This window comes from Spea bombifrons, chromosome 1 (assembly GCF_027358695.1).
Source record: "Spea bombifrons isolate aSpeBom1 chromosome 1, aSpeBom1.2.pri, whole genome shotgun sequence".
NCBI classification, from domain to species: domain Eukaryota; kingdom Metazoa; phylum Chordata; class Amphibia; order Anura; family Pelobatidae; genus Spea; species Spea bombifrons.
Window position 1 is genome coordinate 20,450,942 of NC_071087.1, and position 121,896 is coordinate 20,572,837.

The 121,896-nt window shown below is 39.2% G+C and overlaps 4 protein-coding genes across 12 annotated transcripts in view; 3 read left to right on the forward strand and 1 right to left on the reverse strand.

Moving 5' to 3' along the window:
- The window catches only part of RHOH (ras homolog family member H), a 13,980-nt gene extending 6,318 nt beyond the window's left edge, over positions 1-7,662 (forward strand). Inside the window, exon 3 of the mRNA XM_053454985.1 lies at positions 6,198-7,662. Coding sequence (XP_053310960.1) covers positions 6,340-6,912 — 573 coding nt within the window. The 5' untranslated portion in view covers positions 6,198-6,339 and the 3' untranslated portion in view covers positions 6,913-7,662. The remainder of the gene's footprint in view (positions 1-6,197) is intronic.
- Positions 7,663-27,270: 19,608 nt separating this feature from the next.
- Positions 27,271-31,645, forward strand: CHRNA9 (cholinergic receptor nicotinic alpha 9 subunit). The gene is made up of 5 exons (XM_053454997.1): positions 27,271-27,343; positions 28,137-28,282; positions 28,942-29,096; positions 30,377-30,909; positions 31,062-31,645. Exons 1-5 carry the CDS (start codon positions 27,271-27,273, stop codon positions 31,643-31,645), a joined length of 1,491 nt encoding a protein of 496 aa, XP_053310972.1.
- A 16,693-nt stretch (positions 31,646-48,338) lies between these two features.
- On the reverse strand, positions 48,339-99,951 carry RBM47 (RNA binding motif protein 47). 9 transcript variants are annotated; one of them, XM_053458388.1, is made up of 6 exons: positions 99,823-99,951; positions 55,695-56,860; positions 54,902-54,994; positions 52,213-52,416; positions 50,029-50,222; positions 48,339-49,287 (listed from the first exon to the last, which is right to left on the reverse strand). In XM_053458388.1, the coding sequence occupies exons 2-6, from the start codon at positions 56,827-56,829 to the stop codon at positions 49,057-49,059; spliced, it is 1,857 nt and encodes a 618-aa protein (XP_053314363.1). In that variant the 5' UTR covers positions 56,830-56,860; positions 99,823-99,951; the 3' UTR covers positions 48,339-49,056. The 9 variants fall into 9 exon arrangements, with proteins under 9 accessions (XP_053314363.1, XP_053314359.1, XP_053314362.1 ...); XM_053458384.1 differs by having other exon boundaries at positions 52,213-52,419; XM_053458387.1 differs by lacking the exon at positions 99,823-99,951 and adding an exon at positions 74,858-74,878 and having other exon boundaries at positions 52,213-52,419.
- Positions 99,952-116,915: 16,964 nt separating this feature from the next.
- On the forward strand, positions 116,916-117,689 carry LOC128478049 (cyclin-dependent kinase 5 activator 1-like). Its single transcript, XM_053458120.1, has one exon. The coding sequence runs from the start codon at positions 116,916-116,918 to the stop codon at positions 117,687-117,689; it is 774 nt and encodes a 257-aa protein (XP_053314095.1).
- The last annotated feature ends 4,207 nt before the right edge of the window (positions 117,690-121,896 follow it).

The window sequence follows — 121,896 nt, forward strand, 5'->3', positions numbered from 1 at the left end:
TGGCCGTCTAGTGATGGGAGCAGTGTGAGGGGTGAAAGCTCCGCCCCCTCGCACTGACCTTTCACCCCTCACGCTGCTCCCATCACTATGCGGCCATCAGATTGCTGGGAATGTAATCTGAACGGCCGATGCGTGCTGATGCCGCCGGCCGCCTCTGCTTTAATACTTTTTTTTTTACTTTATATGGCAAGCCGATCCAGCCTGCCATATTACATTAAAAAAAAAAGTGTTAAAGTAGCTCCGGCCGGCGGCATCAGCACGCACCGGCCGTTTAGATTACATTCCCAGCAGTCTGATGGCTGCATAGTGATGGGAGCAGCGTGAGGTGGAAGCTCCGCCCCCTCGCACTGCTGCAGCACCGGATGTCAGGTCAGTGGCATCCTGTCAGCATAGAGGAGAACAGTGTGCAGCTACCAGGAAGTCAAGAGAAGTAGAAGGTGAGTAAAATAATGTATTTTTGTACTGTATGTTTTTTGTATTTGTTAAAAACAAAAAAAATCGGCATGTGTGTGTGTGTAAGTGTGTCCCCCTATATGCCACTCTGCCTCCAGAAATGCCTTATACCCCCCTATATGCCACTCTGTCCCATGATATGCCTTTTAACCCCCTATATGCCAGAGTTGCATATAGGGGTATAAGGCATTTCTGGATGCAGAGTGACATATAGGGGGTCAAAAGGCATATCTGGAGGCAGAGTGGCATAAAGGGGGTTAAAAGGTATATCATGGGGCAGAGGAGCATATAGGAGGGTATAAAGCATATCGGGGAGGCAGAGTGGCATATAGGGGGCATAAGGCTTTTCTGGAGGCAGAGTGCCCCATGATATGCCTTTTAACCCCCTTCATGCCACTCTGCCTCCAGAAATGCCTTATACCCCCTATATGCCACTCTGTCCCATGATATGCCTTTTAACCCCCTATATGGCAGAGTGGCATATAGGGGGTTAGAAGGCATATCATGGGACAGAGTGGCATATAGGAGGGTTGAGGCATATCAGGGAGGCAGAGTGGCATATAGGGGGGTATAAGGCTTTTCTGGAGGCAGAGTGCCCCATGATATGCCTTTTCACCCCCTTTATGCCACTCTGCCTCCAGAAATGCCTTATACCCCCCCTATATGCTACTCTGTCCCATGATATGCCTTTTAACCCCCTATATGCCAGAGTGGCATCTAGGGGTATAAGGCATTTCTGGATGCAGAGTGACATATAGGGGGTCAACGGCATATCTGGAGGCAGAGTGGCATAAAGGGAGTTAAAAGGGATGTCATGGGGCAGAGGGGCATATAGGATGGTATAAAGCATATTGGGGAGGCAGAGTGGCATATAGGGGGCATAAGGCTTTTCTGTAGGCAGAGTGCCCCATGGTATGCCTTTTAACCCCCTTTATGCCGCTCTGCCTCCAGAAATGCCTTATACCCCCCTATATGCCACTCTGTCCCATGATATGCCTTTTAACCCCCTATATGGCAGAGTGGCATATAGGGGGTTAGAAGGCATATCATGGGACAGAGTGGCATATAGGGGGTATAAGGGATTTCTGGAGGCAGAGTGGCATATAGGGGGTTAGAAGGCATATCAGGGGGCAGAGTGGCAAGCCTGGGGGCAGAGGTGCATAACTCGGGGGTAGGTTGTCAAATGAAAGGAAATAAAAACCAAACCTGTCTCAATCATAGCTTTTATTAAATATGGAAAAAAATAGTCTACATGAATTAATAAAGAAATAAAAGTTTCTTACCAGAATATGGTGAAGAATAATGTGATCAGTGTTTTGTTCCACTGAATAAAATGGAACTCTTTCATCTAAAAATGTTCGCAGTAGTAAATGTTTTGATCCCATTATATATAATGTATTTCATTTATTAGGGCCTTTTAACACTTTTGCCTTCTGGCATTTTAATACAAATAATGAGATAAAAAGAATGGCACATAGTGTGACTCGGGTGTGTATAAGGGGTGCGTGTGGGTATAAGAGCTTCACCGTGAGATAAACTATATGGGGCTGGTCTCCAAATTTTTCCAGGGCTGCTTTTCAGTCCCAGTCCGGCCCTGGCTATGAAAGTGTTAACAGTATTTGGTAGTCCCCGGGTTTCACTCCCGCTTTCTGTATGAATTATAATGCAGCCTGTTTTCCACTACTTATAATATGTGAACTGATTAAATATATTACTTTCCCCTACCTCTAGTATGCTAAGCTAATAAGCATGAGCACATCTGCCATTTTATTGTCCCCAGTGAACGTGTAATCACATTAAACACAATAACACCAAGCTGTGAATTGTATATAAGGGCACAGGGCTTGATTTGTGAGAAGTGGGACTCCCTATCAACTCCTGTCATTCTGCACTTATGTTCCTCAGAATAACATATATATATACGGTATATGTTAAAGAGGGACGTCCTGTGTTTTCATTTTCAATGTGCAGGCTTTCTCTATGCTGTCAGAGGCCCATTGTCAGCTTCTGAAATGCTGAAAAAAAGTACATTCAAACCTTGCCTTTAGGTGCATGGAGCAGGTAGCCTAATATGGCAGCTTGCATGATGAGCTATGTTAAAAAAAAGTAAAGTAGAAGCATACTGCCAGCTAATCTATTTTGAAATCAAACGTTTGATCCCTAATCAGAAAATGACACGGCAGAGGTGCCTCCACCGTAAAAGACCCTTCCATCCCTTACTCCTTGTAGAGGTTTAAACCACTTTAAATCGAGAATTCAATTTATGGAAGATATTTTGTTAAAGCAGATTTTTAAGTGTCACCTAAATATAACTATAGGAAAACTATTGGCCTGGCCTCCCACAGGAAAATAAATGTGTCTTGACCCCACAAAAAAGCAAGACAGTTCTTCATAATACGCATGTACTAAAAGCTGCAAGTACTGTACTTTACACTGCGTCCACCTGTGGAATTTTAGGGTTTGCAAAGTGAAAAGACTTATGGATACAGGCTCGAAAGTTACTTGTACCCTGTTTATACGCTATATGAGCCTATAGATAGATAGATAGATAGATAGATAGATAGATAGATAGATAGAAGGGAACTTTCTAAATGAGCTGCCCTTAAGATTCTTTACATATTAAACCTTTAAGAACCTGTCATGAAGATTCTATGTCGTGTCGCACCAAATGTGTTGCCCAAATCAATCTTATACCGGTTCGCCATTGAAACTTTGACTTGTCATTATTTAACAGTACACTTAATGGAGTCACCTGTATTCAAGCAGGTATATCAGCTATAACATAATGGGAGCAAAAGCAGGTCGGCTCCAGACGGTGTGAGCCTGAGAATCTGCCCCTCACCCTGAGACCGGGCAAAAATCCTGGAAGTCTGAGTATTAAATAGGTATTATATGCAGCTAAGGCACATTATTAACTGTCCTATTGTCCTGTTTGAAGGGTTGGTGATAAACAGCACACCCACAATTACCAGGCGTCCGTACCCGTAAATTACTGGATTCCTTCTCTTTACACTTAGCAGCAAAACATTTTCTGGTACGGTTAATTCCATTCAAAGACCAGAAGGTAGCATGCAGGTGCTGTAACAGATGTTACGCCTCATTCAGTTAGATCAGTTTGTGATAAACAAGAAATACTCTATTAAACTACAAATTCTATAAATATTGTGGGAAATCTCCTTAGAGTAAATTCAATGCCATGATACTTTTGGACCTGGCTTAAAATAAGAAGACAAATGATTTGTGTTTTCTACAATGAACAAAAACTGGTAGCTATGCCCTGTTTTTAATTAGAGCTTTATTTTATGTGAAACCATGATTTTTGAGGTCTTCAAGAAAACAACCATTATTCACCATTATTGTTATGTTTTCCTTATGAATGTTAACATTCTACATAAAGTTACATATTTAACAGACAGACGGTGTAATAACATGAACCATGAATCCATTTTAACAGTGCGGATCATGGCCTGGTATATTATTACATATTATGTTATATATTATATTATCTGGTTAGATTTAGTTGCATTAAAATGATGAATTATACAAATCTGAACAGCTAGTGTTCCCAGTTTAGACAGGTCAGTAGTAACTTAATTTTATATGTTGCTTATATGTTGCTTCGTTAATGTTATATTTAAGCATATGGATACTATCTGTAAGATACAAGTCTGGGGCAGTGACGCTCAAAGGTAGCCATAGTCTTGTTCTGGTGGTCCTAGCAAATTGTGTATATACTGTAATAGGATTAAGGCATATATAATAGGTCTAAATGTCCCTGGATTACACAAGCAGCATTGCTGTTATATGTGCTATATAAAAGTCAATAAACAATAATAGTATATATACATAGCAAATATATATTTGCAACCACACCAAATCTACATTGTATTACAATTTAAACACTCCAGAATGCACATAGGATTACAAACACACACACATACATTCAGACACACTTATACACACATTCACGCTCTCCAACACTCCCACACATGTACTGAAATTGTCATGGTGGGTGCACAGGGCCGCACTTACGAAATGTTGGGCTGAGGTTTCCAGAAGTGTTTTTAGTGAAGGCTGCGAGTATAATGTGATATTTATAGGAACTACAGTACATAGCGCAGTCTGAGGGCAAGCTCTCCTTTACTTTCATTTGAACACAAATGGGAAAGTCCTGGGGTTTCCCTTCGAATGTTTGGGTCAATTGTGTTATGTTCTTAGCCAATGTATGAACATTTTAAGATGTTATGATGTGTTTTACACAGTGCGCTACCTCACTAGTTCTACACCTTTAACGGTACCCATATTAACTATCTAAAAAGGTTTCCTATAGTTCATAGTATGATACTCGTTTTTAGCAGACACTGTGGCCTATTTACTAAGAGTGAAGCAATAGAATTGGTAGAATTGAGCATCTCGCGCAAGATGGACAAAAAAGTTACAAGTTCACAAATTCCAACTGAAATCCACGCCGAACTAACATCCACCATGACTTAGCTGCTTCCTAGTTAAATTATCAGAGACCCTGTTCCAACTACCAAAATTCACCACCTCTCAAAACATTGATACTGTGCATTCAAAGTGTTTTTTTAATACATTGACAAATTAACCAGGGAAAGCCAGAAGGTGTACAAATATGAATCGATGTTTTTAAGTCACTTTCTCACATCCCATATGGTTTTGGATGAAGTCTAGATTTGCAGATGGGATGAGGCATCTACTTAACCCTAATGGGACAGGGATGACCATGTCTCCTATACTCTATTCCATATGCTGTGTGATAGGAGTTATGCCAACCCCGTAGGGGCAGAGGATCCTCAAGCTTCTGGAAAAAACTATACCTAAGGTAAAGGCTTTGCATATATATATATATATATATATATATTAATGCCCCTCTCTCATGCACAGGGTGGTTTGCACCCAATGGCTTATTTCTGGCAAATAGGGGCCCTGGGATCCCCTGTTTATTTTCCATTTTCTTTTACAAAACCTGCCTTCCTGCCAGCGATACAAACGTAAAACTTTGCAAAGCCTCTCGAGCTAGAGGAGACGACACTCATTACAGCCTGCGACATTCTGTACGTAACAGAGATGAAGACCAGGTATTGCGTCTGTTTAATAGGAGATGACTAGAGCCATGTGTCAATCTGTTTTTCATTTGTAAAAACTGAGTTATTCGTGCGGCATTTTTTTGTAGCTCAGGTTTTTTTATTTTTATTTTAAATATGATTATTGAGCCATAATTTGAAGCTTTATTTTTAAGCCTTACAATCTCAAACTACGGCTCTGTTTGGCGTTAAGATTTTCTTGTTCTTGTAGTGTAAAAGTGCAAACACTTTTAGATTGTATGTTATTCGGTCTCTGTCTGCTACTAGTGACATACTGCAGTCTTTCATATTATAACCTGATAGTTTGCATCAGTTCTTTTTTTTATTTTCCCAATGTGATCTGTTTACAGCGGTATTTTGCATTCAGGCTAAATGAACGTACCAATGGGTTGTAACCTTGACCATAACGACTTGTTGATTAAGTACAAATTATTAAAAACCTGACATGTTCTATTTTATCATGCGTTGCAATGATTTTAACATATGATTAACTTTTTCAAATTCAACACCTTTATGCATAACCATAAATATTAATAGGGGTGTTTTTAATGTCTCAAACAGGAATATAAAGTTGCTTTAAATAAATCCTTTCAAACTATGTTGACAGGCTAAATACTTTTATCTCTTCTTCTCCTATAGAAAAGCGGGCTTGAGAAGGCTATCCGGACACTGGAATCTGAGTCCTTACAATGGTTTGAAGGACGAATGAAGTAGTCCCCGCTGATAAAGCAAACTTCCAACCGATCTCTTAGCAGTAGACATCCTGTGACGTGTGGGCAGAATGAATGCCATTAAATGTGTGTTGGTGGGCGATGCTGCTGTTGGGAAAACCTCTCTTCTCGTTCGTTTCACATCTGAGGCCTTCCCCGACACTTACAAACCCACAGTGTATGAAAATACAGGTATCGATGTGTACATGGACGGCATTCAGATTAGTCTGGGACTTTGGGATACAGCAGGTAATGATGCTTTCAAAAGTATCCGTCCGCTTTCTCTTCAACACGCAGACATTGTCTTACTGTGCTTCTCGGTGGCCAACCATGCATCTTTTCTGAATGTCCGGAACAAGTGGATTCCTGAAGTCAGGCATCATTTGCCTAATATTCCAGTGCTGGTGGTAGCCACTCAGACCGACCAGAGGGAACTGGATCAAATGCGCGTCCCTTGCATCCATTCAGCGGATGGGAAACAGTTAGCCCGAGATGTGAGAGCCAAGGGATACGTAGAGTGTTCGGCCCTAACCAACAGGGGAGTGCAGCAGGTGTTTGAGTGTGCCGTCAGGACAGCTATCAACCAAGCAAAGAAACGAGCCCGGAGGAAACGCTTTTCTGTAAACGAATGCAAAATTATTTGAATGAATCTCAGGATACATTTCCTACGTGATGACACCGAGGATTACATTTATGTACATTCTCAAGTGTACATTTTTGGAGAATTCTTTCCTGTAACACAATAATTTGGCACCCACTGGTATATTGCCTACAACCCTGAAGACGTCTTTTTGTTAATTTCACTTTGATTTGCACTAGTGGAAAACTACTTAAGGTCTTTTTTGGACCGACACATGAAAAAAAATCATAAAAAAATATTTATTCGTGTACAAATGAACAATTGTTCCACTATGCTTTGTTTAGTGAGACCTAACACGCTGATTTGAGGTTTGTATTTTTAGTAGGGTTTATATAAATATCCCGTATTGGACTGGACACATTATGCCATCAAAAGCAATATATATATAAGAGTCCAGCTCTGTGTGATGCTAGATCTTATTTAGGTAGCAGCATGTTTTTATTTTTTTTATAATTATTAGTCATATAAAAATATTTAACTTAAAAATGTAAAATAAGTTATTTCATGTAAGCTCCTTGCGGCTAATGAAAAGAAAAAAAGAACTGAAAAATATTATTAAAAAATGTCATGCTCCATGTCATTGTCTGAACACAGTGCACTAAATGTCTTCATTCTGTTTATTTGTCACTGTTTTCATAGTTGTTGTTTTTTTTATTAATGTCGTCATGCCAAGACCTTGGCCCTGTATTTTTTTAAATGTAGGATATTTTTGGATTAATTTTACTTGTTTTCAAACAAAATAAAAATAGCTGTCATCTTCAGAATTGTAGGGATTATATATCGCTATGGTTCATGTGGTTTATTGATTTAATATCAAAGATTAATCGGATAGGATGAAATGAAGAATGACTGAAAATCTGTCCAATATAACAAAATTAAAAAAAATAAGTGTACTCATTCCTGCTACAAATGTTGCATGTAGGTCAGCCTCATTTCGCAGTTTCTTGGTAATGAGAAATTGCGGGTTTAAATTTCAGGGCCCTTAGATCATATCAATAATGCCACTTTTACACAAAGATGGCAAAAAACACTTGTGGAATAATCACGAAGAGGTGTTGTTTAATTACAGTTTTTTTTTAATTCTGTGTTATTGGTTTGATTTTATAATCCTCTATATTGCGTTTAGAACTATCATTTTTACTTCTTTTCCCAAGTAAAAATAGGAAATTTGTCCCCACTAACAACAGATACCTTAATTAAAATAAAATGTCCACTTTCCAGATTAACACTGATACAAATTTATATACACATATATATTATTTATCTTTAATTGAAAGCTGTCATCTTAATGCTTATGTAATATAATTTGTTGTTTTTTTTCCAAAACATATTTGTGAAAACTTTATAGGAGAACTGAACACTTCCAAAAATTCTCTAGTCTTTTTTCTACTAAAATAATACAGTAAAATTGCCCAAAAAATTGTCTTTGATTTTCTGATTATTATTTTAATCCTAATATTGTGTTACGTAGAATCTCAGGTTCACGAAACACATAGCAAAAACATAGAAACTGCTCTGGTTGTGGTTTTAGTTTTATGTAAATTTTTTACATTATTGTATTTGATTTTGCTTGTTTTGAATTATTTTTTGTGCCCCTCTGGTCTATGTATTTTTATGAAGTGTTTGTCACTCCATTCCCTCAAGATGGAGAGATTGTAAGCTTGCGAGCCGGGCTCTCCCACCTAATATATCGGTTTATCTAAGTCTGTCGATTCTCATCTTGTCATACACCTTGAATGTATGTATTGTATTAAGCGCTGTGTAAACTGTTGGCGCTATATAAATAAAAGATAATAATAAAGGCATCAGTATAATCTACCTCCTGTCCAGTGAGAGAATGGGGAAAAAAAGCTGAGTTTAAATTATATTTAGTAGTTCAGGTCGCAAAATAAACCTTTGCAGATGAAATATAGTGATCTATGTGCATTATAAACCTGGCCATGTGTGATAGGAGCAGGAGTAGGAACTTCCTGTACAGATCCGCATGATTAGTGATCTGTTCCTGTCAAGTTGCTGATTGTTGTTCATTGTTGAGAAATTCTCGTTTATGTGTCTTTTTGGCACAGACTTAAGCTTTCCTGAGCTAAAATAGTACCTTAATTTAAACTAAAAATCTACAAAACAGTAACAGCAAGTGAAAAAAACAAAGCTATGGCTAGTTTAATATATTCATTTAGCTTTTAAGAGTTATCACATTTTGATGCTTTGCTTAGCACTCCGGTGTTAGAAACTATGACCACAACAAAGGAAGGAGCAGCGCTCTTATGGCTTTTATTCCACTAAAAGCCAGCCAAGTGCCATTATTTCAATACATTACAAGCCTCATGTTACAGGACTACAAAGCCCTGAGTGACTCTGAAAACTTTAGCAGATGTGGGAAGGAAGCGGCCTTGTGGTTGTCAGAGACACAACCAGCAAGTTTATGATACCGTATTTTAACTCGGCTTTGCTTCTGTCAAAATGTTTCAGTCATCTAAAAAAAAAAAAAAAGAAGCATGATAAGCACGGAAGATTGAGATTTTCTGTCAAGAGACCCAAATGGTTACACAATATGTAACACAATATTAGGAACAATCTATGAGGCTCCAATCTCCACTCTACGGAAGCATCTATGGCAGAGCTCTTCAAACCTTTCGACCCAATACAATCACATATACTAACCACCCTATTTGCATGCGTACGTCAATGCTGGAGTATCAATGTGTGTTTTTTAATCCCATCTTTGTTGCATATCTGTTGCATATCTGTGTATGATATTCCTACAACACATACTTACATATTATTGCCCCTCCAAAGCCTGGTCAGATAATCCATATTGCCCCTCAGAACGTAAAAAGTCTACTAACTTATTTTCCTTGCTTTGAAAGAAGTGGATAAATATATTCCACGTAAATTAGTTTACATCAACAGATTTACATGGAATATATTTATCCATTTCCTTCAAAATAAGGAAAGTACCGGTAATTCACTTGAATTTTTTGTTTATTGTATTGTACTTATTTTCTAGCACAACCCGAATTCTATACACCAAGTGTAAGAATCTTTCCAACGTTAGAAACATTTATTTTGCAAGAATATCACCCTTAATACACCACTTACATTATTCTCATGATCCCTTTTAGTCGTTTTCATATATATATATATTAACCAACACTGTTGAGCACTGGGTACAGAAAAAGGGAACTGACTTAGCAAAACCCCCTGCTAAATTTTATTATGAACACACGAAAATCCAACCACGCCTTGTGTAACTAACATTCAACTCTTCATAAGCTTCTGCAAATACTATTTTAGAAAATCCATTATTAATTAAAGCCGGGTAATAATCCAAAACAAATTTGCACAAGCCCAAGGATGGAAAGAAAAATATATGTCAAATACATGTAAGTAATATGTATCACTGTGCCCTCAGCTCTCAATAAAAGAAGCACTGTGTCCACCTGACTGCTCCCTTGTGATCCTCGTATTTTAGTGTGTCTTTTGTCTAGGTATGTTAGTGTGTGTCTATGCATGTTAGTGTGCAAACATGATTTTGTTTGGGCATATTAGTGTGCCTGGTGTTAATTTGAGTATCTGGGTATGTTTGTGTGGGTGTATGGATGTGTGTGTCACTGTGGAGTGTCTAGTTGTGTTTGTGTGATTGTCTGTGTGTGTGTTTTAGTGTGAGTTTCTGGATGTGTGTGTTAGCGTAAGTGCCCCTCCCGAGCAGTGGAGGCTCCTCCATGTGCAAAAGGAAATTTTTTTTTGCAAAAATAATCAAAAATCATTTTTAATCTAATTTAGATTAATAAAGCCTTCTGTCCCCTGATGTAGCCTGCCTATGCCAAGAAAGAGCTATGAACAGGCAGCCTGAAATACCCTATTTGGCTCAATTGCTGCCACACTTGCTAAAGTGCCGTCTGAGCTGCCCATTTGATCCCCATTCGCACAGCTTTTACCGAGGAGCTCCCAGCCGTCAACTACCAGCCAACACACTCCCAGCCCGGAGTCTCCCCACCCTCCCCAGTGACTGACGCGAGCGGGGAGGCGTGGCTAACAACGCAAGGCACGAAGCGTCATTATTGTGAACCCCCACCAGAATTACCCAACAGCCGCCACTGCTTCCGAGGTCAGGCTCTGTATCCACCCGTGGCTCAACAGGGAAGCTGTCCGCACAGCCACAAACCTCTATTTGAGGTCTGATTATAAGGCAACCTTGAATATAGGTGAGGGGTATTTTCAAGAGCATTTGATCTGAAAGAACCTTGTCTTATAATCAAGCGAATACGGTATTATTTCGGTTTCATTACAGTCCCTGTTGTTATATTTGATATTTTTCTATGTTTCTAGCCATTTAATTCTTCTTTTCCTCTTTTCATCGATGGGTAGTTACAGGTAAATCCCAGGAATGGGAATTAAATAAGATTCCTTTACCTGTAACATAATGTAAAATACTACACACATTTGTATTGCAGATCACACCCGCCATGTATGTGTGGTGGGAAGAGCAGATATACTCTAACTAAAGCCGTCATACAGTTGCAGATGTTGTAGAAAATGTTTATTGTAAGGTAATGGAGAAGCAACCCAGTGCAGAGAGGTCTGTTTGAAACTGACCAATTGGCTGCAAGTTGGTTGCTGACCAGTGGAAGGGAGGAGCTTATAGGCTTGACCATCAGCTTAGAATGCAGGTTATTTAAATTTCCTCAACTCAGAAATGCGGGTTTCGCAGACAAAGCCGGTGAAACACGCGTCAGGGTTTTTGTTATTTTTTTTTCTCTATAGCAAAGAGGAGCAATACTAAAGTAAGGAATAAAACACCTCACTGGAATTCATGATCACTTCATTACTGCGCTATTGAGCTTTTGACACAGCATCAGATCTCATTACTGTTAAGGCAGGCGGGGTAGGGACTATATTCAAAGGTATGACAAGACTAGAATTTGACAGACTAAGATAAACCGATACATTAGGGGGAGAGAGCCCCACTCGGAAGCTTACAATCTTGAGGGACAATGTGAGAATCTTCTGTTCCCAGTACATGCTCCTCCTCTGCCCAAGTTTGATTGAGTGATGTGTTATATACACTTTACATTTCTTTCTTTTTTGGTGCTCTTTCATTTTAGTGTTAAATTAAAAGTTACGTTTTAATTATGTATTTTTATCTGTTAGCAAAACCAACAAATAAAGTGCCTATTTATTTTGTAAACTATTGTTTTAACAGTTAAACAGCCTTTTAGCTAGTATGATCAGTTTAGGGCTAGTGTCCTAGTTAATGTACACAGGTTAATGCAAGGGCTCAATAATTTGCAAGGTTTTTGCCTTTTTAGAGAGTAAGAACAGGAAATGATGTCATAGACACTGTTGATGACATTGTGATGTCACAATAGACGCTGCCTACATGTAGGATTCCATTCCGATATATTAACAGTTACGTTGTGAACCTAGAGATATCAAGTTCGCTGGCTACCTGGCAGTTTGTCAGGGTTCCAGTTGAGATATCTGAAGATTGCTGCTGCTACAGAACGAGGAAGGAGTAACATCTACAACAAGGTGATCGAGGACTTCCGACAAGAGAACCTAGAGATATCAAGTTCGCTGGCTACCTGGCAGTTTGTCAGGGTTCCAGTTGAGATATCTGAAGGAGAAACATCTACAAGGCGGTCGTTCCTTTTTTATTTCATGTTAACTTTCTGTTTTACTGGGCTAAGAAACATATAGTGAATGTAGGAATATTAAATAGTCTATAGTAAAAGATGCACTGTAGAAGAGCACAGTCAGGATTTATATTAACCTCTTAATGCCCAGAGGGAAGGGCAGTTCTTTCAGCCATGGTGACCCAGAGATTTCCTCCAACGAGGTTTTTTCTCTCCTGCGAGCTGAAGAAAGACTCTCTGTGAGTCCAGAGGTAGCCCTATATCTGACCTCCTTTGAGGTAAATGTGTACTTTTTGCTTCTGTCCACATATTGTATTTGATTTAATAATAAACTTTTAGTAGTCTCTTATTCTTTTTGTGTGTGTTATTCTTTTATAATATTGCAAAGGAATATGTCATTTTACATATGAGAAAGATGTGAAGTCAATTTATAAATTTATACTGTACAAACGTTTGGAAGGGGAGACTAAGATAAACCGATACATTAGGGGGAGAGAGCCCCACTCGGAAGCTTACAATCTTGAGGGACAATGTGAGAATCTTCTGTTCCCAGTACATGCTCCTCCTCTGCCCAAGTTTGATTGAGTGATGTGTTATATACACTTTACATTTCTTTCTTTTTTTGGTGCTCTTTCATTTTAGTGTTAATTAAAAGTTACGTTTTAATTATGTATTTTTATCTGTTAGCAAAACCAGCAAATAAAGTGCCTATTTAATTGTAAACTATTGTTTTAACAGTTAAACAGCCTTTTAGCTAGTATGATTAGTTTAGGGCTAGTGTCCTAGTTAATGTACACAGGTTAATGCAAGGGCTCAATAATTTGCAAGGTTTTTGCCTTTTTAGAGAGTAAGAACAGGAAATGATGTCATAGACACTGTTGATGACATTGTGATGTCACAATAGACGCTGCCTACATGTAGGATTCCATTCCGATATATTAACAGTTACGTTGTGAACCTAGAGATATCAAGTTCGCTGGCTACCTGGCAGTTTGTCAGGGTTCCAGTTGAGATATCTGAAGATTGCTGCTGCTACAGAACGAGGAAGGAGTAACATCTACAACAAGGTGATCGAGGACTTCCGACAAGAGAACCTAGAGATATCAAGTTCGCTGGCTACCTGGCAGTTTGTCAGGGTTCCAGTTGAGATATCTGAAGGAGAAACATCTACAAGGCTGTCGTTCCTTTTTTATTTCATGTTAACTTTCTGTTTTACTGGGCTAAGAAACATATAGTGAATGTAGGAATATTAAATAGTCTATAGTAAAAGATGCACTGTAGAAGAGCACAGTCAGGATTTATATTAACCTCTTAATGCCCAGAGGGAAGGGCAGTTCTTTCAGCCATGGTGACCCAGAGATTTCCTCCAATGAGGTTTTTTCTCTCCTGCGAGCTGAAGAAAGACTCTTCGTGAGTCCAGAGGTAGCCCTATATCTGACCTCCTTTGAGGTAAATGTGTACTTTTTGCTTCTGTCCACATATTGTATTTGATTTAATAATAAACTTTTAGTAGTCTCTTATTCTTTTTGTGTGTGTTATTCTTTTATAATATTGCAAAGGAATATGTCATTTTACATATGAGAAAGATGTGAAGTCAATTTATAAATTTATACTGTACAAACGTTTGGAAGGGGAGACTAAGATAAACCGATACATTAGGGGGAGAGAGCCCCACTCGGAAGCTTACAATCTTGAGGGACAATGTGAGAATCTTCTGTTCCCAGTACATGCTCCTCCTCTGCCCAAGTTTGATTGAGTGATGTGTTATATACACTTTACATTTCTTGCTTTTTTTGGTGCTCTTTCATTTTAGTGTTAAATTAAAAGTTACGTTTTAATTATGTATTTTTATCTGTTAGCAAAACCAACAAATAAAGTGCCTATTTATTTTGTAAACTATTATTTTAACAGTTAAACAGCCTTTTAGCTAGTATGATCAGTTTAGGGCTAGTGTCCTAGTTAATGTACACAGGTTAATGCAAGGGCTCAATAATTTGCAAGGTTTTTGCCTTTTTAGAGAGTAAGAACAGGAAATGATGTCATAGACACTGATGACATTGTGATGTCACAATAGACACTGCCTATATGTAGGATTCCATTCCGATATATTAACAGTTACGTTGTGAACCTAGAGATATCAAGTTCGCTGGCTACCTGGCAGTTTGTCAGGGTTCCAGTTGAGATATCTGAAGATTGCTGCTGCTACAGAACGAGGAAGGAGTAACATCTACAACAAGGTGATCGAGGACTTCCGACAAGAGAACCTAGAGATATCAAGTTCGCTGGCTACCTGGCAGTTTGTCAGGGTTCCAGTTGAGATATCTGAAGGAGAAAAATCTACAAGGCTGTCGTTCCTTTTTTATTTCATGTTAACTTTCTGTTTTACTGGGCTAAGAAACATATAGTGAATGTAGGAATATTAAATAGTCTATAGTAAAAGATGCACTGTAGAAGAGCACAGTCAGGATTTATATTAACCTCTTAATGCCCAGAGGGAAGGGCAGTTCTTTCAGCCATGGTGACCCAGAGATTTCCTCCAATGAGGTTTTTTCTCTCCTGCGAGCTGAAGAAAGACTCTCTGTGAGTCCAGAGGTAGCCCTATATCTGACCTCCTTTGAGGTAAATGTGTACTTTTTGCTTCTGTCCACATATTGTATTTGATTTAATAATAAACTTTTAGTAGTCTCTTATTCTTTTTGTGTGTGTTATTCTTTTATAATATTGCAAATGAATATGTCATTTTACATATGAGAAAGATGTGAAGTCAATTTATAAATTTATACTGTACAAACGTTTGGAAGGGGAGACTCTGAATGGCCCTGGGTCTCAGAGAAAGGCAAAAAGACAAATGTATTTGTCAGTATTTCATGTACTATTTCAGGTATGTTTAAAAAGTAGATGACAAGTAATAAAGCTAAAAAAAACCACACACTTTCATTCAGAAAACATCTCACTGCTACCTCCAAACAGTAATGGGGCCCCTGGAAGGCTCTTCTTTATGTTCGTATCCTGTGACATTTCTGCCCTCAAATACTTATACATTCAGTCATTCTTTAAATTAAATCAGGGGCATAATTTAAGAGATAGCTGCGGTATTTGACTTAATGAAATTGTGTTATACAATTAATAATTAGTGCATTATGTATAGACAATAAATGCAATTCAAAAGAATTCCAGCTACCTTTATAATACTGAAACAAATAAACATTTTATTTGCTGATGGTTTGAATCAGACTACTTACATCTTCAACAAACGTATCGCTATGAAGAAACACTTTATGACGGTTATGCAACCAGTAAAGTTCAAAACACTGGAACCTACGTTTGGTCTCCAAAAAATGTCTCCGGAATTGAGGCTACGATCTTAACGCAGCTCTTGTACTTAGAACTCAACTCAACGAGTCTCCCACCTTTCTCTATGGTAATTGGCTGAACAGTTGCTCCGGAGATCGAAAACACTGCGTTGACATTGAACGCCAGCGGTTGCCAAGGGTGCGCGCATGCGCAAAACGGAGCTGTGACGAGGAAGGATGAAAGAAGGGATGCCATGCAGGGCGACTTGCGAGGGGTACAAATGGCTACAAATAAAGACAGCTGTGTATTCAGGCGCCTCGCCAGCAGCGCCCGAGTATATCCGAGTCATGGAGAGGAATCTGCTGGGTTAGGCGGGGGCTGCGCTCTTCAACAATTCCCGAAACTGATTGGGGTTCCGCTCTACTAGACTGAGGGTTGCAGACAGATACACCGTGGCTTGCTGAGATTTAGGAGAGTTGTAGGCGCTGCAGCCGGTGTCCCATAGGTTAACCAGGCGTCATAGGAGTTGTAGTCCACAGCACGCAAGGCTGTATGTCTTAGGGCTCTATTCACTAAACAGTTGTGAGGAGAGTTTGGACAGGACAGCTGAGTTTCAGCTCATTTACTTCACTGTGAAGGGCCAATCCCAGGGAGCTTCTGCTGCAGAGACAGCTTGGCTGGTCCTGTATGATGTATAGTTAAATACATGAGAGCTCATCAAAGTCTCCTGACCCATTGAACTGTTGGCTCCTCATTATGAGCAGTGGCGTGAGAGACTTAAAACCACAGACTCCTTTTACTAAATAAATCCCTTATTTTCAGTCTATCTGTTGGTTCAGCCATTAATCTTTGGTATAAGATGTCGGTTTGTATAAGAGTGTTCAGGCATCTCTACAAGCTGTGTGTGCCCCATATAAAATAACATTTTTTGTTTTGAGTCACAAAATATTGCCAAATGCCCAAGAAGTGTAAAGATTGTCTAATTAAGCAGCTAGGGCTCAAGAGTAGAGATAGGCTTCTGGGGTATATTTTTCAAGTACAGTATGTAATTCTGGTAAACTAGTTTTTATCAGGGCAGATCTACATGGGGGCACCTCCTCAATGGTGGTCTTTTAGTGTGAAAACGTGTCTTTTGTCTAGGTATGTTGGTATGTTAGTGTGTGTATGTCTGGCCATTTTAGTATGTGAACATATGTCTTTGGGCATTCACTAACCAAGGTATGTTAGTGAAAGTGTATGTCTGTGTATGTTAGTCTGTGAACATATGTCTTTGGCTATGCTAGTATGTGTGTGTCTGTGTTAGTGTGCCAAAGTGTCTTTGGGCATATTATTATGTCGAGTTAATTTCAGTATCTGGGTATGTTTGTGTGGGTGTATGGATCTGTGTGTTAGTGCAGAGTGTCTAGCTGTGTTGGTGTGATTGTGTGCGTGTGTTAGTGCAAGTTTCTGGACGTGCGTGTTAGTGTGAGTGCCCCTCCCGAGGTCAGGCTCTTGCAGCAGCCCCGATACCAGGAGCTCTAAATTTATACCTAATGTAGAAGGTCTTTGGGAAAAAAGAAAACTACTGCAAGGCTGGTGGTAAAATGTGTGCGTTTGGTGTCTAGTTTTCCAAATGTATATGATTTGATGGGTTAAATTGAAGTGACCAGCTCCACAAATGTCTCAAATGGGACGGTAGAAGTTTCACCATGTCAAAATTCCAGTTTGAAAAATGCACACTTCCCAAATGTGGGCTTATATTTTCCTAACAACCCAACAAACCTATGCTCGGATAGTACTCATGGGATGTTGCTAAGCACATATTGTGGTGGTTGACAGTGGCATATAACAGGAGCGGTAAATTCATACCAAAATGTGTGGGGGGGGGGCTAAAGATTACTACCACAAACTTTGACTACCAATGTAGTAGAATTAGTGCCTGGAAGGACCTAAAATACCAGTATTTTAAATACCCTGGGGTAAATTGAATTGGCCAGCTTCAATGATGTCCCAAATAATTTCTTTGCACATTTCCCAAATGGGGCCTATTACCCCTCAACCAACCTGATAAACCTATGCATGGGTGGTATCAGTGTACTCGTGATGTTGCTGAACACATATTGGGATGTTGTTTAGAACTGATATATACCACGATCTGTAAATTCATACCTGAAGTAAAATGTGTGACAAAAAAATGAGCACCATAAAGTTTGAGAAAGGCCGCTGGTAGAATTAGTGCATGAAAAACGTTAAAATATTAGCATTTGAATTACCCGGGGGTGTCTTGTTTTCAAACATATATGGTTTAATGGGGGAAATTGCATTGTCCGGCTTCAAAGATGTCCCAAATAGCACATGGGGCAAAATTACCATATTTGAAAAAGTGGTTTTGAAATAGCAAAATGCTGCTTGTACTTGCCCAATAACGTGCAGAAAAAAGCAAAAAAAAATAATTAAAGACTTTGGGTATTTCTAAACTCAGGACAAATAGTGGAATCTATTTAGCAGGTTTTGTAGATGATTAAAATATGGTTTTGTAGTTTGTAGATGATATTTTTCACAATACTTTATAATGAAAAACAAAAATTAGATACAACCAAAATAATGGTATATTCGTGGCCTGACAAAAACAATATATAACTTGTTTGGGTACACTAAATGAGAAAGAAGAAAATTACAGCTAAACATGAGCAAAAACAGCCATTGTCACAAAGGGTTAAAAAAAAAATCAGCCATTGTCACGACAGGGTTAAAGGTCCTGCTGAAGTAATTGATGATCCTTTACTATAATTCAGTTGATATTCATTCATTTATTTTTAAATAAAAATAGGTTAGACAACAACTGCCGTCAGCCAGAAAGATGATAAAGATGATGTGGCGTAACTCTCAAATGTGCACAACCAATGCAGAAATCTATATTTTGTTTCTTTTCAGTATTATTGCATTTAACCCCTTCATATCTACCAATACCATTCATAATATGTTTTTATTAAATATTAAAAATTAGTTTACATGTGAATTAATATTTACTAGTAAAACTCGTACTAGTATTTTACAATCGAGCAAATACGGTTTTATTGTCCAAATAATTACTCAAATATAAACAGATTTTGCTCATTATCCAAAGCAAATGCAGATATACGTATAGGAGGCAGGGAAGCTGAACATCTTGGATCTTCCTTCTTTCAAAGCTTCTAACATACAAAATAGGTGATGGAGGTTTTGTTATAAAGGGCTATTCTGTTGCAAAGTGGTGAAAATGCAGCAATTGCCAGGCAAAAGTGTCCTTCAGATTGCTCCACTTTTACCAATTTCCACCGCAACATCATCAAATCCTCACTTTGTTATACATATGTCTATAGTATCTACTGTAAATTAATTGCAGTGATAAATGTTACTATTAATTCACAAGGTTATTACTGTGTTCCTATATGACTCAGATGAAGGTGGTCCCTATTATTATTAACTGAAAGCAAATAAGCCAAGGTAGGTGGGATCCCACACTTAGTCATTGCCACATTTCCATAGCAGAGTCCTACACAACCACAGAAAGATCCTTCCTGGTGTAGTACCGTAACATAACAAGCAACATTGACTGCCGGAGCATGCAAAACAAAGCCACAGTGCTTTGACCATGGGTAATGAAAAAACGTAGCAGCTCTTCTGCATAAAACCATTAAAATTGTTACAGTGGGAGGCATGTGGTATATGCAGCCTGGCATCAGACAAGCACCATGCCGTTCTTCAGAGCTAGGTGTATGTAGCACAGATAAACTCGAACAAAAAACCTCTTTATATACATATGTTTGTATGTATGTATGTATAGTAGACATAGAAAGAACTTAACATTCATTCTGCCCTTCTATAAATTGAGAATTAAAACTCTAGAAATAGCATATTTTAAGGATTTTATTTCATTTGAAACTGCAGGAAACCATGTTTTTTTATTATTTTACATGTCACCTAAACATATTTAAGGTCTTCAAGCAAACTTAGAAGGAATTTCAATATTTTAATATTTGTGTTCAGTAATTAAATATTTAATTATGCTTTCAAATATTACATCACTTGTTATTGTATTTTAAACACAATTATCTTGTATCTCTAGAGGCATACAGCATTTGTGAGAGAAAAATCATTAAAAACAGGTTTTTTTCCTATCACACAAAAATATGCAGTTTTTGTTTTTCTATACTTTGCAATTACTGAAACATAATATAAAACATTGCATATGGCGTTAACCCTTGTGATCTGTAGGATTTTAAATTTATTTTATATATATATATATATATATATATATTTAAGTGATTCGGTAAAAAAGTTAAAGGCAAACATTTGTAAGAATAATTAAATGAAACAGTTATTCAGTATCCAAGGTTATATAAATACATGCTGTGCAGGGAGATTTAATAATACAATCTAACTAATATACAAAAATAAAATACAGTGACGAAAAATAAAATTAAAACAATGTATTTAACGCATCTGGTTTGAGAAAAAAGAAAGAATGCTCTATTTTACAAAAAGTATTAATCTATAAATCAAAAATCTTTGCGTGCAGGTTATCATGCGGTTGCATCAAAAGATTCAGGTGGCAGCTCCTGTCTACATAACACATTACACATGTAGCAAAAAAACTTACATTAATACACAAAAAATAATCTAGTAAAGCATACAAAATGAAAGAATAAAAACGAACATATTAGTGCTTTTACAAATTGTCGGAAAGAACTTCCTATGTGTATTACACTTTTTACTTGCTACGTGGCTACATATTCTTAATATATTTCCCATTATGTTGTTGTAATTAGCAGCCATAGCCTTTATTGAAGGTAGACATTTTTTTAACAATGTAACACACACATAATGGTAACTTTAAATTATGCATTCTTTCAAATTATTAACTTTGATCAATGTAAGTATATATATATTTTTTCATATAATATTGTCCTTATTATGCTCTATATGATACGATGTAACACATAAAAAGCTAAACTGTGAAAATATAATGGAATCAACAGTATGCACTTTTGTACAACATTGTTTGTATAAAGTCGTACATAAAGTATGTTGTGTGTTATCAAGCAGTTTTTTTCCCTTTAGTAGGGTCCTGGATCTTCGGCTCTAGAGATGAACAGTCCCTTGTAGTTCCTAATGTGTATATGTAGACAATTTGTGACAAGCCATACAACAAACAGGCATGATGGATGTCGAGTTTGGGCGTACTGACAAAACACTAATTAGGACAGGTAAGCAGAGCATAGTAAACTGTGTCGTAGTAGAATTGGTCACAAAATAAAAAATGCTACTTACGGCACCTTAAGAATTTGTCAATATTAATACCTACCTTATTTAAATCTAAATGTGTAGTTTTATACTATGTATAATAACTAATATTATTGCATTTCTCATCCTTTAAAAATATACATCCCCTTTGTCTTTCCTCCAAACTGTCTTTTTTCTTTACTCTTTATTCTGCACTCTCTTTCCACTCTCTTCAAAGTATCTATATACTTTTGTGATCGGCCATAATAGCTCCCTTTAAATGATCCGAACATACATTTTGTCCTTCTTATACATTTAACTCTTTCTGTCTATGCGTAACACTTCTAAAACGGTTTACTTGTTTAATTGTTTTTATAGTGTGTTGTTTTTAATTGTTTTATGTGTGCAGTTGCTTCTCCAATTCCCAACGTTGGTTACACTTTTAAAGCCACATCCTCTACTGGCTCCTTCCTTTGAAGGCATGCAAAGGAAATCATGCATTCGTATGACAAACCATTCAATTTATATTTTAATATATCGTACATTAAAATAAAATCATCCTAAGACTTTGCCTTCTAAAGATCTAGATAAAACTAAAACACGGAATATCCTCAAGATATTGTATTCTCTGCATCTTAGATTAATCCAGAATAAATAAACCTACCAATGATTTTAAATTGTAGTAATAGATGCATTGTGTGGATATACTTGTATTTCAATATACTATGCATTCTAGCTACAGAAGTCTGTCTAGATCATTTGTTTTATTAAGTATAAGCTTTAGATGTAAAACACATTCACTGTAAAACACATTCACTAACATAATATTCAATCTTCCTTCAAAGTATGTTTCAAAGAGTACTTTTTAATGCCAGTGTTAGTCAATAAGTGGGTTTGTAGATGTTGACAACAAGCAACTGCAATTTAGTGTTCTAAGCCAATTCTAGGTATAAATACAGCTTAGAGTATAAACACAGTGGCCTGTGGCACCACATTCCAAAAAAATATGTATATATATTTTGTAGGACATGAAAACTGGGAGTAATATAATCAAGGTGAGTATTGACAGCAGATATGTTAAACCAGCTCACATAGCATGCCTAAAATGTCTAGCTCTAAAAATAAATCTATTATTCCTGGGTCTTATAATATGACTAATCAACTCAACAGACTTGCACCACCAATTTGATTGCCAAAACTAACTCAACCATAGCTTCACAGAACTCCACTGGAGACTTTCAATATCTTAACTCAACAACACTCAAGGAAACACAACAATTCATGTCAGTCAATATACTTCTGTAACTTTTAGAACTGACAACGACGAGTCATAGTGAATAGTGTCTTCTTTTAATGCAGAAAATTGGTCTCCATCTATTCACATATGCAATTGTGTGAAAAAGAAAATACACCCTCTTTGAAATCAAGGGCTTAGCAGCACATGTCTACTACTTAGCATCCTAAGTCCTAAGGAAGTAGTAAGGGTGCACTTAGTTTTTCACACATGGCTTCTCCATTTTGACTTTATTTTTGTTGAATAACTCATGACATGATGATTGTTGTTATAAGTAAAACCATATAATTCAAAATGGGTTTACTTTATTTTGTATACAATTGTTCATTAATATATATATATATATATATATATACCGTAAATGCTCTGAAAAATACCCCTCGTCTCATAATCGGGGTCGTCTTATAATCAGACCTCAAATAGGTCTGACTATGAGACGACTAAGATCCAGATCCCACGCAGCTGCAGGGGACCTGGATCCTCCTGTCTCCCCTCTGGAGGCAGAGTGGCACATAGGGGGTCAAAAGGCATATCATGGGGCACAGTGGCATATAGGGTTAAAAGGCATATCGTGGGGCACAGTGGCATTTAGAGGGTTAAAAGGCATATCATGGGGCACAGTGGCAAATAGGGGGTATAAGGCATTTCTGGGGCAGATGTGCATAACTGGGGGACAGGTTGGAAAATAGAAGGAAATAAAACCAAAATATTTTTCTCAATCATAGCTTTTATTTAAAAAATAGTTTATATGAATTAACATTTACTGGTAAAACTTTTTTCCTATAGGGTCGTCTTATATTCAGGCTTTTTCTTTTTTTCCTAAATTAATATTCAGATTTGGGGGGTCGTCTTATAATCAGGGTCGTCTTATAATCGAGCAAATACGGTATATATATACATACACGCGTAGGTTTAATGACTTAGATGTAAAAATAAAAAATGCATTGTTTGAGTTGTATTTCCTCTTCTTAGGTGGCATATCCCTCTATTAATTCTGTGGGGAGTGATATAAAAGATAATGAGATTTCGTCTTAAAATGCTATACACATTCAGGTCAGTGGAACTGAACAGCTTCTCCCTGGAGGTTTAGTATTCTGTGAAACTGCTTAAAGCATTATTTATTGTTTAAGTCTCACAAAATTCTGTAGAAACCAGATGTTTTGGACCGTGTTTTCTGGGGCTTACAGTCTAAAGTTGACTGGATATTTTAAATCATGAATAATGTGACAAATGGATAGGCTTAATATCAAAATACATGTTTCAAAATAACATTAAAATAAATAATGGAAACCTATAAAACAAAATAAATAAAAACATAACATTTTGCGGTCTGTAAAGTGTACCTGGCCAGGTTCATTGTTATCACTTTTAGGGTGAGTTTCTGCATTATTACTTATTGGGGTGTTTAATGGTATGTTGATAGGGACATTTCTTACCACTAATAGTATGGTATATTCATATCTTTTTAATTTATTATTATATATTTTTTTTACATAGGTGATACTTACATATTTATATGCCATATGATATATACCCTAGATGTTACAGAAAGAGTTAACCATTTTAGCTTATTATTTTTTTGTTGGATGTATTTTGTATTGTTAAATGCTATATTAATTTTGTTGCATATTTATATTGGTGTTTTATGTTTTTTATGTAGCTATTTTGTTTTAAATGTATTAGGTTTCTATTAAAGATATATTTATTTATTATTTGTGAAGGTGTATTTTGGTTATTATTGAGAGCGCTGTCTTGTTTCTCTTATTTTAAAGTATATTCTCTTTTTCTAGGATTACATACCCCTTATTCCAGTTATATATCTTTTTGGAGCCTATTTGGCTATTTTTTCTCCCTTATGGAATAATTGGTTTGTATTTATTTCACATTATGGTGATGGTAAATTTATAACTAGTGCTGTGTATGTGTTTGTTTTATTCTTTGTGTCTAGGTGCATCTTGTCATTTGCAATAATCATGTAAAACATTAAAAGGAAATGATAAGGTGTCAGCAGACCAAATGCGTCAGTCCTTCTCATATGTAATGGATCAGTCAAGCAAATGTTGTTGCAATAATAGGGGTCACAAAGATCTAGATGAACAGATGTGATGAATATTGTGTGAAACTCAAAATGTGGAGAAAAGGTGAAAAAAACACAAATTCATGTGTTGCGTTTGCAAATTTCATTAAACTATTTTTCACAATGTACATTAAGATGAATGTGCTAATAAAAAGAAGATCAGAAAACACGTGATGGCAACCTCGCAGCTAGAGATCCATGTGCATACATCAACATGAACAGAACAAAATGAAACACCCCTTTCAATGTGTTAGATTATTTAATAGATGCTAAATTTTGAATTGATTTTTAATACCAGCAACCTAAGAACATTTAGCACGAGGGTTTCAATGTTCCAATATATGTGGCAAACAAAAAAAATGTCTTTTGACAAAATATAGACTCCTCTTGTTTCTACTATATACGGTATATTTTTTTTTTTTAAAAAGGGAAGAAAGTGGGTATAGATGACATTATTTGTTGGCATTGTTATAAAGGATTGGTGAAAATAAAACTGTTAGTTGCAAACGTTTTAATGCAGCATGATGATGATGGTGAAGATGCCGCAAAGGTGTGTGACATTTTTAAAACTGTATTTAAAACTATCCCCTTCGCATTCTGCCAGCCAAACTCATCTCCTATTAGATTGTGAAAATCTTTGCCCTAGAAAAGTATCGTAAGAGATCTCCTATAGCGCTCAACATGAGTTCAGCTTTTGAAGTGTTGAGTGCAGTGCTCAGTGGTAAATAAACCGCACCAATATGTTTTTCTTGGTTCACAGGAAGCACCTGCCGGAGACACTAGGCTGTCTTGCAAACTACTTCGAAATTTAAGCTAATCTTACTTACATCTCGGGCATTACATCCACCTGATAAGATCCTTCTCTACAGTCACACTCTCTGCTCTTGAGCTGGAAAACAAACTTCTCAAAGCGAACCTAAAGCACTCAAAGAGCAAGAAGAGATGTTACTTGGTTTAAGATGACTCTATGGCCATCCCTTATATCATAGTTAGGTTCTAACACGTATGTTCCTTTAAGGTACACTTCAGTTTGTTTTTATGGTCATTGGAGTCATGTTTTATTGCAGACTTAATAAATAAGCCTTACATATGCTTACTGTGCATCCATAGTAGGGCATGATACTCAACTCACATGTATCTGAGTCGAGCTCCTAATGAAGTCAAAGGGAGTTCAACTTATTTTATCCTTGCAAAAAAGGAAGATATACGTCAATCTGCATGCAGCCAGTAGTATATAGACTGAAAAGTACATTTCACTTATGTTGGTTGTGGATTGTCTAAGAGGCCCCCTAGAGGCATGGGAATGCCAGGAACGGCTCATTGGGAGGAAGAATGCTTAAGCAGTCAATTAAGGCAATATTGTACAGAATCTTTGGTACTAAAGCAATCTCATATGCCATGGAAAAAAATCTAGTCTTGTATTGATATTTGAGGCAACAGCTTTTTGGATTAAGTATGGGGGAGATTTCCCTTCTAAACACCCGTTTCACTAAAATGAGATGAGATGTGTCCTTTTGTTGATGCAAATTCCATTGTGCTGTTTGAGAGTCTGGTATTCTGAGGAATCGCTTAAAGCATTCATTATTATTTAAGTCTCAAAGAAATTATGCAGAAATCAGATTTGTAAGGTTTACCATCGAAAAAGGCCAAAGTGACTGCAGACGCGTGGTAACCAGGCCGGGACTGGGGATGATGAGGCCGCCCTGGCACTTCAAGGCCAGCGTCCGCTAAATGACAGCCATCAGCTGGATATATACACAGCCGCACGTTAGTTGTTTATGCTCATGTAGCATGGGGCTGGGCCTATCCACTGCAGCACCCAATCTGAACTTGAACTGAACTGGTCACCGGGCAAATAGATGGTGGCCACTTAAGTATTCTGTCTTAGGCTGACTAGGCCTAGGGCAGCAAGTCCAGGTGGGGATTGGACAATCAAGCCCCCCAGTATCCCGCTGCTGAATGTGCTGGTTCTGGATCTTTTATCTCCTTGACCGGCCCATTTACACTCAGCCGATTCAGCGCTGCCCCTGTAGTCTGCATTAGAAGATTTGACGTCATATCCAGGAGCTCCATGTCTTAAAGCCGTGCAGACACCTAAGAGGAGTGGTCAGCTGAGGGCGCTACCCTCGGGTAAATGGATCACTGGGCATACCTGGGAACTCACTGGGTTTGGCCGGGAGTCTCGGGGTGAAGTGCTGCTTCCATAAGTCTCTAGGTTACTCTCTTCTTTCCCCAAGCAGGTAGCCATACCCAGTTCCCACCCGATTCCCCAAAGAGCATAGCATTCGGCCGCATGTATCCAGAAGTTGGACTTACGGCTCTAATTTATCGCCCACTGGCCTTTAAACCGGGCCTGTGCAGGTGCAGGTAATGCGGTATTATTTTAATATTTTATGAGCATCTTTATTTTAAGGTACCAGTCAGTAAATGTATTCATTTTTTTTGTTTAATTAAGAATTCAAAGCAAAACATGTCATCCTTTCTATGATACAAGGTCTCACACAGCAGTTTGAAACATTAGAACATGGTTGCATGCAGAGCTCTCACTGAACCGTGACTTTGTCAGATCCCTTTTGTAGGCCGGTTGCTCTTTACCGTATCGGATCCTCTCAGGTTACAGAACATTGGATGCGTCTCTCTGTTATTACCGTTCCATCTCAATTCCTGGAAGGACTAATGCGTCGTTAGCGTTAATCGGTTTGACAGCCTCGTCAGTGCTTTGGATTTATCAACCTTTAGCTCTCATCAAGTCCCAGGATAAACATGCGCTTATATACTCACGTTTGTGCATAAGTTCACTTTTTTGCAGATCTTGGCATGAAAATGAAGTCATTTTCAGCATTTATGTACAGTGCCCTTTGGCTTATTATATCCCATCTGGAGTTGAAAGGTGAGATCTAGAGTCAGATAACTTGTCAGTAGGATTGATCTACGATTCACTAAATGTCAATATCTAATTCTACGGAATAGCTGACAGAATAGAATGCATTAATGTATTTACAAAGTTATTGACTTGTGTGAATGAAGGATTAACCTACTATGTGAGATATGCTTGAATGACAAGGCTTTAGCAATAGCTTTTAGTACTCAGCAGTATACAGGACAGAATATGTGTACTTAACCGTAGTGTTTCAAGCTCAGAACTAAAGAGTGTATAAGAAAAGTAGTCTTTGTCGGTGAATAACTACAAACACCACGTAGTTTTGATAAATGCAACATACAAAAGGATTGTTAAGCTTTTGGAATTATTCGTTGAAAAAGGTTTCAATTGCAAAAGATTCTCGATTACCTATGTAGGCATATCAGCATGAGACAGTCTTTAGAAATATCCATGTTTTATCCTGAATTTTAAAATGGGTCCTTGCTTTGTATCACAAGGTTGAAGATCTCTTTTAAGTTAAATATGATCAGACTAAGTGATGCATTTACTTATGACTGCCTTAATAAATCATACAGAAGGCTGTTCGCGAATACGCCAGGTTCTGCATCCTACTGGATAAGTATAATTATCTTAAATAACCCGTCCGGTTCTGAATTGTTGGCGGTTAGGAGCTTGGGGTTAATATAACAGGAGAAACTGAAGAGCAGTAGAATCTGCACCTTTTGTTTACGCTCTGCTAAGGAATATTTTAAAGTATTTTTATCAGTGGCAACTCTTTTGAATCCTTTTTCTGTATTCGAAGGTGTTGAATCAGCAAAAGGGAAATATGCCCAAAAGTTATTCAGGGAATTGTTTGAGGACTATTCTAATGCTTTGAGACCCGTGGAAGATACTGATAAAGCACTTAACGTTACCCTTCAGATTACTCTCTCTCAAATCAAAGATGTGGTAAGTAGGAAAAACCAATGCCCTTATTAAATGGGAGCAGAAAGGAACACACTACAAGAAAGAACAGGAGGACAACTTATTTTGGCCAAAAAGAAATTTGTCTGCACAGACTACCAAGCATCTGCTGTCTTGTCCAACATGTACTCATCGAAATGGACTGAATAAACAGCACATAGAACAAGCCCAGGTCATTAACAATAAAATTAGACACCCCTTGCAGCCCCATAACCCCACCCCCCAACAGTCCCATTTTCAGGACTGTCCAGCTGTTTTGGGTAGCTGCCCAGATGTCCCAGTGGGCAGCATAGGCCAGTTGACCTGCCCTACAAGGTGGCTGTTTGGGTAAGGTGGGGAGGTGGTCACATTTCCCACCTCATCCATTTCAAGAACTATCCCTTGTTTCGATTCGGACACCCGAAAACCCAGAGAGTAGGCCAGAGACCTTTTATTTAGTTGTAATGTAGGACAACGTGCCACAATAAACTTAACACTGTCCTGTTAAAATATCAGAAAGTACTTCTTATATTATTCTTTACCAGTCATGCATGTTTGTAGCCCCTATCTAATCAGCCAAAGGGCTGCATACCTAACTTTTCATTAACAAGAAGAATGGGCGTATTTCCAGTCATTAATATGTCATACATGTACATTTTCTCTAGGATGAAAGAAACCAAATTCTGACTGCGTACTTATGGGTACGACTGAGCTGGTATGATGCATACCTCAAGTGGGACAGAGATGAATATGATGGTTTGGACTCAATCCGTATTCCTAGCAACATGGTGTGGAGACCCGACATTGTGCTGTATAACAAGTAGGTGATATCGCCAAAGGTAGAACAAAATACAAGTTCAAAGGCTGGGTTCAAAAACAATAGTTGTTTGCTATAATGAAGAATTATCTCCTTTATAATCTCATAATATAGTCACACTGCAGTTTTACCTCCGCAGAATCCCTTTTTTTCCAGGGCAGCGAATGTGTATATGTGTGTTTATGGGCAGGTGTGTGTAAGGACAGTGTATGTGTGTATGTGTATATGTGTGCTTATGGGCAGGTGTGTGTAAGGGCAGTGTATGTATATATGCGTGTTTATGGGCAGGTGTGTGAAAGGGCAGTGTATGTATATATGTGTGTTTATGGGCAGGTGTGTGTAAGGGCCATAAAAAATAGCCGGGGGGGACACAATATTTCATTCTTGCGTCAGGCGGAAAAGGAGCTAGCTACAGCTCTGCTTTCAGGTTCCTATCTTTGGAGTTGAATGTAGGCGCTATGAGCAAGTGTGTGCTGAGACATATTAGAATATTGTGCTAAAGTAATCTAGCATTGAGAAAATCACCAAACCAAAAGATTGTCATTGGTAACAAGAAAGATCATTATTATTAGTATTAACCTTTATTTGTTAAGAGATAACTAATCTATGGAGGGTACAATCGACCTTCTAACACTTTTCTACATACCTCCTAGCCAGAAATGTGTTCCATTGCTTCTGCACATATATGTCTCAATACAGGCCAGTTTATTAGTCAATTGGCCATCCTCAATTCTTTAGAGTTGACAAATATATGTGGAAGATTTTGACCGGCTGCACAGAACCCTGACCTCAACCCTATCGAACACCTTTGGGATGCATTGGAATGGCAATTGTGGGCTAGGCCTTCTCATCCAATATTAGTGGCTGACCTCACACTTTTTTGGGTGAACGGGCAAAAATTTCTAAATCGTGTGGAAAGCCTTCCCATAAAAGTTGGGTCTATTATGTGTCCAACAAGCTGATATAGGTATAATGGTAAGGTGTCCATATACTTTTGGTCATACAGTGTATAAATAAATTATAATTGCCTGAAAATAAACAACATGCAGCTCATGAATGAGAAACGTATTAGGTAGGAAATTCACAAGGTATGTATTTTAGACAAATACATGTTTTTGACACATAAAGATACTTTTTGATGTCCACCCACAGTGGATGAGCAATTGCTGTAATAATCACAATTTTCTATCATTTTGATTGCTTTCATATGCTTTATGGTGAATTGAAACATACTTTGTAAATAAGCTTTACTGTTGTGTTTTTTTTTCCTTCTCCGTTTCTAGGGCAGATGATGAATTCTCTGAGCCAGTAAATACAAATGTTGTCCTACGTTATGATGGTAAAATCACATGGGACTCACCAGCGATCACAAAGAGTTCTTGTGTCGTAGATGTGTCCTATTTCCCCTTCGACGATCAGCAATGCAACCTGACATTTGGTTCCTGGACCTACAATGGCAACCAAGTGGACATTATAAATGCTTTGGACACAGGGGACCTGTCTGATTTTGTGGAAAATGTAGAATGGGAAATGCAAGGCATGCCAGCAGTAAAGAACGTCATTACTTATGGCTGCTGCTCTGAGCCTTATCCAGATGTCACTTTCACATTGATTTTGAAGAGGAGATCTTCCTTCTACATATTCAACCTGCTAATTCCATGTTTGATGATATCCTTTCTGGCTCCTCTAGGATTCTATCTCCCAGCAGATTCAGGTGAAAAGGTGTCCCTGGGTGTAACCGTTCTCCTGGCCTTAACTGTATTCCAGTTAATGGTTGCAGAAAGCATGCCTCCTTCTGAGAGTGTGCCACTGATAGGTAAGAGAAGTATCTATTGAGCAGGCATTTCTTTTGCATGTTAGATATTCAATAACAAGTTCCTATTGTTTTCAATTTGGTTTAAACAATCCATATTGATCTAGTAGAGTAATGGTTATCTGAATACCCATTGTTCTATTCATTTTTTTTAGGTAAATATTACATAGCGACCATGACAATGATAACAGCCTCCACCGCACTAACAATAATTATCATGAACATTCACCTCTGTGGAGCGGAAGCCAAGCCTATTCCTCGATGGGCTAGGGTTGTGATTCTGAACTACATGTCAAAGATATTTTTTGTTTATGATGTGGGTGAGAACTGTACCAGCTCTCAGAATGATTCCGACACCAAATCAAATGACAGCGTCCATTCCTATGATGACTATGACAAAGAGCAAGACTTCTACGAGACCTTCAACTGTCCTCTCTCAGAAACTGAAAATTTTGTCTGTGACTTTGACATTCATAAAAAGCTCAATAACCAAGTGGCTGGAAATTTTGGTCTACAGTGTGAAATTCCAGAGCGTCCACACTGTCTCCACTGCGTACACTATAAAGTCCTGCTCAGCAACATTGAATACATCACCAATTGGTACAGGGAGCAGAAAGCAATAAGTGCTAAAGGAATTGAGTGGAAAAAGGTTGCAAAAGTGATGGATAGGTTCTTCATGTGGGTCTTTTTCAGCATGGTGTTCTTTATGAGCATTTTAATTATTGGAAAGGCCGTGTGAGCATCTTTCTCCACAATTTCATGCATCATTATGCTTCCATATCTTGATGTTTGCATTCGATACCTGTATATGTCTATAACTGACAAAATTTTGCTTTTAGTTTGTGCTTTTTGTTATTGTCAATCTGTGTTTTGTGGAGATATTTAGTTTCAACTTTCATGACATGGAAAATGAGATATTAGAGCCAGACTAACCATATCAAATATATTTCCTGTCCATAAGTTCTATCCCTTGTTCTTAACTCAGGAATGGTTCTGGCAGTTTTTATAATCATCAGCAGAAAGTAATTTAGCAATGAGAGAGAAAATTTAATAGATTGAAAAAGTTAGGTAAATCCTACAAACGGGTTGGGATTGCTTCTTTTCTTTAGTCCTTCTATGTGTTTACGGAATAATGATTTATTTTTAAAAAATACACTGGGATATAGTTGTTTGCAGAAATGTAGCTTGAGTGCTGCCCAAATCCTGACCCAAAGACACAAGGCTCACCTCTGTAGCCAATGTACCCATGCCTGGATATAATATCATCTCATCGCACTCTACCTAGATGTGTAGCACCTGGCGTCTGTGGAGCAGCAGTGCTCTAGGGAACCTCATTGCCATTTCTGGGAACTCTGGGTTTATTTTTGTTGGGTCAGGGGAACAGGGTTTGTTACCACCACTCCATGCCTACTTCTCTCCCGCTAAAGGCTGGCTGCCTTTATGAAGCCCGTCCATGCAGAAGAGGGAGAATTCTGGATCGCTTACCCTGGGAAGTTCCCAGATATGCTGATTGCCTAATAGAATGATCTACTCCGTTATTGTGGCAGAAAAGCTGCTACCCTACGCCTAGTACAAAATACACTGCTGCTTGTGGCCCACCTCCAAAGTTTTTATTTTCACCTCTTCCATAATATGTTTGTGTAAATCCAAGATATTAAGTGATGTACTACGTGTTATGTTTTATGCTCTGCAGAACATGGTGGAGCTAGTGTACATAAATAAAAAATAGAGTATTTATTTTTATCAGCAAACAGCATTTTCATTTTTATTGACAAAGTACAGAAAACATAGTAGATAAATAAGTTTCAACCAGAAAAATGGTACCAGTGTGTGTGTAAATCTGTGTTACTTATATTCCATGATTTCAGTCTCAGCCACTGGACATAATCCTGGTCAGTCGTTTCTGAGGATCTTTGTTCTCCATGTAACCTAATATAATAACAATGTGTGCTAACACCACACGCCAGGAGGGAAGCTCAGATTATACAATGAACGCCGAGTGATAAATATTTTAAGTGATAATTAGGACAGTAAGACAATATTGTGATTAATAAATAAGGGAAATGGTACGATTTCAAAGTTGGTTTAACTTGTCTTTCAAAGAGAAATGAAGAGAAAGAAGGATACCAGATTCCGCCCTCAGATATGATTTAGTGTAAGAAAACACAGGGAATTATGTGGAAATGTTGCCTATCAAGAGCTGGTTCAACATCCAAAGGGTTGTATTCTATGACTGTTAGTTGAGTCATGTAACATAACTAGTGAACAATATGATATCATATATAACATCACATATATTAATGATGAGCGCTCTCTAGATTCACTATGATGTTTTTCAACTGTTATTACCATATTTGCTCGAATATAAGAGGTTTTTTTCAGAGCAAATCCTCTGAAGAATGCCCCTCGTCTTATATGCACGGTCGTCTTATAATCAGACCTCAAATAGCGGTCTGACTATAAGACTAAGATCCAGATCCCCAGCAGCGCTGCCAGGAACCTGGATTCTCCTGTCTGGCAGCCGGTGAACGTCTGCGCTATATGCATAGACAACCTCCGCTGCTGCCGGCACTTCCGCGGCGGCATGACGTGACCTCCTGGTGCGGAGGTTGTCTATGCGCATTGCGCAGATGTTCACAGGCTGCCTCCACTAGACACCAGGGAGTCTGAAGCACAGGGGACAAGTCTGGAGATGCATTATTATATAGGAGGGAATAAGGCATATATCTGGGGGGGGGCAGGTGTGCATGACTGGGGTGCAGGTTTGGCAAATAAAAGGAAATAAAAACATGAAATGCATTTTCCTTAATCGATTTTTATTAAATATGAAAAAATCGTTTATATGTGAATTCATATTTACTAGCAAAACGTTTTTCCTATAGGGTAGTCTTATATTCAGGCGTTTTGGGGGGGTGTCTTATAATCAGGGTCATTTTATAATAGAGCAAATGCAGTAATATGTTTTAATATTTGTCCTATTATAATCTGCGTTGATTTTGTAACCAATGCTGTCACTAATTTCATTAAAGTGCTGATTGCTGAGATGTCAACTAAGGTGAAGTAGCAGAGGGTTTTGCATCTAAAAATACAAAATATGTAAACAAAAAAACCTGAAGCAGCTCTCTATAAATTGGAATTTAGGGGTCTCCAGGATAGTTGAGGGGCTAATTTGAAGAATATGCATACGCTGGACTCTTATTGGTCTCTTTAACCCTTTATAATATGTCATACACTGTCATCTAAATGGGATTTGCGTGCGAACCTGTGATTTGTGTCTATGTACATCCAGCAATGTAAATAAACGTCCAAATGCTCCGAGGTGTTCCTACCATTCCTTCCCCTCCTTTGGGCTTCTTCTGTACATGCTTCTCTGGTATAGATGTAGATCTCTAATCTCCCCAACTGGCCTATCAAGAGCTGCGGCTTACTTGGGAAGCCAGTCACCCACTAGGGTGTTTAGTCCTTGTGAAGGCAGACACAGGAACTGCCACCCTAGGCCTAAGTCTACATGGCCTTGGTGAGAATATGACACTAATTTATTTAAAGTAATAAATGTAGTTAAGTGATTTAAAAAATGTTATATTTGGGAAAAGTGGCATCTTTTAAGGCATCAAGAGTGACATATAGTGACCCCTAGTGGTGAGAATGCTCACCACTACACATCGCAGTCGTACAAGACACAAGCTTTACCTTGCAAGAGAAAAATAACTTTTGCAGTGGTTCTATATGATTCTCAACATCTAGTTTATGGCCCGGTAAATCTCAGATTAAAATATCAAAAGTTGAACCCCGAACTGGATCAGGAAATTGAAATGGAAGTTTTTTTATGTCACTGATACGCACACACCCAAGTACATGCACACTGCCCAACTGTAGGGTTACCATATACTGGTGACTAGAAAAGACACTGTAGCTGATGCAGCTCTCACGTGTGGTCAAAAATGGGTCCCTCCTCTTCCCTCGATGGTGTTGACAGCTCTGGCAGCTAAATGCTGATGCTGGAACGCCTTCAGACGTCTCCAGAAGTGACATCGCACTCAGAGCTGGAACTTCAAAATATGACCCTGAAGGACTCGCGCTCCTCTCCGGGAATGCAACTTGTCCTTAAAAACAGACATTTAGACATATCTTTAGAAACCTGCCTGTACAGAAATTTTTGGGGAAAAGAGGACATTTGGTAACCCTACCCAACTGATGAACTTACTGCTCTTAATCACACTGACACTCCCAGCCATGGCATCCAGAGGGTGCAAGTGCCCACTGGAGAAACAGCAGCAGCTGGAAAGGGAGAAACAGTAGGCAGTGTAGAATAGGTCAACTAGACATAGAAAGTAGAAAAAACACCTAGTAGTCAGAGCAAAAAGGTTTTATTTAATTCTGTACACCCCTCCGCTGTCAGAGTGGTTTGGTCTGCTCTCTCTCTCTCTAGCTGGTCTCCTCCCCTTCACTCTGACAGCTGCTCCATCACAGACACAGAGTTCCCGCCTGAGCTGAGACACATTTTGCATTCTGCAGACACAAGGTATTATATCTCAAACATGTATTACAGCTTGGGTTAGGAAATACTCCAGCTGTTGAGACTGCATTTCCCATGACTCTGTGAAGCATCATTAGAAAGTGAGTACTCAACAACTGGAGTGCCAAAGGTTAGCTTTTATATTATTATTATGCAGCTGCAGTGGAATGCACATCTCACGATTCTCAGCCATCCATTTGGTCGGCTGAACATCATGAGACATGTAATAAGAGCACATTGAGTGACAAATGTTAGCTACAACTGCTGCAAAACTACAAAGTGTTTTATTTTGGTTCCAAGCCTTTGTCCCCTTTTTACTATCCTCTAAAAACCTTATTTTTTAACACCGCAGAACGTACATGCACAATATAAACTTTTCCTAACTGCAGCTTCCATGATGTTGAGCAAGCAACATTACTAGTTCATTGCAATCAGAATAGAAGTTGGTAACTGTAGATTCGCAACTCTAAGTCCTCAAACCAAACACTAACTTTTGTTGACTGCATCAACAATAATACTCAGCACCCATATTGCTGGCTGAGTTTCTTGGGAATTGTAGTTATAGACTGGGGTTGTGGTGGCCGACACTACACACATTTTTGCTGTTGACAGCAGCTTCCATAATACTGTATTGTCCTGAAGATAGGCCACACCGCTAAAGTTTGATGTTAATTTAGAGAAAATACAATTAAAAAAAAATACTAGACAGCTGAAGCAGTATTTTCTCACTCACTCATGCTCTCTCACACTCTCTAACTCATTCACTCAGTGGTGGAACATCCAGGGTCGCAGGGATCCTCGCACCCGAGCCCTGAGGCTTCTAATTACGCCCCTGCATTCACTCATAGGTGCAGAATCATGTCTCTTTCTCTGTCTGCAATATTGGGCACTTCCTAGGGCACCTCTGCAAAAGAGCGGAGCCACGTGGACAGCCTCTTCCTCCGATCGGGGGAGGGGTGTGTCTGGAAGCTCCGCCCTTTTGCAAAAGTGCACCAGGAGTAAAAAAACTAAACACATGGGGACAAGCGGAAGCCAGAAGACGGAAGAAAGAAGATACAAGAGAAGAAGCGGAGCCGTGTGAAAGCTTACAGGGGCACTGAAGCGGTCTGCAGATAAGGTAGGAGGACATTGAAAATATCTAGTCACCAGAATTAGGAATCTGCACTCACTCCCCACAGGAACTCAGGTGCTTAGCTGTGCCAGGAAGGGCCAGCTCCCCAGTAAATCAAAAATAGAAGAAGGCTCCAGGCACGCAGGGGTTCCATCAGACAGATTTATTGTAGGAAACAGACAACAACGTTTCGACCTCACGATAAAGACCTCATCGTGAGGTCGAAACGTTGTTGTCTGTTTCCTACAATAAATCTGTCTGATGGAACCCCTGCGTGCCTGGAGCCTTCTTCTATTATTGAAAATATCTAAACCTGATTATAGGCTGCCACCCTAATTTTAATCTTTAAAAGTGCGCCTATATTTGGGACAATACAGTATACGGTCAGAATTTATGAAAAACTTATTTGACAAAAAAAAAATTTCATTAATAAAAATAAAATATTGCAGCCTGAAAAGCAAACTTTCTAAGAATTTGGTATAAGATCCACTTGCCTTAATGACTGAATATGAGGTTACCGTATAAAACAATCAAAAATAAATAGTAATAATAAAGTTTCTAGTTTGCATTAAGTAATACACCAGGTGGGAATGATCCAACTGTACCATACATTCACCAGCAGGGGGCATCCTAATCACAAGAATGGAGAATGCTCCCAAAATGAGGGTAGTTAGGATAAAAATTCTAATAATGTAGAAAGTGAGGTAATACAGCCCAAAACAGATTAACCAAACAAATATCCTAGTTTAAACTATGTTTAAAATTTACAAAAGCGTTTTCCTTATGCTCAGTCAAATAGTTGTTTGTTAACATTTATCTACGCTATAGGGTTTTGGCCACATTGTGACGGAAATGATTAATATCCTATCTAATATTTCCTGATTAGATTAAAAGAGGATTAAAACGTGAACAGCCAAAACTTGCGCAAAATGCAGACAGCAGAGGGTGGTGTCATGCAGTGGTGCATTTTTTATTTTTTTTATATTTTTTTCCAGCTGCAAAATGTATATTAAAGTACTCAAAGTATTTAAATGGGCACTTTGGAGTGGGGCACCATTGGAGTGTTCTTTGGATGGTCCTCATATAGACATCCCAACTGGATTTCAAGATATGGACCAAATCTAACATGTATGATGTTTCAATGTAAAATACAACCTGCAAAACCTGTAGTTTTGGGACTCCGCAGCAGTACACAGCACCAGTGTTCCCTCTAAGCTGTGCGCTTGTGCGTGCGCACATAGCTTTTTAAGAGAGCGCACACGTCCAAAAATTGTGCGCACAACAGTTTTCCCCCCAAAAAAAAATAAATAATTTTTTCGAAACTTTGTGTGGCGCGGATATTGTGCGCACAAAATTTTTCCTCTGTGAAAATTTTTGCACAAGAGAAATTTTCTGCGCACGCCAACTAAGAAAAATTAGATGGAACATTGCACAGCACCACTGTATTTATTATTCTCAGATATGTTTAAGGCATTTATACCAAACGCCTGCATATGCACTTCTGTGCATGAAAAAATTGTGAGTGCATTTCTATTGGTACACTTGTATTTTACCTCGAGATATTGCACCATTTTTAGTTTGTTTTCTAGATTTTAGACGAAGAACATTAAATAATTTTACATATTCCATGCTGATGGGTTTGAATCACCTTCTTTATTTGTGAGTGCAACATATCACTTCATCACTATATTGAACATACCATCTACACTATATTGTATTTTTTCTTTTTCCCCTTATATGTACCTGCGCCCCATACATTTCTGGTTCGTTCATGTTTAAGGCATTGAAAGATCAACTTTCATTCAGTAAACAATGCAGTAACTACTAAATAATCCTACATGAGGCATGGATTTATACGTAGACATATTTACACAAGCTTCACCCCTGACTGGCAGAACACACTGGATGCATAACAGATACTGTATGAGCCGACAGCGCTGGATTGTCATCAGAATTAAAATCATAAAGGCTGGGAATCCAACATCATCTAAACCAAGCCAGTCCCCCCAGCAACATCTCAAGGACCAAAGTCCTAAAAGGACTCACCAAGCTAGAAGTATAAAGATAGGAAGATCTCTAGCCACTCATTCCATGGATTCTATAATATTATAGAAATACTATAGATGTGGCTTAAACTAAACTTGCAAATCGAAAATGAAATAAGTTTTTTTTTTCTTCCTCTTCTTCTTCTTTCTCTCCCTAAATTGTTGGTATGCCACTATGTTAATGTTTTGTGGGGGCTTAGGCTAGGTAGTTTATAGTAATCCTAGTCTAATTTTGTTTTATTTCATATGCATTTTAATAGATGCATCAATATGTATGTGAATTTACATGTTGTTGTTTGCATATCTATATTGTTTTTGTTGATGTGATGTTATATACTGAATAAAATAAAATAAATAAAATGAAATAAGTAACAATGTGTCAGGGTGAAGGGGACTACCCAACCACTCACGAGAACAGAAATGTTGTGAGCAAAACTGTGCAAAGCTCCCACGCGGACCTCTTTTCGCACTTTAACCTCACATTTTCCTTTTTTTCTGACCCTGTTTATACTGATCTATGTCCATTGAAATAATAAGTATTACTTATTACTGAATATTAAGTATTACTAATTATTTGCAGTCTCCCTGACGTTCTCGCCTGAGTGTCCTGGGGGTCCCAAGCTGTGGCATAAGCAGGTCCAAGGGGGCGGCAGTCCCCCGGTACAAAATCAGGAGGGCAGATCACCCTCTCGGTGTTGAAGAAATATCTTTGATCTCCCCAAGTGACCTTTTTATGCTAAGAAGGCTGCGCACAGCGCCCTTTAGTGTACGTGAGATCCAAACACAGAGGTGGAGGCGACTAGGGGCGCTGCTGTAGATCAGCCCTAGGGTGGCCCAAAAGGTAAATATACCACTCATTCAAATCATTTAGAAACATAGAACTTGACAGCATCAGGAAATCCCGTCTTTGATTCAGAATACCTTTATACGTATCCCATGCATTTTTAAATTCACCTACTGTATGAACCTCTATGACATTTGCTGGGAAGCTGTTCCACATATCTACCACCCTCTCAGTAAAGTAAAACTAACTGACATTGTTAAATGTTTTTCAGTATTCACCGTATGTAGCTCTTCAATAAATCACCTTAGTTTCACAACTCTATATGCTTCGTTAGGATTAAACACGTCAGCTTTTATGAAACAAAGATTGCATTATATTTGTGGAATGAGCTCTTTAAACAATCCATTAAAGAAACCTGTTTCACATGGATCCGGTGCCAATCTCTGTAGTTCTTTAGATGCAGAGCTCTCAAATTAAAAAGAAGGAACAAAGAGGTTACCAGCAAAGGAACGTTGGAGATGTACTATCCTAACGTCAAGGTTACAAGATTCTGAACAAAAACATCATGTTTTTGTTTGGATTTTAAAATGTTGGATTCCGTTAATAGAGAATAACAAATGAGGATAGGAGAGTCCTTTAAAAGCTCCTGTATTGTCATCTACTGTAGTTGTGGAGGTTTTGCTGATCATATATAATCCCTCATGTGATCCCCAGAGACAGAAGAAACTGACCCAGAGACCAAGACGTCACCCTGAGCGTGTCCAGGAGAAATTAACTGGAATACTGCGGAGAAGTTTTGCGTCCCGAGATAAAACACGTACTGTGTAACGTTTCTCCACGTAGTCACGGGGCATCAGTGTGTGACAGTTCACAAACAGCTTTGGTGAATGTGGGGATCAAATGATGCACCACAAACCCGAGTCGTGTGAATTACCACCAACGTATCTATCACACTTGTACAGATCACTTACTGCCTACACAGGTAAAAGAGAGTTAAACCAGGTAACACAAAAGCGCAGTCCCTTTACGTTATTTAATGTTGAAACATTCTGACATCTGCTTTATTTACCTAACCGGTGAAGCGGAACTTGGCAGAACAGCAAAGAACAATGAGCAGGAGTTTGAATGACATGTGAATGGCGGAGCTGCAGTTTGATACAGGTAGATTTTAGGCTGCTGTTTTCTTACATCAGGTACGGGTATAAAACTTTTACTCAGATAACAGAGAGAAAGTTATCCAGTTTTTAAAGGAGGAAAACAAGTTACCAGGAACAGGGCCAAAGTGGGCTAAGAATGAGGGAAGAAAGTAGAAAAAAAAATGGGAAAAGGAGGGAAAATGCTAATTTTCTCCTCTTCAGATGTAATCTGCAGTGTGGGAATCTGGGACAGATGATGTATTTCTCCTCATGTAAAGCCACAGACTTTGGGACTGGAAATAATTGCTCACAAATCATGGTGTTTCACGTGCTTTTAAAGTGAGAGCCACTCAATGACATACCTCCCATGGGTCCTGACTTTTATGGAACAGTCCACATTTTTAGGACACACTGACAGGCTGAGGAAGAATTAAAATCAGCCGCAGCACAGACCACCATTGCGGCTCCCTCATGGTCACCTTGCTGAGGTGGCTCTTCCACTATGGTGGGCGGACGTTCTCATCCATACCATCCTCCACTTGGGGCGACCAAAGCCCTTCTTAGGTCTATTTAGAAACCTTAACTGTGTGTGTGTGTGGGGTATGTTATAATAACCCATTGCACTTTGCAACTGTATGAATCCCAATACTGGTTTGACGTCTGTGCGTATCCTTTATTTTAATGTTGGTACATTAAAATAAAGGATAATATATTTGGTACACTGATGTAGAAGACTGCATTGGGAGGCGGGTCCCGCCAAGAAAGTTGTGGGCGGTCTTGCTGGTGCTGCGGACAGGAGCGGGCGGTCAGGCACTGTACCTGCGGGTCCTGGTAATCCCGCCCAGTCCCGCAAGGCTACCTTCTCCCTGCTCCCTTACAATGTCTCCTCTCTTGCTTTGCCCAGGAACAAAATGGAGTCACGTGATGTGACATCACTTCCCGTGACTATGCCTTGTTCCTGGGCGGAGCAAGAGAAGAGACGCTGTGAGGGAGCAACTCGAGGGCAGTCTTGCGGTTTAAATCTGCAGTTCAGGTAAGAGGTGGGCTTGATTGGCCACAAATGTGGCGGGAGCAGGTGGGAGTGGAACACCCACATTGCGGGAGTGGGCAAAAAATCAGCGGGAGCGGGATTAAAAAAGCAGTCCCGCGCAGGGCTCTAAACTGATGATAATAATTTACTGCATCTATAATGAAGTCGTTGTGGGCAAGTACCAGGCAATAAAGCATAATAGACATGTTGGCCTAAAAGAAGATACAATCTTTGGCTGATACCTTTTATTGGGCCAACTGTAAAAAGATGTAAAATCACAAACGATTTTGGGACTTCAGATGGTTCTTCATTTTAGGATTTGGTCTGAAGGTACGTCTGAGGTTTCGAAAACCTTTTGTGACTTTACATCTTCTCATAGTTGGCCAGTAAAAGGTTTCAATTCCAGCTAAAGGCTCCAGACCATAAAGCATTAACTCACAGTAACTCATGAATGCCACATAGTAATCCTTTAACTACCTGAACTATTTCCTTTGAATGACAAACATAAAACGATTACCAGTTTGCTGAGTGTAGCAGGTTTAGATTATATAAAGATCCTTCAAGGCTTTTTATTTTTTTTTAAATTAATTGTGGGTGGGTTCATTTTGGGGGTTGTTGGTGGAAACCTGCTAAATTTGCTGTTAAAACGAAATTGCCGCTGACAAAACATTATTGCTTGTTATATTGTAATTTGCAAACAGTAACCAGTGTCTTGGGTTTTTTTTCTCAGGCAGTGTGCCGTGGACATGCTGAACTCGGCACAAGCTACATGTTTATTCAAATCGGTTGTTTGAAAATAAAATTGTAAAACTTCAAACCGGCAGTAAACACTAAGCCTTAATCTCTCCAAAGTATTAAACAATGACAGCTGTCTAATGCAAATGCTATCAAAGTTCAATAGATAAACAATAGAAAAAAATACATAGTTAAAGCAACTACCATCAATTTTAACCTCACGGAATAAAAATAAATGTTTGAAAATATTGTGCTGTTTCCTTGTGACTTCTGTATGATATGATGTGTTCAGGCAGCTGCATATTAGCCGTAAGTATCTGTTCTAGCTCTGTTATCTTGGTCAAACCTACTAGACAAGTGATGGGAATTATTTTGGGGTCTGAGTGCCCAATTTTCTCCATGAAACCAACTTGCAGACTTTAAAGTGCCAACACTTTGTGCTACCTCTAGTATAGTGCAGTGTTGTTTTCACCTCTCATACAAAAAAAAAAAATAACACACATACACATATAGGCACTGAGTGCTGAGGCATATGGTGTGTGAAAGTCCCCAACACGCTGCTGATTCCACAGCCGAGGCATTAATATCTGTGCGGCGGGAGTTTCAAGGAATGGGTTTCCGCTGCATGCAAGCCTCACATCACCAAGTACAAAGCCAAGCATCAGATCGAGTGGTGTAAAGCATGCTGCCACTGGACTCTGGAGCACTGGAAATATGTTTTGTTGAGTGATGGATCACGCTTATTTGTTTGGCAGTCTAATGGGCGAGTCTGGGTTTGGCGGATGCCAGAAAAACGTTACCTGCCTAACTGCATTGTGCCAACTGTACAGTTTGGTGGAGGAGGGATAATCGTACGGGGTTGTTTTTCAGGGGTTGGGTCCTTTACTTCCAGTGAAGGGAAAACTTACCCAGACATTTTGGACAATGCTATGCTTCCAACTTTGTGGGAACAGTTTGGGGAAGGCCCTTTTCTATTTCAGCATGACAGTGCCCCAGTGCACAAAGCAAGGTCCATAAAGACATGGTTGGATGAGTTTGGTGTGGAAAAACTTGACTGGCTGCACAGAGCCCTGACCTCAACCTAATTGAACACCTTGTGGGTGAACTGGAATGGAGCTGGGCATTTCATCCAACATCAGTGCCTGACCTCAAAAATGCTCTACTGGATGAATAGCAAAAAGCCCCACAGAAACACTCCAACAGCTTGTGGAAAGCCTTCCAAGAAGAGTTGAAACTGTTGAAAGGGGAAGACCAACTACATATGAATGTCTATGTATTTAGAATGCAATGTCATCAAAGTCCCTGTTGGTGTTACGGTCAGGTGTCCCAATACTTTTGTCCACATAGTGTATCACACGACTGACAACAATGTCATCCACCAGGTCTGCAGATAAAGGAAGTTTATTGGAACAAAATGTGATAAAAGCAGTTTTTTTTGTGAACGCTAATCACAGAGAAAACTATTTTATTCAAAGGTTCTTCCCATTTAAAAGTTAAAGAGGAACTATTGCGTTCCGGGTTATAACCAGTCATAAGGCTTGTAACATATTAATCATGTTTCTAACTTTTTACCACTTCACTATTAACATAAAAATGACCTTTGTTATTTTCTGTTGTATCTACTTCACTAAATCACATGATTTAAACTATTATATTAGTAATAACAGTTTTAAAGAGGAACTGCATGTTGTGAGCGGAGTCTGGCTCTTAAGGCCCTGCACAATTTGCTAAAACTATGCAGGTATGGTCTGGAAAGAGCCGATCACACCAGACAGACTAGGAACATGGCGGAACATGGCTGAACTTAAGCAGTAAGTAAGGAAGAACGGTCTAAAATTCACCCAGTGCAGGTCTGATCCGCAGCTACCAGAAAGGCACTTGTTTGAGGTTATTGCCAAGTTATTAAATCCAAGAGTTCACTTAGTTTTTCCACCAGCACTGAGTATGTTTAATAGCTTAAGCACATTGTGTTTGTATATACGTGTAACTTAGATGTAGATCAGATCACATTTTACGAACAATTAATGCAGAAAACTAGGTAATTCCAAAGGGTTCATTTAGCTTTTCTTGCCGCTGTATATAGATTATAAAATGTATTTTATTGCATTGTGACTAAATTTGAAAGAAAAAAAAATGAATTGTTAAGGTTGGTTCATAAAACTGGCCAAGGAAACAAAGCACAAAATATTTACAGCATTCTAGAAATATTAGGCAACATCTCAATTAGCTGGGCCAATTAGCCACGCTAACATCAGCTATGTTCAGCACATTAGTGGGTGGTGTTTGAATTTATAGCGCACTTCCGTGTGACCCCTGTTAATAAATGATTATTTTGGTCCAATAAAAGTATCACAAACTGTGGCCAATTAACATTCCTCCAAAAATGTGGCAACTATGCAGTACTTTGAACGCAATCTGTTAATGAAAGATAGGTTATGTGCTCTTTGGTCCCTATGTAATAAATAGACTTGTCACCATCATATATTTCAGTCACCTGATGCATGTTCGATTGTGTTTGCGTCTAACACTACTAAATACGTCGCAAGTCTTGAAGGTAATTTGTTGGTGGCTTTGTGTTGTATTACAGACGTAAATAGCATGCCTACAAATCATGGCACTGATATAGAACTTGTGGGTTCATGGCAACACTGAAGCTAGTCATGGCTGTGCAAGGTCATTGAAAAAACATTTTAAAACTACGTTTCGAAGGTGGAGTTTTGAATAAACACCTTAATGATTAACTAATCACAAGATCCAGATAAAGTTAAGTACCTGTGAGCACCAGAGCCAAAAAAACAATGAAAGATAAGACTTGCTTTTTGGGGACAAATGTCTTTGACTTATCTTTATTTACAGCCAAGGAGATGATTGATTTAAATGGCATTTTATTGCTATTCAGGAAAGAGTAGAGAGACATGAGGGAAAAGAAAAGAGAAAGAGAAAGAGTTGTAGAGAGAAATGAGAGAGAAAAGTAAGACAATAGGGCTATAGGATAATGTATACGACTTTATTTTTTCCAGGACAGAATGCCCGAGTGTTAGCAATACTAGCCGTGGATGTGCCCTTCCGCCCTGGTTTAAAACGTGCTGGGTTTTTTTTATAGTAAGGATGGATTCAAACATTTCTCTCCTTAAAAAAACATGGGAAGACTAAATGAGCGAGTGGTCCTTATCTGACAAAATATACCTTTATTAAGTTAATGACATATGCACACCTGGCATGGTCTGGATCATCCGTCCAGGTCTGGTCTGGTTCAAATGCTTCCTTCAACAAGCTTTAACACACAATTGGTTACATGTGGCATACACACATTCTTAAAAATGACAAGATAAAGGGCTTCAAAGAATGCTTTATTTTTCTTACTAAAGGCTAAAATATATATTGCAAATACAGAAATAAGCTTACAGCAAACTTTGACAACTTTCAAAAGTTGTAAAGCTCTTAAAGAAACAAAGGCTCAGCATTTAAAAAATAAAAATAAGGCACATTTTACCACCCCAATTCTTTTTTTGCCTGTTTTGTTCTTAAGCTTTTTTATTTATTTATTTATTTTAAAAAAAGCTCATATTTCAAGTTAATAAAACTTACCTCATTGGTGTGTATGAAATGGTTTAAGAGCAAATAAAAAGATTCCATGGACGAAAATCTGCCCAAGACTGCAAACTATTGCAGAATAAGATGGGATGACCAAAATACCAAAATTAACATTTAATATATATATTAAAAATATGTGAATGTATGCAAAGGAAAGCAGCTACCTGAGCAGACTTAGGAGAAGGACCACGAAGATGAGAGCTCAACATAGGGAAGTATGTTTTTTACATCACAGGTTGCTAAATTCAGCTCCGCTCAGGAACAATTACTGTATTACATTGTATCGAAAACAAAAAGGAAGACTTTAGGTACTTTTGCTATAGATTTAACCCCTTAATGACAAAATGCATTGTTTTCAATGGGTTTAGGTACTGCCCATTGTCCTTAAGGGGTTAATGAACCTAAAGACTGTTAACATGACAGGTCCAGTTTACGGGGAAAAAATAAGGCATCCGTGTATAGGGAAGAGAATTTCTGGTCATTCCCACTTGTATTCAGCGGTAAATATTACACCGTCTCTTTTTATCTTATGATTGTGCCACATGATCCATCAATAATGTCATAGAATTTACGATTTAGTATTTAATGCATGTGGTTCTGATCGCCGACTCCCTCATTAACGCTGCAAAAATATCAGCCCTTAGCAGCAGCTGTATTGCACATTCAGAGATAATCCCATCTAGCAGGAATATGGGAAATATTCCTTCCAGTAACCACTAGATATTATTTCTTAACATTGACTAATACCAGGTTAAAGCAGAGGTTTTTTTGCGCATCATGAAATCCTTTTGTGATGATCAAGGACTCGAGTTCAACCCCTCTGCATTAAAAGGTAAAGTCAACCTGTAAATGGAGATGTACTGCAGCAAAATACACATGAAACACCATAACGAGCTAATGCCCTTTAAAAATATCTAAACACCATGTAGTATCTGGAGAAAATAAATAAAACCAGGAAAAGGTTCACCTATAGTATATATATATAATATCCAGTCTATAGCTACAGTATTATGGCACAATAAGACAAGTCATTAAAGAGAGACACCGATAATGAAAAAATGGTGCATTCACTTAAAATGTTCAAACATTGTTCTAAAAGCCTTTAAACAGGCCACAAAACACTGCAACAATAATATCTTTATTCACTAACATAAACTTATATATTTTTTAAAACATTGAAATAAATTGGCACTGCCTCTGTGGCAGGCCTTTGCATGATTTCTGAGATAAACTATAAAAGAAATATTTACAAACCGATAGATTTCTCACTACCAAATAAAAGAGGATGCGAGGCATCGCTCAGCACATCTTATTGCCGCTTTTCCCCATAGGGTTAACTCATCGACAGTATGAAAGACACAAAGGTGACAAAAATGCCGCACTTTGCTCGTGGCATCCGGCACATTTTAGGTTTTAAAAACATTTCTGAAAAAAAAACAACAACATTCTGGCAAAGAAAACGTTAAGTATTACAATCTCCCAAGCTTTGGTAAAATTAACACAGCGGAGTGGTCATTGAATTTTATCTTGGTAGCCTGGAACGCCCCGATGCAATTTGGTCATAAATCTATACATTGGCACGACGGCTGTTTTGGACAATCCCCCCCCCCCCCGTTTTCGTGCAACATGTTTATAAATCAGCCCCTTATCCAGATTGGCCAGAGCCATATCAGCTTTTCCTGAAATATATCTTTCATTTCCCTTGGACTGATTTAAGAAACACTAAAATGCTAATGGGGGCAGCGCAGCCGCTTATACCCCCTGATTCTTACTGCCCCTGCTGAGGATAATTAAGGAGATTTCCAGCCCCCCTGGTATTTGCCATTCCAGTTACTCAATACAAAACATAAGAAAATGTCGGAAACATGTATTTCTTGCTTTACATGATTCTCTGCGTAAAGCTTATTTACCAAGCAGCATTTTTATCAAATACATCTTTAACAGCCACGAGGACGTTAAGCATCAGCAGGTTGTTAAAAAAAAATGAAAATTTCACCAAATAAATGAAATCGTCAAAATGAAATATTCCAATATTCCCAAAGAATCCTGTTAAATCCAGCACCCAGCGGGTTAAATGCCAGACTCTTACTTCTGTGGGGACCTGTAGAATCCATAACAATCCATAATATCTATATGTACTGCCCCTGCCGGGGTACTTCCACTGTGCTATGGAGTAAAGTGCCCCAAGATCGACACTTGCAGGGGTCAGAGGTGAAGAAAAAATAATAAAAAACTGCCTAAAACTGAAATAACATAATTTGCACGGTTACTGGCCTTATGGGAGAACTGCATTAGGGGTAAATATTAGGAGTAAATATTCTTCCTATAAATCCCCATGTACCAGCAAACAGGGAGCTCAAGGAGGGAATGTAAGACTCTGAGAATGGTGAGCACCACATTGCATATATATATATATATATATATATATATATATATATATATATATATATATATATATATATAGCAATACATTATATTATCTCTATATCAACCCCACTGGTCTTAACCTATACTGGAGCTGTGTGATATAGGACGACGCAAAAGCCCTTTCAAAATATTGCTCACCTCTTGGCACTGGTAGTAAGGCTTCATACATATATAGATATGTATATATATATTTTAGACTTTATCTGTACACATTGCTGAGGGATAAAGTGTTCTTTTTTTGAAACCCAGCAGATTTGTTTTTAGTTATCCCCAGGAAGTTCCAGTATAACTTTATAAATAAGGTACCTTCAAAAAAAAAAAACTTAGCATACTACCTTTTTTCTTAAATATGACATATACTCTGTACTTTACACCGGTTCTAAGCCTGTTTGTGCACTTTTCACTAATATGTGCTGCAGTATATAAATCTCTAGAGTGCAGGACACGCTATATAAAATTAAAAAAACACACCTTCATACCAGTAATGTTGCTAATATAGTGGGAAAAAAACTACTAAACAACCAAACCACATAATCTAACTCTATATGGTCAAAGAGCCAAAGAAAAAAAATAAAAATTGGAAATGTATGAACATAGATATATATATATATGTATCAACCTTAAAAACCACCTTAAAGGTTTATGGAAAAAATATGAAAGATAAAAAAAAATCTTCACATGTGTAAAATATTCTTTTAAGAATATTTTCTAGGTTTTTTTTTCTTCATAAATATTTGAGTTCCTTCGTTGTCATGTTTTTTTCTCTCCACAGTTAGTATGTTTGATAGATGTCGTGCAGCGGGACCTGGATGGCTGCAGGGAAGGCCTGAGGTATATATCCAGCATATCCTCCGTACATGGCGGCCGCTGCATTCTTCTGTAGTGTAGCTAAGGTAGCGGTGGCAGGCGCTGCGATGGGAACGTAGCTCGCGCCGTAAATCCCGGTGGTGGGAATCCTTTGCATGTTCGGGGCCATGGTGTACACAGGAGTTATTGGCCGTCCCTACAACACAAGGTAAGACAGAATGAGGAATATGAGCGCACAAGTGGGTCACCTCCATGGCTTAAAGGGGATCTCCCACCATTTTTGGCTTCACCCCTACTATCTGATTAAAAAGGTGTTTTTTTCGACCATTTTTATATGTTCTAGCCACTCTACCTGACTCTTTATCATATTACCTTTGGTAAAAATAGAATGGCTCATTGTTAATTACCCAGCTGGACACTCTGAATAATGAGAGTCTATGGAGGAATGGACTTCATTATTGTTCCCACAAAGAATCAGCTCAGTGAAAGTCACCTAAAACATCACGTGACTGACACAATGGCGGCCTCCAGATAAAGGGAATTTATTGGAACGAAATTTGATAAAACCACACTTTTTGCCAGTGCTAACTTACATTACTGTATTTTTTGCTCAAGAAGAAAATATATTTTTTTCATTGGGTCTTTCTGCTGGACCTTGAGACATTTACAGTGTAGTTAAAAAAAGCACATGCATAAAATTAAGGAACTTCACCCATTGTGTGTACTGCTGACATAAAAGTCACAGGACTGCGACTGAAACGCCTGAGTAGATATGGCTATATGTGTATAGAGATCTATATGGGAGCCAAGGGATATATTTATTACATAAATTGCTTACTCTCCCTGACTCTCCTAATTGGACTGACTTTCGTGTTTCTAAGTCCCTTAGGTCATGTTGGGTAGGTGATGATATCACGCATCAGTAGATTTAATTCACCTGAAATGGTGGGGGGGTGGAAACAGACGGCATGACGGCCGCTGCAGCTGCTGCAGCAGCGCTCACTGGATCGGCTTGGACGGCTAGAGGGTTAATCATGTGCTCCATCCCGTGGATTTTTCCCTCTTCGATGAGCTTTGCAGCTGATGCAGCCTGGAACATGGAGTACTGGGTTCCAATGGTAGGGATTGCCACTGAAACATAGAGGAGGACATCAGTCAAATGCTCTTTACCAGCAGCAGATCTATTAAAACATACAGTCTTTTCTGTGTACTTTGCCACTTAAGACAGAGGACCATGATCTTATAAGCGTTACTGTGTTCCCTCGCTTTCTCTATGGAAGAGGGAACATACCGAAAATGAATCAATATCAAACAGTCCTTGGAATGCTCTTGGAAAGGTTGTAAGGTTTTAAGCCCATGCACCTTGAAACCTCTAGCTGAACGTATGTCATGGTTGAAATATTTACACGTATGCACATTATTAATATGTCAATAGAGCATCTTTAGCAATATCCCTCCTTTAAATACTTATAACTGATGAAGTTTAAAAATCATCATGATTTCTCACCAGTCTCACACTGTGTTAGTCTTAGCAGGCAAGAAGACATCGATAAATGATTTGGCAAAGTGAATCAAATGAGACAGGCTGATTGAAATAAAATCTCAGGTTCCTATTTAGATTTTTAGGAGAGGTATGAAATCTCTGGATTGATTGATTTAGGTTGCAGTTCCATCTGGCAGTAAACATATTCAGATTAAGTGTATTATGTATTTAAAAAGTGAATACCAGAGGTACTAGGAATACCAGAGATGGTATAATGTATTGGTCGTGGTGTGATTTAATATTCACAAGGTTTAAAAGGCGTAATTGTAAACCAGGGTCCAATGCCAGTGGCTGTAAGAGAATACAAGAGAGGCTGGAGGTTAGCATACAGTAACTATGTCTGCCCATTCACAAAGCCCAGGGTTAGCTTGAGACGCGATAATTTTTAGGTTAACAAAATTAGAATTTTGAGTATCTTTAAGTTCTGAAGAGAGTGGGATCCCTCTGCTGCAGGTGGACCCTTGGTAAGGCCAATACGAGTTTATCAGCAACTTGGGGTCTTATCCAAGATTAACTGAGCCTCAACGTAAGAGAAAGTAAAACGCTCTGTCAAATTAGACCTTCTTTCACTGCTTTTAGAAAAAATTGAGTCAAACGCACTTTAGATGCAGATGCCCCCATCTACGATCTAACTTAGCTCTAACTAACGAGTTTTGGAAAGCTCTACCAACCTCAGCCCTGATTTACCTCAATGGGGAGGAATCTCTGAGTAACTGTGACCGAGGTCCTGTCAGTAAGCTTTCTATTGACCTGAGTAGCACTAAGTGACCCCACATGGTCGGGGAGTAATGGAGGTGATGACTACCCCCTGGCCAACTCTGGGCTTTGTTAACAGACTCCCCGTATTTTACAAACATTTGACATTCACTCCGCCGGGTTTAGTTACGCCTTCTATCCTCTCCAAAAATTGATAAACAGCAAGAAGTGAACCCAGGGGATACTATTTGGATGTAAGTGGTAAGCAGGGCAGAGAAAAACGTGTCCCATATAATATTAGAGTGCATTTTGTGTGTTCTATTTAATTAAATATCAAGAAGACGGTACCCTAATAAGTATCCTGTTGTCACTTACAGTTTCAATTTGGCCTGAGATATATATATATATATATATTTTCTGTATTTCTAAGAAAAACTTAAAATGCCAGATGTTGGCACCATCCAAGTTTTTAGGAGTTCAGTAAAAAATAAAACATGAAGAAAGACGTTAATGAAGAAAACGTGTACACCAGGCAAGGTATGATTCAAAAACCTTGATAAACACCTCCAGTTTGATTGGCTTCTAAGGATAGCTTTGACTGCTTGAACACAAAGGATTCCACCGATAGCAAAACTATACCTTTTCCGTATTTCTGAAAACATAGACGTTTTTTCCTTACTTGTTATAATAAAGAATTAAAATATAATGTATAGGAGAACTGAATTATGGTTCTATTAGGTATAAGTGGGCCAGTCACAGTGAAGGTACTTATCAAGGTGCTAAGACTGCCTTCAGACGTGAATCATACCTTGCATTGCCCTTGAACTTAACCTTGAAAAACTAAGATAGGGATACATTTTAAAATCAAATGTTAGGACTAACCTGTACCGTGTTTAAGAGCAACTGAGTTGACTGCTGATAATTCCAGGTTGGGTACAAGTTCAAAGCCTTTTTCTTGCTGTTTACCCTTCCCTTCATGATATCTGCTATATATGCCACGGCCTGCCGAATATCCCCCCAGGTAGGTACCCCTGGGACCCGGGGCTCTGTTTCCAGCTGCACCTCGCCCTCTGCCTCTTATGCTGCCTGCTTATAATACCAACATAACACAATCAGAATTGAGAAAAAAGGAGATTAAATGCTAAGCCAGTATCAGTGTTACAGAGGAGGCAATTTGTTGTGATTCCATTTTGGCCATCAAGATACCACTAGAAGAAAACAAGTAGGGAACGACATTCCGCTTCCGTTCCAACTCACACGACAATATCTAGCATTTACGCTTCATTCTCGGAGTTTCTTCGTTTTAGTTCTGTGGATTCTGTGGTGTTTCTATTTCAATCACACATTTTGTAGCCGGCGAGGGCAGAACTCCGTCTATGCGTGTTATATCACACTATATAAAACGAACCCTTTCCTAGAGCTAAAAGACCATGTCTGTGGTATCTTAATTCCAAAATGGAAACACGTAGTAAGTTGAAGAAAAAATCATCACCTAATCACAAGTGTTAAATGAATGTGATAAGAAACCAACCATGACATGACCCCGGAATTAGTTTGTGTGCAATACATTAATATCTAGTATAAAGGCAGGATAATAGCAGCTGTCCGGTGGTGCGGATGGTTGAGGGACATGACTGTTGGAAACTGGGTCCCCCTGTATGCAGTGTGTCCCCAGGAATCATGGATTTGGGGGCCATATACAAGCATGGGGGTACTCAATTGCAATGATGGGGTACCACTGGGTATATTAATGGACGCAGCCATAAGAGGGAAACACTCCTAGAGGTTCCCTATGTCTGTGCATGCGTAAACACCCAGTACTACCCAGGCAGTCACTATGTGAGTTACCAAGCAGTGCTTTCTTCTTTCTACTTTTTGTAACCAACTTTCTTCTCTGTCATTTTATACATTTCCTCCCTTTTCCCTTTGAGAATACCTAGTTTTTTTTCTGCTTCTTTGTTTTAGTCCATCAACTTCTCTGTTTCTAAGGACCAATTCTTGTAAATGCTCAGCAATGATTTAGAATTATTTTAGATATGTTGCTTTTAAAAGTTAACACGGAAACACTTTCTTCCAATTTTTATAATCATTTAGAACATAGAAACATCCTATTTACCAAGGTTGTTTTTTGTTCAGGATAAGTTGTGCTATTCATACATGCCTAGTTTAAGGCAAACACATGATATAACTGTATAAAGTATATAAAAAAATAAATGTATCCCCCCCATTATTCGTAAGAAACACCGCTCTCAGCTGCTGATATACAACGTGCTCTATGCCAAGGATATTTGAATGAGCTATTAGATTTTTGTCTAATATTTCATGTTTTTAGCCGTACGTTGCCTTAGGCAGACATGTATGTAGGTTTGCAGGTTGTTTAAAGTGACAGCGACATGATTTGTGAGCTCTGCGTGAAGGCTGGGTGGAGGTTGCATGCTAGGTGTGGACTTACGCAGAACAGCATTACAGGGACGTGTCAGATAGAAAACTGCCAGGTAATCGGGTTTAGACAAGGAAATACTGATAAGCCGTAATGAGCTGTGCCGTGACCATGGACAACATGAAATATTGTGCACATGTGACCTTGGATAAGTCATCTTATCTGCACTTTTATCACATGATAAAGATTTATGCTCTAAATAGCTCCAGGAGGTTTCATGTTACTGGTTCAGGTACCGTGGGCACTCGTCAAGCAGTTCTAGTCGGATACAAAGCAATGCAGTGTGACGTCTTTTTGTTACGAGTATTGGCTGTCCTAAATGCTTCAGTGACCTAAACGCGTTTCAGATATTCGGCTTTCTATGGGTTATAGAAACACAGAAACCAGAACCATTTGGCCCGTCTAGTCTGCCCATTTTTCCTGATGTAGAGACTGAGACCTTAATCAGTCCTTGGTCGCGCCTTAGATTTAGGAAAGCTTTATGCGTATCCCATGCATGTTTAAATTGACTGTATTAGTCTTTACCACTTCTGCTGGGAGGCTGTTCCACGTCACACCGGAGAGCATGTAACAATATCTGTTGCTAGTTTAAGTAATACTTATTAACAAAGGTATTTAGGTGTTTATGTAAAACCTCTAACTCAGAAACCATGCTGAGATTTGTCAATTAGTAGCAGTTTAAGACTCGGGATGACACCATGCAGTCTATACGAGTAATACTGTTATTTAACTGGGTTTTTACATGACAACCATGCCGTCTTTAAAAACGTTAATTTAACTTAATTTCATAGAATTCGTTTAATGGAGCCCCCTTATTATATGGTCTGTTTTCCCAGCGTATAAATGAAAAATACACCAATGAAAATGTATGATTTCAAAGAAAATTAAAGGAAAATTCAGACAAAAAAACACAAAACACCGGATTAGTAGTAAACAACTCCGCCTCTTGATTTCCATTGTCTAGAACATAACACTAAGATTAAGGTTCTCTCAACTGGAACCTTAAGGAGTCTACAAACCAAACTTACGACTACAAATGTTTCATTTTCTCTGAGTAAGATCTATAATAATCAAAGGAATTCTAACATAGAGAAACTATGGATAAAACCGTGAAACTAGACCTGTACCTACATCTATCAGGTTTTGTGCCATTTGATCTACTGTCGTCAGAGGGCATGTTGGTGGGTAATAAAGGCTTAGTCACAGTTTGAATTTGTGTCATTGCTGTAAAAAATATAAAATAAGAAAAAAGAGAAGACACAGCTGGTTATTTCCCACGGCAGTGAAACTGTATCACTGGACCTATATATCTATATACAGTATATATATGTATATAATATATATTATATACACATATATATATATATATATATTATATACATATATATACAGTATATATTATATACACACACATATATATATGTATATGTATATATATATATATATATATATATATATATATATATATATATATACATATACACACACTATAATTATTATTTTTTAAACACAACATCTAAATAGTTGTTGGAAGCTGGAACCAAATTCTGCACCTTTGCCCAACATGTACCCTTGGCATGTTTGAAAAACAATTACAGAACAGGGGTGAAGTAAGTTTTGTACCTAGGTCAAAAAGAAAATAGTATAATGTTAATCTAACCACTGCAAGAGAAGCAGTTTCATTTCAGTAAGGAGTAACATAGTTCATAGATTTATGAAAGGGTAATTTATAGCAACAATATTTCATAGTAGCAGAATTGCAGAGAGTGTACTGATATTATCAAGATTAAAATATCAACTTACCAAAGGTAAAGAAATCGAGCTATTTAAACGGGTCTTCTCCCACCCACCACAATAACTTTTAACTAAAATATTACAATTTTAGTAACGGCAAATAAGTACAAAAAAAGTTGCGTTTACCAACCTTTGACAAAGTAATCCCTATTAGGACCGATCAGGGCATTGTAGGGATATCCATAATAGGCTAATGTATAAGGATCACAAGAGTAAACATAGTTTGGTTGAGTGACTTCTGTGGCAGTGGCAGTGGCAGGAGCACCTCCTTTAGCAGCTTTCTGGTAACGCGTATACTGTTCCTTATCTACTGGCTTGGCCAAAGTGACTTCAATAGAAGATCCTTCCACCTCAATCCCATTGAGATTCCTCATGGCCTGAACAGCATCTTCCCGGGTGGTGAAATGCACAAATGCATAATCACGGATTTTTTTAACCCGCTCAACACACCCTGGATTGAACTGTCCAAAGATCGTTTTAATTGTATCCTCTGAAGTTTCGATCATTAGGTTTCTGACATATAGAATTTTTACGGTCTCCATCACATCTTCATCAACATCAATCTCTGGCTCTGCCCAGTCAACTGCGATTTGGTGGCCCCACAGCTGGATTCTTCCTGGCATCAGTTTTCTTCTAGCCATTGCAGCTGCTCTGTGGCTTTCATACTCGACAAAGGCAAAGCCTCGATTTTTCATCTTATCAGCGGCACTGGCGTAGACAATGACATCTAACACTCCTTCTGTCACTTTAGAGATTTCTTCCAGAATCTCTTCTCTTTTCTTCATCTTTGGAATCCCACCAATAAAGAGCCTACAGTTATCAACACTGCAGCAAACCCCCAGAAGTCTCCCAGGTCTAATCTCATAGTTGTTGAGTTCTCTAACGGCCCTCTTGGCTTCACTCTTGAGCGTGTACATAACAAATGCATAACCACGGTTCTTTCCATCAAAGTCCATCATTAGTCGCATTTCATAGATTCTGCCAGCATTTTCAAACACGGGGACCAGCTCATCTTCATAGACATCACGAGGTATTTTGCCTACAAATACCTCACAGCCGCGGGGAGGATGAAGTCCTTCCCATCCTGGTGGTGGACCACCATATTTTCTTTGGCCATTTTCTTGGACCATGGTATAACCAGTACGTTCCATAAGCGCAAGAAGTGCAGGCTCGTTGGGCGCTCCAGAAACTCCCTCTGGCATCTTGGACGAGGACAAGTTGGGTGAATCGTTGCTCATCCTAGCATTCGAATCTTCTGCTGTCATTATTCCAAAGTCATACAGTACTTGGTTTAATCTATTTAAATAGGAAAAAACAAAACCATGAGTATGATGAGTGAGGGTATGTCTGCTAATAACATGATAACACTGTTAAGAAAGTTCAATGAATGTATTAGTCACGTATAAACTTGGTTAAAAAATAGAACCAAAAGAAAAAAAATATCAAGAAACTACAAATACTTTAGTAGTCAGGGACACTCCTTATCGTGCAAAGAGTTGCGCAATCAAACAGTCTGAAGCAATGGGAACCAACTTGTAGTTAATTGTTACAGGTAAAAATACATTTTAAATGCCAATTAATTAATGACTTGAGTCATTACCGGAATTCGACAGAAATATATTCATAAATGTAAGTACACACACGTTACTTCTGAAATTCATCCAGAACAGAATCTATCGCAAGCTACATCATAGCAAAATGTGAAAATGTAACACTACATTCTGGAATTTTGCATAACAAAAATAGTTTCTTAAAATGCAGTTCTTGTATTTTTTTAATAAAACATTTCCCACTTTTAAAATCCAGTTCCTTTGCTTAGAGGATTATCTGTCCCAGCATGCACTTAGCTTCCTTTTTTTCTGATTGGTTAATCAAGCGGAATCTTTTAAAGCACCCTTTACAAGTTGTTTTATAACTGGTGCAGTGATCAGGAGATCATCAGGAGGTCGTCAGTCATGATTCATCGTCATCCAAATATAGTTTCCCACTCAACAGATGACAGTGGTTAACACTCCGTGCCAAACGTTATAACCTACTGTTACGTACTAAATCCTGTCATTTCGCCATATGTATCACCAAGCTAATTCTATGTTTCTTTATTTCAAAGTTAATTTTGATTTATTAAAAGCTCACCAAGGCTAATAAAGGTCTATAGAGGACAGGCTCCATCACACAAAATAAACCCAGTGTCATCCAAATACAGCTGTACCAAATACAAAAACAAGTCAAATGTTATAAAAAAAGTGTGTTGGTCCATTGATATCTGTCTTTTTTGCCAATTATTCGGGTCCTATGATTATTATTTGGATCCTTATTTAGGATTAGGGCTCCTTTTCTCTGCATTTTCGTTAAACGGACAGAACAATAATGCAATCTGCATTTTATGCCAACTACTTGTCTCCTGAAATGCACACAGTAGGCCTGGACTTTATAGTGTTGTCAAACTAGTTCTACGCGCTTAAGGGCATAATTACTCTTTCATTTGTTTTTCCTAATAGGTTTCCTTGGTGAATGCCACATCACCCAAATGCCACCTCAACAGCGAGTTATTCTACTCGGCCAACAATACTTGTAACCCGTACAGACGCATGCTTAGCACACTCAAAGGATTTTCCACCAGCAAAATGGCATATATGTAACATGCCTGGATACAATTACATGCAGAATTATGGAACCCACTGCTGGAAATAATTACAGGTGATTGTTTTACTTGCCAATATCCAAATCAGTGATCACTTTTAAATCTCACACCCTATGTATGCACTCAGCGTTGTGTTAAAACAGTTTAGCACTGATTTCAAATAACTTTAGGATTATTACAGAATATGTCAGGCCGGGATTTCAAACGCATCATAGCATTTCGGATTTCAAACTTTTTAATTGAGTTAAATACATTATTGGTTGGCAGAGACCGAAATATAGTAATTACATAAACTGGTTAATAAATGTATAATTTATACAGATATTGATATTTATTTTATAACAATAGAGCTTCTGGGACTGCTACATTACTAATTTGACATGAATGTTGCCAGCACTTCCCTTGATGGAGCAATAAAGCCGATGGTCCGTTGGTAGTCTCTAAGTATGGGTTGTGACTTAAAGGACCAAAAAAATCCACATATTAACATTTTGGGCTTCTTTTCTGAACATCTGCCAAGCTCCTTTACAGACCACCATTGGTTATCATAAGTGATTATTTTCAATAGCTAAAGCTGCCATAGCCACTCAATCCGTGGTCATCCAGGGAGATCCTGAAAGTTCACCGAGTTTAGGATACAAATATGTAGACCTATTCTGGTAAGGTACAACTTCCATGAAACTATAATGACTTAATAAATAAATAGCTATAACTTAGCTGATGACATTACTTGGAAAATGATGATAACGCTCAAGCACCAATCCCTCCCTGTTGAATGAAAAAGGTTCTCTTATTTAGTATGACGTGAGCTTTAGTTAATTTTTAGCTGGTGTAGGGAGTTCGCTATCATTTCTCGGGCCAGTAGGTGTTATTTGCTTTGCCAACTATTGTGTCGATGGAAAAACAATCTTAAAATTGGAACGGGAGATTCACAAACTAGGAACATAATTTAAACAACTGAATTATGTGTAGGTGGCACCTGCACGAAATGCAAATCTACACTATACCCGGACTCTCTTTAAAGATAACTCTTACTAAACTCAGTTTGATGATATATTGAAATGGTTATTTTGCCCCATGGGTGATAGATAACATCTGTGCAGTTTATTTCCTACATTTCCCATGGACGAGTATCTCATTAAAAGAGTAAACCTTCCAACCACTCCACCCTGAGGCCAACCTTAATAGCTTAGACTTTCATTTGGTAACCTCTTATGACTTAAATGTATGGGACTTGGGAAATCTACAAAATTATAGGAGTGGCCCTTTGGCTTTAAATATTCTGCTATAGGGGCGTTTTGGTCTCTCTTAAATAAGCTTGTCAGAGTTAATGGAGCTGGTAACAGGAATTCCAGGATCATTCACACACACACACTATTAGTTGTCTGCTAATAGTGTGTGTGTGTGTGTGTGAATGATTCTGGAACGCTGCATTATGGCCAACAGTGAAAAGTTTGGCCTACAATAAATACTACATATATTCACTACCCATATTATGTGTCTGAATCTGGTACATAACATAGATAAAACAGGCAGAGCTTCATATTTATGTATCTATACGTGTATATATATATATATATATATATATATATATATATATATATATAGGGCTGATACTTTGTATATATGTATCAATATAAACGCACACACACACATAATAGTCAATTAGATTGGCCCTGGCAGGTATTGTTGGATCTAAGCAGCATCTTTGAGAAGGCAGATATGAGCCACATGTGGACCTACCTACACCTGTTATAAGGCTACACAGCTTTTAGCCCTGGAATTACCCCAGCCAAACAGCACATCATTATTTTGCCAACACCACCCTCCCAAAAAACACAGAAAACAAACAAATGTATCTTACAGATTGCAGAACCAGATCAATGTAAACTGGCTGGTCCTGTCTAATCAGGGTCTGACATCAAAGCCGGTTAGAAGAGCACTAGCATTTTCTAGCGGCTTTGGGAAGTCCATCCTAAAAACCCTACTTCACATCTTTTTTAGATGATCGTTTCAGAAGCTGTATGTAAAAGATCTGATTCTGCAAAGCCGAGCAACTCAGGTGCCCCTGCCACTTTTCCCACCCCATACCTTCAGTGCACTAATTATTATTGTGCTTTTTGTGACATATTACACACCTGGGAAACTTATCGCCACAAAACAACCCGCACTATAGCCTCGTCCTGTGTTTAGGACTTGAGAGGCTTTCTTTTTCAGCCTCACATTTGACCTCGTCTGTAGAATGCACCCATTCTGGAGAAGCCTGTGACTGCTCTGGTAGTTACTCATTAATTTTAAAGTGCCAATTACCGACGTGTACCTTTCAGCCATTTAACTGGCTCTTGATTTCTGCACAGGATAGGGTTGTTGACCTGATCTTTGTATCTTTATTTCCGTCATATCGGCAGAACAGAATTGCAAAGTGCAGTCATTTGCGCCTGACCTCTGATCTATGATGTTTGTAAAATCTTTTTATAGGAATTGAGTAATAAGCTTTACAGCTAGGGGTAAAGAGAAAAAATAGATATCGCAAACATTCATTTACTTCTGTGCAGGGTTTCGTGCAATAAACCGGTCAAATCTTTAACTAGTGCCTGAGTAAGGAAGTGTTGCATTTAACCCTTTAGAGTGCCAGAAGTCGTTAAAAACAACCCATTGCGATTTCATGATTTGGTGAGATTTACATGGACCAGTGGGAAAAATATTTTTTTTTCTTTAATCTGGCAGTTCCGTTAACATTTTTCTACCTTTTTCCATTTTTAACACACTGTTTATTGAAATAGATTCGACTTACTTGCTTAATATGTAATTAGACTGTTTGTTGGGTACACTGTATCTCATTGTGTTTTATCAATAATTATGTAGCGTCTGAAAGCCCCACATTCTACCGTCTTATTGACCTGCCAAAATCCCTTCCATCTCTCTGATACACACTTACATTGGAAGTTATGAACATTATTTTTCAACATCACAATCAAAAACCTTGGTTGGGTAAATAGTTTCCATTAAGTGATGTACAACATCTGATGGGTGTGAAGCACTGAAACCGGTACAATAGCATAATGTGATGGGTTTTTTTTCACAAAAAAATGAGTGTTGATCTAAACACTGCATGAAGGACGAATGTGGCCACCTTACTATACGGACCAAGATGTGCATGTAGATCATCTGTGTGTTAACAAAGTAAGAGGGACCTGTCCTAGTACCTTCCTAACAGGTGTGGATAAATAAAATACGCAGGTGCACTGTCCACAAATAGAAGCCACAGAACAAGAGGATGACTTCCAAGGTACCACAACAGAATCCATGGGGAAGAAGACCTGCGTGGGTCTCTTACTAGTCATTGTGATAGATAATATATACACAACACATCCACCTCAGCTCTGAAAGTATGTTTATCAGAGCCGACAGACAGACAACAAACAGCCTTGGGTGGAAGGGGTCAGGGGAGTCCATCTAATGAGATTACAAAGCGAGGACAATGCACTCATTGTCCCTCTCAGACCCTTCAATAAAAGGGCAGGTAAGGAGCTCAGCAACACTAAGCGCTGTACCCACAACAGGGTTAAGATGAAAAGGTTCAGCCTACTTTTCATAGAATGGATTTAGTAGACTTAAAGACTAATGGAGACTAATTAGAAGATTAGAAAGTCCACCCCACCTAAGATTGCCCTTAAATCAAGTGCAGTATCTTATCTCCTGTAAAGGGTAACACCACTCAAAAAAAGCAACGCCATATGCAAACAAGCTACATGTGTTTCTGTCCCTGTACCAGGCACTCCCCGGGATCCCTCCTGGCTACACAGGCCGACCTGTAAACTCTCAGGCGGTTAAACTACACGATTTAGGTCTGTTTCACACCGGAGTACACAGCGCCCTTCTCTAGTAATACCAGGAAAATGAAAATACAGAACAGATATGAGCCAGAGGTTTGTGCATTACCTACTCCGCTGACACTCCACAATAACTACAGCAATACAATGAACAAGAAAAAAAGAATAAACACGAGTAACCTTAAAAATGATACAGATCATTAATAATTAATACAAACCCCATCTACCTGCAGCATGTCATCATCAAGATGAAATAATATCACTGCGGACAGAAACAAACTGGAAAGAGACCATTGTGTAAAGTAATCTAGAAAAAGAATCAGAACAGAGAAATGATTCCTACCCCGACTGCGTCCGGAGAACTTTCCTGCAAGCACAATGACTTAGTTCTAGTCCCTAGTTGTTACCGATCACACACCTTAGACAGCATTAGGTTTGCCGTACCTTCCCAGCCTCGCGATAGGTTGGTAGCATAAGACACCTGTGCTAGAGAAGTCACTCGGTCGCAGGGTCTGTGTTACTCGAACGCGTCCTCATTGGTTGGCAGGAAAGAGACATTTACATTCCTTGGAAGGTATTTGCTAAGGACACCTGAACTGAGTCACTGGAGGCGTGGCCAGCCTAAAGGAGGGCTTCTGATAGGACGGGGTCAACCTCTGCCTGCTCAGCTTATGGAAGCTTCAACTCTCATCATGCTCAGCCAGTCAAAGGAGAGAACTGTCAAAGAGTCACTTTTTTCTCATTATGCTCAGGCATCCAGGGAAGGAATTTAGAGCATCGATAGGCAACTGCTGTTACAGTACTGTTTAAGGGCTTTGATTTCTATCCAGCTTAGACAGATAACAGAAAAATATAAATGCACGGATAGACGCGCACCATCTATCTCTACACTCTGCGGCTCTCACATGACGTGGCCAACAGACTACAACTCCCATTATTCTCATAATGTATGTATGTATGTGCACATATAATGTATATGTGTAATGGAAGTTGTAGTTCACATGGGGTTGTTGATGTGTACCCCGATCAGTTTGAAAAATCCCCTGCATCTGCAGCACGACCCCGATACAGATGGCCGGGCGATGCTAAAATTGCATTTCTCAGACCTTAGCAAACTGGCAGAGGGAGTGTTTCATGTACAAACAGCTTCACCCTAGCACAAGGCGTTGTGCAAACAGTTGGCCTTACTTAGCTGATAAGATAAACAAAAGAACACCTATTGCTTGGCAAATCACTGTTTTCTAGGTTACTGCTGTATTGATGAGAACTGCTGAAAAGAAACAAGACCAGGAAGGAAAAAAGGGACAAACAGGTGCAACGAAATACACGGAAAAATCCTGCTTCCAAAAAATACACCTGGAAGATGGAATACAGCCGCTAACATCCTCTACATCTACACCCCCCTATATATACCTGACACAAAGTAATATATATATATATATATATATATATATAACTGCCAAGTGTCCCTATATATAGGAGGGGCAATCCATGTTTAGGACCCTTACTCCCTATCCCTCTTTCCTCTATTGATGTCTCTCTTTTCTGTTATAAGTGTCACAATAATGTGTATATAACAGGTTTTATAAACTGTAATCATATTAATTAAAATTTCTTCTTATAAATGTATTAATTGAGATTATAATCTCAATTATTATTATTATCATTATTATTATTTGTTTTATATAGCGCCATACAATGCGTAGACAGGCTATAAGAAGTATACATGAAAATTTGACTTACAGAAACAACAGGCGAGGAGGTTCCTGCTCAAACGAATTTACAATCTAGATAAACACCATATCAGAAACTCACAAAAAGTGCTGGGTAATCTCTTCCCCATTTATTACATACCACCTCTCAAATTTAAGGAGGTATGACATTAATGTTGCATTATTTTGGAGCCCGTGTCATTTATTAACCCCACATAATGACATCATAACAATATGAATTCATTGACAATCGTTTATAAACATATATATATATATAAACATTCTTGTTATAATCCCATAACACTCTCCTCATATAACTTCAAGGTCACTGGCCCTCTCGTTAACCCTTGCAGTTTACAGGCTGTGTTCACCCAATCAGTTCTTCATCCACGGCCTTGTCTACAGGTTGATAAAATTCCAAGACCACCTGCCATAGTGAAAACGGACGTAATCACCAGACTGGTAACCAGCTCCGATTTCCGATTTGTCATGGATCTGCCCTAACGCACTGTGCCAAAACCTGGCGATACCTGGGACTAAAATAACTAAGGGACCCTGAATGTTAAAGATGGCATCCAGCCTCGATGTAGTTGGTCAATTTATTTAACAAGCCCCTTAAATGATCACTAAGATGATCACTGTCAAGCAGTACGGTTTGGAATACATGCTTATAGAATCCATAGGTGTCCAGAAACCATATGTGCGTGGAGTCTCTAGCATGGCGTACCCCGTCCTAAAGCTATGGCTACACGGCTTCATTTTATCATAACCGTCCAAATACTTATAATTGACAAAGGACACTTCTTGTTAGTAAGTTTCCCAGCATGTCTCAGGGCTTTACCGAGACTTTTTATATGACTTCTCAACCCTTTTATAGCCATTTATTCCATATAAATCCAAAACAAATCTTTTTCTCTTTACACGTTGGCGTACATTACACAGTCATACATTCCCTTAAAAAGGACAAATGGATTTTGGTCCCAAAGAGACACCGTCCCTCCTAAAAGGGACATTTGGGAGCTTGTTATAGTTGCATGTTGAAATACATCACATATCGCTTTGGTACACTGCCATACATGCTACCGGTACACGGAAGGAACGGCTAACTATCTTTAGTGTTTACTGCAAAAAATTGGCCGCTTGACTGTAATGGCAGGAGAAGGCGGAAGAGAATAGTGCTTGACAATGGTAAAAGCTTATCAGTACATAACAACCGTATGGGCCTTGGACGCACTTAAGCAAAAGTAAACAACACACCTAAGTGATCAGCTAAGAGACGTGAAAAAAATCCCAACCGAAACTCTGCAAAAGTGCAAGCGGCGAGTCCGGCGGTCGAGGCAAGCGAGCAGATGGAAAGCAGTAAGAGAGGTGCGCCCCGTGCTGAGATTAATTGCCTGGGAGCCCGCCGTACAAAAATCTAAATAAACATTAAGGGATAGACAATGTGAACTCACAAAAGGCTGCGGAAAAAAAAGATTTTCCCAGCGCTGAGAGCGTACAGTAACAGGTGCCAGATCGGGGAGTGAATAGCTTAGGACACAAAGCGCAGGAGTGATCTCAACGTAAAAACACAGAATCTGACGGCAGATAAAAACCTTTCGGCCCATCTAGTCTTAGCCCGCCTTTTCTGTAAAACCTTAATCAGTGCTTGGTCTCATCTTCGATTCAGGATAATCATATGCCTACCCATGAACATTTAAATTAGCTTTCCTTATTAACATCTACCACTTCTGCTGGGAGGCTGTTCCATGTATCTACCATCCTCTCAGTAAAGTAAAACTTCCTTTCATTACACCTAACCTCTGAACCTATTTTAGATTATAATCTCGTGTTCTAATTTCTAAGTTTTTTAAACAGAACTACAGACAGAACAGGAAGAACGCAGAGAGACACAATGGGCGCTCCTACAAGCCTTACTAAATCCTGATGTCCCAAAGTGTTGCTTACATGTTAAATCTGATATTGTTGTACACAGTGAATGGATTAACTACAATTTACATAAATTTAACACAATCTAGATTTAGATTATATGCAAACGTGTTTTTTTCTAGCAAAAAGTTAAAATCCCTGAATGCTACAAAAGGATAGCTGCTAAAACACATTTTGATTGAAGGCGTCCACCATGGAAGTAGATTATAAAGTAGATTATTGAGGGTAAAGACCTCCAAGGTAAAGTCATGTTTTACCAGGAAAGGAAGTGAAAAATCAAACAGCGTTTCCTCAAATCAACCCTCGGGGCAGAAAGAATTGTATTCGGTCATTAAAGCAGAGAGACGGTGGAGATACAGCACAGAGGACACATTCTATGTAATATATAACATGGTGGACACGGCTTCCGTTTATCTCCATATCCATGTATCAGGGGCCGGTGGCTCTCCTAGCTGTTTATGAGCCGGATCTCTGTTTCTCTTTTTCTTTTCCAGAACTACACCAGAGGAGGCTTGTTCCATAATCATTAGTATAGCGGTGCCTGGCTATAACCGTGATGGGAATGGCTGAGGTTATAGGGATGATTCCAAGACGCACTCCATCAAGCTGCTTTGTTGCATTTCTGGTGGCTATGGTTGTGTGGCCAAAGCCTTCGGAAGCAGTTTCTGGAGCTGAAGTTCAAGCACTCGGCTCTCAGTTGCTAAAGAGCAATGTATGCTTCTCAAGAACTCAACCGTCCGCGTCCTTCATCTGATAAGCGGCACCGTTAAAAGCAGCCACGGTTACTGAAGAACACTTTTCAGCCCATCAAATGTATCAATGTACATTACACATCTTTATACATTTAGGTTTAAGCACAAGTAGCAGAAGAAATGTACAGAGAATGATTATTTGGGAACAGGGCCAGGTTCTCCCAGCAATGTGTATGCTAACTATATTTCCATAAGAAATGGGCTATTTAACACTATGGCATCTGTGGCAAAAGATGGCATAACTAGAATGCTTAACAGTATTAGGCTGTTCGTTTCCATATTTGGGCAGTGTGGACACAAATCTTCTCATGATTCAGGACACCAGCCAGAATACAAGTTCAGCTGTCTGGACTGTTCAAACAAATCTGGTACCATTGGCAGCTATGGATCTTGAATAGTCCCTGTTTTGATATTTACGGTAATCTCTTCCATTTTCCTTTCACATACAAACTAGAATGAACAAACCAACTCGTGCCAAAGGGATACAGTAACTTAAGAAATGTAGAGGAAAAACTTAATGGGGAGGAATCACCATGCAAATACTGAGAACAGGGAGGTGAGACAAAGTTGCTGAACTGCACATTGGCCAACTCATTCATAAAGGTTGGACCAACATAATAAAGAAAATGTGAAAAATGGCCCAGAATTAATAAGCAGGCGAGCTAGTATCGTCTGGTAAAATCTCAATAGTTTTAATAAATGGAGAAAAAAAAAACATAAATACACAAAGAGCTTCTTGTCTTCCAAAAGATGACACTTTCTTCATGATATATACTGTATATATACCTAAACATCACAATAGGCACCCTACCGAGGAACAATGCATGTATGTAAAGAACTTCACCCATGAAATATCCCCTGAATGCGGAGTTTAGCAGTTGGTTAAGAAGGTAATCACAACAGTTGCCAAGGTGTGTTTAGTGATACATTTTGCAATTCCAACGGTATATTCCAGCGATGCCAAGCTATCACCTTAAAAGAAAAAACTGGAACCATGATCCACAAGCCGCTCAGTATTCACACAAATGTGTCATTTAATGCATATCGCTGAACACTCATTAAGGAATCTTTTAACAACTTTTGAAAAGCCACGTTTGCTTTTTTTCCCCTAATTTTTCTGACCAAGATAACAAACCATTGACTGCACGACCCGCTTAAAGGAAAGTTGGACTAATTAATATGAGAGATTTCACCATCTTAATTATGCATGGAACGGCCAACACCAGTGTGGGTTTTCCAACAGGCAAGTTAGACCTTCATAATGACTCGTTATGGTTATTGGATGAAACTTATGAAACTTTCATTAAATCAGAGCTACTAAAGATCAATCAACAATTTCAGGAGCTACTAGAAAAAACAAGGGGGGTGTGACATTCAAGGAATGAAGATCATGTTTTATACATTTTATTAAATACAGACTGTAAGCTTGCAGGAGCTCCTTCTATATCAGCATCTTTTATGGTTTGCTAATGATGTCATTTAAAATAGTCTTAATTACTTAATTTCTACTGTCGCTTGTTGGAACAGCGCTGCAGAATCTGCTGGTGCTATATAAATAAGTGTCATGTATTTCTTTCTGAGGTTCTACTAATCTAGAACTGATATATACACCACTCACCCTCCTCTAGATGTGGATTGTGATGGTCACTCAAGTGCTACTCAGCGTTAGCCACAGAACTACTGGTAGCTTGGAAGCTACCCGCTGAAGACCCCCGGATTTGTGCATGAACAATACTACTATATCAGCTTGTTAAAGTAATTACGGTGTCCATTAAACTAACTGAAACAGTAGACAACTGGAATAAAAAAGCAGGAGCGAGGTGGAGCACGGCGTCTTGCATAACAAACGTCTTAGAAGGATCTAACCCAGTAACAGTATACTGGAAGCACAGAGCACCGGGGGCTAAAAGGTGATACTCCTGCTTCTCATATAAGCTGCCGCTCCCACGTCTTCTGATTCTCTCTCTTCTTCCACCTCCTCCTAGGCGGCGAGAGCCAGCTCTCCAGGACTTTCTCCAATCTCAGCGCCCCACACCGCCCAAAAGAGTAATGGGAGAAGCAACCGGAATCCAGCGGACAACCTCAATAACACGGACTCTCCAAATCAGTTATTAGAAATACTTTGAAATGGGTATAGAATGGGGTTATTTGGGTCTAAAGTCAAGCAGGTATGTCATTTTATTGAGTTTTCTGCTGCTATTGCAACAAGGCCTTTCAACCTATCTGTTGTTTTATTGTGTCACAAAAACTGGAATTAATATGGGCCAACAAATAAAATTAGCTCTCAATATGCACAGTTACATTAAACGTTTTGGTTCCTTTCCACGAGAACAAGTTTCACAAATAGTAGAGGATCACAAGTAGATAAACACTACCAAATAAATAAGGAAATGATAAAGCTACTATTGTAACCCCTCACGTTTGCTGCTTTGGTGTCACCCTTTATTCTGACCTCTCGTTCACCACCACATTCATTCTGTCTCAAAAATCTGCCGTTTCCATCTTAACCGCATTGCTCTCAATCATCCCTTCCTAACACAAGATGCCACCAAGATTCTTGTTCATGTCCTCACTATCTCCCGCCTTGACTTTTGTAACCCGGTCTTAGCTGTTCTTCCTCATACCCGTCTTGCCCCTCTACAATCCAGCATGAATGCTGCTTCCCGATTTGTTTCCTCTCCCATCTCTTCACTAACGTCTCTCCCCTCTGTCAGTCTCTTCACTGGCTGTCTGTGCGCTTCAGGGTTCATTTCAAAATCCTCACTCTTACTTTCAAAGCCCTTCACAGCGGCCCCCCCCCTACATCTCATCAATCATCTCTAAATACACTCCTAACCGGTCTCTCCGATGACCACTTTCTGTCCTCTCCTCTGATTTCTAGCTCTCATGCGCTTCAAGGGCTGTCCCTAACCTCTGGAATGCCCTCCCCCGGCCTATCCATCTCTCCCCCTGCCTTCGGTCCTTCAAAGAATCCATCAGGACCAACTTCTTTAAGGATGCCTACAACCTTACACGCTGACCCCCATTCCTCCCATCCTCCTTTAGCTCAGCTTTTTAGTTCTTCTGCTGCCATCAGATAATACTTATACTAACGTGGCTGGCCCAACCCTAACATGCATAATCGTGCGTTTGGGACTCATCAGTACCTATGTATGATGGGGTGAGTGTAAGGTAACTCTTGAAATTAAGGAGATTAGCCACGTGTTGACGGAAACATAAAATATATGGTCCTGGAGCAGTAGTAATATGTATATAAGGGCGGGCGGCTTCATTGGGTTCCTGGGTCACAGAAACTGGAGTGTCTCAGGTTGACAATTTCCAGTCAGGACAGCAGACTATGGCTCTCCAGCTACCCTAAAACCTGAACTATAGACTACACCTGGTTTTCTGATGCTAACGACACCAAAGGCTCGGCCGTCAGTCATGTAGTCACATTCCTTTATTCATATTGCCGCTTTGTTTCACTTTGTTCAGACATTGTAGGGATGTCCGAATATCTGAAGGATGGTGGTTAGTTACTTATCCTGTCTAACAAGATTCCTTTTCTACTTATAGTGACTGTTATTTCTCTCAGAACTGGTTTAACATGTTTTTTTTTTCCTCTGCCGGTGATGCGGCCAATACACTGAAGGGTTCATGGGGGTAGATAAACCAGATGTTTGTGATATTTGTTCTGGAACCTGAATGTTAATATGCAATGGTAAAACAGGCAAAAAAGCATATATTTTATGTGCTTTACAAATTAACATGGAAAAAAACCTCAAAATGATGATTTATGTTTGAAAACACGGGGACATAAATAACTTTAAAAACACCATTTCTCATTTCCAGAACCGTTCATTTCTCACATTTTTCATGTAAATCCCACTCATTTAATAGTGTCCCCCTTACCACATGATATGGGGAAAGGATGGTCTGGAGATGTGGAGGAAGATGGTTACTGTGGACCCCATACAGATAAATCCCAGATAGCTTTACTACGGCGACCTCGAGACTCTGTGAGTTGCTTTGAATCGCTTCAAATAAATAAGGATTACTTTCCTAGGAGGACACTCAGTGTAGTTTCAGCCCCGGTCACACTCCATGGTGCCAGCAATGTGTTTCATAATTACAAGGCCCAAGGCTTTTAGATCTACTAAACTTAGAGCTGTAAAACTAAAACGACCGCATTACTTTAATAGCCCGCCATCTAAACACAGTAGGCAAAGCGTTATACCTGTCTATATCTAGTGCATATTTCTAGGTTTTGTTGCATTGACATTTCTTAGATTTTTAGAAAATCTAAATTTTTAGTCATCCTAAAATACAATAGAGTTTCAGCGACACACTGCGCTAAGCAATGTGCTAGCAAACGCTAAACAGAAACCAGATTTGGCTGGTGGCTGGGCTGAAGGTTATGGTGATGTGCTGAGCGCGCGTGAGATATAAGAGAGGACGCCATTGATGTGTATGGCGGCACACGTGGCATAAGTACATCACGGCGTGTTCTTCACGGTCTATTTTATTATCCAGACGTCACTTAACATTTTAGGAAATAAGCTACATGTTATATTAGTAGAAGGAAAATAAGAATGTATTATTTGTTCATGGTAATTGTATATTATTTCCCGTGATGCCGGCTGCCAAGTACGCTCTTTATGGGGTGCTTTACAAAAATATAGATTTTGAGGCAGCCGAATGCCAAATGATCTCTAATCATCTGTATAAGGAGAAGGTCATCTTTATAAAAGTGTCCTTCTTTATCTTTATGAAATCGCCCCTCCCGAGGTGATCAAGAGAATGAAGTAGTCTCAATTTTATCAGCTACTTTGCACAATCATAGTTCCCCATTGTTTACAACACAATGTATAGTGAAACTCACCTGACGTTTCCTGAGTACAGGAGGGGAGATAAGAGAACTCGATTCCAAGAACATAACAATTTATCACAAAAAAAGGGGAGAGAACGCAGAGTTTTATGAGCGCTGGCATTCACACGAAACCGGGGATTATATTACGCTACTTACGGCTATTCTCAACATAAACACCATTACGCTAAATTTTCAACCCAGACTGTTGGGAATGTCAAAGAGATGATTACCGGTACGTGGAGGGCACAAATACACCCCCAAAAACCTGCAGATCAAAAAAGAATTCAGTCTGGACCCGTGTCAGCAGGAACTCCAGCGTTGCGTTGCTGGCTTTCCATTTAATTTCTTGAGAAATGAAAATGTTGTAGATCGTGTTATCAGTTTGCGCGGCGTCACCCGTGCGCACAGACCGAGAATTACGATAGCCGTGTACCTGTTCCCAAGATAAACACGGAATCAGTGCTCTGAAAACCACCAGGTGACAAGCAGGATGTGAGCGGCGGGGGATGGGAGGCAGGATTACTAAACGAGTCAACAGGGGAGCGTGAAAATAAAAAAATAAATAAAAAATCCTGTAGAATGACTTAGGACGACTCACTGGATAAGTATAAATCAATAGAACCGATTGATTAATTGAATTAACGCTTGAACAGTACACATTTTCAATACACTGCTGCTTAACGGAAGTTTCGAGCTCCACTGATACTATATTAAGGAGGCATATAGAAGACAAGTAAAATACGTCACATGGCTAGTATACACGTCTTTATTCATATATCACTTACCTCCTTAGTGATATTTTAACTAAATGTACTTAAAGTATCACATTCCAGCTCTTTGTATACTATCACAAATATACATTTCCATTGTTAAAGGTGATACACGACCTATACTGCTGAATTTAACACGTTGCTATCTATGTAGCACCGGAGACATCTAATCTCTGATTGTGGTTTGGTTTCTATACCGAAAAAATCAACGGAAAAGAACTTAATCCAAAAGATTCAATGGGCTTCACTGACCCTGAGATAAGATGCATATGTGTCATTGTACAGCGCTGGGGAATATAACGGCGCTGGGCACATGGGAACCATACAATAATAATAGATAATTTAAGGAGGTGATAGATAAGTGGAACAGCCTCCCGGCAGAAGTGGTAGAGGTTAATACAGTGAGAGAATTTAAGTATATAACTAAACCTAAGACAAGACCAAAGGTGAAAAAAGGCTTTTACGACAGGAAAATATAACTAGATTATTATTTATTGATTTATATGGCGCCATCATATTCCGTGGCACTGTACAATGGGTAAACAGGACATAACAAGCTGTGCATCACACAGTAATGAGAGTCTACAATCCAGAAGGACAAATGCTTCTCTGCCATCAAATAATCTGTTTCTATTTAAAAATAATCCTTTTGATTTCCACGTAGCATCTAGGGCTAGCAGAATAATAAAAAAGCCTGGGTTTGACTAGAAACATAATTGAGTCTGTCCTTCTGCACCTGGACCGAAGATTACTTATTTGCAGAATGCCTGGGCTAAAACACCCCACTGACCGCATTGCCTTTGATCAGTGAAGAGATCAATTGGAAAGCAGTTTGCTTTATCTGAATGTAAAGATAACAAAGCCAGACACAGGAATTAATGGAAGGTGCAAACCCGAGCACACTGCTGGCAAAACCCGAGACCACAATCCATGTGTCACCCAAAAGGGCCACTAAATGAAGCACTGGGCTACCCAAGCCAGTGGGCACAATGGCGTTCTGGTAGTGCATGGTATAGGAAGGTAGGGGTATTCCAGCGAGGGTGGTAGAAGGTGGATAAAAAAGAATGTAACCAAGCGGACCTGTCACTAAAAACAACCACAACGTATCACAAAAACGAATGCTTCTGGGTGTTATTCCTACCAGTCACATATTTTGTATTTTTCAGAAATATTTTGGAACTCGTTTTATCAGGCGTATCAAAGATCAGAACGTTACTTTTATGTTCTGTTTACTAATATTTTTGGCAGGTGGTATTAGGATTGTGCAATAACCTTTTTATTCCATGTTTGTTGTAGCGGAACCATTAAAACACTGTTATGGGGTAGAACCTCCGTTGTACTCAACCAGTCGTGGGCATTTTATTTGCTGCTGTTTTAGGATACCAGCTAAGCATCATGGGAATTGTAGTTCCCAAACCATTGGAGCGCTAAGGTGACCTGTACCTAACCCTAGCTGCTATGGCAACCGGATCCAGGAGCCACACGGGAACACATTACGTTGAGAAAGAAACGTTTGAAATGTTGTTAGAATTATTTATAATTAATTTCTAGTACAGATGTTTAGAATAACTTCCTATTTTCAAGCATGAAGTTTCATTTCCAATAAGTCAGCTTCCTCTTTGGAGCCCGCCGTTGTTTTCCCTCTAAAATGTCTGCGTTAGCGGATTATTCTCTCGGCAGAGTTGTGCAATACGTTCTGGGTTATCTATGTGGTTACTGCTTAGCTATTACAGTCTATATACAATATAAATTGTTATAGTAACAACGGGTATGCCGGGATACTGGACTCTGAATCCCATCACGGCCAGCCAGCCGAATGCTCTAGCCACATTTCATATGCATTATTATCTTTTTCCCAAAATACTGAAATACCAAAGAAGTTCACACACTAATCTCACGCTCGTATAACATACTGGGGTTGCATTAAAGAAACATCCCTTTGCAACGGCACAGACCCCCAATGATTTTACAGAGGGTCTCCCCTACTGGCTCATGATCCCCAAGTGGGGCAATTAAGCAAGAGAGAGGGGAAATTAACCCCATAATTACAGTATGTATAAAAAAAGTGATTCTGGTGGTCTTATTGACATAGCAACCAATTGAATAGTATACTGGTTGGGCTACCTATGTGTTGCTATGGTGACATGACACTTTTCAAACTTTACATCAAAACCACATGTTGAGGCTACCGTCACGGCCTCGCAGAGCAGCATCCTGGGCTGTAGACCTGGATCTCACAGCTAGCGTCATTTCAAGGATTACTGAGCACAGACAACATACCACTGGCTCATATTTGGAGCGAAAGGGCATTTATTTGCTTCATAACATAAGTGCATCAGAAGTAATTTCACAGGTTCAATAACATCTGGATCACAAACTGGATACATGCATGTGGAGTGACCCCTTTTACACAGCTTGGGGTGGAGGGGGGAGGTGAGGCTGCAGGATTGTGTGGTCTGCCAGCCCACCAATTTATTCAATAAACGAAAGGAAACATATATTCTCACCAAATGAACTATGCACCTTTAAGGGTTAACTCTGGTGAGCTTGTCCAGCAGGAAGGGCCAGAGGGCTCTTCACAAATAAGAGACACTTGTTGAAGATCAATAGTAGACAGCACCGAAGCCAAAGCTGCATGAGACAGCACATGAGACCGGCAGAGACAGACAGCTCTTTAGGATAATGTCACATTTTTGACCTTTTTAAATAGGATCTACTTTTTGTCCTTACACCTCTATTACAAGTCTCGGTGGATTCCCCACGATCAGTTTCGGTAAATAAGACATAGTAAAGGCGATAAAACCTACCTTGTGCATCACGTTCAATGCCTTGTTCTCATGCAAACCACAAGACAATGAGTCTGCAGACACAGAAAAAGGGGAAGCTGTCATGTTTTTTCCTACATCGGGAATTGTTGAACTGAAACCGGTCCCAAAGCCAATAGGGCAATGAAATTTTACACGAGGCATTTAACGCATCCTCAGTGTGAAAAATCACTAGCTGTCTCTATACGTTTCATCACCAAAGCAACCCTTTACATACTTTAACAGCAATATTTAAAAAAAATACAAAAAAACATATATATTTGAGAGCAGTCCAACTGTGTAAAAACGCACAAACGTCTGTTTTTGACACTACAATTTACTGACTTCTCATTTCTCAATAAAACCTATTAGAGGGGCCATTCCACTACACTCTCTATTACGCTATGCAAATAAACCCATGGCGCTCTCCCATATTATTCTTTCCTCTTAATAAGATTGAAAAAAATAAGACGCCTTTTCATCTTCTATGACAATAACCTTTCAGTGCCTGCTTCTGTGTCACATGACAATTAAGTGTTCCCTGCAAAAATTATGCAGACAATCATTTACATGATTAAAGGATTATTTTTGGATTTGGTTATAAAAGGTAGTAAATCCAGCAGAATAGGTGAAACTACACCTTTAACTAAAACTTTATTATGTATATTGCAAAACAATTAGAGGATTAAACCGTCTGAGAAGGGCTTTTCCTTTTATGAAACATCAGATAAAATCAGAGTGGGCGACAATCATTAGGTAAAAACAATTAACAAGAAGAAAAACATTTTAAATAGTACCCCTGGCAATAGTTATTACATATTTCTGCCAGAATCAGGAAAATGTGCTGAGTTTATACAATCTAACGAGCCATTATGCCTTCCTGTCCTGTTCCTGACTTTTAAATGTGCGGCCAGTGCTAAATCACATGTGGAGCGGCACCGTATATTTTATACATTCCCTCAACTATTATAAAGAACTACTACCGAGAACCGCAGTGCTCAAGAAAACTTGCTTGCGTTATTTAATATCACTGTATACCTATAAGTCCTCAGAAATATTACTCCCTTGTCCATCTATTCTGTTGCAGAAGACAGCACAGTACCCCCAATACTATTTCTGGACTTTGTATTTTTACGACCCAAGTGCACTATTTTACATTTATCAACATTAAACTGCAGCTGCCACACTCTCCTTGTTTACGCCATTTGGTTTATTGCACACAACAACACAACAAAAACGTGTTATAGCTCTTTTTTTCTTACATTGCTGATTAATGATGATTGGCTTAAGATGTTTTCCAAGGCTGGGTGAGGAGAAAGGAGATAACTCAGTTCATCAGAAAAAGGTGGACCTGCCACAGGGTGTCACAAATCTCAGTTTCCACGATGGTAGCATTTAAACCGGATCTCTATATGTATATCTCTATATAGACATATTTAATGAACACATTTAGTTACGGTAAGAGATGGGATGACAGCCCTTCCCCTTTAACCTTTGGACGCCTTCCAGTGGACCCCCCCCCCGCTGCATTTAATACTGTAGGCAGCATTTCATTGAGAATAACCGCCATCAGTAACACAGGAAACAAAAACGCTATGAAGCATGTTACCGAGAAAAGGGGAAATAATAGATTGTTTTCCCAAAATGTAATATATGAGTTATTTCTCCCCCTCCTGGCTCCCTTTCCTTCCTACCTAACACAGGGAGGACAATCAGATGAGAATGGTATTCACAGTTAAATCCACATACAACAAATGAAAGACACACTTTAATGTTTGATGTGTCGGTGAGCGACACGTGATACATGCACTATTTACATGGATGAAGCGTGCTGAATACCTTACCACTTGCTCCAGTGAGCTCAGTAAAGGAACACATTACGCTGCGTATATTCAGAGCCGGTATAAGAGATGAAGTTAACTGTAACAACGAATTTATATCTAACATGAATGTACCGGCGAAGCCACCGGTAGCTGTGCTGATTCATAATGTTTTACAGCTGTGGCTGAGCTGCTTGGATCCATCAGGATTTTGACCACAGGATCAGGGCCACATATGCCTTCAGGCAAAACATACAGAGCCGCGTGTCTGATTCATGACCGAGAACCTTGGCTTAGAGCGTTGGGTCTTAAATCCATTCCATTCCATTGTACAGAATTACAATGAAAATTCCATCAATAAGGAACAGTCAATAGAGTGAAATACACACGCAAATAATGACTTGGCAATTTTTTTTCCACCATTACTTAACCTCTAATAACACGTCCATCAGCTCAAATACTCTAAACAATGTTTATTATAGCTTTATATCAATGTGACGTGATTATAAAACTAAAATAATAATTCAAGTTCTGCACATCCCAGATTGGTTCTGTATTATGTGTAGTCCAAGGGTAAGATTCTTTCAAAGTAATCTTAGTTATATATAAGACCAGCTCTTTAGCTAGAGAAGTTCCCCAGTTAAGTTTACACTCAGCTTAATGATTAAACCCCAACGAGTTTAATCTATATGAATTTACAGCCAATAATGATCCAATTGGCTACCCGATGTGGTGACCAATTGGGCAGAACGTCGCATGCAAACATTTCTCGTGCCCCGACACTTTATTGGGCGTCTTGGGATCTGTTGAAGAAGACTTCTGATCTCCCAACCAGTCCGTGAATACCGCTACCTGCAAAAACTGAACGTGGGGGTGAACAGGAGAACCAGGACTGGCCCATGGAAAACATAACACTTGGGACGTATAACTTCATATGTAATATTGGGGGATACAGTTATTATGTGAGTTACTGTAGCACCTACAGTGAGCTCCGGCTGTGCAGCCTAGGTATAAGGCTTCTGCTGACAATAATTATTTATTTATTAATTGCAGTAATGTGAAAGCAACATAGAAAATGATTGATGAAAATAAAATATGATAAACTGGAACAATGTCTGAACACGCAAGAAGCCGGCTCAGTAAAATAACGATAGTAAGGAAGTTGGCTTTGATTTTCCATTTGGATTTGGGTGCTTAGTTATCAGGCACTGTTAATATGAATTAAACAGAGAGATATCAAGCAAGCTAAAGATGTAAAATCATTTCATTAATACCATTTTACGCAGGATATATATCTTTAAAAAATATTTATTTTTCTTCTTTACTTTGACGTGCTTCCAAAGCAAAAAAAGATCAATGTGATTTATTCTTATTTTCACTCCAATATAAGAGTTACATTTGTTTGCATAGAACAATACGACTGCCATTTCTCACCGTGTTACTTATTATTGTTATCTATTCTTTTTTGGTATTATTTTCTCTTTTTTAATAATATATTTTCACTTGCTTTAGTCGTTTTTTTTGGTTCTCGTTATTCCCCTCTGTCACCCTGAGACTTCAGATAGCAGGCTTGGCAATGGAATGCCCTTCAAAACTCATGGACGACTGCCTCTGGTAAATGTTTTACTCGACACTAAACAGCCCTGTGTTCCACCCTCAGTGCAAACATCACGCAAAGAACGAAAAATAATATTCACGGACTTTCAGAAGTTGTGTTAAAGATGCAGTGCCAAGATACATCTAAAACAATAAAATGCATCATTGCTTATACATACTTATAATATAAAATTACATGTTATAGCATAGATGTGACATAAGTTACAGCTAGCTGTCGGCGAATGAAAAATGCCCTGATACTCAGCGAAGGTGTAAATGGCTGAGCATCATGGGAATAAGATATAAAAAGCAGTACAGCAGTACCATGCAGGTATATGCATTATATGTGCTCTCTATTCATGTATGGTAAAAATTATCAATGCTGACTAAACCAAAGCAGATTTTAGTGATATTGCTGCTTGTGCACAGGTGAGTTAATTTTTAACTTGGTCATTCTGAATGACCCCCTGTGCTCTTTCATGGATACAGCGAGAAAATGCTTACCACATGAAAATATACCCCAAGGCAATGCATGGCACAATATAGGATCATTTACTTAATGATCTCTCTCTGTATATATTGAGATATATATGTATATATATATATATATATATATATATATATATCATCAGTAATATATATAAATCAGTAATCTTGAACATATTAAAAAGAGGGTAAGTCACGGTAACCTTTTCCTTTATTGTACTTTGGTTCTGACAAAAAGTAAAAGGTCTATCATACAGAAACAAAATCTAGCCAGGTTGGAGGGTAGGTTCTGCAACCTTTGTTGCTGTAATGAAAACTTAGTTAGTAGATGAACAACAGGCATCGAATAGTCCTTTGCTCCACTTCCTAGTCTCAAAATGTCAAAGTTCAGGAACACATTCCACGAAGAGACAGAACAGAATCTTATTTCGCTGTACACTCAATTAACCCATACTTTGTCCAAAGCTTAAAGTACGTACGTGCTATTTTGGAAATATACTGGTTAAAAAAAATACAGAATAACTTAACGATTATCCATAAACTATGTAGCAGAGGAACTTGCAAGCCTGCATGGCGAAGTTAGACGACTTCCCAGAATGTGAATTCTGCTCTCAATAACTCTAAAGTACAGCTAAGGTTCAAATGTTCTGCATGTCAAACTAAAAAAAAAGATGAATTTGTGATAAGCATACCTGCTGAAAGGACCAGTGGAGAGTAAAGCCAGCTCCTGCTGTCTGAGTCTTGTTTTCTCAAGTCTGCTGCGTTTCACAGCACTGAACTCAAGGACATCAGAGAATTGTAGTGTTTACTTAATAGGGGCTAAGGAGGTGTTGTCAAAAAACAGTCTACCTGGGAAACCTTTGGACTCGTACAGGATTTCCATCGATTAAAAAATAATTCCCCAGAGGTGCAGTTAAATTGATTTGTTACAAGTGTTTATTTCATCTCATTGTTGGTAACTATTATTATTATAATACAAGATTATTATACACAATTCAACAGGTATCAAGACATGTCTTAATAATTGTGTTACAAAGGTAAACTGCAAGTAATAGAGTCATAATATTTCCAGATGACGCTCAACTGGTCGCTGTGAGAAATCCCAATATAAGTAGGTTAGAAAATGCATTAGAGAATGAAGCATGATTTTTTATGATGCATATGTGCATGCACTAGTGCAGTGCCACTTATAACCACTAGAGGGAGCGTGACAGAATATGCCATTCTAGGAAGGGAACAGAAGGTCCTCATGCCATTACCATTAATGCAGTCTAAACACATAACCCAAGTGCCAAACGTATCCATATGTTACATACAAACATAGAATTTCATAGCAGATAAGAACCATTCTGCCACGCTGTCTAAACCTCAAATCTTTTTCAGACTTTGGTCTTGTCTTCCAGATAGCTTTATCAGACCCATGTTTAAGATCCCTCACTGTATTAGCCTTATCTACTACGCACTCAATGAAGAGAATGACCTGCATATACATGGCATCACAGCAGCTGGACACACACACACACACACATATATATATATATATTCCTTCATTTTCTCTTTCCCCTACTCTCTCTTTCTTTTTCAGTCTTGGCTTTTTTAGGTATAATGTATGTATGTATGTATGTATGTATATTTCTAATCAATGTTTGTCAAGTGTACCTACAAAGCCATTACATTTAAATAATACAAAAAGAAAATGAGAAGCTTCCCTGATGAATGAAAGGAACATTACCTCCTAAATCTTTTTCTGCAAAAATTAGTATACACTTATATATATATAACTTTATATAAACTTTTTTGAATAATATTTCGCTGTCACGTTGTTGCATAGAATATAGAACTCATGAGAATGAGTCAGCTCACGTCAGACAGTTTTTGGACAGGCTCTGGTCTTCTGTAAAAATAGAACATTGATATTATTCTGCTGAAACTTCGCTTTTTTTCTGGTAACTTTTATCAGCAGAATGTTATATGCCTTCCTATTGTTGATTATATTTTGTTAAAATTGCAAAATTGGAAGAAAACAACTGTGGGGCACCCTATTTCTTTACTCTGTATATACTTAATAAACTGCAAAATATAGTTTTATTTTTACTAATTTAATTTAGTATGTGTATATAAATATTCTCGTATGGGAGTTAAATAAATTAAACCTTCATTTATTTATATATATCTATATATATATACGGTATATATATATATATACATACACATACATACATACATATACATACATACACACACACACACAGACACGTGTGTGTGACAATGAGTATACACAGCATGTAAGATGTATGAATGATGCAAATTTATAGCATCTGAGTTGTTGGTTTTAAATTTACCATCTACACCCATGTGACATCATCTGCCTGACCTCATATGCAAATCACCAATTCTCCGGTGTAGCATGTGCTTGAGAAGTGATTTTTTTCCCCTTAATTTCAAATTTACTTGAAATTCTTTTGTAACAATCCATAAACTAGTATAACAGATTAACATCACTGCTCATTAAACACATGATCAATTATTAATTAAATGTGTGTAGACGATAATACATTTGAAGTTTGTGAGCTCATACGATTTAAAACTTTTTTTTCAAGAGGCATCGTGGCTTATTTTCTAATGTTATATATATATATATATATATATAAAAACTTTTTTAGGGGTGCTATTCCTTTTAGACAAAATATCAGTTGTGGTGTCCAGTACGTTTAGCAAGTAGACCTTAGCAGATCAGGCAACTGCCTCTGAATGTTTAATTACAGATAAAACAACACAAACGTTTAAGAAGCCGCTACAACCTCTGTAACTGATTTAGTGTCACATGACCAGATTTTACATAATTAAAGAATTATCCAACAGTACAAGTCAACGGTGTTACTAATACTGTATTTAGTCACAGAAATGTTAAACGCATCAGACTAAGTGGAAAAGTACATTTAATAATCCCCATCAGCACCATCAGCTAACAAGCCAGTGGCAGAGACGTCTTGAACTCAGTTGCTAAGTGGAAAAGCACAAGGAAAATGTACCCACTGCTCAAAATGAATGATAATTATTGCCCCTTTTATTGTTATTGGCATTGAAGGTGAAGGTCAAATCATACTATACCCCCTGTCCCGCTTAGTGTTTGAGTGCCCAGCGCATGATGTTTCTGTGGTTTTGTAATGACATGGAACTATATGGATTGTTGTACAGCGCTGAGGAATATGATGGTTCTATTTCAAGCAATAAATAATAATAACAATCATTAAAAATTAGTCGGGTTTCCCAAATTGTATCAAGTCTGTAGACTAGGAGCTAATGCTTGGATATCACGATGTACAAAGTTGCCGCTTTGTAGGCTGTGGTTGTATGTAACAAAGTAGGGGAAAATGCTAAAGGTTGAGTTGCTCTGGGGAATGCGACATGGTAACTATGTTGGGATGGGCATTGGGTATAGATGTTACATGAGTACCAGTGGAGTAGAGTGGGGATTACCAGTAAAGTAGAGTGGGGAGTACCAGTGGAGTAGAGAAGGGATTACCAGTCAAGTAGAGTGTGGAGTACCAGTGGAGTAGAGTGTGGAGTACCAGTGGAGTAGAGTGTGGAGTACCAGTGAAGTAGAGTGGGGAGTACCAGTGGAGTAGAGTGTGGAGTACCAGTGGAGTAGAGTGTGGCGTACCAGTGGAGTAGAGTGTGGCGTACCAGTGGAGTAGAGTGGGGATTACCAGTGAAGTAGAGTGAAGAGTACCAGGGGAGTATAGTAGGGATTACCAGTGGAGTAGAGTGGGGAGTAACAGGGGAGTAGAGTGGGGATTACCAGTGAAGTAGAGTGAGGATGACCAGTGAAGTAGAGTGGGGAGTACCAGTGGATTAGAGTGGGGAGTACCAGTGGAGTAGACTGGAATTGTAGTAGGTCATTGGTTAGAGAGGGAGAGAGATACTTTACTGCATGTCATTTTAACAATGAGCTATTATTCTAGTATCATTAATTCATAATTAACAATATGAACAAAACGACTTAGCTTTTACACTCGATGCACAACAGACATCGCCGCACAGGACATGTGCTCATCGTAATGCTTCAAGGAAGCCTATCTTTAGGAAGGAAGCATGAGTTCCCTTTAGGTAGTTGAGGACAACATCAGATTGCATTTAGTTATGTCTCTTACAGGGAACAGGGCTTCGGAAGTTAAAAAAATAAGATTTTGGAAGAGTATACTTTTTGTTAGTTACTAAACATTGATAAGAGAATTGGCAGGAATAATAATAAGGGAAAGTGTTTACTGTGCTCTGGTACACCATCTACTTTTCTAACACATTCAACAACCTGTGACAACAGGTTGAAAAAACTGAGTAATGAATGCAATTCCTGCCAAAAGTAAGTAATATATCATAAAAGTCGGTCCTCAAGATTAGGCTTAAAAATGCATCTAAAAAAGTATCTATGCATTGATATTGTATAATATATACATACTCTATACAAATAATATGAGCATACATATATGTTAAAAAAAAATGCATGTTTACTGGGATATACAAAATTCCTCACTCATATACCCGGAACAGCAGTAACACAGGCTCAGAATTCAAGCTTGGGATGTGCATATTATTATTTTAGAATTATTAAGAAAGTGTTACTTTAGTGATAGGGTGGGACATAGGTGTATGGTGGGACATAGGTGTACTAGAGCCCCATAGAAGTGATTCAAAATAGGCAGGGGAGCATAGGCAGAAAGCATCCCCTAAATTCATAAAAATATAGGTGAATAAAACATCATAATTCCACAGCTACAAAGCAAGAACTCCATTACTTCATTCTATGAGTGAGTCAAGGATGAATGAACAAATGAAATAACATGCAATATAAATAAGATGTGTTAACAGAAACCTGCAGTAATCACCAATTCACACCTTGTTTAAACATATAAACTGGAGAAGGCTGGGGTTACGCTTTTTACATTTTTATGAGCTAGTGAGGGATTGACCACAGGTTGACAATAAAAGTTATACAAATCCAGGAATGGTAGGGGTTAATATGGTTCCATTGGAATCCTAGTCCATCTTTGCTTGCAAATTATACATCACAAGTGCCCCTTTTCTGGGGTGGGGAGGCTGACCCTCATTTGGACCCAAATCCATCTGTCCTCCTTTACTCCCCTGGGGCTCTCCACCCTTTGATAGTGGAATGTTTGCTGGGCATGGGTGTATCGCGGTGTTCTACCGCCTTAAGAGTTCTAATAAAATGTATATAAACAAAAAATAGTAAATATAAACTCAGTTGTGCAAATAAAGTACATTCTTCTTCTGCAAATGCATACCGTTTGAGGAATTCTTTTATGAAATGTTATTGGGTAAACAAGTGGCTTCTGCACATCATATTATGCCTAATACACCCCCCTCCCAGTCACACTATTCAGTTTAAACATGGAGCCAGAAAACACGAACGAGGGCCACAATGCATCTGCACCCAACCCCGGTATGTTATGGGTAATATCCTCATAAATGCTTCATTTCTATGACTGCAGCTCTAGGCATGTGAAGCGGATGTGTCACCTCGTGCAACATTGGGAAAACTAGAGCCACAGATTTATAGCGTGTGTTAATCCACTGAGCGGCAAGGCATCGGCATAATTAAATAGTAGCAAACATAGCCTGCAGCTGTGACGTATGGCCTCTCATTGTAAAGGACAAACTTACTCAAACTATCATTGCTTTATTTCGGGGATGGTCCGTGTTTTCCTAAAGTCCAAGAAATATAGAAATGTTGTGCTGTATTCACCAAGGCTATGGGTTTTTATAAGTCACGCATGTTCTGTTTGGGAATTCTCCTGGTTTGACCTGGAGTCTCTGGGTTAGTTTCTTCTTTCACTGGGCAGAGAAGAAGCTTTTAGCTCCACCCCATGCAAAGCTAGTCCCGCCCACACTAAGCCACGCCCCAGATGAGGGACAGCTCCTGCATGCACTGCAAAGTTCCCAGTTATGGGCATTAAGTGTTTTACATTTAATGATAATATTTTGCGTTCAGGCGTTGATTACTGTTGTGCAGTTTGGGAGGTTGGGGGCAGAGGGGAGAGACACCTAAATCAAAACTGGGCCCTCGATATAATCTATAAGTGCAAACATACCGTAGCCTGCAAATATATAATGGAAGGAGCCACTTTTGCCATCACGTGTTATAAATCTGTCCCGCCTGTCCTCTTATTGTTTTGTTTTTTTGATAGCGGCCAAAAATGATTCCTGTAAATGAACAATACGAGTGATATCTAGTGCCCGATACCAGTAATGAAGTTTTATAAGGTTGTTAAATACTTACTGCATGTGACCAGACTAACGTTCTCTCCAAACAGACCATTGTTTGTGAAAGCATAAGCCGATTACAACACACCGACTGCAATAACCCTTTACCGGCATTTACTCAGTGCTCATATCCCCCAAAAAACACCCAAAATATATATATTAATACACAGCACTATTAAACAGCGCTGCATGTGTGTTGCCCAATCCCAATGATCCAAAACAAAAAAAAACCCCAAAAATCAGATCACCATTTTTCATAAAGCTACTCTTTTTAAGCAACTCAAAGGGCATTCAAGTGTTTATTTTCTCATATCCAATGCTACACGGCTGTAATGCAGCAATTAACGTAGATATATATATATATATATATATATATATATATATATATAAAACTATGACTATCTATGGCTATGAAAGGTTGTGAGGAAATTGTATCAGATTACAATAGCGGATGTAAGTGTTTCTAACATCTTAATTTCGATTAGAAAACAAACACCCAACAAACACAAACTATTCTAACACTAACATCTCATCTCACTCTCAGCAAAGCAATGACAGGAACTGCTGCTGCTGCTATGTAAAGACACGTGACAAAACAATAATTAACTGCATGAAATTAAATGAATAATTAATAAAGTACATTTCTTGCACCACCTTAAATCTTTTCCAGCAATACAAAAGACATCGTCTTCGGTGATCTGCCATTTACCGCCTGGCAGGGTATTTAGTGTTTCAAGGCGCACAGCAAACTGAAATAGAAACGATGCCCCTATTTACTGCTGCCTGACTACAGGTGTACACGCTGAAGCACGGGACCGATGATTCCACGGATATCAGGCAGGATTAAGCAAAGAGCCTATAATCAATCAAATCAAAAAGTACTTTGTTCATTCACAATAAACCACTTCGCTATATATGTATACGGTAAATATTTTAACTATTTGGTGCCGAGGTACCCTACACACATCCTATACCACTGAAAGGGTTAAACTGGGACTACTTCTCCACTTAGAAAGCTGCTAAAGCGAACCTTTACTTGCGTTAACAGCCTTTTTATTTCTTAAGCACCAACAAATTAGGCATATGGATATAGAAGAGCGGTACTAGCACTGCACAGGGTGGGGGTATGATTTCATAATATTTAACTCTTTCACGAGTATCAGGTAATGGCGCATGCTACAGGGTGAGGCCAGCATCCCAAACACCTTTCGCTTTCAAGCAGCTTCTACCACAAGAGTCATACGTGATTCAGTAAAAAAAAAAAAACTCCATCCATGTTCTAATAGAACTAAAGACATAGCGGTAACAGAATAACACACATTCAACTGATTTTTTTTCATCTTAGGCATGTCATTATTGCAGACGTGTTAAGGCTACCGTATGCTATGACTGCGGTAAGAAACGTAACATAAATGAAAGAAATCTGTCTGTTCTCGTGTATTTTCCAGTTTTTTTTTCAATGGGGATTCTAAACCGAAATGCAAAACTGAACCAATGTGGACGTGTCCTTAGGTGAGCACATACATTGCGCAACACGCTGGATAAACACGGAACATTCACCAACATACCGAAAAAACCTGTTTCTTTTGTGAGCCGGCTCCCGGAACAGTTAATGCTATTTTTACGACATTCTGTTCATTTTAGACAGCATCAAAATGTTAGATGCTCCTACAAGAAAAAGTGTATATATATATATATATATATATATATATATATATATATACAGTTCAAAAGTTTGGGGTCATTAGCTGGTCATTAACAAGGACTTTTCTAGCTGTAACATAATTGAAAAAGGGTTTTCTAATGATCAATTAGCCTTTTCATAAGGTGCCATTGGAACACAGGAGTGATGGGAGTGATAAAGGCCCTCTGTAAGCCTATTAAGATACTCCATTAAAAATCGTTTCCCGCTACAATAATAATTCACAACATTAATGTCTAAATTGTATCTCTGATTCATTTAGTGTTATTTTAATTGACAAAATTAGCTTTTTTATTATTAGAAAACAAGGACATTTTTAAATGACCCCAAAATTTTGCAAGGTAGTGTATGTGTATGTGTATATATCTGTTACCTTTCAGTCCAAATTGTTAATTATAGAATATGCGTATATAAAACACGTTTACTTGTCAAATATTTTAAATGCATTGTTTTTTTACATTATACTTCTGATACGTGGGAATAATGGATAATAAGTGGCTAAGTGTGATTGTGTAATAGGTGTTTTAATGGTACATTTTAATGTTATTCACATGTGGCTTTCTGATAAGTGTCACACCCCCGGTATTTCATGTAAATCTTGTCCCTTTCTTCCCATGATTCCTCAGTGAATTGGAACGCTACTATCAGCTCAAGTAGGAATTTGAAACACGTTTTCCGGGTTACTTCTATTGATTCGGCAGACTGCACTCCGGCGTGAGTTCCTAGGGGTTTGACAAGACCCACAGCAAGCATTCAGCAAGACCAATCACAATTACACAATCAAAGGAGGCTGTCCAATGATACCAACGCTGTGACGTGAAACTGAATCGCATCTAATTATATGGAGCAGGTGGAAAAATTGGACCGACTGAGAATGGGAGGAAGAAGAGACATGATATGCAAGCAAAGAATTCCACACATTAAGCGTGTTTTCATTTGCAAGGCTGAGTACACCTATAACCAACAGCCCAGGATTGTGGCCGGATTTTAAGTTAAATATACATTTAATTAATCTTTTCTCTGAGACACTGAATGGGGGGTGCTTATGGGACCCCCACTGCTATAGACAGACAGACAGCACTGTTCTATTCAAATGGATACAAACACCACTCAGCATTTTGAATATTTAATATAAATAAGCAAAAAAAAAAAAATCTGATTTGCTGGGTCACCCGCGCAGCGAAAAGGTTAAGCCCCCAAACTTAACTGTGTCGAAATTCTTTAGTGTATTACTGCATAGCGATAGAGTGGTGTGACAAGGATAAAGAGATTAGAGGTGATTGCATTTAACCCCTTTTCTAAAATTCTACTTGGAGCCTTTACACGGAGGCATGGGTTACAAAATATTTCCAGGTGTTACATTTTAAGTCATATATTTTAAAGTCCAAAAAGCTTGCAATGTACAAAAAATATCCTAAATATTTAAAAGTAAAAAGCAATCGAAAAGGACAGACAAGAGGGACCAATAATTCTTTTCTGCTGTCACCACGTGTCTGTTTAGTAATTTCTGGGCACACCTTTCACTCCTATCTTTATACAGTGCTGACGTCACACACCAGACTTTAAATTACTTTCGATACTCAGCCACACCTTGACAATCATGGACTGAGTATTAAAGTCATTTAAATAATTTAAGAAGTTATTTAAATGTCATTGATGGGTGAGAATGGTGAATGTTAATGCCTCATATCTGAAACATTAGGAAGTGCCTGCTACAGAATAAACATAGAATAAGAAACACAAAAGTTGACAGCAGAAAAGAACCATTCGGCCGATGAGGTCTACCCATTACTCCAAAATTTGATGTCAGATAAGAACGATTCGGCAGCGGTGTTCTTCTAAACTGTCACCTACCTCCTGCTCCTACATATATTTTTCCCATCCTATTTCCTTATGGCGTACATTTTCTCTATCTTTCATAAAAAAGATACATAAATCTTTTCAACGCCAACCAACCAAAGTAAGACATACTCAATGCTTCTTCCCCTAACCAAACACAACAGCACTGGCAAATACCAATTTTATTAAAAAAAAAAGATAAACAGAATGGTAAAACAGAAAAAACATAGTTGTTTTTCAACTTGTGTCAAAATACCAAACTGTAATCGTAGGAGTGAAGCCCCATTCGGAAACCAGAACATTAAGTCTTCTCTTTTCTTTACACATTTTTCTCACAGAGTATTAAAATATTTCATTTCAGCCTCACAGCAAGAAGAATAATGGGAGATACACCTACATTCTAAAGCTTTTGTAAAAAACAAGGTGAAAACTCATATTTGTAATGATCTCTGTAATGAACACATTGTATGACATCAGAGCTCAAACCTTCAAGATAATCTGGCACAGGGTTTTTGTTGATATAGTTAGCATGGTGCGTTCACCCTTTATGTACTATGTACATGATAATTATTTTGCTGTTTTCTTCAACCATTTGAATGGAAACTATTTTAAATTCAAGCAAAAAGAAATGTTTGTGATTGCCATAAGGGTGAGCAGCTTTTCTCTTTTTCATGCTTTTTTTCTTCCGCTGATTAGATCTCGAATTCCAATTTCGTGTAAGTTAAGGACTTTTGCTAAGATTTTCCTTAGTGAAAACAAAACTTTCTTGCGTAATAATGTAGTTAGGTTTTCCTGGTCTTAAACACTCAAAAAGTTGATCGTTTGCAAATATCTCTTAGCTCCACTACTAACTGCATGAAAGGGGACTGTAATGCATTTTGATTCTACCATTAAAATGTTCAAACCTTTAGCTCTCCAACTGTTGTTAAACTGCAGCTCACACAGTGCTATTTCTTTGCTCCGGTGACTTGTACAGCGATCGCATCAGCTTTCTGTTCAGGCAAACCGCTAAGTTATTGTCCGAAACTGAGAAATGTTCATCAGTCAAGGGTACTCCAAAACCCCCTTATTTCCAGTGTATTTCAGGGACACTGAATTCTGTTGAAAAACCTGAAACTAATTAATTTGGCATTAAAAGGACATTTCAACCATCACCTGCACTTTAATACATATGATAGCTGACTGTCGCATATATATATATATATATATATATATATATATATATATATATATATATATATATATATATATATATTTCCGTGCTAATAGATATATGCATTCATGAGAATCCCTTTGCTTTCCCCAGCCAAGTGGTGCGCACATTGAGTGCTTGCAAAGACTTGAACAAGAGTGCCTTGTGAGTGAGAGAGTGAGTGAACTGACACAGGACTCCATAGTGTAAATGGTCCAGTCGGGGAGTCAGAGATCTCCCTTGTAATCAGTCTACTGAGCAGGGCGCACGGGGGATCCTGATCCTGCCCGATACCATGGAGCCGCCAGGTATCAACACAGCAGGGCTGGGCATTTGCCGCTGTATGTTTATTGTGAGATTAGAGCTTCTATCACAAGGCAGCCCCTAAAAACAGTCCGGGCATAATTTTCTTAAAAAGGGGGCCTTGTGGACATCAACTCTTCCAGCAACAAAAACCAACATGTCCTCTTCTGTGAGTCAGCCAGATTTAAGCCGCCAAGAAGTGGTGCAAAACCAGCATGAGAATACGAATTCTTTGTTGGTGAGGCTGACTGGGGCATTAAACTGCCCCTTAAATATCGGTGAAATATGGACATACCGTGTTTCCCCGAAAGTAAGACAGTGTCTTACTTTCTTTTTATCCCTAAAAGCCCCACTATGTCTTACTTTCGGGGTATGTCTTATATTGGGAAAAAATTGAGAGTGATGGGAGTTATGATGTACTTTTAGAGCATAATTAGATCATGAAAAAGACATTGGAAATGGTACAGCATAACACCCATCACTCTCACACACTTACCAATCAACACACCTACCAATCCACACGTATACCAATCCACACATATACACCAATCCACACGTATACACAAATCCACACACATATACACTAATCCACACACATATACCAATCCACACACATATACACCAATCCACACACATATACACCAATCCACACACACATACACCAATCCACACACACATATACACCAATCCACACACACATATACACCAATCCACACACACATATACACCAATCCACACACACATACACCAATCCACACACACATATACCAATCCACACACACATATACACCAATCCACTCTCACTTAATGCTTTCCTACCTTTCCTTTCTTCTTTCAGCTTATTTTCCTCCTCTTCGCTCCTCTTCTTCAGTTCTGTCTTCTTCCTGGTTCAGAGGGCACGGACAGCGGTGGGCGCGGCTTCAGTGTTGTGCGCTGGGATCTGACAAGAAACCCCGGCGCACAACAGCTGTTGCCGCGCAGATCACAAGGGAGCGGTATCGGAGGTCATTAACAGACCTCCGGCTCCCTTGAGTGATTTTAAGCCGGGTTGAACCCGGCTTAAAATCACTCAAGGGAGCCGGAGGTCTGTTAAAGACCTCCGATACCGCTCCCTTGCGAGCCTGCTCCTCCAGCGGCGGACATTACTGTCCGTCTCTGGAGGGGTGCCGGGTGCCGCAGGTTGGCACCCCCTGGAGTGTGGCGCCCTGTGCGGTCGCACACCCCAAAGGTCGGCCCTGCTCTGAGGGGCCGGCCTTAGGGGTCTGCGGCCGCACAGGGTTTAAATAAAAACATCGGGGGTTTTTTTCAACTTTATTTAACATCCTCCATGTTAAATAAAGTTAAAAAAACTTTATTTAACATGGAGGATGTTAAATAAAGTTAAAAAAAAACCCGATGTTTTAATTTAAATCCTGTGCGGCCGCAGACACGTAAGGCCGGCCTTGGTGGGGACTTCCCGGCCCCTTAGAGTGGCGGACCCGGCAAATCCCCCGTGTTTCCCCGAAAGTAAGACATATGTCTTACTTTCGGGGTACGGCTTATATTAGCCGACCCCTCTGAAACCCCCGATACGTCTTACAATCGGGGGTGTCTTACTATCGGGGAAACACGGTAGTACTATTCTGTTGTTGTAGGCAACCTCAATGCCAATCTGAGTTTTTAATACAGCCAAAGTCTTCTTCAACTCAAAAACAAAAGAAACAAATAGTGAAAAACAAGACGTTATAAAGTTGAAGCTAAACTTTGATACGTCTGCTTTGTTCCTAGACCACTTGATTTTTTGTTTCCACTTGATTCATTGTCACATTGTTGTAAAAACTCCCAAGATTTCCCAAATATATTTAATTTATTTGGGAACATCTGACTCAAAAATGAACCCAGTGTACACATTCCTCAAGGTGACGCTTGCTGAAACAAACAGGGTCACATGAGTTGAAGAAAAAGTAACGAAGTAGAAAAAATGGTGTTCAGGAAACAAGTAGCCTGCAGAGTCAGGAGTTAATAAGGAAATTTCACTGCTTTGGTGGCTTCACTCTGTCTCTGAAGCCTCCTGTCTCAGGTGCACAATGCCCAGATTGTTGTGGTAGGATACCGAGAAGATACCCCTGATCTTGGCAAGGCCTGGGCGTACTCCAAACCTAGCAATTAAAAGAATAGCAAAACAAAAAGACATATTCATTGTGCTTTATAATTGTAAAGTGGGCTTTCTCTCAGCAAATTACTAGTCCCATAGAGCCAGGCTATTGCTTGTTTAACTCTCTGAGAGTCAGAGGCGGTAGCTGAACACATTTTTTATGCTTTAACTTGTTTTAGTCATTCATCTTCTCTATTACAATGTTTATTAAAAATACTGGAGTCAAATTGCATCTCTCAGTTTTCTTGGTGGGGAATCATTTCTTCATTGAGCCCTTCGAAATGTTACACCCAAAATGGGGCTTTTATTGGTACCTACGGTTCAAAAGCCAAAAGTAGTCTTTAGCAGCAAGATGTTTGATTTCGCTCATGGCTCCCATTTAGAGGTATTATTTTGATGCAAAAAAATGAAAATTCGTAGCATATATGTTTCTTGTGTAACTATTATTAAATATGAAATATCAATTATGGTCCAGGAATGGCAAGTCTTCTACTGATCAGTGGGCCGGTTACAAGGTAGACCTTTGATCTCCCCAGATGGTCCACTGACACTGTGAAGGATTGTGTCGAGCTGTACCTGGCACCTCGTCTTTAGGAGCTGGAGTGCCAAATTATTAAATCATATGCCAGCGTTCTGCAGTAAGGACCACAGCCACAGAGGGGATGGCTTGGGGTGCACCCAACGTGAACACATCACTCATGATAAGCTACATAGTAGTTAACACGAAAATGGATACTGGTCCTAGAGGTTATACTCCAAAGAGGTCCATGATAACATTTATAGGGCCAACATTCACAGAGTAAAAGTCTAAGATGGCATCTTAAGAAGGGACCGCTGAGGTCTTCAAAGCTTCTGTAAATGTATATCTTACTCTATGAACATTGATCTATGTTCCAGTTATCAAAGTCACCTTTGGCATACACAGTAATTCAGATTGTGACGTACTCCGGCCCCTTCTGAAAACCAGGAGGAAGATAATACACATGATAAGACTGGCTCATAAGGAAGTCTTTCTAATGTGAAAATGCCTGCTTGTTTTAAAGAATGACATTATCGCCAGCTGGCATTGTAATGAGTCTGAGAAGTTAATCTTGAACACTATATTAATGCAGCAGGGGTGGCGGAATGTGCATTCGCTTACATTTATACAAACTGAGCCTGACAAAATGGGGTGTACTGGGTTAATTATATATGTATGAAAAAAGGGTGTATGTTACGGGACTGAGAGTGACACCCTGATAATGAGGGATAGCAATAAAAGGATTTTGAAATTTTATTACTACAGATTATTGCATGATTTATGTTTTGCAGATTTTAAAACTGAGCAAACAAGAATATTATCACCTCTTGGCCCAAAAGTAACTTCTGCTTTTTTGTCATACTTACATTTTTGGTAAATAGTACATTTTGGTAAATTTGTGGAAATGATGACAACTGCTTTAAAATAGAATATCATAAACCTGTCCGAGCTCACAGCGAGGAGTCCTCTGAGATGCCTGACGTAACCACGGAGGTGCCACGAAGAATTGCATTTATTGAAATAAAGGGCAGGGCTGATTCATACAAATATACAAACATCTGTAAACTTTTCATTACTCGATACATTGTCCCTGCCTATTATCTGCTCGGGGTATCCTTCCTGCCTATCACAGGGTTATGCTTTTAGGGGAACTAATCTTGGTTGCTGTTGCAGAGCCTCCTGTTGCTAAAGACCATGGAGCGTAGACTAGGTTGTTTCATCCATCCTCACTCAGACGCATCCGTTTACTGTATATATTTATATAGTCATAAAATGTGCAAAAACAACAAAAAAACCTAATAAAAAGAATGAAGAAGGCCTATGCGGGAATTATGATGAAAACACTTCTGTAGCATTAGGCAAAAGGTAAAGACGTTAGCTCAGTGGTCTCAGCCCTTTACATTCTGTGTTTCTAGAATCATCTCCCATTCTGATCTCCACATATTCCATCTCACTTGCATTAGTTTGAAGGTCATAGAGCTCTTGACTGTCTTCTGTAATCTCACAAAAGCTATAATAACATATCAGCTAAGCAGATCAGAGTTTTAAAATGAAACCATAGTTGCCAACAGTCCCAATTTTTTTCGAACACTCTTGGTTTTTATCCGTTCAAATTCAGGTCTGTCCTAGCATAAAATACTGCTGCAGCCCCCAGCCCCCCCAAGCCGCATTGCAGTTAAACTGTGTATGTCTGAGAAAGGTATCCCGTCTAAATGCTGGTAAAGAGCATCAGACACCTAGCATCTCTACCGGGTAGCCTGGAGCTCAATGTAGAGCTAGATCCCCGCCCACTTTAGGCTCCGCCCCCTGTGTCCTGGGAGTTATGTTATTGCAAGTATGTGAAACTAGGTGTCATTTGAATGCCTTATTTTAGTTATTCCAACAAAGGGGGGGGCAGGAAATAAACATTGTTTTCCGAGAAATTTAAAAAAAATTATGCAACACGCTGAGAATTACTATCGTTATTTTGTTGGGTAATATTAGATAACAGTACACTGGCAGGTACAGATTTTATATCACCATTAACTATGGTAAATCATTTTAATGCTATTTAATGAGAAAAAAATATAGTTTACACACTTTGGAGGGTCTCAGGGGACAAATAGAAAAAGATGAACAGAAATCTCAATCAGGGTACGTTCACAAGAAAATGCCAATATCTGATCACACAAATGTTAAAGGTCCATACAGACGTGGTTGGATGAGTTTGGTGTGGAAGAACTTGACCGGCCGCACAGAGCCCTGACCTCAACCCCATTGAACACCTTTGGGATGAACTGGAACAAAGATTGAGAGTCAGTCCTTCTCACCCAACATCAGTGCCGACCTCACAAATCCTCTACTGGATGAATGGGCAAAATTCCCACAGAAACACTCCAAAATCTTGTGAAAAACCTTCCCAGAAGAGCAGTAGCTGTTTTAGCTGCAAAGGGGGACCAACTACATATTGGTCAGGTGTCCCAATACTTATACATTTAGTAAATGTGGACATATCTGCAGGAACAAGGAAACAAATACTAAAAAAATGCAAATATCTTTCAATCCTTTATATATTTAGTGTGAGCGGTAATAGCTTTTGTTGTTCTAGTGTGGCCTTGTCTCATTATTCATCAGTTACCCAGATTTACACGAAAAGCCTGCTTTGTGAGAGCGTGTAGGTGGAAGACAGACAGGTGCATAGATTGTGTCTGTGATAAAGGTAGGAGCGGAAAGGAACGAAGCGCACAAAGAAAGCAGCGGCAGCACGTGGCCGGGGAACACCAGTTTAACCTCTTAAGCCTGACTCAGCTGGAACGTTATGCTGTAGAATGCAACTGGGTCACCTTGGACATGGAAGGTAAAGAATGTGTTAATTTTACGTAGATACATTTTCTTTCTGTTGATAAATTCACAAAGCCCTTTTCCTCACACCCAATACCATTCAACAGATCCACGTCAAGCCCTAACTTCCACTTTCATTAGGTCTAGCAGATTGGTTGTGTTGATCTCAAGGTTAATGGTGTCCAGAGAAAGCTTGCATGAGAGTCTCATTTGGGTTAAAATGCAGTGAAGTCCCACTGATTCAGTTTCCTGGTAAGATATATAGCCGAGAATAAACAATTAAATAGGACTCGCCTAACGTGGGATACTTTGACATGGTGGCGGTTTAAGCAATTTATGGCCATACAGTGTGACCTTAGATAGGTATTACATAGTATTTGAAGGGTGTGCGCTGATTTCTAGCTTTGTTGTGTATACAGAAACGCATTGACTGCCTACAATTTGTATAATAATATGATTAAATAGAATTACCAGTTTCTGTCGCAGATGTGACACTAAGTGCAGGTTACTTTTGTTATTTTACATAGCGTTTGTATTTGCCTTTTTATTCACAGGTCTACATTTTAATGTGACTGTATTTTATGGAATTTTTTTTCTATATATCATCCATTTGTAGTTTTACATATTTTATTCCCGTTTTCTCACCGGTGACATCTTACTACATAACCCTCATTGTCCTTGTGGTTCACCACCATCCATTAAATGTCCCATGAAGTGATTTGGGTTAAACTCTATTATTATGCCATGGTTTAGATAATCCCTCTTAATCTTGACTATTCTATTGTTGATATCATGTTGTTTTTATTGTGTTTAATGTTTTAGTTCAACCCCTTCAATATATTTCTCAGGACTATCAATTCCTCTTGTTGACAAAAGAAAAATAGTAGTTTGTGACACATCAGCTAACGAAGAGACCTCCCGAGGTCTTACGTGACTCTACCGAGATGGTCCAATAAATGGTGTCGCACACAACTGGAAGACCACAAAGTATACAATTCACCTAAAGAATGTTATATAAGATTTGCTCTTGGCAAGTGACAAAATGCACCATTCACTTAAATAACAAAAAAACTTCCACAAGTAATTGTTAATCTCCAGGCCAAATACATCTTTTATGCTGCAAAAATATTCAAAGGAAGCACAAAAAAGGAATCATCAAAGAGACACATGTAGAAAAAAACAATGACAAACATGAGATTTTTGCTATTATAGTAAACATTTGACTTTCACTATTCAGTATAAATGAAAATATTTTTTTGTTTGTAGAAATATATTCAAATAAGTTGAAAGAAATAGAACTGAATAGATGTGTTCAGTGCTGGTGATCACAAAGACAGGTGGTTGTTGATCGGGAAGCAACTTTATCTTTCACGTGTTTCATGGATAGTTTTAGTTTTTCTTCCTTATACCAGGCTCTGCTTGACACCAGCAATGACCTCTAACGGGTTTCTCCTTTTTTAGGAATCGAGCTGTTGGCATTCTACAAATATTTCTCTACGTCAACAGAAAAAATCAATATTCTGACAAATAGTTATCAGGATGTGTGAACACGTGTGTTTGGGCTAATATGTCCCTACTATACATTAATATGCTCTCATTGATAACATAAGGACTACGTCCTCATATGTCTGCATGGTGTCGCTGAACACTACGGGAAAATATAAATAATTACACGACGGGACGAGTGACGTATTCGGTTAGGATTGTGGCTGAGAAGACACCCAGATGGTGGTCCCTCAGGATGCTTCGTGATGCAGAAAGGTGAGTATCGAAAGATAGATTAAATTAACCCTAAGGATATATATATATATATATATATATATATATATATATATAAAGTGACTGATAAAGAGTCCGTGACGCGTGTACACTCGCCAACAGAATACACAATGGAAGTTTAAACAAGGAGGTTGGAGCTGCGGACAGGTACACCTAATCAAACATAACTAATGTTTGTCATCCCCACGCCGGCAGCATTAGAACCCTTAGTGACAGGTACTTGAGACGCTATAAGGAAATAACCATATTTTCAAAAAACATATTTACCAAAATGGACTATTCTATAAAGCACTATAAAATGATATTGTACAATTACAAGCCAAGGGACTGTCTGGGCACCATCTCCCACACACATCTATACCCATCTGGGAAAGAAATGATTATAAGACGCATTCTTATAATGGTATTATTGTCATATGGGTCGGAAAAACCATTTAATAACACATGAAAACTGGTACCTTCATCCACAAGCACGGCATTAATGGACACTTGAATATAACTTGTTTCATAAACATCATGTAAAGGTAGATTATGAATATGAATGCCATAAATAAAATAAAGGCATTAAACGCAAGCTGATGTTTGAAAGGGCAATGTAAAGAGCACGTTCCTGCTAATACTTCCAACATGTAACGCGATGACAGCAAAACCAAAAAGCAGAGTTGTAATTTGTTGCTCTATGCAAGTAAGAGTGGATCTGTTAGTTGCCACCTGTTAAAGGCCACTGCTTTGAGTTATTAGGTTAAAACCAGCTGATCCAGTTTGGATAACAAATGTATTGTTTTTACATACACATGGAAACTGCGTGCAGATCACTCCTATTCTTAAGGTGTACTGAGATCTCACAAATCGCTGTACAAAGAGAGCACAAAGTCACAGAAACCGGAATATTTACCGTTCCTTTTTCACAGGAGGACAGTCCCCACCTTGAGACTGCTATCCAAGACACTATAAAGCACCAGAAATGTCCTCAATGACCATCTGCATCAGTTAGAGAAGACCTTACAACTCTGCGATTAAGAGTCAGTGATCCACTTCACATGACGGTAGAGCTCACATGGTCAGACGAAGAAAAGGACAGAATGCCGGAGGGTATTAGGTCCCGAATATAATCATACCCCAAGAGACGAGATACAAAATGATTATTCATCTCCACCACAATCTCATATAAATGCCTACTGAGAACTGAAGCTACGAAAAGCGAACAGTCAAGATGGTGTGTAGTCATATGCTCAGTTGGTGTTATTTCATTCATGAGTTGGTTGGTGGGTTCACAGTCAGCAGTACGCATCATACAATGACATCATATCATTGAAGTCCATCTCTAATAGAGGTAGCAGTGCTCCTCAGCATTACATACATGTATATGTATATTAATCATGGTTTAATGGACCAGCAGTAAACGGTTATGTCTATATCATACTCCAGAAACTGTGAGATCCCCTATTTTTCCTCTGTCCCCAAGTTACATGACACATATGTGAGCCATAACAATGCAGCGTGTATACAGCATTCTATAATACAGCGTTTTTCATTTTTAGAAACTGCTTAGTAAAATCTAAAGCGACATAATACTACAATCTACACATCAAAGCATAAGCATGCAAATGACTTTAAGACAGCGGAATGTTGATTGGTAACTATGTATCCCGGCGAAGCTGTCAGGTACTAGGTGGGCACTGACTCTACTCTTTTACACCGACTTGATGGAGAGAATGCTTGAGCCTCTCATCGCCATATGGACAGAATTAAAGAAATACACAATAAGCAGTGATTTATCCCATCAGAATCTCACATCTCTCCTAATATCAGAAATGTAGGTTCTAACTCGTTCTTCCACCGCTATGAGCTGTGAGGCACTGGCTGCTACCGGATAATCCCACTGATCGATACTATTTCTATAACTACCACCTCAGTGATGAAAGATGATGTTCACATGAATACTGTGTAAATAAACTGTTTGGAAAGGCTGACAGATGTTTCACTTTAATCATTTGATTGCCACGAGCTTTCAAAAACTGATCAGCCACAGAAATATGATATGCCCCCCCACCATTACAACAGGTGAATGAGTGAAATGCCCACGTTTCTACCTCTTGTAATCTTCATCAGAACATAATGCTTTTACCAGACATTATATTACCTGACTGCAGGTGCCTGAGGTCCAAATTTAAAAATAAAATAATAATAATTAGGTATATTGTCCATTATTTGTATGCAGAACTTACGTAACTTCATAATATTATAACTTTAAAGCATTCTGGTTTTTTTTAATCAGATGGTACTTATGAAAATGATCTATTTAACACTTCTTTAAGGGGTAACAGCAAACAGATGATGGGAACTAAACACATACACAAGCAATCTAATCCATTTAGGACAGCATTATATATACAGCAAAAACTATTAACACTGTGATGCCTCTCATAGAACACCTGTGCGGCACTGCAGGGGTTAAGGGGCATAAAGACCTGGGATTGATGAGTGTGGCTTACCTTTCAGTCCCAGCTGCTTCCAGATCACGTTTAGGGCTGAGTGGGCTTGTGAGTGTGAGCTCAGGACACCTGCATGCCTCGCTTCTCCCTGCCTCACTCCAGAGCCTGATGGGGACAGAACTGAAACAAAAATGCAATTAGCAGGTCCGACTAATCTCAGACACTCAGCACTCCTCTATTCTCTACACAGGGGATCAGAGGGGCGCACGAGCTCTGGGAGGAGGAAAAAACCCTGACTAGACAGCAAATCTCGAGGCTGTGAGTAGTTTTAAGTCTCGAGTAAGTTCCCGGAGAGCTCGTGGGGCGGACTTATCAGCTGAGCTATCTTCACTCACAGTAGGAAGACTGTCTCTGCCTGGTATACTCCCTGCCCTTAAACTCACCAAACCAGAATCCGACTCCCAACAAACACTTCCCGCACATCCAAGCTGAAATCGTATCCTCCTCGGCGAGCTTTCACTGGCCATGGGCCAGCGCAGCATTCCTGCCCAGATACCTTTACAGCGCACACAAGTCTCCTCCTGGAGTGATCACTGAGATCTGTCTTAATATTATGAAGGGACGGGATGGGACGAAACACTTACTTACTTACACATACTTATATTTACATACTTACTTACACATACTTATATTTACATACATACATACATGTGCCTGAGCAATCCTACTGCTCTATGAGGAGGAAAAACCTCTGTCTGTCTCAGCATTCTGGAAGACACCTGTCACCCACCTTTTCTTGAGCATCTCTCAGGATGTCTATTATTCTGAGCCACTACAGTAGTCTAGTAAAAATACAACTCCCATGACTCTCAGTCAGCATCTGCTTATGGCCACAGGCGAGAGTCTGGTGGGGGTTTGACTGGAGGTAAATGAAGGGCATTTTGTGTTTAGTGTAGTTTATTGCAGTATATGACATTTCCTAAGCAGATTTCAGGGTTTGGGGTACTTGGATGTAGGGCCGCAATCTGTGCTCTGGTAGGCAGGTTTATCACCCATTCAAATCCGTGGCTTTCTGGAGCTTTCTTCCTTGTTTCATTTCTTTAGACTAAGGTCCTTATTTTTTCAGTCTATTGTAGATGATTTTTGTTTGTTTATTCAACAGAAGACAAACCAGTTTTTCTACGGCAGCCCTGCCTGCTATTAACCCAACCGAGTGGAAAGGAAAAGCACAATCCGGTTCCATGACAATGTGCTATATATAACACTAACAGTCTGAGACTGCAAGGGTTAAAGTATTTCTGACCTTTATATATATATATATATATATATATATATATATATATATATATATATATATATATATATATATATATGTTCTTCCTTTTCCTGGTAGAGTGTTTTCATGTGAAACCCTCTGCAGTGCTGCTAAGCCCTCACCTTCTCTGCCCCCAGCCTATCTAACAGCCCTGGGCCCTGCACCCTGCACTACAGAATCCAGCTGCAGATACCTGGGACTGCTGTCTTCTTACCTACAATGACTAGGCTTAGAGAAGCCGCTATAGGGACTGATCATCGTGTTGGGGGACTGATCATCCTATTGGGGGCTGATCTCTCCAGTACACAGCAGATCTCAATGGGCTAGTCGGTCCACTTTAAACCAAGGTCTGCGCGGGCATACCTGTCACTTTTTAAGCATGTTGTATGTGCCAGCTGCCTGGGTGAAGAAGATGCCCAGAGTAAGGGAAAGAAACCCATTGGAGTGGTAAAATGATGGGGTACTAACTAGGGCAGGTCTAGGGCAGCAGCCCCCATAACTACATTGCAGGGCGGGAGGCTGCATTTCCCAGTGAAAAATCTGCCCCTTTAGGTAAGTCCAGGCAGTTCACAGTGTGACGCAAAAGTAACGAAGCACTGCTTGGGCTCCTGATAAGTGCCTATCAGGTTTATACAGCAGCGCATAGTAGCCAATGTTTTTCCACAAGCATTATAAGAATTGCAGTTTATTCTTTGTAGACATAATAATAAAAAAAAAAACTATTTTCTAGGTATTAGATGGAACAAAAGCACATAGAACCCTACAGACTGTGCTTATCTCAAAATGTGGTTGTCTATTTGTTGGCAAATCCCATGATGATATGGATATTCTCATCACAATAAGGAAGAGGATGGAGATTTTCTTAACTCGTAGCATGACGTTTGGAATCAATGCATGTTTAAGTTGCCAAGATCCCTAACAAGAGGGAAAAAAATCAGCTGAAGCCCCAACGTCACTTGTTAAATAAAGTACGTTACAAAGTAAATATCGTTAAATGCAGCCAATTTACACAGATCACGCATTATAATGCTTCCATGTTCTTCTTTCAGGTAAGTCACACACCACAGTTTCATTTAAACATATAAACCCAATCTGAGCTCACTAATAAGACCAAAACACCACGATCTACACATTTTATGACAATTCATTCCACTATATATATACAGTATTACATACACAGAATGTAAAAATTGAACTTTTTTCTCACCATATGTTTGATGATTTTGTTACAAAGGGTTTTTAATTATTTTCTACCTACTTGGGTTGTAGGAGGTTGAGGGTGGTGAATATTTAACTTGTACCAATCAAGCAGGATTTTAAGAAAGACGTTCTCATAAAATACATCACTTAATAGGGTATATAAGTGTAGTGGAGAGGAGGCAAACCAATGAAAGTCATTGCTAAGAGAAACAAGATGGAATGAAGCCAGGAAGCGTTGGGTCCAAATCTCCAGTAGGTGAATCCAAGCAAAGCAGTGGAAACACTGAACTGACTGACCGTTGGCGGTACTTGGGAAGATCACCTACCTATAAATATTAGAAATGTGAGATTTTACATAACATTTATTTGTAGAGAACCGCTGGATCCCATCGTGCTATTACAATAAGTGAAGAGTGAAAACTAACAATAGCAGTACAGTTGAGAATACTAAATTGTCGGTAATATTAATGCACATTAAGACATACTGGAACAGAGGGCCCTTATATGTATTAGGTTGGGTGGAAAGAGACAGAAGGAACGGGACTGTCAGTGATGTGGACATCTCAAATGTGAATCTGGAAGAAGGGGGTAGGGAATTAGAGCACAGTAAAATCCAGGACACACAGGCAAGAAGAGGTAAAGAGGGTACAAGGCAGACGCATGTCATGGAAAGAATGGGGAGGGTGGCTACAAGAGTATTTGGAGATAGGACAACAGATATATATATAGGGAGGAGCAGTGTTTGTTAAATCTGTGTATTCTGTAACAGTCGGGAAGAAGTGTTCGGAGTGGTTTGGAGCAGTGAAAGCCAGGACAGGGGAGATCAGTTAGCAAATCCGGGATAGCATTTTCCTGTGTGAAGAAAGCACAAATCTTTTCAGTTGGTAAAACTGGCACACATATACTTCTCAATGATCCATTTCCAATACCATAAAATCCTCCTCTTCCTCCCTGGTCCAATCTTAATCATTAAGTGAATACCAAAGGCTCATAAATCATAAGCAACATAATCATAACCCTTGAAAATACTTGTAGAACACCTGAAATTAAAATACCAGGAAGGAATATGATGGCTTAAGATCCAAATCATTAACATTGTTGTTGGCACATTTAGAACTTTGTTGACCGATGTCATGGAAACTCTTTTGATGGAAGTACGTGGCCTACAAAACATGTTGGTGTAACAGACCTGGAAGCATGAGTAAACTTATATAATTAGTTCAGCACTTTCACCATGACCAAGTGGGCTCAATAAATAAAACTCAATAAAATATTATTACTCATAGCAAGTTCATAGAGGGCTTTTAATGCAGCATTTGGAGTTAAAGTGGGACAAAAACTGACACGACTCCTTGGTCATATTAGTTGTTTCTCCGACACATACAAGGTTTCAGATACGTATGCCTTCCCTTGGTTAAATAAAGATCCCCAGCCAATGAGGTGGGGGTTTCTTTTGGGGGATTTTGTTACATAAAGGTTTAAAAAAATGTTTTTGCCCATTTGAGAAAATAATGAATGGGTATCTGACCCCCTTTACAAAGATTTAATCTGTTATGGATTTACATCCATCAAGGATTCTTACTTCCAACAAAAGAGAGACATCAAGGGAGGCAAGAGGGGTGAGACTAGGTTGATTTGGGTCCTATGAAGAGAATGTACCTCTTTAAAAGTAGCATATGAGAGGTGTTACAAATGAGGTACACACCAAGGGTCCTGGGTACTAGAACCCCAATGGAGTTCTTTACCAGAAACTGCAGCCCCTGGATGATGAGCCATTAGGAACACCAGACCTCAAAAACCAAAGCAAAGGAATGCATGCCCATATGACAAGAGGGACCCATCAAGGTGAAGAAGGCAAGAACCAGGGTAGCCAAGGTCATAGACAGGAACAGTAGTCACAAACAGGAACAAGCGAGGATCGTAGTCAGAAACTTGCTGAGATTATACACAGGAAAGGTTCTGTAATCATCAGTAATTGTAGACAGAATCAAGCCAAATTCATGCACAGGATCAGTAACCATAAACTGAAAAAACAAGAGCTTATCCAAGATTAACTACTGGGGAAAGGCAGGGTAGTTAGAACAGTCCTGTCAGAAAGCACTACTTTAGAAACATAGGCACTTGCAGGAACCATGCAAGAATACTAAGAGTCTGTCCGAGAATTCTAGGCCTGACTAATAGACGTGTCACTAATATGGGAATGTCCAAAGGGTGTGAAAAACGGCTATAGGGCAGCGTTACTGAAAATACTTTGCAACACAGTGGAAAGTGTCTGACCCTGCCTCTGCTGGATATGACAGGCCATACGTTGTGTGAGTATATTGCAGTTATGTCATTTGGTGGCCAGTAGCCTTAAGGCCCTACAGGTGGGTAATGTGTATAATGTCCACAAACCAACAGGCCCTGTGTTCAAAGTCTGTACAAGACAGGTAAGATGGAAAATTACCCCTTTACTTGAGGTCTTTTTGTGGAAAGTTATTATGTAACTGATGAACCAGCTGAGGAACATGAGCATTGTAGATGCATAGGTCCATAGCTCTTCCAGTGAACTAAATACTGCACTGAGCCCCTATAGATTCAGGAGTCGATAATTTCCTAAACCTCACAATTTGTCATGTTCATGTGGTAAATTAATTAAATAGATACACACTAACATTCTAAAAAACTCTAGGAATTCTTAGGGAAGGAGGACGTTGTAGTTAATAGGCCACATGAATTATGATACGGAACACTCTGCATGTTTTTAAGAAGAACCATACCCCTTCTCCCAAGGAGAATACATGCTCCTGGTCTATGAAAGCGGTTGTATGATGAGAACATGGATGCTCTGGACAGATTTTGTGTATTTTAGCACTCAGACGTGTAAGTACACTTCTTGGTCATGCCATTTAATAAACCTGTTTACAAAGATGAAATTTGCAATGTGATTTGTACCTGAGATCATAATAATCCTTGTTTTCCGTTACAATCCCTGGATTGTTTGCAGAGACGGATTTACATTCTCCACACTAGCAAAGACTAGGTAACACCAGTGCCTCCACGCTAACAACATGGTACATGTATTTGTGGAGAAGGCATAAACTGGAGGGAGAGCTCTGGGTAACCTACCTGAGGGGTCTCGCAGGCTTGCTAATATTCATTCCTTACCTATGGAAAGTCTGTCTTACCCCTGGAAGTCTGTCTGGCAGGGGGTATATCATGTGCTGTACAGAGGCAAGCAGAAGACTTGTTAGAACAAATTCATAGGGGATATTCTGTTGAATTCATCCATGTATTTGCAAGGGGAAGAAAGGGACCCAGCTATGCATTAATGTGTGCATGATGGATAATGTCCCTTGAAAAAATGCTAAACAACAGAATATTTTGCCTCTCATGCATAATAATATTACCGGTATTTTCTGAGGTTGCAGGCATTGAACATCACATGCTCATCCTTACCAAGAATATAATGAAATATTATTTTTTAAATGTATTTACTGACACAGTAATGCACTTGTTTGCTTCCTAGACTGTCCCTTTGTAAACTTTTTTTAAGTTGATGCAGTTTATTATGTAAATTCTAGTTTTTGTTTAGCCACATAGAACCATACCTACTTTTTCATCACCCAGTAGTTATTAGTTGCTGTTAGTAATGAGTTGTGGACACAGCTATTGCTTAATAGTTACTTTGCTGACCTGTGGTCCTGTGGATGCTGAGTATATGAAGTAACTCCAGAGCACAGTAATAATACTATCTGTCATGTGAAGAACTATACTTCACATGACAACGTTGTTTTTTTATCACTTGACTACAGCAAATAAACCATAAAGCCTCCTGACAGAGTTAGGTTTAATGAGGAAGTTTCCTTGATACATTTGTTGTAAGTTGCATTTTTTTTACATAAATGCAGACAGGTTCGCAGAGTTTGAGGGGCAGAAATGCCTCTCTTTCTTCATGCTTTTTTTGATTGGGTGACTAAAGTAATTGATGGTGGTGGTGCAGTAGACATTGTGTATCTGGATTTCAGTAAGGCCTTTGTCCCACATAGCAGACTTATCAATAACCTGCAGTCTCTGGGTTTAGATCCCAATGTTGTTGAATGGATCAGGCAGCGGCTGAGTGATAGATAACCAGGCCCGGACTGGGACAAAAAATAGGCCCGGGCATTTCAGACTGAGATGCCCATTTTTTATGAAAAAACATATATGTACATACATATACATAATACTTGGTCATTCAACATGGGAAGCCTGAAGCCACAATTTAGTGCGACTAATCCTTGAAATAAATATTATAGAGTAAATAACACAATACCTTATCTTTTCCACTAAATGATTTCAGGGCCTTGAATGTTTTGTCCCCTGAAGTCACTACAAATTCAGGAGGGCATTTTATCTCTGGATAAGTAAAAATGAAATAGTTCCTACTGTAAATTAAGGACACAGATAACCATACACACACACCAGGACAGGCTCTGCCACGCCGACACCCAAACACACACCAGGACAGGCTCTGCCACACTGACATCCAAACACACACACACCAGGACAGGCTCTGCCACACCGACATCCAAACATACACAAACACCAGGACAGTTAAAGAAAGTAGAAATGGTTCAGCACTCAACTCCCAGGAAGCTGGGAGCTAGCAGGAAAAAGGGCAAAACAAAAACAGAAAGCATAACAAAAATAGCAATGTTTCGGCCAAACAGGGCCTTTTGAGCTTGACAAAGGCCCTGTTTGGCCAAAACGTTGCTTTTTTGTTTTGCTTTCTTTGAATAAAGTAACCTAAGGATTGGAAGCTGATTGGAGTGCTAGGGTTTTCTGTGTTCGTACACACACCAGGACAGGCTCTGCCACACCAACACCCAAACACACACACACTAGGACAGGCTCTGCACCACCGACACCCGAACACACACATCAGGACAGGCTCTGCCACACTGACACCCAGACACACACATCAGGACAGGCACTGCTACGCTGACACCCAGACACACACCAGGACAGGCTCTGTCACACCAACACCCACACACACACACACACCAGGACAGGCTCTGCCACACCAACACCCATACACAAACACACACCAGGACAGGCTCTGCCACACCGACACCCAAACACACACACCAGGACAGGCTCTGTCACACCAACACCCATACACAAACACACACCAGGACAGACTCTGCCACACCGACACACACCAGGACAGGCTCTGCCACACCGACACCCAAACACACACACAACAGGACAGGCTCTGCCACACTGACACCCACATCCTGAGGGTTTCCACGGACGGTTTCACTCAGCCTGCCTGTGGCAACTTTGCCACCAAAACAGCCTGCCTGTGGCAACTTTGCCACCAAAACAGCCTGCCTGTGGCAACTTTGCCACCAAAACAGCCTGCCTGTGGCAACTTTGCCACCAAAACAGCCTGCCTGTGGCATCTTTGCCCCCCCTTACACATACATGCTATCACACACACATATTCATTCACTCGTTCACAAATATTTATTCACTAATTCACAGATAATCATTCACTCATTCAGATATTCATTCATACATTGATACTCATTAATTTCCTCATTCAGATACTCATTTACATATACTCATTCACAAACATTCATTCACTCACTCCTTCACAGATACTCATTAATTCTCTCTTATATTCAATCTCACATACTCCATACAGCCTCCCTCACCCCCTTACCTGGACTGCTGATGTACGCGCCGCTCGCAGACTTCCGCGGATCTGCACAGGGGAAGCAGACGCACAGCAGGGTCATGTGACGTACGTGACGTACGTCACATGGCTCCGTTGGATTCCTGCGTCCCCCTGGCCGTGGAAGGGACGCTGCTCGCACGTGTCTGCCAGGTAAGTAGCGGGCCGGGTCGCGGTTGCTGCGGGCTTAAGGGGCAGGTGCCCCTTTTGCCCTGCATTAAGGACGGCCGCATAGGCCCAGTCAGTCCGGTCCTGACTGGGCCTATTTTAAGGTAGGGGCCTGGAGCTGCAGCTCCATTAGCCCCTAAGTCAATCCGGCAAATGCCCAGTGTGCCCGATGGCCATTCTGGGCCTGTAGATAACAGAGGGTTGTAGTCAGTGGAGTATATTCAGAACAAGGTGTCGTTACCAGTGGGATACCTCAGGGGTCTGTACTTGGACCCATTCTCTTTAATATTTTTATTAGTGTTATTGCAGAAGGTCTTGATGGAAAGGTATGTCTATTTGCTGACACAAAGATTTGCAGCAGGGTTGATGTTCCTGGAGGGAGAAGCCAAATGGCAAATGATTTCAGTAAACTAGAAAAATGGTCAGAGCTGTGGTAACTGGCATTTAATGTGGATAAATGCAAGGTAATGCATCTAGGGCATAATAACCCAAGCGCAGAGCGTAGAATATTAAATACTTTTCTAACCTCAACATCTGAGGAAAGGGATTTAGGGGTAATTATTTCAGAGGACTTGAAGGTAGGTAGACAAGGGTAGTGGATGCATGGAATAGCCTTCCAGCAGAAGTGGTAGATGTTACTACGGTAAATGCGTTTACGCAAGCATGGGACAGGCATAAGTTTAAGCTAGATATAAGATAAGGCCAGGGACTAAGGAAAGTATTCAGAGGTTGGGCAGACTAGAAGGGTCGAATGGTTCTTATCTGCCGTCACTTTTTATGTTAACCTGTCTGCATTATCCTGGCCTATAGGTGTACATCTGCAAAAGAGTGGAGTCACAGGCACAGATTCTACCCAGTTCTTCTAATCGGGGGAGAGGCTCCGCCCTTCTGTGCGCGGGAGGCCTGGTTCACAGTGAAGAAGACAGAAGACATGGGGAGCAGTGGACAAAGAGAGAAGAATAAGAAGATGCAAGACAAGAAGCTGACCTGCAGGAAAGGAGACAGGAACATCCAAGCAGTCAGCAGTAGGGAGACATTGAAAGAAGCGTGAGAGAGAGTAAGAGAGAGAGTGTGAGAGGGCGAGCGAAAGTGTCAGAGCGTGAAAAAGAGTGAGAGGGTGAGAAAATGCAGTTTTACCCTTCTACTAATATAATGTAGTTTTTAATACCAAACTATACGGATGTGGCCTATAATCAGGTGCGACAGCCTTCAGTAAAAACATTAATTTATTATACAGTTTATTGCCTATCATTGACAAGACCATTTTTCAACCTTTGCACTATGAATGACTTGTGCTGCGGAACTGTTATGAATGTATTCAGTTCACCACAATTTGTTATTGTAAACTAGCGATTGTAGCTTCAGGTGATTCAAAACCCACTTCCTCAGAGAAGCCGCACCATCTTAGCTGCAATAACTTCCTTGTCACTGATACAACCCAACACCACCTCTCACCCTTTCTCTGTGCCTTATGTTTGTCACCCCATTCCCATCAAGATTGTAAGATAGCCAGCAGGGCTCTCTCCACCTAATGTATCGGTTTGTCTTAGTCTGTCATACCCCTTGAATATATGTATTGTGTTAAGCGCTGCGTAAATTCTTGGCTCTATATAAATAAAAGATAATAATAATAATAATAATTGAAATGAGCATTAAACATGTCATAATCTAAAACAATACACTATAGTGATTTCACCATGCAGACAACTCTCTGAATTGCCATGTGTTTCATTCTTAATGGGAATTAGCTACACCAAAATAGACAAAACACTCCAGCTGCTCCAAGAAAGTGAAGGTCACTGATATTAATGACACATTTACAGCTACATGACACATAGTTTATTTTGCTTAGAGCATAATATTTACGATATGCAGCTCTTTGTTCCTTATGTGATGTTCAATTTTAAAGGGACGATAGGAGCAAAATTATTTCATTCAAAGGGACAATCCAAACGTCTTATCCACTTTAATAATATGCTTGCTGACAGCATATTATTAAAGTGGATAATATGGTTGGATTGTTACCCTTAGAGTGCCAGCTACTTCCATCATACATGACTCTCAAAGTGGACCTCCATGGCCACCGTACACTCATACCAGAGCCTCATTGGTGGCTTTCTGCATCGGAGTCTCACACACATCGCATGACTCCCATCCAGAAAGCCACCAATGGGGCTCTGGTATGAGGGTTTACGGTGGCCATGGAGGTCCTGTTTGAGACAAAGCTGTGTCCTGCAGCTTATTGTGACTGTGTTCAATCACTACAGGAGCCTATGGAGTAACAACATTGAAATACTTATTAGTAAATAAATGAAACAATTTTAAAAATCCTTAACTGCATTTACCTGGAAATCACACATCCAATGCTTCCCAGCAGTTTAGAAATACCACAAAGCCAATCAGGAGTGGGCTGGTGATCATATGACTCCTGATTAACAGGAGAGATCTGATCATTATAACAATGCCTGGGTAATCCATGCAAACAAAAAGAAAACACAGACACATTATTCATAAAATGAAACTTAAATTATTAAATTCAAGGAGCCAAATCAGTAGCATCAAACATCAGACCTTGGAGGAGGCTGCCTATAGGTACTTTTTATTTACTGCAGGTTTAATAATGCATGTACAAGTACTTACAGAGTGCGTGAATGTGTCCGTAACATACATTTTAAAAACTCTGCAAAGAAATCACTTTTTATACATAAGCCTAATTGCATTATATGTGCATTAAAACAAGACCTAGAATTAGGCTTTGGCACAAAGGCAGTGATTTCCTGAAAAGAAGACAATGTTTTGACAACACAAACATTCTCTATTCCTGTCCTGTAAAGAATGGTAAGTTCACTTTAAAGAGAAAATTGTTGCTGTCACAGCATAAGGGGTACCTGGTAAGGTAACCAACAACATTTAGCACTGCTGGCAAGGGACACAAGCAGTTTGCAGTAAGCACGGGGTCACATCTGAGAAGATGTACCAAATAGAGAACTTCCAGAAGCAATATCAAACACAGTATAGAGGTCAGGGAAGGCAACAAAGATCCATAACTCTACTATGTATTAGAAAGACGTGGGAATGTGGCTTCTGACGTGTGGCGTTACACCATAAGAAGAAGAAGTATACAAAGAAGGACGGTTGGGATGGTGGTGGTGCTTCTGGAAGGCAAACATCCTGGCAGGGGTTTGGATGTAGGAAACAGCTTCCCAGGAATGGGTTTCAGGACTAAAGCCCTTCCCGTGGGACAGGTGTGGTAATATCTGGGTAAATGTAATCTATATCTATTTACTTTTCCAATTACAGTTTCTTTGTTATCAAATAGTCCTAATTTTTTATCATTTTAACCCCTTAAGGACAATGGACGGTCCCCAAACCCATTGTAATCAATGCATTTTAAGCCCGTACATGTACAGGCTTTGTCATTAAGGGGTTAACTATGTTGATATCCCTTCAACTAAGGCAATATCTAGGTAATATCTGGGGACAATTGCCTGACCAAAGCAGTTGAGGAGATCAGTGTTAGCGTGACCTCATCAGCCATGTTTTCCAGGACACATCATTTTTACATATTGCTGGCCAGCCCAGATAAAGTCCTGCCCTGCAGTATGCATAACTGTAATTTGGTTCCCTTTCATGCATCTATACATCCCATACTGCAAGGCAGCACTTTACCTGTGATGGTCATCAATATGTAAAAATTATATGTGTACTGGAAACATGGACGATGTTTTCTCACTATCATCAGTTTTAAATCACTGGTTCAGTTCACGAGATCACAATATCAGTGCTCTAGTAATATTGGTTTAAATCAAAATGATGTTTGTCTCTCTCCTGCAAAATTACTTATTTCAAAACTGTATCTATCATAACTGGGTGGTGCATAGATTATGAGGTTCTGCAGATATATTTGGAAAAGAAAAACATCTATAGAGACTAAAGGCTATCTGGATTCCTGTTCGATGTATATGGCTCGTTCTGTATTGCTGTATTTATTAATTGCTGATTTGTAAATCCCTTTCTTCTGATGTGAATGATTTGCAGACGTTCATAGTATTTTTTTTTTATTACTAATGAGCACTTGAGGATTTAATTCAGGTTCGTTGTTTGACCGCCACTTGCTGTTAGAATGTTAATCTGTCTAAATCCATTCATCTCAACTTTGGTTGCAAGTCAATTACTCAGGGTTTGCATTTCAAAGTGAGGTTTGTTGAAGTGGTCGCAGCAGATAAGGTATTTGTTTCCAGAGCCTGTATAAAGAAACCAAAAGTGGCTTTTACCATCACATACGTTAGATGATTACAGAGCTGATTAATTTAATCATTAGCAGAACAAATTAAAACTTCATTTGAAGTTCAATGAAGAACATTATTTAGTTGATCAATTTTATTATAAGTTTATTATATAATCTGCTCCTGAAAGATACAGGGCTGTCGAGAGTTATTGGGGAGACACAAATGTATTGGATGCACTGCATGCAAGTCTTTGAATGTCAGGGCAGAACCACAAATATATACACATTAACCTACAAATTGTATTTGCTTGCATTGTTCACAGATGCCGATGGCCCTACAAATCCAGTTGTGGTTCATACACTGTAACAAAAGCTTGAGTGAGACCTCCAGGTCCTCCATGAGTCTGGAAGATGGGTGCACATGGGACTTAACACCATCACAGGATGTGTCGGCACCTTTTTAATAAACCCATTTACATATTCTACATACTGAGTGTAAAAACAGGTTCCCTTCTATGGCCATTCATTTATTTTTCTTGGATGGGGTAATAGAAGCCCCCTGTCCCATATAGCTCACAATCTAAGTAAGAAGGTGATGTTAACAGAGAAAAAGATAAATAACATTTTCCACCCAGCTACTGGGCATTCGTTACAAATAGGGTTACACTATCTTTTCTAGGTACGGTATTCAAATATTTGCCACGTCTCTGAAAACAAACTCATTATATTGGCGAAAACATAGAGGATAAATCATCGGAAGTGTTTCTGAACGTTATTCAGAACGCTGTACTTGATCCAGCAGGGAAAGGCAGCTCTTGGCATTCCACCTGCTGTGGACTAAACTTCCCATGATGCTCAGCCATCCGAAAATCCCTGTTTACCAGAGCAGTGGTGAATGGCGGTGAGGTCATTGTGTACCCGGCTATGGATCAAGATAAAGCCGTTAGAGGTTCTGTGTGCAATCCCATTTGTACACGTCTCCCGAATGAACCACTCCTCAGTCACAAGGTGTGGCTTGATGTTAAGCCAGTTCCTTGTTTTGCATTCTTCCTCCCTTTTTATACCTATTTTTTTCATTTGCAACCTTTGTAAAGTTCAATAGAACTCCCAGAACAAGCTTTAGCTGGCAAACAGCTGTGATTGATGAATGTAATACGTACAAAAACACTCTTATACCAGAAGGTAGTTTCTTTGGCTGTGCTGTAATCCCTTTTTCCCCATTGTAACATGTAAAACATGTATAATGTAATATGTAGCAAATATGCACTGGGAGTAGAAGGGCTGGGATTATATGGCCAGAAACTCATTTTAAGCACGGTTATTTTGTTTTCCCATGGGGGTACAATAAGATATACATTGTGCAAGTCAATGAGTGTACACATATATTAGGTAATGTTTTTATTCAGAAAATTATATTTCCCAAATAACTTTTGTGATGTAAGTGGTGAAAATAAATAAACATTGCCTCACAGGAAGTACCATAAATATTGCTTTATGACATCAATATGAAGGATGCAAATTAAAGATGAAACTTTGTAGCTTTATCTACTTCACGGGCTGGAGCATCGGAAAGCCCAAGCAATGGTACTACAAACTTTGCTTTTAGAAATCAGGCCCCTGAGCAAATGGGGAACTTGCTGTGACAATTTTACTTCTGATTGACGAATAAACCTTACAAACACTTTGTTCCAACAAGGTACCACCACAGCTTCTCCTCGATTCTTTGTTCTTGTACAAGCACCTGCTGAGTGTTCCTGGTCAGCGTATGAGGCCGTGTTTGCAGCAAAAGTGTTAGCAGGAGAGAGGATTCTGTCTGGACAACAAAGACGAGAGAGACACCTGTTAATGGCAGCTCTTTAGATGTAAGAAAGGCTAAGGAGAAATTGTAGGAGAGGAAAGAGTAAAGCAGATAACACAGGAAATATCGGAAAACAGGCTGAAAAATAGAGAGCTTAAGTGCTAAATAAAAATTAAATTATAACATGAAATTAACTGGAAATGGATTGGATGTGAGATCAAGTCTGTTCTCTTTCTTGTTGGTAAAGAAAAAGGTGAACAATTTTGAATTGTACCATAATTTTTACCCATTTAACTGTGTATGTGCTTGCATGAGCCATTTGGTTGTCCATTGGAGGCAGACTGCTTAGTGCTCCACTGCTTATATTTAATCCTATATACTGTATATATATATACGGTATATATATATATATATATATATATATACACACAGTATATAGGATATCTATACTGTGTTTGATTTCACATGTTAAAGAGTGTTAAAACAAGGTATTAGTGTGAGCAGGTGTGTGTGTTAATATGGTGTAAGTATATGATGAAAGTGTGTGCTACTTGCTGGGGGGATGAGGCGCCAAAGAAATCTTGCACTCAGGCGCCAGTAACCCTCTGCTCACCTAGGCTGTACCCCATATGTGTGCCGATGGTGTTGGCTGTGAGCATAATTCTGTAGGATGCAAACTATTGTCCCAGATTGATGAGAACCAGGTATCTTATATGTGTATTTATTTTTCTTTGTAATATCTTCAATTTCTTCTGCTTATTAGTGCCTCATTCACTTAAGTCATATTTAGAGGGAGATAATTGACTCCCTATCCCAGTACTCATCAATAAGGATAGCGGAGGTAAATATAGCCCTGCCTGGAGCCTTTCTTTATATTACTGCAGTCACATTATGTTGCGTTACATGAACACCACCACTGCGCTCCTGCCTCTGTGAGTGAGATAGTCCAAGCTGGACCAGCCCACTCCTGGTTAGTCCTTTACCGGTAGTAACTGCTGGCATCTTAACTATGTTTAATGTGAACACATTTGTTCAAATCATTGAGAAATCTCAGAAATATCTTGTATTTGCCACCTCCTTCCCAAAAAAGCAGGACTGTAGAGCAAAAATGGAGACGGTTGGAGATCTCTCCTACTGCTTCACTTCCCCCTCAAGCATTGACTATATTGTAAACTTGCAAGAGCAGAGCCCTCTTCTCCTTTTGTATCAGTTTGCTACTGGGTGAGCACATTGAGAAACACTGATCAGTTCGATGGTGTCTCAGTATCTTACTTCTGTCGGCATGTTCATGAGCGGCCACTGCTTTCCTCAACTGAAATTCACCTATCTGGTAAAAAAAAAAGGTTACTTGGTCTGTCTGAGAATCTGCAGAATTGAACAGAGATCCCTATGATGCCGTCGTCTGCGTTATGATTTATTAAGCTGACATATGGCTAATTTATTAGTTAGTATTGCTAATGTCTCCAAGGGCGTTGTGGGTTTGGGAGCGTAAAACAATATATAATTAAAATAATGTAAATCACTTTTATATAGCCAGTATTATATATATATATATATTTACACGTACACAACAAATATTTTTGCTTAAGGTTTATACTATACTTGCAGTAGCTTGAAAGGTTCATTAACCCCTTCATGACTTACTGTAACCAATCCATCCTGAATATGCTAAAATAACTTTGTCTGAAAAAGTTTACTGAGAAGGTGGTAGATATGTAAGTTTACTGGGAAGGTGGTAGATATGTGGTACAGCATCCCAGTAGATGTGGTAGAGGCGAATACATTGAGGGGATTTAAACATGCATGGGATATGCCAAGGACTGATTAAGGTTTTGAGTTTCTAAAGCAGGAAAAAGTCACAGACTGGATGGGGCCCAATAGGACTGATGTACAGGTAAATTCTGTGTTAACGCTTCGGTCTCTTTATTTATAGACTTTCATCAGGCTGATGAAACGTTGACTTATAATATGGAGTTTCGTAAAATTATTTAAAAACAAGTCCCATGAGTGCCAGCAATTACTTTTGGAATTTATATGCATTACCGCTGCAGTTACCAGGCACCGGGCAGAGCAATTAAGGTTGGTGTGCAATTGTATATCTTGGACTTTGTATGTATATATATATATATATATATATATATATATATATATATATATATATATATATATATATATATATATATATATAGATATACAAGATGCTGATGGAGTGCGCGTTTCCTTTATATTTATATATTTATTTGTAGTGTTCATCCCAACATATGTTATAAAGGTTCTAATTTCTTAGACCTTTTTCTAATTTCTAATAATGATAAAACATTACTGACACCCAGCATCTGTAGCAAGTTCTTATTTTTCATCAGATAAAAACAGTAGAGAAAGATGTTTTTGGCTGCTATGGCGAAAGCCTATTAGTGCCTGCTCTTGTGTCACATGACAATTTAGTGTCCCCAAAAATAAATATGAACAAGGCAATCTTTTACTTGTTTAAGGAATGGTTTGGGCATTCAGCTTGATTAGAAATTGTGTTTCTGATGCTGCATTTAGTTATAAATGTGTTAAAGTCAGCAGAGCAAGTGGGACAGCAGCTTTATGGCGTCTACAGAAGAAGCATTCATGGCTGGCCTAGATTTTTTGGTTTCATTACATTGTCTTTAATTGACTTTATTGATTGAGAAGAGTGATAGGAGTTGCAGTCACAGGTACCCATGGTGTCTTGTCTCCATACATCACAAAGATGATCATGAGGGAGAACAATGGCTTAGAATCTTCAGAGGGCTCCGTTACTATCAAAGCTCACTGGTGCATCTCAGACACAGCATCTCAGCGTATAACGGTGAAGACTTTCCTTGCTGTCAAATACTATATGGCTTCTCACATCAAGAAGACGGGGAAACCGCTGAAGAGGCGCTCTTCAGTTACATCAGACCTGCCCTTGAAGCGGTCTGTGGCTCCGTTCTTGAATAAGCAGCCAGGAGGAGGCGAACCAACCAGCAGCGGCCAGAAGATCTCGCCTGATCCCAACAAGTTACCATCTCAATGGGTTCTGGAGCAGGGCGCTACCACCAAATTGCTCACCTGGTTTGGTAGGTTTATCTGCGGCAGGTGTCCCATGATTCCATCTCTTGCTCCCAAGGACCCTGTGCGCTGGATTCTTAATGTGGACAGAGCCCTCTACCTCGTAGGATGGCAGACGGAGCGATTCGTGACACCAGCGAATGTCATCTTCCTTTACTTGGTGTGCAGAGAGGTCATCTCCTCTAACCTGGTCAGCAAGCGGGAGTTACAGGCAGCTCTGATGACCTGTCTGTACGTGTCGTACTCCTACGCGGGCGCGGAGATATCATACCCCGTCATGCCCTTCCTTGGAGACAGTCCAAAGGAGGAATTTTGGAGCAAAACCCTGGCTATTGCTGGACTTATGAGTGCAAAGATGCTGCGCATCAACACCAACCCAGCGTATTATGCTCAGACCTATGGACATCTGAAGGCTGATGGCGACTGGGAAAGGAGCTGAACACAAACCAGGACTGATTCCTAAATATCTCATCCCTTACTTCCTAATTACTTATAGATTAATAAATACGTTAAAAAAAAAAAAATTGTATCATTTGTATTAATAGCTAAAGAAAAGGGGAACATGGAATTTTTGGTTGAAGACGGTATTTTTATTAAGTGTACTACCTAGATGTTGAGACATAAGCTTCCAGGACCTCAGAGGTCTTTTCTTCAGACGTAAATTTCCATCAGTGATTGAACGCATTGACCTGTGTGTTTTACCTTCCGACGCCATCCCATATTTTGTTATATTTTAAGGTTAATCATTTTCTTTCTTGTGTTCTTGGAAAGCAACAAAAGACACCTACTGTAGTAAAACACCGCACAGAACTACACCAAGGTGTGCCAGCTTCACTGACTATATTTAAAAGTATGAAAGTAATCCGCAACTTATGTGATAACGGAATAGTAAAGGGCAGATGTATGTTTCTGTTACTTCCTCACCTGTTGTCTCTGTAAGTTAATTTGTTATGTTACATACTACTTCTTATGTGCTGTCTATCCATTGTACAACTCTATGGAATTTGATGGCGCTATATAAAACAATAAATAAATAATTATTTGTGGCTCAGTACAAAAGCTGCGCATTGTCAGCCCTGTAAGGAGGACCGCTTGGGTCCCGAAGAATAAATACAAGGGGTGCAAGTTATAAAATACCATCATGTCGGTATTAATGTACCTTTAGAAAACGTTTATTACTAAAGTAAAATTTTTACATTAATCATTTTATTCCAATCAAATTTGTTTGGAAACCGTACAATTGCAATTAAGGCGTTTTTTTGTTTATTAGCTTATCTAATCAATGCGTGATTACCATACCTGGGAACTTATGGACGTGGCCAGGACTGCACACTCGCGTCAGCGGGAGGTCTTTACAACTGAAGACTATTTTATTTGAGAGAAAAGGGGTCTGATGCAAAAAACTGCTTAGAGCTCGGTTAGCAATCACCTGCAAGACGGTTTACTTGGCTAGGGCATAGTTGCCTAAATTGTGTTTTCAGCAGGGACGGACTGAGACCATACAGGACCCCTTCTTTAGCCACACCCTATCTGACCACACCTTTCCTAAGTCCCACCCATGGTTACACCCCCTTATATCTATTTTTTCAGTATTTGTCATAATGAAAAAAACTCTAAACAGTGTAAACATGTTTTAATTTGTAGTTTTCATATATCACATACATATAATTATTAAATATATTATTAAATAATACTGACAGCAATGGAAAAAATACAAGTAACTCTAATAGGGTGATCACATTTTATTTCTGCCACTCAGGGACACACTATGAAGCGCATGAGATAACACACAGGTGTATATATGTAGCGTATATGCTCGATTATAAGACGACCCCCCCCAAAAAATGAATATTAATTTAGGAAAAAAAGAAAAAGCCTGAATATAAGACGACCCTATAGGAAAAAAGTTTTACCAGTAAATGTTAATTCATGTAAACTATTTTTTTTTTTAAATAAAAGCTATGATTGAGAAAATATTTTGTTTTTATTTCCTTTTATTTTCCAACCTGCCTGCCCTCAGGCTTGCCACTCTGCCCCAGAAATGCCTTATACCCCCTATATGCCATTGTGCCCCATGATATGCCTTTTAACCCCCTTTGCTACTCTGCCACCCAGATATGCCTTATTCACCCATATTTGCCACTCTGCCTCCCTGATATGCATTTTAACCCCGTTTGCAACTCCCCCCAGGTATGCCTTATACCCCCTATATGCCCATCTGCTTCCTTGATATGCCTTTTAACCCCCTATATGCCGCTCTGCCTCAGAAAACCATTGAACTCCGCTCCCAAGCCACTCTTAACCCCTCGACTTACCAGTGCATCCCTTTACTTGTGACCGGTGCTTCAGACTCCCTGGTGTCTAGTGGGGCAGCCAGTAGAGGTCTGTAACGGCAAACGAGCCCCCTGCTGGCGACCAATAGAGTTGCTCATACGGACATTTAAACTCCTGGCGCCAGAGCTGCTGCGGTACACGTTAACCCCGTATTAACCCTTTATACAAAACCGGAAAAAAACAAAGAAAAAACAACACGAAGAATTCCCACGACTGTTCGCCCGAAGAGAAGACAGGAACGGGCAAATATTCGCGGAATACGAAGATTTTCTTTTTCCCGAAGACGAGCAGGAAGACCTCCCTGGTGCAAAAGTCTAATAAATACCCATATACATAAAATAATAATAAATATATTATATTCCTACAAATATATATATTCATATCGTCAGAAGACAAATGGCGCCCCTGATGCTGCAGAGGTATGGCCCATATTATTAAATGAGGTGCATCACATTGGGGTTCATTATAAGAAGATCCGCGGCTGAAAGTATTGAGTATCACCGTGGAAGGGAGGATCCCAATGACATTTAAGTGGAAGAGGTTATCACGCTGTAGTAAATATACAATATATTAAAGAAGATTCGGATTATACAGAAGAATGTATGTTATTCACAGAACATTCCTTTGCTTTTCCATTTTGAACTGCATGCCCCCAACTGTCCCGCAGTCGTGCCTATCCCTTCCTCGGGGCAGAGGAAGGGTGAGGCCAGGGCCGGGCTGGCCCACCGGCGGCGGGAAGAGGCTTTCCATCCCATTCGCAGACGCTCAGCGGCTGTTTTGAATGTTGACCGGCGAGCGGCTGCAAACGGGATGTAAAGCCTCTTCCGGCCGCCGGCGTCTAATGAAATTTTTTAAGTGTCCCTCTTTCACATTTTCAAATGTCGGGAGGTATTTACTTAGGACCAGAACTTTTGGCATTCATGTTCATTTTTCCCAAATCTCATAAACGTGAATCTTCTATAACAATTCCCGGCTTAAAAGGGGGAGTCCCATGGAAAAATCCATGTCAGCGACATTGAGAAGGTAGTGGGTGAGTGCTGGTGCTGCAAGCAGCCTAGGAGAATCCAACGGCCAGCAAAGGCATCTTAGAGCCGGCTGACAAAGCCCCAGTTGTTGGAGGAATGGGGCAATGGGAAATACATTGCAGGTCAATGCAGGGTCTTAGAGTTCCGTCCTTCTTAGCTACAAAGAAGAACCTAGCTCTTGCAGAAGTGGAAAGGTGAATGGACCCCTTCTGGATGTTCTCTTTTATATAGAGATCCATAGTCTTGGTTTCTAATAAGGACAGTTGGTAAACCCTTCTTCGAGGTGGCACCATTCCTGGTAACAGTTCTATTGGACAATCATTAAAACAGTAAGGAGGAAGGCTTTTGGTCTGTTTTTTGCAAGCAAGGATCGCTCTGCAAAAGCAGTAGCTATAGATGTCTGGGGAGCCGGGGAAGAAGAGGAAACAGCAGGAGCAGCTCCAGGAATTTGTTTCCCATCAGGACCAACCTATACCAGGGTTGTGTAACTGGAGTCAGGAGTACCCCAGGACAATAGACAGAAAAAACAGAAGAAATCACATTAAGATGTATAGAGATTTAGAATATTCTATTATTTAAAGTATTCCAACACATACCCAAAGAGGTAAGGTCTCTAACGTGACCGTAGGACGACCATCGTTGCCTTTAATATACAGGGGATAAGGCTTGGTCAACAATGGAATTCCATTGTGTTTGCAGTCCCCTCAAGCCCCAGAATCAACAAGACAAGGTTTTCCCTTGAATAACAAGTGAGATTTGGGGGATGCAGATAGAATACATTAAGTAGGCACCCCTATCCTCTCTAAGTTTAGACAATTCCTGGAAACCCCTCTGGCCTGCAGGATCCCCTCCACAGTGAGGCGGAGGAGGTAATCCAAGAGGCAGCATGTCTGGAGAAACAGGAGCTAGTGCAGGAACGGGAGCATGGGGCTGGCTTATTTACAATGACATTGATTAAAGCAAATCTTTTATTTGCATTCATTCAATTTTATCCATACGATGATAAAATAATTATCAGTAAAAACCTCATCAAAGGATGAAGGGATAAGATCTATGCATGATATTGAAACACCATTATAATATTTTTACACAAACATATATATATATTTACACAGACATAGAAATACATGTGAATTCATTAGTGAATTATGCATAATTAAATTCATTGCTTCAGTGATGTCTGCCATAAAAACCTTTAACTGCCCTTATCGTACTATCTGCTGTTGCAGCTCGCTTTATACCCTAAACAAATTTGCTTTTACATTTGTTATTATTAATAAACAATTT

Bases quoted from the DNA above. Each gene is read 5' to 3' on its own strand.
- RBM47 (XM_053458384.1), bottom strand. From the start codon at position 56,829: ATGACAGCAGAAGATTCGAATGCTAGGATGAGCAACGATTCACCCAAC. The intron at 50,223-52,212 runs GTTAGTCCTAAC...TCTATGTTTCAG, and splicing joins TGCTCTTAAACACGGTACAG to TGGCAATCCCTACCATTGGA. The intron at 49,288-50,028 runs GTGAATTAAATC...CTTGTGTTGTAG, and splicing joins CCACCCCCCCACCATTTCAG to GGACGGCCAATAACTCCTGT.
- CHRNA9 (XM_053454997.1), top strand. From the start codon at position 27,271: ATGAAAATGAAGTCATTTTCAGCATTTATGTACAGTGCCCTTTGGCTT. The intron at 27,344-28,136 runs GTGAGATCTAGA...CTGTATTCGAAG, and splicing joins ATCCCATCTGGAGTTGAAAG to GTGTTGAATCAGCAAAAGGG. The intron at 29,097-30,376 runs GTAGGTGATATC...CTCCGTTTCTAG, and splicing joins GACATTGTGCTGTATAACAA to GGCAGATGATGAATTCTCTG.
- LOC128478049 (XM_053458120.1), top strand. From the start codon at position 116,916: ATGAGGGAGAACAATGGCTTAGAATCTTCAGAGGGCTCCGTTACTATC.